The sequence below is a fragment of the Schistocerca americana genome, chromosome 1 (assembly GCF_021461395.2).
Source record: "Schistocerca americana isolate TAMUIC-IGC-003095 chromosome 1, iqSchAmer2.1, whole genome shotgun sequence".
Taxonomy (NCBI): Eukaryota; Metazoa; Arthropoda; class Insecta; order Orthoptera; family Acrididae; genus Schistocerca; species Schistocerca americana.
The window spans coordinates 3,313,695-3,457,873 of NC_060119.1; positions in this window are offsets into that span (position 1 = coordinate 3,313,695).

Consider the following 144,179-nt stretch of genomic DNA (forward strand, 5'->3'; position numbering starts at 1 on the left):
TGCTTCGGAATCTATGACTAGTGTCACAGGAATGGTTCAAAACATAGTAATTAAGAAGAGTCTGTTTCCTTGTACATAAGTCGGCATTGTGCCTCTTCTATTTAATTCCGATGCAATTTCTGTGTTTCGTCGTCAGAAACAAGGGCCAAGGGATACAGTAAACCTGAAGTGAAGCATCGGAATCTAAAACCGGTCTCACAGGAAAGGTTCAAAGCATAGACAGTAAGAAGAGCTAGTCTTCTTGTACTTGAGTCGGCATTGTGCATTTTGTATTTAATTCCGATGCAATTTCTGTGTTTCATCGTCAGTACGACGGTCAGAGGGATACAGTAAACCTGAAGTGAAGCATCGGAATCAAAAACTAGTGTCACAGGAATGGTTCAAAACATAGACAGTAAGAAGGGCCAGTCTTCTTGTACATAAGTCGGCATTGTGCCTTTTGTATATAACTCCGATGCAATTTCTGTGTTTCATCGTCCATAAGAAGCTTAGAGGGATACAATAATCCAGAAGAGAAGCATCATAATCTATTACTAGTGTCACAGGAATGGTTCAAAACATAGACAGTAAGAAGAGTCGGTTTTCTTGTACTTAAGTCGGCATTGTGTCTTTTGAATTTAATTCCGATGCAATTTCTGTGTTTCGTTGTCAATAAGAAGGTCAGTGGGATACAGTAAACCTGAAGTGAAGCATCGGAATCTGTAACTAGTGTCACAGGAATTGTTCATAACATAGACAGTAAGAAGAGTCAGTCTTTTTGTACATAAGTCGGCATTTTTAATTCCGATGCAATTTCTGTGTTTCATCGTCAATAAGAAGGTCCGAGGGATACAGTAAGCCTGAAGTGAAGCATCGCAATCTATAACTAGTGTCACAGGAGTGGTTCAAAACATAGACAGTAAGAGGAGTCAGTCTTCTTGTACTTATGTCGGCATTGTGCCTTTTGTATTTAATTCCGATGCAATTTAAGTGTTTCATCGTCAATAAGAAGGTCAGAGGGATACAGTGAACCTGAAGTGAAGCATCTGAATCTATAACTAGTGTCACAGGAATGGTTCAAAACATCGACAGTAAGAAGAGTCAGTTTTCTTGTACTTACGTCGGCATTGTGCATCTTGTATTTAATTCCGATGCAATTTCTGAGGTTCATCGTCAATAAGAAGGTCAGAGGGATACAGTAAACCTGAAGTGAAGCATCGGAATCTATAACTAGTGTCACAGGAATGGTTCAAAACATAGACAGTAAGAAGAGTCAGTCTTTTTGTACTTATGTCGGCATTGTGCCTTTTGTATTTAATTCCGATGCAATTTCTGTGTTTCATCGTCAATACGAAGGTCCGAGGGATACAGTAAACCTGAAGTGAAGCATCGGAATCTATAACTAGTGTCACAGGAATGGTTCAATACATAGACAGAAAGAAGGGTCAGTCTTCTTGTACTTAAGTCGGCATTGTGCCTTTTGCATTTAATTCCGATGCAATATCAGTGTTTCTTCGTCAATAAGAAGGTCAGATGGATACAGTAAACCTGAAGTGAAGCATTGGAATCTATAACTAGTGTCACAGAAATGGTTCAAACCATAGACAGTAAGAAGAGCCAGTCTTCTTGTACTTGAGTCGGCATTGTGCCTTTTGTATTTAATTCCGATGCAGTTTCTGTGTATCATCGTCAATAAGAAGGTCAGAGGTATACAGTAAACCTGAAATGAAGCATCGGAATCTATAACTAGTGTCACAGGAATGGTTCAAAACATAGACAGTAAGAAGAGTCAGTCTACTTGTACTTAAGTCGGCATTGTGCCTTTTGTACTTAATTCCGATGTAATTTAAGAGTTTCATCGTCAATAGAAAGGTCAGAGGGATACAGTAAACCTGAAGTGAAGCATCGGATTCTATAACTAGTGTCACTGGAATGGTTCAAAACATAGACAGTAAGAAGAGTCAGTTTTCTTGTACTTAAGTCGGCATTGTGCCTTTTGTATTTAATTCCGATGCAATTTCTGTGTTTCATCGTCAATAAGAAGGTCACAGGGATATAGTAAACCTGAAGTGAAGCATAGGAATCTATAACCAGTGCCACAGGAATTGGTCATAACATAAACAGTAAGAAGAGTCAGCTTTCTTGTACTTAGGTCGGCATTGTGCCTTTTGTGTTTAATTCCGATGCAAAATCTGTGTTTCATTGTCAATAAGAAGGTCAGAGGGATACAGTAAACCTGAAGCGAAGCATTGAAATATATTACTAGTGTCACAGGAATCGTTCAAAACATAGACAGTCAGTGTTCTTGTCAGAGGGATACAGTAAACCTTTTGTATGTAATTCCGATGCAATTTCTGTGTTTCATCGTCAATACGACGGTCAGAGGGATACAGTAAACCTGAAGTGAAGCATCCGAATCTATAACTAGTGTCACAGGAATGGTTCAAAACATAGACAGTAAGAAGAGTCAGTCTTCTAGTACTTAAGCCGGCATTGTGCCTTTTGTATTTAATTCCGATGCATTTTCTGTGTTTCATCGTCAATAAGAGGGTCAGAGGGATACAGTAAACCTGAAGTGATGCTTCGGAATCTATGACTAGTGTCACAGGAATGGTTCAAAACATAGTTATTAAGAAGAGTCTGTTTCCTTGTACATAAGTCGGCATTGTGCCTCTTCTATTTAATTCCGATGCAATTTCTGTGTTTCGTAGTCAGAAACAAGGTCCAAGGGATACAGTAAACCTGAAGTGAAGCATCGGAATCTAAAACCGATCTCACAGGAAAGGTTCAAAGCATAGACAGTAAGAAGAGCTAGTCTTCTTGTACTTGAGTCGGCATTGTGCATTTTGTATTTAATTCCGATCCAATTTCTGTGTTTCATCGTCCATAAGAAGCTTAGAGGGATACAATAATCCAGAAGTGAAGCATCGTAATCTATTACTAGTGTCACAGGAATGGCTCAAAACATAGACAGTAAGAAGAGTCGGTTTTCCTGTACTTAAGTCGGCATCGTGTCTTTTGTATTTAATTCCGATGCAATTTCTGTGTTTCGTTGTCAATAAGAAGGTCAGTGGGATACAGTAAACCTGAAGTGAAGCTTCGGAATCTGTAACTAGTGTCACAGGAATTGTTCATAACATAGACAGAAAGAAGAGTCAGTCTTTTTGTACATAAGTCGGCATTTTTAATTCCGATGCAATTTCTGTGTTTCGTTGTCAATAAGAAGGTCAGTGGGATACAGTAAACCTGAAGTGAAGCATCGGAATCTATAACTAGTGTCACAGGAATGGTTCAAAACATAGACAGTAAGAAGAGTCAGTTTTCTTGTACTTAAGTCGGCATTGTGTTTTTGTCTTTAATTCCGATGCAATTTCTGTGTTTCATCGTCAATAAGAAGGTCAGAGGGATACAGTAAACCTGAAGTGAAGCATCGGAATCTATAACTAGTGTCACAGGAGTGGTTCAAAACATAGACAGTAAGAGGAGTCAGTCTTCTTGTACTTAAGTCGGCATTGTGCCTTTTGTATTTAATTCCGATGCAATTTAAGTGTTTCATCGTCAATAAGAAGGTCAGAGGGATACAGTGAACCTGAAGTGAAGCATCTGAATCTATAACTAGTGTCACAGGAATGGTTCAAATCATAGACAGTAAGAAGAGTCAGTCTTATAGTACTTAAGTCGGAATTGTGACTTTTGTATTTAAATCCGATGCATTTTCTGTGTCTCATCGTCAATAAGAGGGTCAGAGGGATACAGTAAACCTGAAGTGAAGCATCGGAATCTAAAACTGGTCTCAGAGGAAAGGTTCAAAACATAGACAGTATAAAGAGCCAGTCTTCTTGTACATAAATCGGCATTGTGCCTTTTGTATTTAATTCCGATGCAATTTCTGTGTTTCATCGTCAATAAGAAAGTCAGCTGGATACAGTAAACCTATAGTGAAGCATCGGAATCTATAACTAGTGTCACAGGAATGGTTCAAAACATAGACAGTAAGAAGAGTCAGTCTCCTTGTACTTAAGTTGGCATTGTGCCTTTTGTATATAACTCCGATGCAATTTCTGTGTTTCATCGTCAATAAGAAGCTCAGAGGGATACAATAAACCTGAAGTGAAGCATCGGAATCTATAACTAGTGTCACAGGAATGGTTCAAAACATAGACAGTAAGAAGAGTCAGTTTTCTTGTACTTAAGTCGGCATTGTGTTTTTGTCTTTAATTCCGATGCAATTTCTGTGTTTCAACGTCAATAAGAAGGTCAGAGGGATACAGTAAACCTGACGTGAAGCATCGGAATCTATAACTAGTGTCACAGGAATGGTTCAAAACATAGACAGTAAGAAGAGTCAGTCTTTTTGTACTTATGTCGGCATTGTGCCTTTTGTATTTAATTCCGATGCAGTTTCTGTGTATCATCGTCAATAAGAAGGTCAGAGGGATACAGTAAACCTGAAGTGAAGCATCGGAATCAAAAAGTAGTGTTACAGGAATGGTTCAAAACATAGACAGTAAGAAGAGTCAGTCTCCTTGTACTTAAGTCGGCATTGTGCCTTTTGTATATAACTCCGATGCAATTTCTGTGTTTCATCGTCAATAAGAAGCTCAGAGGGATACAATAAACCTGAAGTGAAGCATCGGAATCTATAACTAGTGTCACAGGAATGGTTCAAAACATAGACAGTAAGAAGAGTCAGTTTTCTTGTACTTAAGTCGGCATTGTGTTTTTGTCTTTAATTCCGATGCAATTTCTGTGTTTCATCGTCAATAAGAAGGTCAGAGGGATACAGTAAACCTGAATTGAAGCATTGGAATACATAACTAGTGTCACAGGAATGGTTCAAAACATAGACAGTAGGAGGAGTCAGTGTTGTTGTCAGAGGGATACAGTAAACCTTTTTTGTATGTAATTCCGACGCAATTTCTATGTTTCATCGTCAATAAGAAGGTCAGAGGGATACAGTAAACCTGAAGTGAAGCATCGGAATCTATAACTAGTGTCACAGGAATGGTTCAAAACATAGACAGTAAGAAGAGTCAATTTGCTTGTACTTAAGTCGGCATTGTGCCTTTTCTATTTAATTCCGATGCAATTTCTGTGTTTCATCGTCAATACGACGGTCAGAGGGATACAGTAAACCTGAAGTGAAGCATCCGAATCCATAACTAGTGTCACAGGAATGGTTCAAAACATAGACAGTAAGAAGAGTCAGTCTTCTACTACTTAAGCCGGCATTGTGCTTTTTGTATTTAATTCCGATGCATTTTCTGTGTTTCATCGTCAATAAGAGGGTCAGAGGGATACAGTAAACCTGAAGTGATGCTTCGGAATCTATGACTAGTGGCACAGGAATGGTTCAAAACCTAGTTATTAAGAAGAGTCTGTTTCCTTGTACATAAGTCGGCATTGTGCCTCTTCTATTCAATTCCGATGCAATTTCTGTGTTTCGTCGTCAGAAACAACGTCCAAGGGATACAGTAAACCTGAAGTGAAGCATCGATATCTAAAACCGGTCTCACAGGGAAGGTTCAAAGCATAGACAGTAAGAAGAACCAGTCTTCTTGTACTTGAGTCGGCATTGTGCATTTTGTATTTAATTCCGATGCAATTTCTGTGTTTCATCGTCACTACGACGGTCAGAGGGATACAGTAAACCTGAAGTGAAGCATCGGAATCAAAACCTAGTGTCACAGGAATGGTTCAAAACATAGACAGTAAGAAGAGCCAGTCTTCATGTACATAAGTCGGCATTGTGCCTTTTGTATATAATTCCGATGCAATTTCTGTGTTTCATCGTCAATAAGAACCTCAGAGGGATACAATAAACCAGAAGTGAAGCATCGTGATCTATTACTAGTGTCACAGGAATGGTTCAAAACATAGACAGTAAGAAGAGTCGGTTTTCTTGTACTTAAGTCGGCATTGTGTCTTTTGTATTTAATTCCGATGCCATTTCTGTGTTTCGTTGTCAATAAGAAGGTCAGTGGGATACAGTAAACCTGAAGTGAAGCATCGTAATCTGTAACTAGTGTCACAGGAATTGTTCAAAACATAGACAGTAAGAAGAGTCAGTCTTTTTGTACATAAGTCGGCATTTTTAATTCCGATGCTATTTCTGTGTTTCATCGTCAATAAGAAGGTCGGAGGGATACAGTAAGCCTGAAGTGAAGCATCGGAATCTATAACTAGTGTCACAGGAGTAGTTCAAAACATAGACAGTAAGAGGAGTCAGTCTTCTTGTACTTAAGACGGCATTGTGCCTTTTGTATTTAATTCCGATGCAATTTAAGTGTTTCATCGTCAATAAGAAGGTCAGAGGGATACAGTGAACCTTAAGTGAAGCATCTGAATCTATAACTAGTGTCACAGGAATGGTTCAAAACATAGACAGTAAAAAGAGTCAGTTTTCTTGTACTTAGGTCGGCATTGTGGCTATTGTATTTAATTCCGATGCAATTTCTGTGGTTCATCGTCAATAAGAAGGTCAGAGGGATACAGTAAACCTGAAGTGAAGCATCGGAATCTATAACTAGTGTCACAGGAATGGTTCAAATCATAGACAGTAAGAAGAGTCAGTCTTCTAGTACTTAAGTCGGAATTGTGACTTTTGTATTTAAATCCGATGCATTTTCTGTGCCTCATCTTCAATAAAAGGGTCAGAGGGATACAGTAAACCTGAAGTGAAGCATCGGAATCTAAAACCGGTCTCAGAGGAAAGGTTCAAATCATAGACAGTATAAAGAGCCAGTCTTCTTGTACATAAATCAGCATTGTGCCTTTTGTATTTAATTCCGATGCAATTTCTGTGTTTCATCGTCAATAAGAAAGTCAGCTGGATACAGTAAACCTGAAGTGAAGCATCGGAATCTATAACTAGTGTCACAGGAATGGTTCAAAACATAGACAGTAAGAAGAGTCAGTCTCCTTGTACTTAAGTCGGCATTGTGCCTTTTGTATATAACTCCGATGCAATTTCTGTGTTTCATCGTCAATAAGAAGGTCAGAGGGATACAATAAACCTGAAGTGAAGCATCGGAATCTATAACTAGTGTCACAGGAATGGTTCAAAACATACACAGTAAGAAGGGTCAGTCTTCTTGTACTTAAGTCGGCATTGTGCCTTTTGTATTTAATTCCGATGCAATATCTGTGTTTCTTCGTCAATAAGAAGGTCAGATGGATACAGTAAACCTGAAGTGAAGCATTGGAATCTATAACTAGTGTCACAGAAATGGTTCAAACCATAGACAGTAAGAAGAGCCAGTCTTCTTGTACTTGAGTCGGCATTGTGCCCTTTGTATTTAATTCCGATGCAGTTTCTGTGTATCATCGTCAATAAGAAGGTCAGAGGGATACAGTAAACCTGAAATGAAGCATCGGAATCTATAACTAGTGTCACAGGAATGGTTCAAAACATAGACAGTAAGAAGAGTCAGTCTACTTGTACTTAAGTCGGCATTGTGCCTTTTGTACTTAATTCCGATGTAATTTAAGTGTTTCATCGTCAATAAAAAGGTCAGAGGGATACAGTAAACCTGAAGTGAAGCATCGGAATCTATAACTAGTGTCACAGGATTGGTTCAAAACATAGACAGTAAGAAGAGTCAGTGTTCTTGTCAGAGGGATACAGTAAACCTTTTGTATGTAATTCCGATGCAATTTCTGTGTTTCATCGTCAATACGAAGGTCAGAGGGATACAGTAAACCTGAAGTGAAGCATCGGAATCTATAACTAGTAACACAGGAGTGGTTCAAAACATAGACAGTAAGAAGAGTCGGTTTTCTTGTACATAAGTCGGCATTGTGCCTTTTGTATATAACTCCGAATAAATTTCTGTGTTTCATCGTCAATAAGAAGCTCAGAGGGATACAATAATCCAGAAGTGAAGCATCGTAATCTATTACTAGTGTCACAGGAATGGTTCAAAACATAGACAGTAAGAAGAGTCGGTTTTCTTGTACTTAAGTCGGCATTGTGTCTTTTGTATTTAATTCCGATGCAATTTCTGTGTTTCGTTGTCAATAAGAAGGTCAGTTGGATACAGTAAACCTGAAGTGAAGCATCGGAATCTGTAACTAGTGTCACAGGAATTGTTCAAAACATAGAGAGTAAGAAGAGTCAGTCTTTTTGTACATCAGTCGGCATTTTTAATTCCGATGCAATTTCTGTGCTTCATCGACAATAAGAAGGTCCGAGGGATACAGTAAGCCTGAAGTGAAGCATCGGAATCTATAACTAGTGTCACAGGAGTGGTTCAAAACATAGACAGTAAGATGAGTCTGTCTTCTTGTACTTAAGTCGGCATTGTGCCTTTTGTATTTAATTCCGATGCAATATAAGTGTTTCATCGTCAATAAGAAGGTCAGAGGAATACAGTGAACCTGAAGTGAAGCATCTGAATCTATAACTAGTGTCACAGGAATGGTTCAAAACATAGACAGTAAGAAGAGTCAGTTTTCTTGTACTTAGGTCGGCATTGTGCCTCTTGTATTTAATTCCGATGCAATTTCTGTGGTTCATCGTCAATAAGAAGGTCAGAGGGATACAGTAAACCTGAAGTGAAGCATCGGAATCTATAACTAGTGTCACAGGAATGGTTCAAAACATAGACAGTAAGAAGAGTCAGTCTCCTTGTACTTAAGTCGGCATTGTGCCTTTTGTACTTAATTCCGATGTAATTTAAGTGTTTCATCGTCAATAAAAAGGTCAGAGGGATACAGTAAACCTGAAGTGAAGCATCGGAATCTATAACCAGTGCCACAGGAATGGGTCATAACATAAACAGTAAGAAGAGTCAGTTTTCTTGTACTTAGGTCGGCATTGTGCCTTTTGTACATAACTCCGATGCAATTTCTGTGTTTCATCGTCAATAAGAAGCTCAGAGGGATGGTTCTTAATTCCGATGTAATTTAAGTGTTTCATCGTCAATAAAAAGGTCAGAGGGATACAGTAAACCTGAAGTGAAGCATCGGAATCTATAACCAGTGCCACAGGAATGGTTCAAAACATAGACAGTAAGAAGAGTCAGTTTTCTTGTACTTATGTCGGCATTGTGCCTTTTGTATTTAATTCCGATGCAATTTCTGTGTTTTATCGTCTCTAAGAGGGTCAGAGGAATACAGTAAACCTGAAGTGAAGCATCGGAATCTATAACTAGTGTCACAGGAATGGTTCAAAACATAGACAGTAAGAAGAGTCAGTTTTCTTGTACTTAAGTCGTCATTGTGCCATTTGTATTTGGTTCCGACGCAATATCTGTGTTTCATCGTCATTAAGAAGGTCAGAGGGATACAGTAAACCTGAAGTGAAGCATCGGAATCTATAACTAGTGTCACAGGAATGGTTTAAAACATAGACAGTAAGAAGAGTCAGTTTTCTTGTACTTAAGTCGGCATTGTGCCTTTTGTAAATAATTCCGATGCAATTTCTGTGTTTCATCGTCAATAAGAAGGTCAGAGGGATACAGTAAACCTGAAGTGAATCATCGGAATCTATAACTAGTGTCACAGCAATGGTTCAAAACATAGACAATAAGAAGAGTCAGTTTTCATCTACTTAAGTCGTCATTATGCCATTTGTATTTGGTTCCGACGCAATATCTGTGTTTTATCGTCAATAAGAAGGTACAAGGGATACAGCAAACCTAAAGTGAAGCATCGGCATCTATAACTAGTGTCACAGGAATGGTTCAAAACATTGACAGTAAGAAGAGTCAGTTTTCTTGTACTGAAGTCGGCGTTGTGCCTTTTGTATTTAATTCCGGTGCAATTTCTGTGTTTCATCGTCAATAAGAAGGTCAGAGGGATACGGTAAACCTGAAGTGAAGCATCGGAATCTATAACTAGTGTCACAGGAATGGTTCATATCTTAGACAGTAAAAATAGTCAGTTTTCTTGAACTTAAGTCGGCATTGTTCCTTTTCTACTTATTTCCGATGCAATTTCTATATTTCATCGTCAATAAGAAGGTCAGAGGGATACAGTAAACCTGTAGTGAAGCATCGGAATCTATAACTAGTGTCACAGGAGTGGATCAAAACATAGACAGTAAGAAGAGTCAGTTTTCTTGTACTTAAGTCGGCGTTGTGCCTTTTGTATTTAATTCCGGTGCAATTTCTGTGTTTCATCAACAATAAGATGGTCAGAGGTATGCAGTAAACCTGAAGTGAAGAATCGGCAACTATAACTAGTGTCACAGGAATGGTTCAAAACATAGACAGTAAGAAGAGTCAGTTTCCTTGTACTTAAGTCGGCATTGTGACTTTTGTATTTAATTCCGTTGCAATTTCTGTGTTTCATCGTCAATAAGAAGGTCAGAGGGATACAGTAAACCTGAGGTGAAGCATCGGAATCTTTAGCTAGTGTCACAGGAATGGTTCAAAACATTGACAGTAAGATGAGTCAGTTTTCGGGTAGTTAAGTCGGCATTGTGTCTTTTCTATTTAATTCCGATGCAATTTCTGTGTTTCATCGTCAATAAGAAGGTCAGAGGGATACGGGAAACCTGAAGTGAAGCATCGAAATCTATAACTAGTGTCACAGGAATGGTTCAAAACATTGACAGTAAGAAGAGTCAGTTTTCGGGTAGTTAAGTCGGCATTGTGTCTTTTCTATTTAATTCCGATGCAATTTCTGTGTTTCATCGTCAATAAGAAGGTCAGAGGGATACGGGAAACCTGAAGTGAAGCATCGGAATCTATAACTAGTGTCACAGGAATGGTTCATAACTTAGACAGTAAGAAGAGTGAGTTTTCTTGAACTTAAGTAGGCATTGTGCCTTTTGTATTTAATTCCGATGCAATTTCTGTGTTTCATCGTCTATATGAAGGTCAGAGGGATACAGTAAACTGGCAGTGAAGCATCGGAATCTATAACTAGTGTCACTGGAATGGTTCAAAACATAGACATTAAGAAGAATCAGTTTTCTTGTTCTTAAGTCGGCATTGTGCCTTTTGTATTTATTCCGAAGCAATTTCTGTGTTTCCTCGTCAATAAGAAGGACCGAGGGATACAGTAAACCTGGAGTGAAGAATCGGAATCTATAACTAGTGTCACAGGAGTGGTTAAAACATAGACAGTAAGAAGATTCAGTTTTCTTGTACTTAAGTCGGCATTGTGCCTTTTGTATTTAATTCCGATGCAATTTCTGTGATTCATCGTCAATAAGAAGGTCAGAGGTATACAGTAAAAATGAAGTGAAGCATCGGAATCTATAACTCGTGTCACATGAATCGTTCAACACATAGACAGTAAGAAGAGTCAGTTATCTTGTACTTAAGTCGGAATTGTGCCTTTTGTATTTAATTCCGATGCAATTTCTATGTTTCAACGTCAATGAGAAGGTCAGAGGGATACAGTAAACCTGAAGTGAAGCATCGAAATCTATTACTAGTGTCACATGAATAGTTCAAAATATAGACAGTAAGAAGAGTCAGTTTTCTTGTACTTAAGTCGGCATTGTGCCTTTTGTATTTACTTCCGATGCAATTTCTATGTTTCATCGTCAATAAGAGGGTCAGAGGGATACTGTAAACCTGAGGTGAAGCATCGGAATCTTTAACTAGTGTCACAGGAATGGTTCACAACATAGACAGTAAGAAAAGTAAGTTTTCGTACAGTTAAGTCGACATTGTGCCTTTTCTATTTAATTCCGATGCAATTTCTGTGTTTCATCGTCACTAAGAAGGTCAGTGGGATACGGTAAACCTGAAGTAGGGCATCGGAATCGATAACTAGTGTCACAGGAATGGTTCATAACTTATACAGTAAGAAGAGTCAGTTTTCTTGAACTTAAGTAGGCATTGTGCCTTTCCTATTTAATTCCGATGCGATTTCTGTGTTTCATCGTCAATAAGAAGGTCAGAGGGATACAGTAAACCTGAAGTGAAGCATCGGAATCTTTAACTAGTGTCACAGGAATGGTTCATATCTTAGACAGTAAAAAGAGTCAGTTTTCTTGAACTTAAGTAGGCATTGTGCCTTTTGTATTTAATTCCGATGCGATTTCTGTGTTTCATCGTCAATAAGAAGGTCAGAGGGATACAGTAAACCTGAAGTGAAGCATCGGAATCTATAACTAGTGTCACATGAATGGTTCAAAACATAGACAGGAAGAAGAGTCAGTTCTCTTGTACTTTATTCGGCATTGTGCCTTTTCTATTTAATTCCGATGCAATCTCTGTGTTTCATCGTCAATAAGAAGGTCAGAGGGATACAGTAAACCTGAAGTGAAGCATCGGAATCTATAACTAGTGTCACAGGAATGGATCAAAACATAGACATTAAGAAGAGTCAGTTTTCTTGTACTTAAGTCGGCGATGTGCCTTTTGTATTTAATTCCGATGCAATTTCTGTGTTTCATCACAATAAGAAGGTCAGAGGGATGCTGTAAACCTGAAGTGAAGAATCGGCAACTATAACTAGTGTCACAGGAATGGTTCAAAACAGAGACAGTAAGATGAGTCAGTTTCCTTGTACTTAAGTCGGCATCGTGCCTTTTGTATTTAAATCCGATGCAATTTCTGTGTTTCATCGTCAATAAGAAGGTCAGAGGGATACGGTAAACCTGAAGTGAAGCATCGGAATCTATAACTAGTGTCACAGGAATGGTTCATATCTTAGACAGTAAAAATAGTCAGTTTTCTTGAACTTAAGTCGGCATTGTTCCTTTTCTATTTAATTCCGATGCAATCTCTATGTGTCATCGTCAATAAGAAGGTCAGAGGGATACAGTAAACCTGAAGTGAAGCATCGGAATCTATAACTAGTGTCACAGGAGTGGATCAAAACATAGACAGTAAGAAGAGTCAGTTTTCTTGTACTTAAGTCGGCGTTGTGCCTTTTGTATTTAATTCCGGTGCAATTTCTGTGTTTCATCAACAATAAGATGGTCAGAGGTATGCAGTAAACCTGAAGTGAAGAATCGGCAACTATAACTAGTGTCACAGGAATGGTTCAAAGCATAGACAGTAAGAAGAGTCAGTTTCCTTGTACTTAAGTCGGCATTGTGACTTTTGTATTTAATTCCGTTGCAATTTCTGTGTTTCATCTTCAATAAGAAGGTCAGAGGGATACGGGAAACCTGAAGTGAAGCATCGGAATCTATAACTAGTGTCACAGGAATGGTTCATAACGTAGACAGTAAGAAGAGTGAGTTTTATGGAAATTAAGTAGGCATTGTGCCTTTTGTATTTAATTCCGATGCGATTTCTGTGTTTCATCATCAATAAGAAGGTCAGAGGGATACAGTAAACCTGAAGTGAAGCATCGGAATCTATAACTAGTGTCACATGAATGGTTCAAAACATGCAAAGTGAGAAGAGTCAGTTTTCTTGTACTTAAGTTGGCATTGTGCCTTTTGTATTCAATTCCGATGCAATTTCTGTGTTTCATCGTCAATAAGAAGGTCAGAGGGATACAGTAAACCTGAAGTGAAGCATCGGAATCACTATTTAGTGTCACAGGAATGGTTCAAACATAGACAGTAAGAAGAGTCAGTTTTCTTGTACTTAATTCGGCTTTGTGCCTTTTTTATTTAATTCCGATGCAATTTCTGTGTTTCATCGTCAATAAGAAGGTCAGAGGGATACAGTAAACCTAAAGTGAACCATCGGCATCTATGACTAGTGTCACAGGAATGGTTCAAAACATAGACAGTAAGAAGCGTCAGTATTCCTGTACTTAAGTCGGCATTGTTCCTTTTCTTTTTAATTCCGATGCAATTTCTATGTTTCATGGTCAATAAGAAGGTCAAAGGGATACAGTAAACCTGAAGTGAAGCATCGGAATCTATAACTAGTGTCACTGGAGTGGATCAAAACATAGACAGTAAAAAGAGTCAGTTTTCTTGTACTTAAGTCGGCGTTGTGCCTTTTGAATTTAATTCCAGTGCAATTTCTGTGTTTCATCAACAATAAGAAGGTCAGAGGTATGCAGTAAACCTGAAGTGAAGATTCGGCAACTATAACTAGTGTCACAGGAATGGTTCAAAACATAGACAGTAAGAGGAATCAGTTTTCTTGTACTTAAGTCAGCATTGTTCCTTTTGTATTTAACTCCGATGCAATTTCTGTGTTTCATCGTCTATATGAAGGTCAGAGGGATACAGTAAACTGGAAGTGAAGCATCGGAATCTATAACTAGTGTCACTGGAATGGTTCAAAACATAGACAGTAAGAAGAATCAGTTTTCTTGTTCTTAAGTCGGCATTGTGCCTTTTGTATTTATTCCGAAGCAATTTCTGTGTTTCCTCGTCAATAAGAAGGACCGAGGGATACAGTAAACCTGGAGTGAAGAATCGGAATCTATAACTAGTGTCACAGGAGTGGTTAAAACATAGACAGTAAGAAGATTAAGTTTTCTTGTACTTAATTCGGCATTGTGCCTTTTGTATTTAATTCCGATGCAATTTCTGTGATTCATCGTCAATAAGAAGGTCGGAGGTATACAGTAAAAATGAAGTGAAGCATCGGAATCTATAACTCGTGTCACATGAATCGTTCAACACATAGACAGTAAGAAGAGTCAGTTATCTTGTACTTAAGTCGGAATTGTGCCTTTTGTATTTAATTCCGATGCAATTTCTATGTTTCATCGTCAATGAGGAGGTCAGAGGGATACAGTAAACCTGAAGTGAAGCATCGAAATCTATTACTAGTGTCACATGAATAGTTCAAAATACAGACAGTAAGAAGAGTCAGTTTTCTTGTACTTAAGTCGGCATTGTGCCTTTTGTATTTACTTCCGATGCAATTTCTATGTTTCATCGTCAATAAGAGGGTCAGAGGGATACAGTAAACCTGAGGTGAAGCATCGGAATCTTTAACTAGTGTCACAGGAATGGTTCACAACATAGACAGTAAGAAAAGTAAGTTTTCGTATAGTTAAGTCGACATTGTGCCTTTTCTATTTAATTCCGATGCAATTTCTGTGTTTCATCGTCACTAAGAAGGTCAGTGGGATACGGTAAACCTGAAGTGGAGCATCGGAATCGATAACTAGTGTCACAGGAATGGTTCATAACTTATACAGTAAGAAGAGTCAGTTTCCTTGAACTTAAGTAGGCATTGTGCCTTTCCTATTTAATTCCGATGCGATTTCTGTGTTTCATCGTCAATAAGAAGGTCAGAGGGATACAGTAAACCTGAAGTGAAGCATCGGAATCTTTAACTAGTGTCACAGGAATGGTTCATATCTTAGACAGTAAAAAGAGTCAGTTTTCTTGAACTTAAGTAGGCATTGTGCCTTTTGTATTAAATTCCGATGCGATTTCTGTGTTTCATCGTCAATAAGAAGGTCAGAGGGATACAGTAAACCTGAAGTGAAGCATCGGAATCTATAACTAGTGTCACATGAATGGTTCAAAACATAGACAGTAAGAAGAGTCAGTTCTCTTGTACTTTATTCGGCATTGTGCCTTTTCTATTTAATTCCGATGCAATCTCTGTGTTTCATCGTCAATAAGAAGGTCAGAGGGATACAGTAAACCTGAAGTGAAGCATCGGAATCTATAACTAGTGTCACAGGAATGGATCAAAACATAGACAGTAAGAAGAGTCAGTTTTCTTGTACTTAAGTCGGCGATGTGCCTTTTGTATTTAATTCCGATGCAATTTCTGTGTTTCATCAACAATAAGAAGGTCAGAGGGATGCAGTAAACCTGAAGTGAAGAATCGGCAACTATAACTAGTGTCACAGGAATGGTTCAAAACAGAGACAGTAAGATGAGTCAGTTTCCTTGTACTTAAGTCGGCATCGTGCCTTTTGTATTTAAATCCGATGCAATTTCCGTGTTTCATCGTCAATAAGAAGGTCGGAGGGATACAGTAAACGTGAAGTGAAGCATCGGAATCTATAACTAGTGTCACAGGAATTTTTCAAATCATAGACTGTAAGAAGAGCCAGTTTTCTTGTACTTAAGTCGGCATTGTTCCTTTTGTATTTAACTCCGATGCAATTTCTGTGTTTCATCGTCAATATGAAGGTCAGAGGGATATAGTAAACCTGAAGTGAAGCATCGGAATATGTAACTAGTGTCACAGGAATGGTTCAAAACATTGACAGTAAAGAAGAGTCAGTTTTCTTGTACTTAAGTCGGCATTGTGCATTTTGTATTTAATTCCGATGCAATTTCTGTGTTTCATCGTCAATAAGAAGGTCAGAGGGAAACAGTAAACCTGAAGTAAAGCATCGGCATCTATAACTAGTGTCACACGAATGGTTCAAACATAGACAGTGAGATGAGTCAGTTTTCTTGTACTTAAGTCGGCATTGTGCCTTTTGTATTTAATTCCGATGCAATTTCTGTGTTTCATCGTCAATAAGAAGGTCAGAGGGATACAGTAAACCTGAAGTGAAGCATCGGAATCAACTAGTGTCACATGAATGGTTCACACATAGACAGTAAGAAGAGTCAGTTTTCTTGTACATAAGTCGACATTGTGCCTTTTCTATTTAATTCCGATGCAATTTCTGTGTTTCATCGTCTATACGAAGGTCAGAGGGATACAGTAAACCTGAGGTGTAGCATCGGAATCTATAATTAGTGTCACATGAATGGTTCAAAACATAGAGAGTAAGAAGAGTCAGTTTTCTTGTACATAAGTCGGCATTGTGCCTTTTGTATTTAATTCCGATGCAATTTCTATGTTTCATCGTCAATAAGAAGGTCAGAGTGATACAGTAAACTTGAAGTGAATCATCGGAATCTATAACTAGTGTCACAGGAATGGTTCAAAATATAGACAGTAAGAAGAGTCAGTTTTCTTGAACTTAAGTCGGCATTGTGCCTTTTGTATATAATTCCGTTGTAATATCTGTGTTTCATCGTCAATAAGACGGTCACAGGGATACAGTAAACCTGAGGTGTAGCATCGGAATCATTAACTAGTGTCACAGGAATGGTTCAAAACATAGACAGTAAGAAGAGTCAGTTTTCGTGTAGTTAAGTCGCCATTGTGCCTTTTCTATTTAATTCCGATGCAATTTCTGTGTTTCATCGTCAATAAGAAGGTCAGAGGGATACGGTAAACCTGAAGTGAAGCATCGGAATCTATAACTAGTGTCACAGGAATGGTTCATAACTTTGACAGTAAGAAGAGTCAGTTTTCTTGAACTTAAGTAGGCATTGTGCCTTTTGTATTTAATTCCGATGCGATTTCTGTGTTTCATCGTCAATAAGAAGGTCAGAGGGATACAGTAAACCTGAAGTGAAGCATCGGAATCTATAACTAGTGTCACATGAATGGTTCAAAACATAGACAGTAAGAAGAGTCAGTTTTCTTGTACTTAATTAGGCATTGTGCCTTTTCTAATTAATTCCGATGCAATCTCTGTGTTTCATCGTCAATAAGAAGGTCAGAGGGATACAGTAAACCTGAAGTGAAGCATTGGCATCTATAACTAGTGTCACAGGAATGGTTCTAAACATAGACAGTACGAAGAGTCAGTATTCTTGTACTTAACTCGGCATTGTGCCTTTTGTATTTAATTCCGATGCAATTTCTGTGTTTCATCGTCACTAAGAAGATCGGAGGAATACGGTAAATCTGAAGTGAAGCATCGGAATCTATAACTAGTGTCACAGGAATGGTTCAAAACATAGACAGTAAGAAGAGTCAGTTATCTTGTGCTTAAGTCGGCATTGTGCCTTTTGTATTTAATTCCGATTCGATTTCTGCGTTTCATCGTCACTAAGAAGGTCAGAGGGCTACAGTAAACCTGAAGTGAAGCATCGCAATCTATAACTAGTGTCACAGGAATGGTTCACAGCATAGACAGTATGAAGAGTCAGTTTTCTTGTACTTAAGTCGGCATTGTTCCTTTTCTATCTAATTCCTTGCAATTTCTATGTTTCATCGTCAATAAGAAGGTCAGAGGGATACAGTAAACCTGATGTGAAGCATCGTAATCTATAACTAGTGTCACAGAAATGGATCAAAACATAGACAGTAAGAAGAGTCAGTTTTCTTGGACTTAAGTCGGCATTGTGCCTTTTGTATTTAATTCCGATGCAATTTCTGTGTTTCAGCGTCACTAAGAAGGTCAGAGAGATACAGTAAACCTAAAATGAAGCATCGGAATCTATAAATAGTGTCACAGGAATGGTTCCATCCGTAGACAGTATAAAGAGTCAGATTTCTTGTACTTAAGTCGGCATTGTGCCTTTTGTATTTAATACCGTAGCAATTTCTGTATTTCATCGTCAATAAGTAGGTCAGAGGGATACAGTAAACCTGAGGTTAAGTATCGGAATCTATAACTAGTGTCACAGGAATGGTTCAAAACATTGACAGTAAGAAGAGTCAGTTTTCCTGTACTTAAGTCGGCATTGTGCCTTTTGTATTTAATTCCGATGCAATTTCTGTGTTTCATCGTCAATGAGAAGGTGAGAGGGATACAGTAAACCTGAAGTGAAGCATCGGAATCTATAAATAGTGTCACATGAATGGTTCAAAACATAGACAGTAAGAAGAGTCAGTTATTTTGTACTTAAGTCGGCATTGTGCTTTTTGTATTTAATTCCGATTCGATTTCCGCGTTTCATCGTCAATAAGAAGGTCAGAGGGATACAGTAAGCCTGAAGTGAAGCATCGGAATCTATATCTAGTGTTACAGGAATGGATCAAAACATAGACAGTAAGAAGAGTCAGTTTTCTTGTTCTTAAGTCGGCATTGTGCCTTTTGTATATAATTCCGATGCAATATCTGCGTTTCATCGACAATAAGAAGGTCTGATGGAGACAGTAGACCTGAAGTGAAGCATCGGAAGCTATAACTAGTGTCACATGAATGGTTCAAAACATAGACAGTATGAAGAGTCAGTTTTCTTGTACTTAAGTCGGCATTGCTCCTTTTCTATCTAATTCCGATGCAATTTCTATGTTACATCGTCAATAAGAAGGTCAGAGGGATACAGTAAAAGTGAAGTGAAGCATCAGAATCTATAAGTAGTGTCACATGATTGGTTCAAACGTAGACAGTAAGAAGAGTCAGTTTTCTTGTACATAAGTCGGCATTGTGCCTTTTGTATTTAATTCCGTTGCAATTTCTGTGTTTCATCGACAATAAGAAGGTCTGATGGAGACAGTAAACCTGAAGTGGAGCATCGGAAGCTGTAACTAGTGTCACATGAATGGTTCAAATCATAGACAGTAGGAAGAGTTTTCTTGTACTTAGGTCGTCATTGCGCCTTTTGTATTTGATTCCGATGCATTTTCTGTGTTTCATCGTCAATAAGAAGGTCAGAGGGATACAGTAACCTGAAGTGAAGCATCGGAATCTATAATTGGTGTCACATGAATGGTTCAAAGCATAGAGAGTAAGAAGAGTCAGTTTTCTTGTACTTAAGTCGGCATTGTGCCGTTTGTATTTAATTTCGATGCAATTTCTGTGTTTCATCGTCAATAAAAAGGACAGAGGGATACAGTAAACCAAAAGTGAATCATCGGAATCTATAACTAGTGTCACAGGAATGGTTCAAACTGTAGACAGTAAGAAGAGTCAGATCTCTTGTACTTAAGTCGGCATTGTGCCTCTTGTATTTAATTCCGATGCAATTTTTGTGTTTCATCGTCAATAAAAAGGTCTAAAGGATACAGTAAACCTGAAGTGAAGCATCAGAATCTATAACTAGTATCACATGAATGGTTGAAATCATAGACAGTAAGAAGAGTCTGTTTTCTTGTACTTAAGTTGGCATTGTGCCTTTTTTATATAATTCTGATGCAATTTCTGTGCTTCATCGTCAAAAAGAAGGTCAGAGGGATACAGTAAACGTGAAGTGAAGCATCAGAATCTATAACTAGTGTCACAGGAATGGTTCAAAGCATAGACAGTAAGATGAGTCAGTTTTCTTGTACTTAAGTCGGCATTGTGCCTTTTGAATTTAATTCCGTTGAAATTTCTGTGTTTCATCGTCAACAAGAAGGTCAGAGGGATACAGTAAACCTGAGGTTAAATATCGGAATCTAAAACTAGTGTCACATAAATGGTTCAAAACATAGACAGTAAGAAGAGTCAGTTTTCTTGTACTTAAGTCGGCATTGTGCCTTTTGTATTTAATTCCGATGCAATTTCTGTGTTTCATCGTCAATAAGAAGGTGAGAGGGATACAGTAAACCTGAAGTGAAGCATCGGAATCTATAACTAGTGTCACAGGAATGGTTCAAAACATAGACAGTAAGAAGAGTCAGTTTTCTTGTACTTAAGTCGGCATTGTGATTTTTGTATTTCATTCCTATGCGATTTCTGCGTTTCATCGTCAATAAGAAGGTCAGAGGGATACAGTAAACCTGAAGTGAAGCACCGGAATCTGTATATAGTTTCACAGGAATGGTTCAAAACTTAGACCGTAGGAAGAGTCAGTTTTCTTGTACTTAAGTCGGCATTGTGCCTTTTGTATTTAATTCCAATGCAATTTCTGTGTTTCATCCTCAATAAGAAGGTCAGAGGGATACAGTAAACTTGAAGTGAAGCATCGGAATCTATAACTAGTGTCACAGGAATGGTTGAAAACATAGACAGTAAAAAGAGTCAGTTTTCGTGTACTTAAGTCGGCATTGTGCCTTTTGTATTTAATTCCGATGCAATATCTGTGTTTCATCTTCAATAAGAAGGTCAGAGGGATACAGTAAACCTGAAATGAAGCATCGGAATCTATAACTAATGTCACAGGAATGGTTCAAAGCATAGACAGTATGAAGAGTCAGTTTTCTTGTACATAAGTCGGCATTGTTCCTTTTCTACCTAATTCCGATGCAATTTCTATTTTTCATCGTCAATAAGAAGGTCAGAGGGATACAGTAAACCTGAAGTGAAGCATCGGAATCTGTAACTAGTGTCACAGGAATGGATCAAAACATAGACAGTAAGAAAAGTCATTTTTCCTTGGACTTAAGTCGGTATTGTGCCTTATGTATCTAATTCCGATGCAATATCTGTATTTCATCTTCAATAAGCAGGTCAGAGGGATACAGTAAACCTGAAGTGAAGCATCGGAATCTATAACTAGAGTCGCAGGAATGGTTCAAAACATAGACAGTATGAAGAGTCAGTTTACTTGTACTTAAGTCGCCATTGTTCCTTTTCTATCTAATTCCGATGCAATTTCTATGTTTCACCGTCAATAAGAAGGTCAGAGGGATACAGTAAACCTGAAGTGAGGCATCGGAATCTATAACTAGTTTCACAGGAATGGATCAAAACATAAACAGTAAGAAGAGTCAGTTTGGTTGTACTTAAGTCGGCATTGTGCCTTTTGTATTTACTTCCGATGCAATTACTGTGTATCATCGTCAATAAGAAGGTCAGAGGGATACAGTAAACCTGAAGTGAAGCATCGGAATCTATAACTAGTGTCACAGGAATGGTTCAATCACAGATAGAAAGAAGAGTCAGTTTTCTTGTGACTTAAGACGGCATTGTGCCTTTTGTATTTAATTCCGATCTAATTTCTGTGTTTCATCGTCAATAAGAAGGTCAGAGGGATACAGTAAACCTGAAGTGAAGCATCGGAATCTATAACTAGTGTCACAGGAATGGTTCAAAGCATAGACTGTAAGAAGAGTCACTTTTCTTGTAATTAAGTCGGCATTGTGCCTTTTATATTTAATTCCGATGCAATTTCTGTGTTGCATCGTCAATAAGAAGGTCAGAGGAATACAGTAAACCTAAAGTGAAGCATCGGAATCTATAACTAGTGTCACAGGAATGGTTCAAAACATAGACAGTAAAAAGAGTCAATTTTCTTGTACTTAAGTCGTCATTGTGCCATTTGTATTTAATTCCGATGCAATTTCTGTGTTTCATCGTCAATAAGAAGGTCAGAGGGATACAGTAAACCTGAAGTGAAGCATCGGAATCTATAACTAGTGTCACAGGAACCTTTCAAAACATAGACAGTAAGAAGAGTCAGTTTTCTTGTACTTAAGTCGGCGTTGTGCCTTTTGTATGTAATTCCGATTCAATTTCTGTGTTTCATCGTCAATAAGAAGGTCAGAGGGATACAGTTAACCTGAAGTGAAGCATCGGAATCTATAGCTAGTGTCACAGGAATGGTTTAAAACAAAGACAGTAAGAAGAGTCAGTTTTCTTGTACCTAAGTCGGCATTGTGCCTTCTGTATTTAATTCCGATGAAATTTCAGTGTTGCATCGTCAATAAGAAAGTCAGAGGGTACAGTGAACCGGACGTGAAGCATCAGAATCTATAACTAGTGTCACGGGAATGGTTCAAAACATACACAGTAAGAAGAGTCAGTTTCCTTGTACTTAAGTCGGCATTGTGCCTTTTGTATTTAATTCCGATGCAATTTCTGTGTTTCATCGTCAATCAGAGAGTCAGCTGGAGACACTAAACATAAAGTGAAGCATCGGAATCTATAACTAGTGTCACGGGAATGGTTCAAAACATACACAGTAAGAAGAGTCAGTTTCCTTGTACTTAAGTCGGCATTGTACATTTTCTATTTAATTCCGATGCAATTTCTGTGTTCGTCGTCAATAAGAGGGTCCAAGGGATACAGTAAACCTGAAGTGAAGCATCGGAATCTGAAACCGGTCTCACAGGAAAGGTGCAAATCATAGACAGTAAGAAGTGCCAGAGTACTTGCACTTAAGTCGGCATTGTGGCTTTTGTATTTAATTCCGATGCAATATCTGGGTTTCTTCGTCAATAAGACGGTCAGACGGATACATTAAAACTGAAGTGAAGCATCGGAATCTATAACTAGTGTCACAGGAATGGTTCAAAACATAGACAGTAAGAAGGGTCAGTTTTCATGTACTTATCTCGGCATTGTGCCTTTTGTATTTAATTCCGATGCAATTTCTGTGTTTTATCGTCAATAAGAAGGTCAGAGGGATACAGTAAACCGGAAGTGAAGCATCAGAATCTATAACTAGTGTCACAGGAATGGTTCAAAACATAGACAGTAAGAAGAGTCAGTTTCCTTGTACTTAAGTCGCCAATGTAATTTTTGTATTTAGTTCCTATGCGATTTCTGCGTTTCATCGTCAATAAGAAGGTCACAGGGATACAGTAAACCTGAAGTGAAGCATCGGAGTCGATATATAGTGTCACAGGAATGGTTCAAACCATAGACAGTAAGAAGAGACAGTTTTCTTGTACTTAAGTCGGCATTGTGCCTTTTGTATTTAATTCCGATGCAATTTCTGTGTTTCATCGTCAATATGAAGGTCAGAGGGATACAGTAAACCTGAAGTGAAGCATCGGAATCTATAACTAGTGTCACACCAATGGTTCAAAACATAGACAGTAAAAAGAGTCAGTTTTCGTGTACTTAAGTCGGCATTGTGCCTTTTGTATTTAATTCCGATGCAATATCTGCGTTTCATCTTCAATAAGAAGGTCAGAGGGATACAGCAACCCTTAAGTGAAGCATCGGAATCTATAACTAGTGTCACAGGAATGGTTTAAACCATAGACAGTAAGAAGAGTCAGTTTCCTTGTACTTAAGTCGCCAATGTAATTTTTGTATTTAGTTCCTATGCGATTTCTGCGTTTCATCGTCAATAAGAAGGTCACAGGGATACAGTAAACCTGAAGTGAAGCATCGGAGTCGATATATAGTGTCACAGGAATGGTTCAAACCATAGACAGTAAGAAGAGACAGTTTTCTTGTACTTAAGTCGGCATTGTGCCTTTTGTATTTAATTCCGATGCAATTTCTGTGTTTCATCGTCAATATGAAGGTCAGAGGGATACAGTAAGCCTGAAGTGAAGCATCGGAATCTATATCAAGTGTCACAGGAATGGAACAAAACATAAACAGTAAGAAGAGTCAGTTGTCTTGTACTTAAGTCGGCATTGTGCCTTTTGTATTTAATTCCGATGCAATTTCTGTGTATCATCGTCAATAAGAAGGTCAGCGGGATACAGTAAACCAGAAGTGAAGCATCGGAATCTATAACTAGTGTCACAGGAATGGTTCAAAACATAGACAGTAAGAAGAGTCAGTTTTCTTGTACTTAAGTCGGCATTGTGCCTTTTGTATTTAATTCCGATGCAATATCTGTGTTTCATCTTCAATAAGAACGTCAGAGGGATACAGTAAACCTGAAGTGAGGCATCGGAATCTATAACCAGTGTCACAGGATTGGTTCAAAACATAGACAGTAAGAAGAGTCAGTTATCTTGTACTTAAGTCGGCATTGTGCTATTTGTATTTAATTCCGATTCGATTTCTGCGTTTCATCGTCACTAAGAAGGTCAGAGGGCTACAGTAAACCTGAAGTGAAGCATCGCAATCTATAACTAGTGTCACAGGAATGGTTCACAGCATAGACAGTATGAAGAGTCAGTTTTCTTGTACTTAAGTCGGCATTGTTCCTTTTCTATCTAATTCCTTGCAATTTCTATGTTTCATCGTCAATAAGAAGGTCAGAGGGATACAGTAAACCTGATGTGAAGCATCGGAATCTATATCTAGTGTCACATGAATGGTTCAAAACATAGACAGTAAGAAGAGTCAGTTATCTTGTACTTAAGTCGGCATTGTGCTTTTTGTATTTAATTCCGATTCGATTTCCGCGGTTCATCGTCAATAAGAAGGTCAGAGGGATACAGTAAACCTGAAGTGAAGCATCGGAATCTATATCTAGTGTCACAGGAATGGATCAAAACATAGACAGTATGAAGAGTCAGTTTTCTTGTACTTAAGTCGGCATTGCTCCTTATCTATCTAATTCCGATGCAATTTCTATGTTTCATCGTCAATAAGAAGGTCAGAGGGATACAGTAAAAGTGAAGTGAAGCATCAGAATCTATAAGTAGTGTCACATGATTGGTTCAAACGTAGACAGTAAGAAGAGTCAGTTTTCTTGTACATAAGTCGGCATTGTGCCTTTTGTATTTAATTCCGTTGCAATTTCTGTGTTTCATCGACAATAAGAAGGTCTGATGGAGACAGTAAACCTGAAGTGAAGCATCGGAAGCTATAACTAGTGTCACATGAATGGTTCAAATCATAGACAGTAGGAAGAGTTTTCTTGTACTTAGGTCGTCATTGAGCCTTTTGTATTTAATTCCGATGCATTTTCTGTGTTTCATCGTCAATAAGAACGTCAGAGGGATACAGTAACCTGAAGTGAAGCATCGGAATCTATAATTGGTGTCACATGAATGGTTCAAAACATAGAGAGTAAGAAGAGTCAGTTTTCTTGTACTTAAGTCGGCATTGTGCCGTTTGTATTTAATTTCGATGCAATTTCTGTGTTTCATCGTCAATAAAAAGGACAGAGGGATACAGTAAACCTAAAGTGAAGCATCGGAATCTATAACTAGTGTCACAGGAACGGTTCAAACTGTAGACAGTAAGAAGAGTCAGATCTCTTGTACTTAAGTCGGCATTGTGCCTCTTGTATTTAATTCCGATGCAATTTTTGTGTTTCATCGTCAATAAAAAGGTCCAGAGGATACAGTAAACCTGAAGTGAAGAATCAGAATCTATAACTAGTATGACATGAATGGTTGAAAACATAGACAGTAAGAGGAGTCTGTTTTCTTGTACTTAAGTTGGCATTGTGCCTTTTGAAATTAATTCCGTTGAAATTTCTGTGTTTCTTCGTCAATAAGAAGGTCAGAGGGATACAGTAAACCTGAGGTTAAGTATCGGAATCTAAAACTAGTGTCACTGGAATGGTTCAAAACATAGACAGTAAGAAGAGTCAGTTTTCTTGTACTTAAGTCGGCATTGTAACTTTTGTATTTAATTCCGATGCAATTTCTTTGTTTCATCGTCAATAAGAAGGTGAGAGGGATACAGTAAACCTGAAGTGAAGCATCGGAATCTATGACTAGTGTCACAGGAGTGGTTCCAAACATAGACAGTAAGAAGAGTCAGTTTTCTTGTACTTAAGTCGGCATTGTGATTTTTGTATTTCATTCCTATGCGATTTCTGCGTTTCATCGTCAATAAGAAGGTCAGAGGGATACAGTAAACCTGAAGTGAAACACCGGAATCTATATATAGTGTCACAGGAAGGGTTCAAAACATAGACAGTAGGAAGAGTCAGTTTTCTTGTACTTAAGTCGGCATTGTGCCTTTTGTATTTAATTCCGATGCAATTTCTGTGTTTCATCGTCAATAAGAAGGTCAGAGGGATACAGTAAACTTGAAGTGAAGCATCGGAATGTATAACTAGTGTCACAGGAATGGTTGAAAACATAGACGGTAAAAAGAGTCAGTTTTCGTGTACTTAAGTCGGCATTGTGCCTTTTGTATTTAATTCCGATGCAATATCTGTGTTTCATCTTCAATAAGAAGGTCAGAGGGATACAGTAAACCTGAAGTGAAGCATCGGAATCTATAACTAGTGTCACAGGAATGGTTCAAAACATAGACAGTAAGAAGTGGCAGTTTACTTGTACTTAAGTCGGCATTGTGCCTTTTGTATTTAATTCCGATGAAATTTCAGTGTTGCATCGTCAATAAGAAAGTCAGAGGGTACAGTGAACCGGACGTGAAGCATCAGAATCTATAACTAGTGTCACGGGAATGGTTCAAAACATACACAGTAAGAAGAGTCAGTTTCCTTGTACTTAAGTCGGCATTGTGCCTTTTCTAATTAATTCCGATGCAATATCTGTGTTTCGTCGTCAATAAGAAGGTCCAAGGGATACAGTAATGCTGATGTGAAGCATAGGAATCTAAAACCGGTCTCACAGGAAAGGTTCAAAACATAGACAGTAAGAAGAGAAAGACTTCTTGTACCTGAGCCGGCATTGTGCCTTTTGTATTTAATTCCTATGCAATTTCTGTGTTTCATCGTCAATAAGACGGTCAGAGGGATACAGTAAACCTGAAGTGAAGCATCGATATCTATAACTAGTGTCACAGGAATGGTTCAGAACAAAGACAGTAGGAAGAGTCAGTCTTCTTGTACTTAAGTCGTCATTGTGCCTTTTGTATTTAATTCCGATGCAATTTCTGTGTTTCATCGTCAATCAGAGAGTCAGCTGGAGACACTAAACATAAAGTGAAGCATCGGAATCTATAACTAGTGTCACAGGAATGGTTCAAAACATAGACAGGAAAAAGAGTCAGTTATCTTGTACTGAAGTCGGCATTGTACATTTTCTATTTAATTCCGATGCAATTTCTGTGTTCGTCGTCAATAAGAGGGTCCAAGGGATACAGTAAACCTGAAGTGAAGCATCGGAATCTGAAACCGGTCTCACAGGAAAGGTGCAAATCATAGACAGTAAGAAGTGCCAGAGTACTTGCACTTAAGTCGGCATTGTGGCTTTTGTATTTAATTCCGATGCAATATCTGGGTTTCTTCGTCAATAAGACGGTCAGACGGATACATTAAAACTGAAGTGAAGCATCGGAATCTATAACTAGTGTCACAGGAATGGTTCAAAACATAGACAGTAAGAAGGGTCAGTTTTCATGTACTTATCTCGGCATTGTGCCTTTTGTATTTAATTCCGATGCAATTTCTGTGTTTTATCGTCAATAAGAAGGTCAGAGGGATACAGTAAACCGGAAGTGAAGCATCAGAATCTATAACTAGTGTCACAGGAATGGTTCAAAACATAGACAGTAAGAAGAGTCAGTTTCCTTGTACTTAAGTCGCCAATGTAATTTTTGTATTTAATTCCTATGCGATTTCTGCGTTTCATCGTCAATAAGAAGGTCACAGGGATACAGTAAACCTGAAGCGAAGCATCGGAGTCTATATATAGTGTCACAGGAATGGTTCAAACCATAGACAGTAAGAAGAGACAGTTTTCTTGTACTTAAGTCGGCATTGTGCCTTTTGTATTTAATTCCGATGCAATTTCTGTGTTTCATCGTCAATATGAAGGTCAGAGGGATACAGTAAACCTGAAGTGAAGCATCGGAATCTATAACTAGTGTCACACCAATGGTTCAAAACATAGACAGTAAAAAGAGTCAGTTTTCGTGTACTTAAGTCGGCATTGTGCCTTTTGTATTTAATTCCGATGCAATATCTGCGTTTCATCTTCAATAAGAAGGTCAGAGGGATACAGCAACCCTTAAGTGAAGCATCGGAATCTATAACTAGTGTCACAGGAATGGTTTAAACCATAGACAGTAAGAAGTGGCAGTTTACTTGTACTTAAGTCGGCATTGTGCCTTTTGTATTTAATTCCGATGAAATTTCTGTGTTTCATCGTCAATAAGAAGGTCAGAGGGATACAGTAAACCTGAAGTGAAGCATCGGAATCAATAACTAGTGTCACAGGAATGGTTCAATCATAGACAGAAAGAAGAGTCAGTTTTCTTGTGACTTAAGTCGGCATTGTGCCTTTTGTATTTAATTCCGATGCAATTTCTGTGTTTCATCGTCATTAAGAAGGTCAGAGGGATACAGTAAACCTGAAGTGAAGCATCGGAAGCTATAACTAGTGTCACATGAATGGTTCAAAACATAGACAGTAAGAAGAGTCAGTTATCTTGTACTTAAGTCGGCATTGTGCTTTTTGTATTTAATTCCGATTCGATTTCTGCGTTTCATCGTCAATAAGAAGGTCAGAGGGATACAGTAAGCCTGAAGTGAAGCATCGGAATCTATATCAAGTGTCACAGGAATGGAACAAAACATAGACAGTAATTAGAGTCAGTTGTCTTGTACTTAAGTCGGCATTGTGCCTTTTGTATTTAATTCCGATGCAATTTCTGTGTATCATCGTCAATAAGAAGGTCAGCGGGATACAGTAAACCAGAAGTGAAGCATCGGAATCTATAACTAGTGTCACAGGAATGGTTCAAAACATAGACAGTAAGAAGAGTCAGTTTTCTTGTACTTAAGTCGGCATTGTGCCTTTTGTATTTAATTCCGATGCAATATCTGTGTTTCATCTTCAATAAGAACGTCAGAGGGATACAGTAAACCTGAAGTGAGGCATCGGAATCTATAACCAGTGTCACAGGATTGGTTCAAAACATAGACAGTAAGAAGAGTCAGTTATCTTGTACTTAAGTCGGCATTGTGCTATTTGTATTTAATTCCGATTCGATTTCTGCGTTTCATCGTCACTAAGAAGGTCAGAGGGCTACAGTAAACCTGAAGTGAAGCATCGCAATCTATAACTAGTGTCACAGGAATGGTTCACAGCATAGACAGTATGAAGAGTCAGTTTTCTTGTACTTAAGTCGGCATTGTTCCTTTTCTATCTAATTCCTTGCAATTTCTATGTTTCATCGTCAATAAGAAGGTCAGAGGGATACAGTAAACCTGATGTGAAGCATCGGAATCTATATCTAGTGTCACATGAATGGTTCAAAACATAGACAGTAAGAAGAGTCAGTTATCTTGTACTTAAGTCGGCATTGTGCTTTTTGTATTTAATTCCGATTCGATTTCCGCGGTTCATCGTCAATAAGAAGGTCAGAGGGATACAGTAAACCTGAAGTGAAGCATCGGAATCTATATCTAGTGTCACAGGAATGGATCAAAACATAGACAGTATGAAGAGTCAGTTTTCTTGTACTTAAGTCGGCATTGCTCCTTATCTATCTAATTCCGATGCAATTTCTATGTTTCATCGTCAATAAGAAGGTCAGAGGGATACAGTAAAAGTGAAGTGAAGCATCAGAATCTATAAGTAGTGTCACATGATTGGTTCAAACGTAGACAGTAAGAAGAGTCAGTTTTCTTGTACATAAGTCGGCATTGTGCCTTTTGTATTTAATTCCGTTGCAATTTCTGTGTTTCATCGACAATAAGAAGGTCTGATGGAGACAGTAAACCTGAAGTGAAGCATCGGAAGCTATAACTAGTGTCACATGAATGGTTCAAATCATAGACAGTAGGAAGAGTTTTCTTGTACTTAGGTCGTCATTGAGCCTTTTGTATTTAATTCCGATGCATTTTCTGTGTTTCATCGTCAATAAGAAGGTCAGAGGGATACAGTAACCTGAAGTGAAGCATCGGAATCTATAATTGGTGTCACATGAATGGTTCAAAACATAGAGAGTAAGAAGAGTCAGTTTTCTTGTACTTAAGTCGGCATTGTGCCGTTTGTATTTAATTTCGATGCAATTTCTGTGTTTCATCGTCAATAAAAAGGACAGAGGGATACAGTAAACCTAAAGTGAAGCATCGGAATCTATAACTAGTGTCACAGGAACGGTTCAAACTGTAGACAGTAAGAAGAGTCAGATCTCTTGTACTTAAGTCGGCATTGTGCCTCTTGAATTTAATTCCGATGCAATTTTTGTGTTTCATCGTCAATAAAAAGGTCCAGAGGATACAGTAAACCTGAAGTGAAGAATCAGAATCTATAACTAGTAGAAAACATAGACAGTAAGAGGAGTCTGTTTTCTTGTACTTAAGTTGGCATTGTGCCCTTTGAAATTAATTCCGTTGAAATTTCTGTGTTTCTTCGTCAATAAGAAGGTCAGAGGGATACAGTAAACCTGAGGTTAAGTATCGGAATCTAAAACTAGTGTCACTGCAATGGTTCAAAACATAGACAGTAAGAAGAGTCAGTTTTCTTGTACTTAAGTCGGCATTGTAACTTTTGTATTTAATTCCGATGCAATTTCTTTGTTTCATCGTCAATAAGAAGGTGAGAGGGATACAGTAAACCTGAAGTGAAGCATCGGAATCTATGACTAGTGTCACAGGAGTGGTTCCAAACATAGACAGTAAGAAGAGTCAGTTTTCTTGTACTTAAGTCGGCATTGTGATTTTTGTATTTCATTCCTATGCGATTTCTGCGTTTCATCGTCAATAAGAAGGTCAGAGGGATACAGTAAACCTGAAGTGAAACACCGGAATCTATATATAGTGTCACAGGAATGGTTGAAAACATAGAGGGTAAAAGAGTCAGTTTTCGTGTACTTAAGTCGGCATTGTGCCTTTTGTATTTAATTCCGATGCAATATCTGTGTTTCATCTTCAATAAGGAGGTCAGAGGGATACAGTAAACCTGAAGTGAAGCATCGGAATCTATAACTAGTGTCACAGGAATGGTTCAAAACATAGACAGTAAGAAGTGGCAGTTTACTTGTACTTAAGTCGGCATTGTGCCTTTTGTATTTAATTCCGATGAAATTTCTGTGTTTCATCGTCAATAAGAAGGTCAGAGGGATACAGTAAACCTGAAGTAAAGCATCGGAATCAATAACTAGTGTCACAGGAATGGTTCAATCATAGACAGAAAGAAGAGACAGTTTTCTTGTGACTTAAGTCGGCATTGTGCCTTTTGTATTTAATTCCGATGCAATTTCTGTGTTTCTTCGTCAATAAGAAGGTCAGAGGGATACAATAAACCTGAAGTGAAGCATCGGAATCTATAACTAGTGTCACATGAATGGTTCAAACATAGACAGTAAGGAGAGTCAGTTTTCTTGTACTTAAGTCGGCATTGTGCCTTTTGTATTTAATTCCGATTCGATTTCTGCGTTTCATCGTCAATAAGAAGGTCAGAGGGATACAGTAAACCTGAAGTGAAGCATCGGAATCTATATCTAGTGCCACAGGAATGGATCACAGCATCGACAGTAAGAAGAGTCAGTTTCCTTGTACTTAAGTCGGCATTGTGCCTTTTGTGTTTAATTCCGATGCAATTTCTGTCTGTCATCGTCAATAAGAAGGTCAGCGGGATACAGTAAACCTGAAGTGAAGCATCGGAATCTATAACTAGTGTCACAGGAATGGTTCAAAACATAGACAGTAAGAAGAGTCAGTTTTCTTGTACTTAAGTCGGCATTGTGCCTTTTGTATTTAATTCCGATGCAATATCTGTGTTTCATCTTCAATAAGAAGGTCAGAGGGATACAGTAAACCTGATGTGAAGCATCGGAATCTATATCTAGTGTCACATGAATGGTTCAAAACATAGACAGTAAGAAGAGTCAGTTATCTTGTACTTAAGTCGGCATTGTGCTTTTTGTATTTAATTCCGATTCGATTTCCGCGGTTCATCGTCAATAAGAAGGTCAGAGGGATACAGTAAACCTGAAGTGAAGCGTCGGAATCTATATCTAGTGTCACAGGAATGGATCAAAACATAGACAGTAAGAAGAGTCAGTTTTCTTGTTCTTAAGTCGGCATTGTGCCTTTTGTATATAATTCCGATGCAATATCTGTGTTTCATCGACAATAAGAGGGTCTGATGGAGACAGTAAACCTGAAGTGAAGCATCGGAAGCTATAACTAGTGTCACATGAATGGTTCAAATCATAGACAGTAGGAAGAGTGTTCTTGTACTTAGGTCGTCATTGCGCCTTTTGTATTTAATTCCGATGCATTTTCTGTGTTTCATCGTCAATAAGAAGGTCAGGGGGATACAGTAACCTCAAGTGAAGAATCGGAATCTATAATGGGTGTCACATGAATGGTTCAAAACATAGACAGTATGAAGAGTCAGTTTTCTTGTACTTAAGTCGGCATTGCTCCTTATCTATCTAATTCCGATGCAATTTCTATGTTTCATCGTCAATAAGAAGGTCAGAGGGATACAGTAAAAGTGAAGTGAAGCATCAGAATCTATAAGTAGTGTCACATGATTGGTTCAAACGTAGACAGTAAGAAGAGTCAGTTTTCTTGTACATAAGTCGGCATTGTGCCTTTTGTATTTAATTCCGTTGCAATTTCTGTGTTTCATCGACAATAAGAAGGTCTGATGGAGACAGTAAACCTGAAGTGAAGCATCGGAAGCTATAACTAGTGTCACATGAATGGTTCAAATCATAGACAGTAGGAAGAGTTTTCTTATACTTAGGTCGTCATTGCGCCTTTTGTATTTAATTCCGATGCATTTTCTGTGTTTCATCGTCAATAAGAAGGTCAGAGGGATACAGTAACCTGAAGTGAAGCATCGGAATCTATAATTGGTGTCACATGAATGGTTCAAAACATAGAGAGTAAGAAGAGTCAGTTTTCTTGTACTTAAGTCGGCATTGTGCCGTTTGTATTTAATTTCGATGCAATTTCTGTGTTTCATCGTCAATAAAAAGGACAGAGGGATACAGTAAACCTAAAGTGAAGAATCAGAATCTATAACTAGTATGACATGAATGGTTGAAAACATAGACAGTAAGAGGAGTCTGTTTTCTTGTACTTAAGTTGGCATTGTGCCTTTTGAAATTAATTCCGTTGAAATTTCTGTGTTTCTTCGTCAATAAGAAGGTCAGAGGGATACAGTAAACCTGAGGTTAAGTATCGGAATCTAAAACTAGTGTCACTGGAATGGTTCAAAACATAGACAGTAAGAAGAGTCAGTTTTCTAGTACTTAAGTCGGCATTGTAACTTTTGTATTTAATTCCGATGCAATTTCTTTGTTTCATCGTCAATAAGAAGGTGAGAGGGATACAGTAAACCTGAAGTGAAGCATCGGAATCTATGACTAGTGTCACAGGAGTGGTTAAAAACATAGACAGTAAGAAGAGTCAGTTTTCTTGTACTTAAGTCGGCATTGTGATTTTTGTATTTCATTCCTATGCGATTTCTGCGTTTCATCGTCAATAAGAAGGTCAGAGGGATACAGTAAACCTGAAGTGAAACACCGGAATCTATATATAGTGTCACAGGAAGGGTTCAAAACATAGACAGTAGGAAGAGTCAGTTTTCTTGTACTTAAGTCGGCATTGTGCCTTTTGTATTTAATTCCGATGCAATTTCTGTGTTTCATCGTCAATAAGAAGGTCTGAGGGATACAGTAAACTTGAAGTGAAGCATCGGAATCTATAACTAGTGTCACAGGAATGGTTGAAAACATAGACGGTAAAAAGAGTCAGTTTTCGTGTACTTAAGTCGGCATTGTGCCTTTTGTATTTAATTCCGATGCAATATCTGTGTTTCATCTTCAATAAGAAGGTCAGAGGGATACAGTAAACCTGAAGTGAAGCATCGGAATCTATAACTAGTGTCACAGGAATGGTTCAAAACATAGACAGTAAGAAGTGGCAGTTTACTTGTACTTAAGTCGGCATTGTGCCTTTTGTATTTAATTCCTATGCAATTTCTGTGTTTCATCGTCAATAAGAAGGTCAGAGGGATACAGTAAACCTGAAGTGAAGCATCGGAATCAATAACTAGTGTCACAGGATTGGTTCAATCATAGACAGAAAGAAGAGACAGTTTTCTTGTGACTTTAGTCGGCATTGTGCCTTTTGTATTTAATTCCGATGCAATTTCTGTGTTTCTTCGTCAATAAGAAGGTCAGAGGGATACAATAAACCTGAAGTGAAGCATCGGAATCTATAACTAGTGTCACATGAATGGTTCAAACATAGACAGTAAGGAGAGTCAGTTTTCTTGTACTTAAGTCGGCATTGTGTCTTTTGTATTTAATTCCGATTCGATTTCTGCGTTTCATCGTCAATAAGAAGGTCAGAGGGATACAGTAAACCTGAAGTGAAGCATCGGAATCTATATCTAGTGTCACAGGAATGGATCACAGCATCGACAGTAAGAAGAGTCAGTTTCCTTGTACTTAAGTCGGCATTGTGCCTTTTGTGTTTAATTCCGATGCAATTTCTGTCTATCATCGTCAATAAGAAGGTCAGCGGGATACAGTAAACCTGAAGTGAAGCATCGGAATCTATAACTAGTGTCACAGGAATGGTTCAAAACATAGACAGTAAGAAGAGTCAGTTTTCTTGTACTTAAGTCGGCATTGTGCCTTTTGTATTTAATTCCGATGCAATATCTGTGTTTCATCTTCAATAAGAAGGTCAGAGGGATACAGTAAACCTGAAATGAAGCATCGGAATCTATAACTAGTGTCACAGGAATGGTTCAAAGCATAGTCAGTATGAAGAGTCAGTTTTCTTGTACATATGTCGGCATTGTTCCTTTTCTACCTAATTCCGATGCAATTTCTATTTTTCATCGTCAATAAGAAGGTCAGAGGGATACAGTAAACCTGAAGTGAAGCATCGGAATCTGTAACTAGTGTCACAGGAATGGATCAAAGCATAGACAGTAAGAAAAGTCAGTTTTCTTGGACTTAAGTCGGCATTGTGCCTTATGTATCTAATTCCGATGCAATATCTGTGTTTCATCTTCAATAAGAAGGTCAGCGGGATACAGTAAACCTGAAGTGAAGCATCGGAATCTATAACTAGTGTCACAGGAATGGTTCAAAACATAGACAGTAAGAAGAGTCAGTTTTCTTGTACTGAAGTCGGCATTGTGCCTTTTGTATTTAATTCCGATGCAATATCTGTGTTTCATCGTCAATAAGAAGGTCAGAGGGATACAGTAAACCTGAAGTGAGGCATCGGAATCTATAACTAGTTTCACAGGAATGGATCAAAACATAGACAGTAAGAAGAGTCAGTTTGGTTGTACTTAAGTCGGCATTGTGCCTTTTGTATTTAATTCCGATGCAATTACTGTGTATCATCGTCAATAAGAAGGTCAGAGGGATACAGTAAACCTGAAGTGAAGCATCGGAATCTATAACTAGTGTCACAGGAATGGTTCAATCACAGATAGAAAGAAGAGTCAGTTTTCTTGTGACTTAAGTCGGCATTGTGCCTTTTGTATTTAATTCCGATCTAATTTCTGTGTTTCATCGTCAATAAGAAGGTCAGAGGGATACAGTAAACCTGAAGGGAAGCATCGGAATCTATGACTAGTGTCACATAAATGGTTCAAACATAGACAGTAAGAAGAGTCAGTTTTCTTGTACATAAGCCGGCATTGTTCGATTTGCGTTTAATTCCGATGCAATTTCTATGTTTCACCGTCAATAAGGAGGTCAGAGGGATACAGTAAACCTGAAGTGAAGCATCGGAATCTATAACTAGTGTCACAATAATGGATCAAAACATAGACAGTAAGAAGATTCAGTTTTTTTGTACTTAAGTCGGCATTGTGCCTTTTGCATTTCATTCCGATGCAATTTCTGTGTTTCATCGTCAATAAGAAGGTCAGAGGGATACAGTAAACCTGAAGTGAAGCATCGGAATCCATGACTAGTGTCACATAAATGGTTCAAACATAGACAGTAAGAAGAGTCAGTTTTCTTGTACTTAAGTCGTAATTGTGCCATTTGTATTTAATTCCGATGCAATATCTGTGTTTCATCGTCTATACGAAAGTCAGAGGGATACAGTAAACCTGATGTGAAGCATCGTATTCTATAACTAGTGTCACAGGAATGGTTCAAACATAGACTATAAGAAGAGTCAGTTTTCCTGTACTTTAGTCGGCGTTGTGCCTTTTGTATTTAACTCCGATGCAATTTCTGTATTTCATCGTCAATAAGAAGGTCAGAGGGATACAGTAAACCTGAAGTGAAGCATCGGAATCTGTAACTAGTGTCATAGGAATGGTTCAAAGCATAGACAGAAAAATAGTGAGTTTTTTTGTACTTAAGTCGGCATTGTGCCTTTTGTATGTAATTCCGGTGCAATTTCTGTGTTTCAGTGTCAACAAGAAGGTCAGAGGGATACAGTAAACCTGAAGTGAAGCATCGGAATCAATAACTAGTGTCTCAGGAATGGTTCAAACATAGACAGAAGGAAGAGTCAGTTTTCTTGTACTTAAGTCGGCATTGTGCCTTTTGTATTTAATTCCGATGCAATTTCTGTGTTTCATCGTCAATAAGAAGGTCAGAGGGATACAGTAAACCTGAAGTGAAGCATCGGAATTTATAACTAGTGTCACAGGAATGGTTCAAAACATAGACAGTAAGAAGAAACAGTTTTCTTGTACCTAAGTCGGCATTGTTCCTTTTCTATTTCATTCCCATGCAATTTCTGTGTTTCATCGTCAATAAGAAGGTCAGAGGGATACAGTAAACCTGAAGTGAAGCATCGGAAACTATTATTAGCGTCACATGAATGGTTCAAAACATAGACAGTAAGAAGAGTCAGTTTTCTTGTACTTAAGTCGGCATTGTGCCTTTTCTATTTAATTCCGATGGAATTTCTTTGTTTCATCGACAATAAGAAGGTCAGAGTTATACAGTAAACCTGAAGTGAAGCATCGGAATCTATAACTAGTGTCACATGAATGGTTTAAACATAGACAGTAAGAAGAGTCAGTTATCTTGTACTTAAGTCGGCATTGTGCCTTTTGTATTTAATTCCGATGCAATTTCTGTGTTTCATCGTCAATAAGAAGGTCAGAGGGATACAGTAAACCTGAAGTGAAGCATCGGAATCTAAAACTAGTGTCACAGGAATGGTTCAAAACATAGACAGTGAGAAGGGTCAGTTTTCTTGTACTTAAGTCGGCGTTGTGCCTTTTGCATTTAATTCCGATGCAATTTCTGTGTTTCATCGTCAATAAGAAGGTAAGAGGGATACAGTAAAGCTGAAGTGAAGCATCGGAATCTATAACTAGTGTCACAGGAATGGTTCAAAACTTAGACAATAAGAAGAGTCAGTTTTCTTGTACTTAAGTCGGCATTGTACCTTTTGTATTCAATTCCGATGCAATTTCTTTGTTTCATCGTCAATAAGAAGGTCAGGGGGATACAGTAAACCTGAAGTGAAGCATCGGAATCTATAACTAGTGTCACAGGAATGGTTCAAAACATAGACCGTAAGAAGAGTCAGTTTTCTTGTACTTAAGTCGGCATTGTGCCTTTTGTATTTAATTCCGTTGCAATTTCTGTGCTCATCGTCAATAAGAAGGTCAGAGGGATACAGAAAACCTGAGGTGAAGCATCGAAATCTATAACTAGTGTCACAGGAATGGTTCAAAACATAGACAGTAAGAAGAGTCAGTTTTCTTGTACTTAAGTCGGCATTGTGCCTTTTCTATTTAATTCCGATGTAATTTCTGTGTTTCATCGTCAATTAGAAGGTCAGAGGGATACAGTAAAGCTGAAGTGAAGCATCGGAATCTATAACTAGTGTCGAAGGAATGGTTCAAAACATAGACAGTAAGAAGAGTCAGTTTTCTTGTACTTAAGTCGGCATTGTGCCTTTTGTATTTAATTCCGATGCATTTCTGTGTTTCATCGTCAATAACTAGGTCTGTTGGAAACAGTAAACCTGATGTGAAGCATCGGAAGCTATAACTAGAGTCACATGAATGGTTGAAATCATAGACAGTAGGAAGAGTTTTCTTGTACTTAGGTCGTCATTGTGCCTTTTGTATTTAATTCCGATGCAATTCCTGTGTTTCATCGTCAATAAGAAGGTCAGAGGGATACAGTAAACCTGAAGTGAAGCATCGGAATCTCTATCTAGTGTCACAGGAATGGATCAAAGCAATGACAGTAAGAAGAGTCAGTTTTCTTGCACTTAAGTCGGCATTGTGCCTTTTGTGTTTAATTCCGATGCAATTTCTGTGTATCATCGTCAATAAGAGGTTCAGCGGGATACTGTAAACCTGAAGTGAAGCATCGGAATCTATAACTAGTGTCACAGGAATGGTTCAAAACATAGACAGTAAGAAGAGTCAGTTTTCTTGTACTTAAGTCGGCATTGTGCCTTTTGTATTTAATTCCGATGCAATATCTGTGTTTCATCTTCAATAAGAAGGTCAGAAGGATACAGTAAACCTGAAGTGAAGCATCGGAATCTATAACTAGTGTCACAGGAATGGTTCAAAGCATAGACAGTATGAAGAGTCAGTTTTCTTGTACTTAAGTCGGCATTGTTCCTTTTCTGTCTAATTCCGATGCAATTTCTATGTTTCATCGCCAATAAGAAGATCAGAGGGATACAGTAAACCTGAAGTGAAGCATCGGAATCTGTAACTAGTGTCACAGGAATGGATCAAAACATAGACAGTAAGAAGAGTCAGTATTCTTGGATTTAAGTCGGCATTGTGCCTTTTCTATCTAATTCCGACGCAATATCTGTATTTCATCTTCAATAAGATGGTCAGAGGGACACAGTTAACCTGAAGTGAAGCATCGGAATCTATAACTAGTGTCACAGGAATGGTTGAAAACATAGACGGTAAAAAGAGTCAGTTTTCGTGTACTTAAGTCGGCATTGTGCCTTTTGTATTTAATTCCGATGCAATATCTATGTTTCATCTTCAATATGAAGGTCAGAGGGATACAGTAAACCTGAAGTGAAGCATCGGAATCTATAACTAGTGTCACAGGAATGGTTCAAAACATAGACAGTAAGAAGTGGCAGTTTACTTGTACTTAAGTCGGCATTGTGCCTTTTGTATTTAATTCCGATTCGATTTCTGCGTTTCATCGTCAATAAGAAGGTCAGAGGGATACAGTAAACCTGAAGTGAAGCATCGGAATCTATATCTAGTGTCACAGGAATGGATCACAGCATCGACAGTAAGAAGAGTCAGTTTCCTTGTACTTAAGTCGGCATTGTGCCTTTTGTGTTTAATTCCGATGCAATTTCTGTCTATCATCGTCAATAAGAAGGTCAGCGGGATACAGTAAACCTGAAGTGAAGCATCGGAATCTATAACTAGTGTCACAGGAATGGTTCAAAACATAGACAGTAAGAAGAGTCAGTTTTCTTGTACTTAAGTCGGCATTGTGCCTTTTGTATTTAATTCCGATGCAATATCTGTGTTTCATCTTCAATAAGAAGGTCAGAGGGATACAGTAAACCTGAAATGAAGCATCGGAATCTATAACTAGTGTCACAGGAATGGTTCAAAGCATAGTCAGTATGAAGAGTCAGTTTTCCTGTACTTAAGTCGGCATTGTTCCTTTTCTATCTAATTCCGATGCAATTTCTATGTTTCATCGTCAATAAGAAGGTCACAGGGATACAGTAAACCTGAAGTGAGGCATCGGAATCTATAACTAGTTTCACAGGAATGGATCAAAACAAAGACAGTATGAAGAGTCAGTTTGGTTGTACTTAAGTCGGCATTGTGCCTTTTGTATTTAATTCCGATGCAATTACTGTGTATCATCGTCAATAAGAAGGTCAGAGGGATACAGTAAACCTGAAGTGAAGCATCGGAATCTATAACTAGTGTCACAGGAATGGTTCAATCACAGATAGAAAGAAGAGTCAGTTTTCTTGTGACTTAAGTCGGCATTGTGCCTTTTGTATTTAATTCCGATCTAATTTCTGTGTTTCATCGTCAATAAGAAGGTCAGAGGGATACAGTAAACCTGAAGTGAAGCATCGAAATCTATGACTAGTGTCACATAAATGGTTCAAACATAGACAGTAAGAAGAGTCAGTTTTCTTGTACATAAGCCGGCATTGTTCGATTTGGGTTTAATTCCGATGCAATTTCTATGTTTCACCGTCAATAAGGAGGTCAGAGTGATACAGTAAACCTGAAGTGAAGCATCGGAATCTATAACTAGTGTCACAGGAATGGATCAAAACATAGACAGTAGGAAGATTCAGTTTTTTTGTACTTAAGTCGGCATTGTGCCTTTTGCATTTCATTCCGATGCAATTTCTGTGTTTTACCGTCAATAAGAAGGTCAGAGGAATACAGTAAACCTGAAGTGAAACATCAGAATCTATAACTAGTGTCACAGGAATGTTTCAAAACATAGACAGTAAGAAGAGTCAGTTTTCTTGTACTTAAGTCGTAATTGTGCCATTTGTATTTAATTCCGATGCAATATCTGTGTTTCATCGTCTATACGAAAGTCAGAGGGATACAGTAAACCTGATGTGATGCATCGGATTCTATAACTAGTGTCACAGGAATGGTTCAAACATAGACTATAAGAAGAGTCAGTTTTCCTGTACTTTAGTCGGCGTTGTGCCTTTTGTATTTAACTCCGATGCAATTTCTGTGTTTCATCGTCAATAAGAAGGTCAGAGGGATACAGTAAACCTGAAGTGAAGCATCGGAATCTGTAACTAGTGTCATAGGAATGGTTCAAAGCATAGACAGAAAAATAGTGAGTTTTCTTGTACTTAAGTCGGCATTGTGCCTTTTGTATGTAATTCCGGTGCAATTTCTGTGTTTCAGTGTCAACAAGAAGGTCAGAGGGATACAGTAAACCTGAAGTGAAGCATCGGAATCAATAACTAGTGTCTCAGGAATGGTTCAAACATAGACAGTAGGAAGAGTCAGTTTTCTTGTACTTAAGTCGGCATTGTGCCTTTTGTATTTAATTCCGATGCAATTTCTGTGTTTCATCGTCAATAAGAAGGTCAGAGGGGTACAGTAAACCTGAAGTGAAGCATCGGAATTTATAACTAGTGTCACAGGAATGGTTCAAAACATAGACAGTAAGAAGAAACAGTTTTCTTGTACCTAAGTCGGCATTGTTCCTTTTCTATTTCATTCCCATGCAATTTCTGTGTTTCATCGTCAATAAGAAGGTCAGAGGGATACAGTAAACCTGAAGTGAAGCATCGGAATCTATTATTAGCGTCACATGAATGGTTCAAAACATAGACAGTAAGAAGAGTCAGTTTTCTTGTACTTAAGTCGGCATTGTGCCTTTTCTATTTAATTCCGATGGAATTTCTTTGTTTCATCGACAATAAGAAGGTCAGAGTTATACAGTAAACCTGAAGTGAAGCATCGGCATCTATAACTAGTGTCACATGAATGGTTTAAACATAGACAGTAAGAAGAGTCAGTTATCTTGTACTTAAGTCGGCATTGTGCCTTTTGTATTTAATTCCGATGCAATTTCTGTGTTTCATCGTCAATAAGAAGGTCAGAGGGATACAGTAAACCTGAAGTGAAGCATCGGAATCTAAAACTAGTGTCACAGGAATGGTTCAAAATATAGACAGTGAGAAGGGTCAGTTTTCTTGTACTTAAGTCGGCGTTGTGCCTTTTGCATTTAATTCCGATGCAATTTCTGTGTTTCATCGTCAATAAGAAGGTGAGAGGGATACAGTAAAGCTGAAGTGAAGCATCGGAATCTATAACTAGTGTCACAGGAATGGTTCAAAACATAGACAGTAAGAAGAGACAGTTTTCTTGTACTTAAGTCGGCATTGTGCCTTTTCTATTTAATTCCGATGTAATTTCTGTGTTTCATCGTCAATTAGAAGGTCAGAGGGATACAGTAAAGCTGAAGTGAAGCATCGGAATCTATAACTAGTGTCGAAGGAATGGTTCAAGACATAGACAGTAAGAAGAGTCAGTTTTCTTGTACTTAAGTCGGCATTGTGACTTTAGTATTTAATTCCGATGCAATTTCTGTGTTTCATCGTCAATAACTAGGTCTGTTGGAAACAGTAAACCTGATGTGAAGCATCGGAAGCTATAACTAGAGTCACATGAATGGTTGAAATCATAGACAGTAGGAAGAGTTTTCTTGTACTTAGGTCGTCATTGTGCCTTTTGTATTTAATTCCGATGCAATTCCTGTGTTTCATCGTCAATAAGAAGGTCAGAGGGATACAGTAAACCTGAAGTGAAGCATCGGAATCTCTATCTAGTGTCACAGGAATGGATCAAAGCAATGACAGTAAGAAGAGTCAGTTTTCTTGTACTTAAGTCGGCATTGTGCCTTTTGTGTTTAATTCCGATGCAATTTCTGTGTATCATCGTCAATAAGAGGTTCAGCGGGATACTGTAAACCTGAAGTGAAGCATCGGAATCTATAACTAGTGTCACAGGAATGGTTCAAAACATAGACAGTAAGAAGAGTCAGTTTTCTTGTACTTAAGTCGGCATTGTGCCTTTTGTATTTAATTCCGATGCAATATCTGTGTTTCATCTTCAATAAGAAGGTCAGAGGGATACAGTAAACCTGAAGTGAAGCATCGGAATCTATAACTAGTGTCACAGGAATGGTTCAAAGCATAGACAGTATGAAGAGTCAGTTTTCTTGTACTTTAGTCGGCATTGTTCCTTTTCTGTCTAATTCCGATGCAATTTCTATGTTTCATCGCCAATAAGAAGATCAGAGGGATACAGTAAACCTGAAGTGAAGCATCGGATTCTGTAACTAGTGTCACAGAAATGGATCAAAACATAGACAGTAAGAAGAGTCAGTATTCTTGGATTTAAGTCGGCATTGTGCCTTTTCTATCTAATTCCGACGCAATATCTGTATTTCATCTTCAATAAGATGGTCAGAGGGACACAGTTAACCTGAAGTGAAGCATCGGAATCTATGACTAGTGTCACAGGAATGGTTCAAAACATAGACAGTATGAAGAGTCAGTTTACTTGTACTTAAGTCGGCATTGTTCCTCTTCTATCTAATTCCGATGCAATTTCTATGTTTCATCGTCAATAAGAAGGTCAGAGGGATACAGTAAACCTTAAGTGAAGCATCGGAATCTGTAACTAGTGTCACAGGAATCGATCAAAACATAGACAGTAAGAAGAGTCAGTTTTCTTGGACTTAAGTTGGCATTGTGCCTTTTGTATCTAATTCCGATGCAATATCTGTGTATCATCTTCAATAAGGAGGTCAGAGGGATACAGTAAACCCGAAGTGAAGCACCGGAATCTATAACTAGTGTCACAGGAATGGTTCAAATCATAGACAGTAAGAAGAGTCAGTTTTCTTGTACTTAAGTCGGCATTGCGCCCTTTGTATTTAAATCCGATGCAATATCTGTGTTTCATGTTCAATAAGAAGGTCAGAGGGATACAGTAAACTAGAAGTGAAGCATCGGGATCTATAACTAGTGTCACAGGAATGGTTCAAAACATAGAGGGTAAGAAGTGGCAGTTTACTTGTACTTAAGTCGGCATTGTGCCTTTTGTATTTAATTCCGATGCAATTTCTTTGTTTCATCGTCATTAAGATGGTCAGAGGGATACAGTAAACCTCAAGTGAAGCATCGGAATCTATAACTAGTGTCACATGAATGGTTCAGACATAGACAGTAAGAAGAGTCAGTTTTCTTGTACATAATTCGGCATTGTGCTTTTTGTATTTGATTCCGATGCAATTTCTGTGTTTCATCGTCAATAAGAAGGTCTGATGGATACAGTAAACCTGAAGTGAAGCATCGGAAGCTATAACTAGTGTCACATGAATGGTTCAAAATATAGAAAGTAAGAAGAGTCAGTTATCTTGTACTTAAGTCGGCATTGCGCTTTTTGTATTTAATTCCGATTCGATTTCTGCGTTTCATCGTCAATAAGAAGGTCAGAGGAATACAGTAAACATGAAGTGAAGCATCGGAATCTATATCTAGTGTCACAGGAATGGATCAAAACATAGACAGTAAGAAGAGTCAGTTTTCTTGTACTTAAGTCGGCATTGTTCCTTTTGTGTTTAATTGCGATGCAATTACTGTGTATCATCGTCAATAAGAAGGTCAGCGGGATACAGTAAACCTCAAGTGAAGCATCGGAATCTATAACTAGTGTCACAGGAATGGTTCAAAACATAGACAGTAAGAAGAGTCAGTTTTCTTGTACTTAAGTCGGCATTGTGCCTTTTGTATTTAATTCCGATGCAATATCTGTGTTTCATCTTCAATAAGAAAATCAGAGGGATACAGTAAACCTGAAGTGAAGCATCGGAATCTATAACTAGTGTTAGAGCAATGGTTCAAAGCATAGAAAGTACGAAAAGTCAGTTTTCTTGTACTTAAGTCGGCATTGTTCCTTTTCTAACTAATTCCGATGCAATTTCTATGTTTCATCGTCAATACGTAGATCAGAGGGATACAGTAAACCTGAAGTGAAGCATCGGAATCTGTAACTAGTGTCACAGGAATGGATCAAAACATAGACAGTAAGAAGAGTCAGTTTTCTTGGACTTAAGTCGGCATTGTGCCTTTTGTATCTAATTCCGATGCAATATCTGTGTATCATCTTCAATAAGGAGGTCAGAGGGATACAGTAAACCTGAAGTGGAGCATCGGAATCTATAACTAGTGTCACAGGAATGGTTAAAATCATAGACAGTCTGAAGAGTCAGTTTACTTGTACTTAAGTCGGCATTGTTCCTTTTCTATCTAATTCCGATGCAATTTCTATGTTTCATCGTCAATACGAAGGTCTGATGAATACAGTAAACCTGAAGTGAAGCATCGGAAGCTATAACTAGTTTCACATGAATGGTTCAAAGCATAGAATGTAAGAAGAGTCAGATTTCTTGTACTTAAGTCGGCATTGTGCTTTTTGTATTTAATTCCGATGCGATTTCTGCGTTCCATCGTCAATAAGAAGGTCAGAGGGATACAGTAAACCTGAAGTGAAGCATCGGAATCAATATCTAGTGTCACAGGATTGGTGTAAAACATAGACAGTAAGAAGAGTCAGTTTTCTTGTACTTAAGTCGGCATTGTGCCTTTTGTATTTAATTCCGTTGCAATTTCTGTGTTTCATCGTCAACAAGAAGGTCAGAGGGATACAGTAAACCTGAAGTGAAGCATCGGAATCTATAACTAGTGTCACAGGAATGGTTCAAAACATAGACAGTAAGAAGAGTCAGTTTTCTTGTACTTAAGTCGGCATTGTGCCTTTTGTATTTAATTCCGATGCAATATCTGTGTTTCATCGTCAATAAGAAGGTCAGAGGGATACGGTAAACCTGAAGTGAAGCATCGGAATCTATAACTAGTGTCACAGGAATGGTTCAAATCAGTGACAGTATGAAGTGTCAGTTTTCATGTACTTAAGTCGGCATTGTTCCTTTTCTATCAAATTCCAATGCAATTTCTATGTTTCACCGTCAATAAGAAGGTCAGAGGGATACAGTAAACCTGAAGTGAAGCATCGGAATCTATGACTAGTGTCACAGGAATGGATCAAAACATAGACAGTAAGAAGATTCAGTTTTTTTGTACTTAAGTCGGCATTGTGCCTTTTGCATTTCATTCCGATGCAATTTCTGTGTTTCACCGTCAATAAGAAGGTCAGAGGAATACAGTAAACCTGAAGTGAAGCATCGGAATCTATAACTAGTGTCACAGGAATGGTTCAAAACATAGACAGTAAGAAGTGTCAATTTTCTTGTACATAAGTCGTAATTGTGCCATTTGTATTTAATTCCGATGCAATATCTGTGTTTCATCGTCAATAAGAAAGTCAGAGGGATACAGTTAACCTGAAGTGAAGCATCGAAATCGATAACTAGTGTCACTGGAATGGTTCAAAACATAGACTGTAAGAAGAGTCAGTTTTCTTGTACTTAAGTTGGCATTGTGCTTTTTGTATTTAATTCCGATGCGATTTCTGCGTTTCATCGTCAATAAGAAGGTCAGAGGGATACAGTAAACCTGAAGTGAAGCATCGGAATCAATATCTAGTGTCACAGGAATGGTGTAAAACATAGACAGTAAGAAGAGTCAGTTTTCTTGTACTTAAGTCGGCATTGTGCCTTTTGTATTTAATTCCGATGCAATATCTGTGTTTCATCTTCAATAAGAAGGTCAGAGGGATACAGTAAATTAGAAGTGAAGCATCGGATTCTATAACTAGTGTCACAGGAATGGTTCAAAACATAGACAGTAAGACGTGGCAGTTTACTTGTACTTAAGTCGGCATTGTGCCTTTTGTATTTAATTCCGATGCAATTACTGTGTATCATCGTCAATAAGAAGGTCAGAGGGATACAGCAAACTTGAAGTGAAGCATCGGAATCTATAACTAGTGTCACAGGAATGGTTCAATCACAGACAGAAAGAAGAGACAGTTTTCTTGTGACTTAAGTCGGCATTGTGCCTTTTGTATTTAATTCCGATCTAATTTCTCTGTTTCATTGTCAATAAGAAGGTCAGAGGGATACAGCAAACCTGAAGTGAAGCATCGGAATCTATGACTAGTGTCACATGAATGGTTCAAACATAGACAGTAAGAAGAGTCAGTTTTCTTGTACATAAGTCGGCATTGTGCCATTTGCATTTAATTCCGATGCAATTTTTCTGTTTCATCGTCAATACGAAGGTCTGATGAATACAGTAAACCTGAAGTGAAGCATCGGAAGCTATAACTAGTTTCAGATGAATGGTTCAAAGCATAGAATGTAAGAAGAGTCAGATTTCTTGTACTTAAGTCGGCATTGTGCTTTTTGTATCTAATTCCGATGCGATTTCTGCGTTCCATCGTCAATAAGAAGGTCAGAGGGATACAGTAAACCTGAAGTGAAGCATCGGAATCAATATCTAGTGTCACAGGATTGGTGTAAAACATAGACAGTAAGAAGAGTCAGTTTTCTTGTACTTAAGTCGGCATTGTGCCTTTTGTATTTAATTCCGTTGCAATTTCTGTGTTTCATCGTCAACAAGAAGGTCAGAGGGATACAGTAAACCTGAAGTGAAGCATCGGAATCTATAACTAGTGTCACAGGAATGGTTCAAAACATAGACAGTAAGAAGAGTCAGTTTTCTTGTACTTAAGTCGGCATTGTGCCTTTTGTATTTAATTCCGATGCAATATCTGTGTTTCATCGTCAATAAGAAGGTGAGAGGGATACGGTAAACCTGAAGTGAAGCATCGGAATCTATAACTAGTGTCACAGGAATGGTTCAAAACATAGACAGTAGGAAGTGTCAGTTTTCTTGTACTTAAGTCGGCATTGTTCCTTCTCTATCTAATTCCAATGCAATTTCTATGTTTCACCGTCAATAAGAAGGTCAGAGGGATACAGTAAACCTGAAGTGAAGCATCGGAATCTATAACTAGTGTCACAGGAATGGATCAAAACATAGACAGTAAGAAGATTCAGTTTTTTTGTACTTAAGTCGGCATTGTGCCTTTTGCATTTCATTCCGATGCAATTTCTGTGTTTCACCGTCAATAAGAAGGTCAGAGGAATACAGTAAACCTGAAGTGAAGCATCGGAATCTATAACTAGTGTCACAGGAATGGTTCAAAACATAGACAGTAAGAAGTGTCAATTTTCTTGTACTTAAGTCGTAATTGTGCCATTTGTATTTAATTCCGATGCAATATCTGTGTTTCATCGTCAATAAGAAAGTCAGAGGGATACAGTTAACCTGAAGTGAAGCATCGAAATCGATAACTAGTGTCACTGGAATGGTTCAAAACATAGACTGTAAGGAGAGTCAGTTTTCTTGTACTTAAGTTGGCATTGTGCTTTTTGTATTTAATTCCGATGCGATTTCTGCGTTTCATCGTCAATAAGAAGGTCAGAGGGATACAGTAAACCTGAAGTGAAGCATCGGAATCAATATCTAGTGTCACAGGAATGGTGTAAAACATAGACAGTAAGAAGAGTCAGTTTTCTTGTACTTAAGTCGGCATTGTGCCTTTTGTATTTAATTCCGATGCAATATCTGTGTTTCATCTTCAATAAGAAGGTCAGAGGGATACAGTAAATTAGAAGTGAAGCATCGGATTCTATAACTAGTGTCACAGGAATGGTTCAAAGCATAGACAGTAAGACGTGGCAGTTTACTTGTACTTAAGTCGGCATTGTGCCTTTTGTATTTAATTCCGATGCAATTACTGTGTATCATCGTCAATAAGAAGGTCAGAGGGATACAGCAAACTTGAAGTGAAGCATCGGAATCTATAACTAGTGTCACAGGAATGGTTCAATCACAGACAGAAAGAAGAGACAGTTTTCTTGTGACTTAAGTCGGCATTGTGCCTTTTGTATTTAATTCCGATCTAATTTCTCTGTTTCATTGTCAATAAGAAGGTCAGAGGGATACAGCGAACCTGAAGTGAAGCATCGGAATCTATGACTAGTGTCACATGAATGGTTCAAACATAGACAGTAAGAAGAGTCAGTTTTCTTGTACATAAGTCGGCATTGTGCCATTTGCATTTAATTCCGATGCAATTTTTCTGTTTCATCGTCAATACGAAGGTCTGATGAATACAGTAAACCTGAAGTGAAGCATCGGAAGCTATAACTAGTTTCAGATGAATGGTTCAAAGCATAGAATGTAAGAAGAGTCAGATTTCTTGTACTTAAGTCGGCATTGTGCTTTTTGTATTTAATTCCGATGCGATTTCTGCGTCTCATCGTCAATAAGAAGGTCAGAGGGATACAGTAAACCTGAAGTGAAGCATCGGAATCAATACCTAGTGTCACAGGAATGATGTAAAACATAGACAGTAAGAAGAGTCAGTTTTCTTGTACTGAAGTCGGCATTGTGCCTTTTGTATTTAATTCCGTTGCAATTTCTGTGTTTCATCGTCAACAAGAAGGTCAGAGGGATAAAGTAAACCTGAAGTGAAGCATCGGAATCTATAACTAGTGTCACAGGAATGGTTCAAAACATAGACAGTAAGAAGAGTCAGTTTTCTTGTACTTAAGTCGGCATTGTGCCTTTTGTATTTAATTCCGATGCAATATCTGTGTTTCATCGTCAATAAGAAGGTGAGAGGGATACGGTAAACCTGAAGTGAAGCATCGGAATCTATAACTAGTGTCACAGGAATGGTTCAAAACATAGACAGTAGGAAGTGTCAGTTTTCTTGTACTTAAGTCGGCATTGTTCCTTCTCTATCTAATTCCGATGCAATTTCTATGTTTCACCGTCAATAAGAAGGTCAGAGGGATACAGTAAACCTGAAGTGAAGCATCGGAATCTATAACTAGTGTCACAGGAATGGATCAAAACATAGACAGTAAGAAGATTCAGTTTTTTTGTACTTAAGTCGGCATTGTGCCTTTTGCATTTCATTCCGATGCAATTTCTGTGTTTCACCGTCAATAAGAAGGTCAGAGGAATACAGTAAACCTGAAGTGAAGCATCGGAATCTATAACTAGTGTCATAGGAATGGTTCAAAACATAGACAGTAAGAAGGGTCAGTTTTCTTGTACTTAAGTCGTAATTGTGCCATTTGTATTTAATTCCGATGCAATATCTGTGTTTCATCGTCAATAAGAAAGTCAGAGGGATACAGTAAACCTGAAGTGAAGCATCGGAATCTGTAACTAGTGTCACTGGAATGGTTCAAAACATAGACTGTAAGAAGAGTCAGTTTTCTTGTACTTAAGTCGGCATTGTGCTTTTTGTATTTAATTCCAATGCGATTTCTGCGTTTCATCGTCAATAAGAAGGTCAGAGTGATACAGTAAACCTGAAGTGAAGCATCGGTATCAATATCTAGTGTCACAGGAATGGTGTAAAACATAGACAGTAAGAAGAGTCAGTTTTCTTGTACTTAAGTCGGCATTGTGCCTTTTGTATTTAATTCCGATGCAATATCTGTGTTTCATCTTCAATAAGAAGGTCAGAGGGATACAGTAAATTAGAAGTGAAGCATCGGATTCTATAACTAGTGTCACAGGAATGGTTCAAAACATAGACAGTAAGAAGAGTCAGTTTTCTTGTACTCAAGTCGGCATTGTGCCTTTTGTATTTAATTCCGATGCAATATCTGTGTTTCATCTTCAATAAGAAGGTCAGAGGGATACAGTAAACCTGAAGTGGAGCATCGGAATCTATAACTAGTGTCACAGGAATGGTTCAAAGCATAGACAGTATGAAGAGTAAGTTTTCTTGTACTTAAGTTGGCATTGTTCCTTTTCTGTCCAATTCCGATGCAATTTCTATGTTTCATCGCCAATAAGAAGATCAGAGGGATACAGTAAACCTGAAGTGAAGCATCGGAATCTGTAACTAGTGTCACAGGAATGGATCAAAACATAGACAGTAAGAAGAGTCAGTTTTCTTGTACTTAAGTCGGCATTGTGCCTTTTGTATTTAATTCCGATGCAATATCTGTGTTTCATCTTCAATAAGAAGGTCTGAGGGATACAGTAAACCTGAAGTGAAGCATCGGAATCTATAACTAGTGTCACAGGAGTGGTTCAAAGCATAGACAGTATGAAGAGTCAGTTTACTTGTACTTAAGTCGGCATTGTTCCTTTTCTATCTAATTCCGATGCAATTTCTATGTTTCATCGTCAATACGAAGGTCTGATGAATACAGTAAACCTGAAGTGAAGCATCGGAAGCTATAACTAGTTTCACATGAATGGTTCAAAGCATAGAATGTAAGAAGAGTCAGATTTCTTGTACTTAAGTCGGCATTGTGCTTTTTGTATTTAATTCCGATGCGATTTCTGCGTTTCATCGTCAATAAGAAGGTCAGAGGGATACAGTAAACCTGAAATGGAGCATCGGAATCAATATCTAGTGTCACAGGATTGGTGTAAAACATAGACAGTAAGAAGAGTCAGTTTTCTTGTACTTAAGTCGGCATTGTGCCTTTTGTATTTAATTCCGTTGCAATTTCTGTGTTTCATCGTCAACAAGAAGGTCAGAGGGATACAGTAAACCTGAAGTGAAGCATCGGAATCTATAACTAGTGTCACAGGAATGGTTCAAAACATAGACAGTAAGAGGAGTCAGTTTTCTTGTACTTAAGTCGGCATTGTGCCTTTTGTATTTAATTCCGACGCAATATCTGTGTTTCATCGTCAATAAGAAGGTCAGAGGGATACGGTAAACCTGAAGTGAAGCATCGGAATCTATAACTAGTGTCACAGGAATGGTTCAAAACATTGACAGTATGAAGTGTCAGTTTTCTTGTACTTAAGTCGGCATTGTTCCTTTTCTATCTAATTCCGATGCAATTTCTATGTTTCACCGTCAATAAGAAGGTCAGAGGGATACAGTAAACCTGAAGTGAAGCATCGGAATCTATAACTAGTGTCACAGGAATGGATCAAAACATAGACGGTAAGAAGATTCAGTTTTTTTTGTACTTAAGTCGGCATTGTGCCTTTTGCATTTCATTCCGATGCAATTTCTGTGTTTCACCGTCAATAAGAAGGTCAGAGGAATACAGTAAACCTGAAGTGAAGCATCGGAATCTATAACTAGTGTCACAGGAATGGATCAAAACATAGACAGTAAGAAGATTCAGTTTTTTTGTACTTAAGTCGGCATTGTGCCTTTTGCATTTCATTCCGATGCAATTTCTGTGTTTCACCGTCAATAAGAAGGTCAGAGGAATACAGTAAACTTGAAGTGAAGCATCGGAATCTATAACTAGTGTCATAGGAATGGTTCAAAACATAGACAGTAAGAATGGTCAGTTTTCTTGTACTTAAGTCGTAATTGTGCCATTTGTATTTAATTCCGATGCAATATCTGTGTTTCATCGTCAATAAGAAAGTCAGAGGGATACAGTAAACCTGAAGTGAAGCATCGGAATCTATAACTAGTGTCACTGGAATGGTTCAAAACATAGACTGTAAGAAGAGTCAGTTTTCTTGTACTTAAGTCGGCATTGTGCTTTTTGTATTTAATTCCAATGCGATTTCTGCGTTTCATCGTCAATAAGAAGGTCAGAGTGATACAGTAAACCTGAAGTGAGGCATCGGTATCAATATCTAGTGTCACAGGAATGGTGTAAAACATAGACAGTAAGAAGAGTCAGTTTTCTTGTACTTAAGTCGGCATTGTGCCTTTTGTATTTAATTCCGATGCAATATCTGTGTTTCATCTTCAATAAGAAGGTCAGAGGGATACAGTAAATTAGAAGTGAAGCATCGGATTCTATAGCTAGTGTCACAGGAATGGTTCAAAACATAGACAGTAAGAAGAGTCAGTTTTCTTGTACTTAAGTCGGCATTGTGCCTTTTGTATTTAATTACGATGCAATATCTGTGTTTCATCTTCAATAAGAAGGTCAGAGGGATACAGTAAACCTGAAGTGAAGCATCGGAATCTATAACTAGTGTCACAGGAATGGTTCAAAGCATAGACAGTATGAAGAGTAAGTTTTCTTGTACTTAAGTCGGCATTGTTCCTTTTCTATCTAATTCCGATGCAATTTCTATGTTTCACCGTCAATAAGAAGGTCAGAGGGATACAGTAAACCTGAAGTGAAGCATCGGAATCTATAACTAGTGTCACAGGAATGGATCAAAACATAGACAGTAAGAAGATTCAGTTTTATTGTACTTAAGTCGGCATTGTGCCTTTTGCATTTCATTCCGATGCAATTTCTGTGTTTCACCGTCAATAAGAAGGTCAGAGGAATACAGTAAACCTGAAGTGAAGCATCGGAATCTATAACTAGTGTCACAGGAATGGTTCAAAACATAGACAGTAAGATGGGTCAATTTTCTTGTACTTAAGTCGTAATTGTGCCATTTGTATTTAATTCCGATGCAATATCTGTGTTTCATCGTCAATAAGAAAGTCAGAGGGATACAGTTAACCTGAAGTGAAGCATCGGAATCTATAACTAGTGTCACTGGAATGGTTCAAAACATAGACTGTAAGAAGAGTCAGTTTTCTTGTACTTAAGTCGGCATTGTGCTTTTTGTATTTAATTCCGATGCGATTTCTGCGTTTCATCGTCAATAAGAAGGTCAGAGGGATACAGTAAACCTGAAGTGAAGCATCGGAATCAATATCTAGTGTCACAGGAATGGTGTAAAACATAGACAGTAAGAAGAGTCAGTTTTCTTGTACTTAAGTCGGCATTGTGCCTTTTGTATTTAATTCCGATGCAATATCTGTGTTTCATCTTCAATAAGAAGGTCAGAGGGATACAGTAAATTAGAAGTGAAGCATCGGATTCTATAACTAGTGTCACAGGAATGGTTCAAAACATAGACAGTAGGAAGTGGCAGTTTACTTGTACTTAAGTCGGCATTGTGCCTTTTGTATTTAATTCCGATGCAATTACTGTGTATCATCGTCAATAAGAAGGTCAGAGGGATACAGCAAACCTGAAGTGAAGCATCGGAATCTATAACTAGTGTCACAGGAATGGTTCAATCACAGACAGAAAGAAGAGTCAGTTTTCTTGTGACTTAAGTCGGCATTGTGCCTTTTGTATTTAATTTCGATCTAATTTCTGTGTTTCATCGTCAATAAGAAGGTCAGAGGGATACAGCAAACCTGAAGTGAAGCATCGGAATCTATGACTAGTGTCACATGAATGGTTCAAACTTAGACAGTAAGAAGAGTCAGTTTTCTTGTACATAAGTCGGCATTGTGCCATTTGCATTTAATTCCGATGCAATTTTTCTGTTTCATCGTCAATACGAAGGTCTGATGAATACAGTAAACCTGAAGTGAAGCATCGGAATCTATAACTAGTTTCACATGAATGGTTCAAAGCATAGAATGTAAGAAGAGTCAGATTTCTTGTACTTAAGTCGGCATTGTGCTTTTTGTACTTAATTCCGATGCGATTTCTGCGTTTCATCGTCAATAAGAAGGTCAGAGGGATACAGTAAACCTGAAGTGAAGCATCGGAATCAATATCTAGTGTCACAGGAATGATGTAAAACATAGACAGTAAGAAGAGTCAGTTTTCTTGTACTTAAGTCGGCATTGAGCCTTTTGTATTTAATTCCGTTGTAATTTCTGTGTTTCATCGTCAACAAGAAGGTCAGAGGGATAAAGTAAACCTGAAGTGAAGCATCGGAATCTATAACTAGTGTCACAGGAATGGTTCAAAACATAGACAGTAAGAAAAGTCAGTTTTCTTGTACTTAAGTCGGCATTGTGCCTTTAGTATTTAATTCCGATGCCATATCTGGGTTTCATCGTCAATGAGAAGGTCAGAGGGATACGGTAAACCTAAAGTGAAGCATCGGAATCTATAACTAGTGTCACAGGAATGGTTCAAAGCATTGACAGTATGAAGTGTCAGTTTTCTTGTACTTAGGTCGGCATTGTTCCTTTTCTATATAATTCCGATGCAATTTCTATGTTTCACCGTCAATAAGAAGGTCAGAGGGATACAGTAAACCTGAAGTGAAGCATCGGAATCTATAACTAGTGTCACAGGAATGGATCAAAACATAGACAGTAAGAAGATTCAGTTTTTTTGTACTTAAGTCGGCATAGTGCCTTTTGCATTTCATTCCGATGCAATTTCTGTGTTTCACCGTCAATAAGACGGTCAGAGGAATACAGTAAACCTGAAGTGAAGCATCGGAATCTATAACTAGTGTCACAGGAATGGTTCAAAACATAGACAGTAAGAAGGGTCAATTTTCTTGTACTTAAGTCGTAATTGTGCCATTTGTATTTAATTCCGATGCAATATCTGTGTATCATCGTCAATAAGAAAGTCAGAGGGATACAGTTAACCTGAAGTGAAGCATCGGAATCTATAACTAGTGTCACTGGAATGGTTCAAAACATAGACTGTAAGAAGAGTCAGTTTTCTTGTACTTAAGTCGGCATTGTGCTTTTTGTATTTAATTCCGATGCGATTTCTGCGTTTCATCGTCAATAAGAAGGTCAGAGGGATACAGTAAACCTGAAGTGAAGCATCGGAATCAATATCTAGTGTCACAGGAATGATGTAAAACATAGACAGTAAGAAGAGTCAGTTTTTTTGTACTTAAGTCGGCATTGTGCCTTCTGTATTTAATTCCGATGCAATTACTGTGTATCATCGTCAATAAGAAGGTCAGAGGGATACAGCAAACCTGAAGTGAAGCATCGGAATCTATAACTAGTGTCACAGGAATGGTTCAATCACAGACAGAAAGAAGAGACAGTTTTCTTGTGACTTAAGTCGGCATTGTGCCTTTTGTATTTAATTCCGATCTAATTTCTCTGTTTCATCGTCAATAAGAAGGTCAGAGGGATACAGCAAACCTGAAGTGAAGCATCGGAATCTATGACTAGTGTCACATGAATGGTTCAAACATAGACAGTAAGAAGAGTCAGTTTTCTTGTACATAAGTCGGCATTGTGCCACTTGCATTTAATTCCGATGCAATTTTTCTGTTTCATCGTCAATACGAAGGTCTGATGAATACAGTAAACCTGAAGTGAAGCATCGGAAGCTATAACTAGTTTCACATGAATGGTTCAAAGAATAGAATGTAAGAAGAGTCAGATTTCTTGTACTTAAGTCGGCATTGTGCTTTTTGTATTTAATTGCGATGCGATTTCTGCGTTTCATCGTCAATAAGAAGGTCAGAGGGATACAGTAAACCTGAAGTGAAGCATCGGAATCAATATCTAGTGTCACAGGAATGATGTAAAACATAGACAGTAAGAAGAGTCAGTTTTCTTGTACTTAAGTCGGCATTGTGCCTTTTGTATTTAATTCCGTTGCAATTTCTGTGTTTCATCGTCAACAAGAAGGTCAGAGGGATAAAGTAAACCTGAAGTGAAGCATCGGAATCTATAACTAGTGTCACAGGAATGGTTCAAAACATAGACAGTAAGAAAAGTCAGTTTTCTTGTACTTAAGTCGGCATTGTGCCTTTTGTATTTAATTCCGATGCAATATCTGTGTTTCATCGTCAATAAGAAGGTCAGAGGGATACGGTAAACCTAAAGTGAATCATCGGAATCTATAACTAGTGTCACAGGAATGGTTCAAAACATTGACAGTATGAAGTGTCAGTTTTCTTGTACTTAAGTCGGCATTGTTCCTTTTCTATCTAATTCCGATGCAATTTCTATGTTTCACCGTCAATAAGAAGGTCAGAGGGATACAGTAAACCTGAAGTGAAGCATCGGAATCTATAACTAGTGTCACAGGAATGGATCAAAACATAGACAGTAAGAAGATTCAGTTTTTTTGTACTTAAGTCGGCATTGTGCCTTTCGCATTTCATTCCGATGCAATTTCTGTGTTTCACCGTCAATAAGAAGGTCAGACGAATACAGTAAACCTGAAGTGAAGCATCGGAATCTATAACTAGTGTCACAGGAATGGTTCAAAACATAGACAGTAAGATGGGTCAATTTTCTTGTACTTAACTCGTAATTGTGCCATTTGTATTTAATTCCGATGCAATATCTGTGTTTCATCGTCAATAAGAAAGTCAGAGGGATACAGTTAACCTGAAGTGAAGCATCGGAATCTATAACTAGTGCCACTGGAATGGTTCAAAACATAGACTGTAAGAAGAGTCAGTTTTCTTGTACTTAAGTCGGCATTGTGCTTTTTGTATTTAATTCCGATGCGATTTCTGCGTTTCATCGTCAATAAGAAGGTCAGAGGGATACAGTAAACCTGAAGTGAAGCATCGGAATCAATATCTAGTGTCACAGGAATGGTGTAAAACATAGACAGTAAGAAGAGTCAGTTTTCTTGTACTTAAGTCGGCATTGTGCCTTTTGTATTTAATTCCGATGCAATATCTGTGTTTCATCTTCAATAAGAAGGTCAGAGGGATACAGTTAACTAGAAGTGAAGCATCGGATTCTATAACTAGTGTCACAGGAATGGTTCAAAACATAGACAGTAAGAAGTGGCAGTTTACTTGTACTTAAGTCGGCATTGTGCCTTTTGTATTTAATTCCGATGCAATTACTGTGTATCATCGTCAATAAGAAGGTCAGAGGGTTACAGTAAACCTGAAGTGAAGCATCGGAATCTATAACTAGTGTCACAGGAATGGTTCAATCACAGACAGAAAGAAGAGTCAGTTTTCTTGTGACTTAAGTCGGCATTGTGCCTTTTGTATTTAATTCCGATCTAATTTCTGTGTTTCATCGTCAATAAAAAGGTCAGGGGGATACAGCAAACCTGAAGTGAAGCATCGGAATCTATGACTAGTGTCACATGAATGGTTCAAACATAGACAGTAAGAAGAGTCAGTTTTCTTGTACATAAGTCGGCATTGTGCCATTTGCATTTAATTCCGATGCAATTTTTCTGTTTCATCGTTAATACGAAGGTCTGATGAATACAGTAAACCTGAAGTGAAGCATCGGAAGCTATAACTAGTTTCACATGAATGGTTCAAAGCATAGAATGTAAGAAGAGTCAGATTTCTTGTACTTATGTCGGCATTGTGCTTTTTGTACTTAATTCCGATGCGATTTCTGCGTTTCATCGTCAATAAGAAGGTCAGAGGGATACAGTAAACGTGAAGTGAAGCATCGGAATCAATATCTAGTGTCACAGGAATGATGTAAAACATAGACAGTAAGAAGAGTCAGTTTTCTTGTACTTAAGTCGGCATTGTGCCTTTTGTATTTAATTCCGTTGCAATTTCTGTGTTTCATCGTCAACAAGAAGGTCAGAGGGATAAAGTAAACCTGAAGTGAAGCATCGGAATCTATAACTAGTGTCACAGGAATGGTTCAAAACATAGACAGTAAGAAAAGTCAGTTTTCTTGTACTTAAGTCGGCATTGTGCCTTTTGTATTTAATTCCGATGCAATATCTGTGTTTCATCGACAATAAGAAGGTCAGAGGGATACGGTAAACCTAAAGTGAAGCATCGGAATCTATAACTAGTGTCACAGGAATGGTTCAAAACATTGACAGTATGAAGTGTCAGTTTTCTTGTACTTAAGTCGGCATTGTTCCTTTTCTATCTAATTCCGATGCAATTTCTATGTTTCACCGTCAATAAGAAGGTCAGAGGGATACAGTAAACCTGAAGTGAAGCATCGGAATCTATAACTAGTGTCACAGGAATGGATCAAAACATAGACAGTAAGAAGATTCAGTTTTTTTGTACTTAAGTCGGCATTGTGCCTTTTGCATTTCATTCCGATGCAATTTCTGTGTTTCACCGTCAATAAGAAGGTCAGAGGAATACAGTAAACCTGAAGTGAAGCATCGGAATCTATAACTAGTGTCACAGGAATGGTTCAAAACATAGACAGTAAGAAGGGTCAATTTTCTTGTACTTAAGTCGTAATTGTGCCATTTGTATTTAATTCCGATGCAATATCTGTGTTTCATCGTCAATAAGAAAGTCAGAGGGATACAGTTAACCTGAAGTGAAGCATCGGAATCTATAACTAGTGTCACTGGAATGGTTCAAAACATAGACTGTAAGAAGAGTCAGTTTTCTTGTACTTAAGTCGGCATTGTGCTTTTTGTATTTAATTCCGATGCGATTTCTGCGTTTCATCGTCAATAAGAAGGTCAGAGGGATACAGTAAACCTGAAGTGAAGCATCGGAATCAATATCTAGTGTCACAGGAATGGTGTAAAACATAGACAGTAAGAAGAGTCAATTTTCTTGTACTTAAGTCGGCATTGTGCCTTTTGTATTTAATTCCGATGGAATATCTGTGTTTCATCTTCAATAAGAAGGTCAGAGGGATACAGTAAATTAGAAGTGAAGCATCGGATTCTATAACTAGTGTCACAGGAATGGTTCAAAACATAGACAGTAAGAAGTGGCAGTTTACTTGTACTTAAGTCGGCATTGTGCCTTTTGTATTTAATTCCGATGCAATTACTGTGTATCATCGTCAATAAGAAGGTCAGAGGGATACAGCAAACCTGAAGTGAAGCATCGGAACCTATAACTAGTGTCACAGGAATGGTTCAATCACAGACAGAAAGAAGAGTCAGTTTTCTTGTGACTTAAGTCGGCATTGTGCCTTTTGTATTTAATTCCGATCTAATTTCTGTGTTTCATCGTCAATAAGAAGGTCAGAGGGATACAGCAAACCTGAAGTGAAGCATCGGAATCTATGACTAGTGTCACATGAATGGTTTAAACATAGACAGTAAGAAGAGTCAGTTTTCTTGTACATAAGTCGGCATTGTGCCATTTGCATTTATTTCCGATACAATTTTTCTGTTTCATCGTCAATACGAAGGTCTGATGAATACAGTAAACCTGAAGTGAAGCATCGGAAGCTATAACTAGTTTCACATGAATGGTTCAAAGCATAGAATGTAAGAAGAGTCAGATTTCTTGTACTTAAGTCGGCGTTGTGCTTTTTGTATTTAATTCCGATGCGATTTCTGCGTTTCATCGTCAATACGAAGGTCAGAGGGATACAGTAAACCTGAAGTGAAGCATCGGAATCAATATCTAGTGTCACAGAAATGATGTAAAACATAGACAGTAAGAAGAGTCAGTTATCTTGTACTTAAGTCGGCATTGTGCCTTTTGTATTTAATTCCGTTGCAATTTCTGTGTTTCATCGTCAACAAGAAGGTCAGAGGGATAAAGTAAACCTGAAATGAAGCATCGGAATCTATAACTAGTGTCACAGGAATGGTTCAAATCATAGACAGTATGAAAAGTCAGTTTTCTTGTACTTAAGTCGGCATTGTGCCTTTTGTATTTAATTCCGATGCAATATCTGTGTTTCATCGTCAATAAGAAGGTCAGAGGGATACGGTAAACCTAAAGTGAAGCATCGGAATCTATAACTAGTGTCACAGGAATGGTTCAAAACATTGACAGTATGAAGTGTCAGTGTTCTTGTACTTAAGTCGGCATTGTTCCTTTTCTATCTAATTCCGATGCAATTTCTATGTTTCACCGTCAATAAGAAGGTCAGAGGGATACAGTAAACCTGAAGTGAAGCATCGGAATCTATAACTAGTGTCACAGGAATGGATCAAAACATAGACAGTAAGAAGATTCAGTTTTTTTGTACTTAAGTCGGCATTGTGCCTTTTGCATTTCATTCCGATGCAATTTCTGTGTTTCACCGTCAATAAGAAGGTCAGAGGAATACAGTAAACCTGAAGTGAAGCAGCGGAATCTATAACTAGTGTCACAGGAATGGTTCAAAACATAGACAGTAAGAAGGGTCAATTTTCTTGTACTTAAGTCGTAATTGCGCCATTTGTATTTAATTCCGATGAAATATCTGTGTTTCATCGTCAATAAGAAAGTCAGAGGGATACAGTTAACCTGGAGTGAAGCATCGGAATCTATAACTAGTGTCACTGGAATGGTTCAAAACATAGACTGTAAGAAGAGTCAGTTTTCTTGTACTTAAGTCGGCATTGTGCTTTTTGTATTTAATTCCGATGCGATTTCTGCGTTTCATCGTCAATAAGAAGGTCAGAGGGATACAGTAAACCTGAAGTGAAGCATCGGAATCAATATTTAGTGTCACAGGAATGGTGTAATACATAGACAGTAAGAAGAGTCAGTTTTCTTGTACTTAAGTCGGCATTGTGCCTTTTGTATTTAATTCCGATGCAATATCTGTGTTTCATCTTCAATAAGAAGGTCAGAGGGATACAGTAAATTAGAAGTGAAGCATCGGAATCTGTAACTAGTGTCACAGGAATGGATCAAAACATAGACAGTAAGAAGAGTCAGTTTTTTGGACTTAAGTCGGCATTGTGCCTTTTGTATCTAATTCCGATGCAATATCTGTGTTTCATCTTCAATAAGATGGTCAGAGGGACACAGTAAACCTGAAGTGAAGCATCAGGATCTATAACTAGTGTCCCAGGAATGGTTCAAAACATAGACAGTATGAAGAGTCAGTTTACTTGTACTTAAGTCGGCATTGTTCCTCTTCTACCTAATTCCGATGCAATTTCTATGTTTCATCGTCAATAAGAAGGTCAGAGGGATACAGTAAACCTGAAGTGAAGCATCGGAATCTATAACTAGTTTCACAGGAATGGATCAAAACGTAGACAGTAAGAAGAGTCAGTTTGCTTGTACTTAAGTCGGCATTGTACCTTTTGTATTTAATTCCGATGCAATTTCTGTGCTTCATCGTCAATAAGAAGGTCAGAGGGATACAGTAAACCTGAAGTGAAGCATCAGAATCTATAACCAGTGTCACAGGAATGGTTCCAAACATAGACAGTAAGAAGAGTCAGTTTTCTTGTACTTAAGTCGGCATTGTGATTTTTGTATTTAATTCCTATGCGATTTCTGCGTTTCATCGTCAATAAGAAAGGCAGAGGGATACAGTAAACCTGAAGTGAAGCATTGGAATCTATATATAGTGTCACAGGATTGGTTCAAAACATAGACAGTAAGAAGAGTCAGTTTTCTTGTACTTAAGTCGGCATTGTGCCTTTTGTAATTAATTCCGATGCAATTTCTGTGTTTCATCGTCAATAAGAAGGTCAGAGGGATACAGTAAACTTGAAGTGAAGCATCGGAATCTATAACTAGTGTCACAGGAATGGTTAAAAACATTGACAATAAAAAGAGTCAGTTTTCTTGTATTTAAGACGGCATTGTGCCTTTTGTATTTAATTCCGATGCAATATCTGTGTTTCATGTTCAATAAGAAAGTCAGAGGGATACAGTAAACTAGAAGTGAAGCAACGGAATCTATAACTAGTGTCACAGGAATGGTTCAAAACATACACGGTAAGAAGTGGCAGTTTACTTGTACTTAAGTCGCCATTGTGCCTTTTGTATTTAATTCCGATGCAATTTCTGTGTTTCATCGTCATTAAGAAGGTCAGTGGGATACAGTAAACCTGAAGCGAAGCATCGGAATCTATAACTAGTGTCACATGAATGGTTCAAACATAGACAGTAAGAAGGGTCAGTTTGCTTGTACATAAGTCGGCATTGTGCTTTTTGTATTTGATTCCGATGCAATTTCTGTGTTTCATCGTCAATAAGAAGGTCTGATGGATACAGTAAACCTGAAGTGAAGCATCGGAAGCTATAACTAGTGTCACATGAATGGTTCAAAACATAGAAAGTAAGAAGAGTCAGTTATCTTGTACTTAAGTCGGCATTGTGCTTTTTGTATTTAATTCCGATTCGATTTCTGCGTTTCATCGTCAATAAGAAGGTCAGAGGAATACAGTAAACCTGAAGTGAAGCATCGGAATCTATATCTAGTGTCACAGGAATTGATCAAAGCATAGACAGTAAGAAGAGTCAGTTTTCTTGTACTTGAGTCGGCATTGTGCCTTTTGTGTTTAATTGCGATGCAGTTTCTGTGTATCATCGTCAATAAGAAGGTCAGCGGGATACAGTAAACCTGAAGTGAAGCATCGGAATCTATAACTAGTGTCACAGGAGTGGTTCAAAACATAGACAGTAAGAAGAGTCAGTTTTCTTGTACTTAAGTCGGCATTGTGCCTTTTGTATTTAATTCCGATGCAATATCTGTGTTTCATCTTCAATAAGAAAGTCAGAGGGATACAGTAAACCTGTAGTGAAGCATCGGAATCTATAACTAGTGTTACAGCAATGGTTCAAAGCATAGACAGTATGAAGAGTCAGTTTTCTTGTACTTAAGTCGGCATTGTTCCTTTTCTATCTAATTCCGATGCAATGTCTATGTTTCATCGTCAATAAGTAGATCAGAGGGATACAGTAAACCTGAAGTGAAGCATCGGAATCTGTAACTAGTGTCACAGGAATGGATCAAAGCATAGACAGTAAGAAGAGTCAGTTTGGTTGTACTTAAGTCGGCATTGTGCCTTTTGTGTTTAATTCCGATGCAATTACTGTGTATCATAGTCTATAAGAAGGTCAGAGGGATACAGCAAACCTGAAGTGAAGCATCGGAATCTATGACTAGTGTCACATGAATGGTTCAAACATAGACAGTAAGAAGAGTCAGTTTTCTTGTACATAAGTCGGCATTGTGCCATTTGCATTTAATTCCGATGCAATTTTTCTGTTTCATCGTCAATACGAAGGTCTGATGAATACAGTAAACCTGAAGTGAAGCATCGGAATCTATGACTAGTGTCACATGAATGGTTCAAACATAGGCAGTAAGAAGAGTCAGATTTCTTGTACTTAAGTCGGCATTGTGCTTTTTGTATTTAATTCCGATGCGATTTCTGCGTTTCGTCGTCAATAAGAAGGTCAGAGGGATACAGTAAGCCTGAAGTGAAGCATCGGAATCAATATCTAGTGTCGCAGGAATGTAGTAAAACATAGACAGTAAGAAGAGTCAGTTTTCTTTTACTTAAGTCGGCATTGTGCCTTTTGTATTTAATTGCGTTGCAATTTCTGTGTTTCATCGTCAACAAGAAGGTCAGAGGGATACAGTAAACCCGAAGTGAAGCATCGGAATCTATAACTAGTGTCACAGGAATGGTTCAAAACATAGACAGTAAGAAGAGTCAGTTTTCTTGTACTTAAGTCGGCATTGTGCCTTTTGTATTTAATTCCGATGCAATATCTGTGTTTCATCGTCAATAAGAAGGTCAGAGGGATACGGTAAACCTGAAGTGAAGCATCGGAATCTATAACTAGTGTCACAGGAATAGTTCAAAACATAGACAGTATGAAGTGTCAGTTTTCTTGTACTTAAGTCGGCATTGTTCCTTTTCTATCTAATTCCGATGCAATTTCTGTGTTTCATCGTCAATAAGAAGGTCAGAGGGATACTGTAAACCTGAAGTGAAGCTTCGGAATCTGTAACTAGTGTCACAGGAATGGTTCAAAACATAGACAGTAAGAAGAGTCAGTTTTCTTGTACTTAAGTCGTCATTGTGCCATTTGTATTTAATTCCGATTCAATATCTGTGTTCCATAGTCAATAAGAAGGTCAGAAGGATACAGTAAACGTGATGTGAAGCATCGGAATCTATAACTAGTGTCACAGGAAAGGTTCAAACATAGACTATAAGAAGAGTCAGTTTTCCTGTACTTAAGACGGCGTTGTGCCTTTTGTATTTAACTCCGATGCAATTTTTGTGTTTCATCGTCATTAAGAAGGTCAGAGGGATACAGTAAACGTGAAGTGAAGCACCGGAATCTATATATAGTGTCACAGGAATGGTTCAAAACATAGACAGTAAGAAGAGTCAGTTTTCTTGTACTTATGTCGGCATTGTGCCTTTTGTATTTATTTCCGATGCAATTTCTGTGTTTCATCGTCAATAACAAGGTCAGAGGGATACAGTAAATTTGAAGTGAAGCATCGGAATCTATAACTAGTGTCACAGGAATGGTTCAAAACATAGACAGTAAAAAGAGTCAGTTTTCTTGTACTTAAGTCGGCATTGTGCCTTTTGTATTTAATTCCGATGCAATATCTGTGTTTCATCTTCAATAAGAAGGTCAGAGGGATACAGTAAACTAGAAGTGAAGCATCGGAATCTATAACTAGTGTCACAGGAATGGTTCAAAACGTAGACAGTAAGAAGTGGCAGTTTACTTGTACTTAAGTCGGCATTGTGCCTTTTGTATTTAATTCCGATGCAATTTCTGTGTTTCATCGTCATTAAGAAGGTCAGAGGGATACAGTAAACCTGAAGTGAAGCATCGGAATCTATAACTATTGTCACATGAATGGTTCAAACATAGACAGTAAGAAGAGTCAGTTTTCTTGTACTTAAGTCGGCGTTGTGTCTTTTCTATTTAATTCCGATGCAATTTCTGTGTTTCATTGTCAATTAGAAGGTCAGAGGGATACAGAAAAGCTGAAGTGAAGCATCGGAATCTATAACTAATGTCACAGGAACGGTTCAAAACATAGACAGTAAGGGGAGTCTGCTTTCTTGTACTTAAGTCGGCATTGCGCCTTTTGTATTTAATTCCGTTGCAATTTCTGTGTTTCATCGTCAATAAGAAGGTCGGAGGGATACAGTAAACTTGAAGTGAAGCATCGGAATCTATAACTAGTGTCACAGGAATGGTTCAAAACATAGACAGTAAAAAGAGTCAGTTTTCTTGTCCTTAAGTCGGCATTGTGCCTTTTGTATTTAATTCCGATTCAATATCTGTGTTTCATCTTCAATAAGAAGGTCAGAGGGATACAGTAAACTAGAAGTGAAGCATCGGAATCTATAACTGGTGTCACAGGAATGGTTCAAAACATAGACAGTAAGAAGTGGCAGTTTACTTGTACTTATTTCGGCATTGTGCCTTTTGTATTTAATTCCGATGCAATTTCTGTGTTTCATCGTCATTAAGAAGGTCAGAGGGATACAGTAAACCTGAAGTGAAGCATCGGAATCTATAACTATAGTCAAATGAATGGTTCAAACATAGAGAGTAAGAAGAGTCAGTTTTCTTGTACATAAGTCGGCATTGTGCTTTTGTAATTGATTCTGATGCAATTTCTGTGTTTCATCGTCAATAAGAAGGTCTGATGGATACAGTAAACCTGAAGTGAAGCATCGGAAGCTATAACTAGTGTCACAGGAATGGTTCAAACATAGACTATAAGAAGAGTCAGTTTTCCTGTACTTAAGTCGGCGTTGTGCCTTTTGTATTTCACTCCGATGCAATTTCTGTGTTTCATCGCCAATAAGAAGGTCAGAGGGATACAGTAAACCTGAAGTGAAGCATCGGAATCTGTAACTAGTGTCATAGGAATGGTTCAAAACATAGACAGAAAGAATAGTCAGTTTTCTTGTACTTAAGTCGGCATTGTGCCTTTTGTATTTAATTCCGGTGCAATTTCTGTGTTTCAATGTCAACAAGAAGGTCAGAGGGATACAGTAAACCTGAAGTGAAGCATCGGAATCTATAACTAGTGTCAGAGGAATGGTTCAAAGCATGGACAGTAAAAGGAGTCAGTTTTCTTGTACTTAAATCGGCATTGTGCCTTTTGTATTTAACTCCGATGCAATTTCTGTGTTTCATCGTCAATAAGAAGGTCAGAGGGATACAGTAAACCTGAAGTGAAGTATCGGAATCTATAACTAGTGTCACAGGAATGGTTCAAAGCATAGACAGTAAGGAGAGTCAGTTTTCTTGTACTTAAGTCGGCATTGTGCCTTTTGTATTTAATTCCGACGCATTTTCTGTGTTTCATCGTCAATAAGAAGGTCAGAGGGATACAGTAAACCTGGAGTGAAGCATTGGAATCTATAACTAGTGTCACAGGAATGGTTCAATCATAGACAGTAAGAAGAGTCAGTTTTCTTGTACTTAAGTCGGATTGTGCCTTTTGTATTTAATTCCGATGCAATTTCTGTGTTTCATCGTCAATAAGAAGGTCAGAGGGATACAGTAACCCTGAAGTGACGCACCGGAATCTTTAACTAGTGTCAGATGAATGGTGCAAACATAGACAGTAAGAAGAGTCAGTTTTCTTGTACATAAGTCGGCATTGTGCCTCTTGTATTTAATTCCGATGGAATTTCTGTGTTTCATCGTCAACAAGAAGGTCAGAGGGATACAGTAACCTGAAGTGAAGCATCGGAATCTATAACTAGTGTCACATGAATGGTTCAAATCATAGACAGTAGGAAGAGTTTTCTTGTACTTAGGTCGTCATTGTGCCTTTTGTATTTAATTCCGATGGAATTTCTGTGTTTCATCGTCAACAAGAAGGTCAGAGGGATACAGTAACCTGAAGTGAAGCATCGGAATCTATAACTAGTGTCACAGGAATGGTTCAAAACATAGACAGTGAGAAGAGTCAGTTTTCTTGTACTTCAGTCGGCATTGTGCCTTTGGTATTTAATTCCGATGCAATTTCTGTGTTTCATCGTCAATAAAAAGGTCAGAGGAATACAGTACACCTGAAGTGAAGCATCGGAATCTATAACTAGTGTCACAGGAATGGTTCAAAACGTAGACAGTAAGAAGAGTCAGTTTTCATGTACTTAAGTCGGCATTGTGCCTTTTATATTTAACTCCGATGCAATTTTTGTGTTTCATCGTCAATAAGAAGGTCAGAGGGATACAGTAACCCTGAAGTGACGCATCGGAATCTTTAACTAGTGTCACATGAATGGTGCAAACATAGACAGTAAGAAGAGTCAGTTTACTTGTACATAAGTCGGCATTGTGCCTTTTGTATTTAATTCCGATGCAATTTCTGTGTTTCATCGTCAATAAGGAGGTCAGAGGGATACTGTAAACCTGAAGTGAAGCTTCGGAATCTATAACTAGTGTCATAGGAATAGTTCAGAACATAGACAGAAAGAATAGTCAGTTTTCTTGTACTTAAGTCGGCATTGTGCTTTTTGTATTTAATTCCGGTGCAATTTCTGTGTTTCAATGTCAACAAGAAGGTCAGAGGGATACAGTAAACCTGAAGTGAAGCATCGGAATCTATAACTAGTGTCACAGGATTAGTTCAAAGCATGGGCAGTAAGAGGAGTCAGTTTTCTTGTACTTAAATCGGCATTGTGCCTTTTGTATTTAACTCCGATGCAATTTCTGTGTTTCATCGTCAATAAGAAGGTCAGAGGGATACAGTAAACCTGAAGTGAAGTATCGGAATCTATAACTAGTGTCACAGGAATGGTTCAAAGCATAGACAGTAAGGAGAGTCAGTTTTCTTGTACTTAAGTCGGCATTGTGCCTTTTGTATTTAATTGCGATGCAATTTCTGTGTTTAATCGTCATTAAGAAGGTGAGAGGGATACAGTAAACCTGAAGTGAAGCATCGGAATCTAAAACTAGTGTCACAGGAATGGTTCAAAACAGAGGCAGTAAGAAGGGTCAGTTTTCTTGTACTTAAGTCGGCGTTGTGCCTTTTGTATTTAATTCCGATGCAATTTCTGTGTTTCATCGTCATTAAGAAGGTCAGAGGGATACAGTAAACCTGAAGTGAAGCACCGGAATCTAAAACTAGTGTCACATGAATGGTGCAAACATAGACAGTAAGAGAAGTCAGTTTTCTTGTACATAAGTCGGCATTGTGCCTCTTGTATTTAATTCCGATGCAATTTCTGTGTTTCATCGTCAATAAGAAGGTCTGATGGATACAGTTAACCTGAAGTGAAGCATCGGAAGCTGTAACTAGTGTCACATGAATGGTTCAAATCATAGACAGTAGGAAGAGTTTTCTTGTACTTAGGTCGTCATTGTGCCTTTTGTATTTAATTCCGATGGAATTTCTGTGTTTCATCGTCAACAAGAAGGTCAGAGGAATACAGTAAACCTGAAGTGAAGCATCGGAATCTATAACTAGTGTCGCAGGAATGGTTCAAAACATAAACAGTAAGAAGAGTCAGTTATCTTGTACTTAAGTCGGCATTGTGCCTTTTGTATTTAATTCCGATGCAATTTCTGTGTTTCATCGTCAATAAGAAGATCAGAGGAATACAGTAAACCTGAAGTGAAGCATCGGAATCTATAACTAGTGTCACAGGAATGGTTCAAATCATAGACAGTAAGAAGAATCAGTTTTCTTGTACTCAAGTCGTCATTGTGCCATTTGTATTTAATTCCGATGCAATATCTGTGTTTCATCGTCAATAAGAAGGTCAGAGGGATACAGTAAACCTGAAGTGAAGCATCGGAACCTATAACTAGTGTCACTGGAATGGTTCAAAACATAGACTGTAAGAAGAGTCAGTTTTCTTGTACTTAAGTCGGCATTGTGCCTTTTGTATTTAACTCCGATGCAATTTCTGTGTTTCATCGTCAATAAGAAGGTCAGAGGGATACTGTAAACCTGAAGTGAAGCATCGGAATCTATAACTAGTGTCTCTGGAATGGTTCAAAACATAGACAGTAAGAAGCGTCAGTTTTCTTGTTCTTAAGTCGGCATTTTGCCATTTGTATTTAATTCCGATGCAATATCTGTGTTTCATAGTCAATAAGAAGGTCAGAAGGATAAAGTAAACCTGAAGTGAAGCATCGGAATCTATAACTAGTGTCACAGGAATGGTTCAAACGTAGACTATAAGAAGGGTCAGTTTTCCTGTACTTAAGTCGGCGTTGTGCCTTTTGTATTTACCTCCGATGCAATTTCTGTGTTTCATCTTCAATAAGAAGGTCTGTGGGATACAGTAAACCTGAAGTGAAGCATCGGATTCTATAACAAGTGTCACAGGAGTGGTTCAAAACATAGACAGGAAGAATAGTCAGTTTTCTTGTACATAGGACGTCATTGTGCCATTGGTATTTAATTCCGATGCAATCTCTGTGTTTCATTGTCAATAAGAAGGTCAGAGGGATACAGTAAACCTGAAGTGAAGCATCGGAATCTATAATTAGTGTCACAGGAATGGTTCAAAACAGAGACAGTAAGAAGAGTCAGTTTTGTTGTACCTAATTCGGCATTGTTCCTTTCCTATTTCATTCCGATGCAATTTCTGTGTTTTATCGTCAATAAGAAGGTAAGAGGGATACAGTAAACCTGAGGTGACGCATCGGAATCTATAACTAGTGTCAAAGGAATGGTGCAATCATAGACAGTAAGAAGAGTCAGATTTCTTGTACTTAAGTCGGCTTTGTGCCTTTTCTATTTAATTCCGATGTAATTTCTGTTTTTCATCGTCTATTAGAAGGTCAGAGGGATACAGTAAACCTGAGGTGAAGCATCGGAATCTATAACTAGTGTCGAAGGAATGGTTCAAAACATAGACAGTAAGAAGAGTCAGTTTTCTTGTACTTAAGTCGGCATTGTGCCTTTTGTATTTAATTCCGATGAAATTTCTGTGTTTCATCGTCGATAAGAAGGTCAGAGGGATACAGTAAACCAGAAGTGAAGCATCGGAATCTATAACTAGTGTCACAGGAAGGGTTCAAAGCATTGACGGTAAGAAGAGTCAGATTTCTTGTACTTAAGTGGCCATTGTGACTTTTCTATTTAATTCCGATGCAATTTCTGTGTTTCATCGTCAATAAGAAGGTCAGAGGGATACAGTAAAAATGAAGTGAAGCATCGGAATCTATAACTGGTACCACAGGAATGGTTCAAAGCATAGACAGTAAGAGGAGTCTGTTTTCTTGTACTTAAATCGGCATTGTGCCTTTTGTATTTAACTCCGATGCAATTTCTGTGTCTCATCGTCAATAAGAAGGTCAGAGGGATACAGTAAACCTGAAGTGAAGCATCGGAATCTATAACTAGTATCACAGGAATGGTTCAAAACATAGACAGTAAGGACAGTCAGTTTTCTTGTACTTAAGTCGGCATCGTGCCTTTTGTATTTAATTCCGATGCATTTTCTGTGTTTCATCGTCAATAAGAAGGTCAGAGGAATACAGTAAACCTGAAGTGAAGCATCGGAAGCTATAACTAGTGTCACAGGAATGGTTCAATCATAGACAGTAAGAAGAGTCAGTTTTCTTGTACTTAAGTCGGCATTGTGCCTTTTGTATTTAATTCCGATGCAATTACTGTGTTTCATCGTCAATAAGAAGGTCAGAGGGATACAGTATACCTCAAGTGAAGAATCGGAATCTATAACTAGTGTCACGGGAATGGTTCAAAACATAGACAGTAAGAAGAGTCAGTCTTCTTGTACTTATGTCGGCATTGTGCCTTTTGTATTCAAATCCGAAGCAATTTCTGTGTTTCATCGACAATAAGAAGGTCAGAGGGATACAGTAAACCTGAAGTGAAGCACCGGAATCTAAAACTAGTGTCACATGAATGGTGCAAACATAGACAGTAAGAGAAGTCAGTTTTCTTGTACATAAGTCGGCATTGTGCCTCTTGTATTTAATTCCGATGCAATTTCTGTGTTTCATCGTCAATCAGAAGGTCTGATGGATACAGTTAACCTAAAGTGAAGCATCGGAAGCTGTAACTAGTGTCACATGAATGGTTCAAATCATAGACAGTAGGAAGAGTTTTCTTGTACTTAGGTCGTCATTGTGCCTTTTGTATTTAATTCCGATGGAATTTCTGTGTTTCATCGTCAACAAGAAGGTCAGAGGAATACAGTAAACCTGAAGTGAAGCATCGGAATCTATAACTAGTGTCGCAGGAATGGTTCAAAACATAAACAGTAAGAAGAGTCAGTTATCTTGTACTTAAGTCGGCATTGTGCCTTTTGTATTTAATTCCGATGCAATTTCTGTGTTTCATCGTCAATAAGAAGATCAGAGGAATACAGTAAACCTGAAGTGAAGCATCGGAATCTATAACTAGTGTCACAGGAATGGTTCAAATCATAGACAGTAAGAAGAGTCAGTTTTCTTGTACTCAAGTCGTCATTGTGCCATTTGTATTTAATTCCGATGCAATATCTGTGTTTCATCGTCAATAAGAAGGTCAGAGGGATACAGTAAACCTGAAGTGAAGCATCGGAACCTATAACTAGTGTCACTGGAATGGTTCAAAACATAGACTGTAAGAAGAGTCAGTTTTCTTGTACTTAAGTCGGCATTGTGCCTTTTGTATTTAACTCCGATGCAATTTCTGTGTTTCATCGTCAATAAGAAGGTCAGAGGGATACTGTAAACCTGAAGTGAAGCATCGGAATCTATAACTAGTGTCTCAGGAATGGTTCAAAACATAGACAGTAAGAAGCGTCAGTTTTCTTGTTCTTAAGTCGTCATTGTGCCATTTGTATTTAATTCCGATGCAATATCTGTGTTTCATAGTCAATAAGAAGGTCAGAAGGATAAAGTAAACCTGAAGTGAAGCATCGGAATCTATAACTAGTGGCACAGGAATGGTTCAAACGTAGACTATAAGAAGGGTCAGTTTTCCTGTACTTAAGTCGGCGTTGTGCCTTTTGTATTTACCTCCGATGCAATTTCTGTGTTTCATCGTCAATAAGAAGGTCTGTGGGATACAGTAAACCTGAAGTGAAGCATCGGATTCTATAACAAGTGTCACAGGAGTGGTTCAAAACATAGACAGGAAGAATAGTCAGTTTTCTTGTACATAGGACGTCATTGTGCCATTGGTATTTAATTCCGATGCAATCTCTGTGTTTCATTGTCAATAAGAAGGTCAGAGGGATACAGTAAACCTGAAGTGAAGCATCGGAATCTATAATTAGTGTCACAGGAATGGTTCAAAACAGAGACAGTAAGAAGAGTCAGTTTTGTTGTACCTAAGTCGGCATTGTTCCTTTCCTATTTCATTCCGATGCAATTTCTGTGTTTTATCGTCAATAAGAAGGTAAGAGGGATACAGTAAACCTGAGGTGACGCATCGGAATCTATAACTAGTGTCAAAGGAATGGTGCAATCATAGACAGTAAGAAGAGTCAGATTTCCTGTACTTAAGTCGGCTTTGTGCCTTTTCTATTTAATTCCGATGTAATTTCTGTTTTTCATCGTCTATTAGAAGGTCAGAGGGATACAGTAAACCTGAGGTGAAGCATCGGAATCTATAACTAGTGTCGAAGGAATGGTTCAAAACATAGACAGTAAGAAGAGTCAGTTTTCTTGTACTTAAGTCGGCATTGTGCCTTTTGTATTTAATTCCGATGAAATTTCTGTGTTTCATCGTCGATAAGAAGGACAGAGGGATACAGTAAACCAGAAGTGAAGCATCGGAATCTATAACTAGTGTCACAGGAAGGGTTTTAAGCATTGACGGTAAGAAGAGTCAGATTTCTTGTACTTAAGTGGCCATTGTGACTTTTCTATTTAATTCCGATGCAATTTCTGTGTTTCATCGTCAATAAGAAGGTCAGAGGGATACAGTAAAAATGAAGTGAAGCATCGGAATCTATAACTGGTACCACAGGAATGGTTCAAAGCATAGACAGTAAGAGGAGTCTGTTTTCTTGTACTTAAATCGGCATTGTGCCTTTTGTATTTAACTCCGATGCAATTTCTGTGTCTCATCGTCAATAAGAAGGTCAGAGGGATACAGTAAACCTGAAGTGAAGCATCGGAATCTATAACTAGTGTCACAGGAATGGTTCAAAACATAGACAGTAAGGACAGTCAGTTTTCTTGTACTTAAGTCGGCATCGTGCCTTTTGTATTTAATTCCGATGCATTTTCTGTGTTTCATCGTCAATAAGAAGGTCAGAGGAATACAGTAAACCTGAAGTGAAGCATCGGAAGCTATAACTAGTGTCACAGGAATGGTTCAATCATAGACAGTAAGAAGAGTCAGTTTTCTTGTACTTAAGTCGGCATTGTGCCTTTTGTATTTAATTCCGATGCAATTACTGTGTTTCATCGTCAATAAGAAGGTCAGAGGGATACAGTATACCTCAAGTGAAGAATCGGAATCTATAACTAGTGTCACGGGAATGGTTCAAAACATAGACAGTAAGAAGAGTCAGTCTTCTTGTACTTATGTCGGCATTGTGCCTTTTGTATTCAAATCCGAAGCAATATCTGTGTTTCATCGACAATAAGAAGGTCAGAGGGATACAGTAATCCTGGAGTAAAGCATCGGAACCTATAACTCTTGTCACATGAATGGTTCAAAACATAGTCAGTAAGAAGAGTCAGTTTTCTTGTACTTAAGTTGGCATTGAGCCTTTTGTAATTAATTCCGATGCAATTTCTGTGTTTCATCGTAATTAAGGAGGTCAGAGGGATACAGTAAACCTGAAGTGAAGCATCGGAATCTATAACTAGTGTCACAGGAATGGTTCAAAACATAGACAGCAAGAAGAGTCAGTTTTCTTGTACTTAAGTCGGCATTGTGCCTTTTGTATTTAATTCCGAAGCAATTTTTGTGTTTCATCGTCAATAAGTAGGTCAGAGGGATACAGTAAACCTTAAGTGAAGAATCGGAATCTATAACTAGTGTCACATGAATGGTTCAAACATTGACAGTAAGAAGGGTCAGTTTTCTTGTACTTAAGTCGGCATTGTGCCTTTTGTATTTAATTCCGATGCAATTTCTGTGTTTCATCGTCAATAAGAAGGTCAGAGGGATACAGTAAAGCTGAAGTGAAGCATCGGAATCTATAACTAGTGTCACAGGAATGGCTCAAAACTTAGACAATAAGGAGAGTCAGATTTCTTGTACTTAAGTCGGCATTGTGCCTTTTGTATTTAATTCCGAAGCAATTTTTGTGTTTCATCGTCAATAAGTAGGTCAGAGGGATACAGTAAACCTTAAGTGAAGAATCGGAATCTATAACTAGTGTCACATGAATGGTTCAAACATTGACAGTAAGAAGGGTCAGTTTTCTTGTACTTAAGTCGGCATTGTGCCTTTTGTATTTAATTCCGATGCAATTTCTGTGTTTCATCGTCAATAAGAAGGTCAGAGGGATACAGTAAAGCTGAAGTGAAGCATCGGAATCTATAACTAGTGTCACAGGAATGGCTCAAAACTTAGACAATAAGGAGAGTCAGATTTCTTGTACTTAAGTCGGCATTGTGCCTTTTGTATTTAATTCCACGCAATTTCTGTGTTTCATCGTCAATAAGAAGGTCGGAGGGATACAGTAAAAATGAAGTGAAGCATCGGAATCTATAACTAGTGTCACATGAATGGTTCAAACAATGACAGTAAGAAGAGTCAGTTTTCTTGTACTAAAGTCGGCATTGTGCCTTTTGTATTTAATTCCGATGAAATTTCTGTGTTTCATCGTCAATAAGAAGGTCAGAGGGATACAGTAAACCTGCAGTGAAGCAACGGAATCTATAACTAGTGTCACAGGAATGGTTCAAAACATAGACAGTAAGAAGAGTCAGTTTTCTTGTACTTAAGTCGGCATTGTGCCTTTTGTATTCAAATCCGAAGCAATTTCTGTGTTTCATCGACAATAAGAAGGTCAGAGGGATACAGTGAACCTGGAGTAAAGCATCGGAACCTATAACTCTTGTCACATGAATGGTTCAAAACATAGTCAGTAAGAAGTGGCAGTTTACTTGTACTTAAGTCGTCATTGTGCCTGTTGTATTTAATTCCGATGCAATTTCTGTGTTTCATCGTCAGTAAGAAGGTCAGAGGGATACAGTAACATGAAGTGAAGCATCGGAATCTATAACTAGTGTCACAGGAATTGTTCAAAGCATAGACAGTAAGGAGAGTCAGTTTTCTTGTACTTTAGTCGGCATTCTGCCTTTTGTATTTAATTCCGATGCAATTTCTGTGTTTCATCAACGATAAGAAGGTCAGAGGGATACAGTAAACCTGAAGTGAAGCATCGGAATCTATAACTAGTGTCACATGAATGGTTCAAACATAGACAGTAAGAAGAGTCAGTTTTCTTGTACTTAAGTCGGCATTGTGCCTTTTGTATTTAATTACGATGCAATTACTGTGTTTCATCGTCAATAAGAAGGTCAGAGGGATACAGTATACCTCAAGTGAAGAATCGGAATCTATAACTAGTGTCACAGGAATGGTTCAAAACATAGACAGTAAGAAGAGTCAGTTTTCTTGTACTTAAGTCGGCATTGTGCCTTTTGTATTCAAATCCGAAGCAATTTCTTTGTTTCATCGACAATAAGAAGGTCAGAGGGATACAGTAATCCTGGAGTAAAGCATCGGAACCTATAACTCTTGTCACATGAATGGTTCAAAACATAGTCAGTAAGAAGAGTCAGTTTTCTTGTACTTAAGTTGGCATTGAGCCTTTTGTAATTAATTCCGATGCAATTTCTGTGTTTCATCGTAATTAAGGAGGTCAGAGGGATACAGTAAACCTGAAGTGAAGCATCGGAATCTATAACTAGTGTCACAGGAATGGTTCAAAACATAGACAGCAAGAAGAGTCAGTTTTCTTGTACTTAAGTCGGCATTGTGCCTTTTGTATTTAATTCCGAAGCAATTGTTGTGTTTCATCGTCAATAAGTAGGTCAGAGGGATACAGTAAACCTTAAGTGAAGAATCGGAATCTATAACTAGTATCACATGAATGGTTCAAACATTGACAGTAAGAAGGGTCAGTTTTCTTGTACTTAAGTCGGCATTGTGCCTTTTGTATTTAATTCCGATGCAATTTCTGTGTTTCATCGTCAATATGAAGGTCAGAGGGATACAGTAAACCAGAAGTGAAGCATCGGAATCTATAACTAGTGTCACAGAAATGGCTCAAACCTTGGACAGTAAGAAGGGTCAGTTTTCTTGTACTTAAGTCGGCGTTGTGCCTTTTGTATTTAATTCCGATGCAATTTCTGTGTTTCATCGTCAATAAGAAGGTCAGAGGGATACAGTAAAGCTGAAGTGAAGCATCGGAATCTATAACTAGTGTCACAGGAATGGCTCAAAACTTAGACAATAAGGAGAGTCAGATTTCTTGTACTTAAGTCGGCATTGTGCCTTTTGTATTTAATTCCGATGCAATTTCTGTGTTTCATCGTCAATAAGAAGGTCAGAGGGATACAGTAAACCTGAAGTGATGCATCGGAATCTACAACTAGTGTCGCAGGAATGGTTCAAACCATAGGCAGTAAGAAGAGTCAGTTATCTTGTACTTAAGTCGGCATTGTGCCTTTTGTATTTAATTCCGATGCAATTTCTGTGTTTCATCGTCAATAACAAGGTCAGAGGGATACAGTAAACCTGAAGTGAAGCATCGGAATCTATAACTAGTGTCACAGGAATGGTTCAATCATAGACAGCAAGAAGAGTCAGTTTTCTTGTACTTAAGTCGGCATTGTGCCTTTTGTATTTAATTCCGATGCAATTTCTGTGTTTCATCGTCAATAAGAAGGTCAGAGGGATACAGTAAGCCTGAAGTGACGTTTTAAGAATCTATAACTAGTGTCACACGATTGGTGCAAACATAGACAGTAAGAAGAGTCAGTTTTCTTGTACATAAGTCGGCATTGTGACTTTTCTATTTAATTCCGATGCAATATCTGTGTTTCATCGTCAATAAGAAGGTCGGAGGGATACAGTAAAAATGAAGTGAAGCATCGGAATCTATAACTAGTGTCACATGAATGGTTCAAACAATGACAGTAAGAAGAGTCAGTTTTCTTGTACTAAAGTCGGCATTGTGCCTTTTGTATTTAATTCCGATGAAATTTCTGTGTTTTATCGTCAATAAGAAGGTCAGAGGGATACAGTAAACCTGCAGTGAAGCAACGGAATCTATAACTAGTGTCACAGGAATGGTTCAAAACATAGACAGTAAGAAGAGTCAGTTTTCTTGTACTTAAGTCGGCATTGTGCCTTTTGTATTCAAATCCGAAGCAATTTCTGTGTTTCATCGACAATAAGAAGGTCAGAGGGATACAGTAAACCTGGAGTAAAGCATCGGAACCTATAACTCTTGTCACTTGAATGGTTCAAAACATAGTCAGTAAGAAGAGTCAGTTTTCTTGTACTTAAGTTGGCATTGAGCCTTTTGTAATTAATTCCGATGCAATTTCTGTGTTTCATCGTAATTAAGGAGGTCAGAGGGATACAGTAAACCTGAAGTGAAGCATCGGAATCTATAACTAGTGTCACAGGAATGGTTCAAAGCATAGACAGCAAGAAGAGTCAGTTTTCTTGTACTTAAGTCGGCATTGTGCCTTTTGTATTTAATTCCGAAGCAATTTTTGTGTTTCATCGTCAATAAGTAGGTCAGAGGGACACAGTAAACCTGAAGTGAAGAATCGGAATCTATAACCAGTGTCACATGAATGGTTCAAACATTGACAGTAAGAAGGGTCAGTTTTCTTGTACTTAAGTCGGCATTGTGCCTTTTGTATTTAATTCCGATGCAATTTCTGTGTTTCATCGTCAATAAGAAGGTCAGAGGGATACAGTAAACCTGCAGTGAAGCAACGGAATCTATAACTAGTGTCACAGGAATGGTTCAAAGCATTGACAGTAAGAAGAGTCAGTTTTCTTGTACCTAAGTCGGCATTGTTCCTTTTCTGTTTCATTCCGATGCAATTTCTATGTTCCATCGTCATTAAGAAAGTCCGAGGGATACAGTATACCTCAAGTGAAGCATCGGAATCTATAAGTAGTGTCACAGGAATGGTTCAAAACATAGACAGTAAGAAGAGTCAGTTTTCTTGTACTTAAGTCGGCATTGTGCCTTTTGTATTTAATTCCGAAGCAATTTCTGTGATTCATCGTCAATAAGAAGGTCACAGGGATACAGTAAACCTGGAGTAAAGCATCGGAATCTATAACTAGTGTCACATGAATGGTTCAAAACATAGTCAGTAAGAAGAGTCAGTTTTCTTGTACTTAAGTCGGCATTGTGCCTTTTGTAATTAATTCCGATGCAATTTCTGTGTTTCATCGTCAATAAGGAGGTCTGAGGGATACAGTAAACCTGAAGTGAAGCATCGGAATCTATAACTAGTGTCACAGGAATGGCTCAAAACATAGACAGCAAGAAGAGTCAGTTTTCTTGTACTTAAGTCGGCATTGTGCCTTTTGTATTTATATCCGATGCAATTTCTGTGTTTCATCGTCAATAAGAAGGTCAGAGGGATATAGTAAACCTGAAGTGAAGCATCGGAATCAATAACTAGTGTCACATGAATGGTTCAAACATAGACAGTAAGAAAAGTCAGTTATCTTGTACTTAAGTCGGCATTGTGCCTTTTGTACTTAATTCCGATGCAATTTCTGTGTTTCATCGGCAATATGATGGTCAGAGGGACACAGTAAACCTGAAGTGAAGCATCGGAATCTATAACTAGTGTCACAGGAATGGTTCAAAACATGGACAGTAAGAAGGGTCAGTTTTCTTGTACTAAAGTCGGCGTTGTGCCTTTTGTATTTAATTCCGATGCAATTTCTGTGTTTCATCGTCAATAAGAAGGTCAGAGGGATACAGTAAAGCTGAAGTGAAGCATCGTAATCTATAACTAGTGTCGCAGGAATGGTTCAAAACATAGACAGTAAGAAGAGTCGGTTATCTTGTACTTAAGTCGGCATTGTGCCTTTTGTATTTAATTCCGATGTAATTTCTGTGTTTCATCGTCAATAAGAAGGTCAGAGGGATACAGTAAACCTGAAGTGAAGCATCGCAATCTGTAACTAGTGTCACAGGAATGGTTCAATCATAGACAGTAAGAAGAGTCAGTTTTCCTGTACTTAAGTCGGCATTGTGCCTTTTGTATTTAATTCCGATGCAACTTCTGTGTTTCATCGTCAATAAGAAGGTCAGAGGGATACAGTAAGCCTGAAGTGACGCATTAAGAATCTATAACTAGTGTCACATGAATGGTGCAAACATAGACAGTAAGAAGAGTCAGTTTTCTTGTACATACGTCGGCATTGTGACTTTTCTTTTTAATTCCGATGCAATTTCTGTGTTTCATCGTCAATAAGAAGGTCGGAGGGATACAGTAAAAATGAAGTAAAGCATCGGAATCTATAACTAGTGTCACATGAATGGTTCAAAACATAGTCAGTAAGAAGAGTAAGTTTTCTTGTACTTAAGTCGGCATTGTGCATTTTGTAATTAATTCCGATGCAATTTCTGTGTTTCATCGTCAATAAGGAGGTCTGAGGGATACAGTAAACCTGAAGTGAAGCATCGGAATCTATAACTAGTGTCACAGGAATGGTTCAAAACATAGACAGCAAGAAGAGTCAGTTTTCTTGTACTTAAGTCGGCATTGTGCCTTTTGTATTTATATCCGATGCAATTTCTGTGTTTCATCGTCAACAAGAAGGTCAGAGGGATACAGTAAACCTAAAGTGAAGCATCGGAATCAATAACTAGTGTCACATGAATGGTTCAAACATAGACAGTAAGAAAAGTCAGTTATCTTGTACTTAAGTCGGCATTGTGCCTTTTGTACTTAATTCCGATGCAATTTCTGTGTTTCATCGGCAATATGATGGTCAGAGGGACACAGTAAACCTGAAGTGAAGCATCGGAATCTATAACTAGTGTCACAGGAATGGTTCAAAACATGGACAGTAAGAAGGGTCAGTTTTCTTGTACTAAAGTCGGCGTTGTGCCTTTTGTATTTAATTCCGATGCAATTTCTGTGTTTCATCGTCAATAAGAAGGTCAGAGGGATACAGTAAAGCTGAAGTGAAGCATCGTAATCTATAACTAGTGTCGCAGGAATGGTTCAAAACATAGACAGTAAGAAGAGTCAGTTATCTTGTACTTAAGTCGGCATTGTGCCTTTTGTATTTAATTCCGATGTAATTTCTGTGTTTCATCGTCAATAAGAAGGTCAGAGGGATACAGTAAACCTGAAGTGAAGCATCGGAATCTGTAACTAGTGTCACAGGAATGGTTCAATCATAGACAGTAAGAAGAGTCAGTTTTCCTGTACTTAAGTCGGCATTGTGCCTTTTGTATTTAATTCCGATGCAATTTCTGTGTTTCATCGTCAATAAGAAGGTCAGAGGGATACAGTAAGCCTGAAGTGACGCATTAAGAATCTATAACTAGTGTCACATGAATGGTGCAAACATAGACAGTAAGAAGAGTCAGTTTTCTTGTACATACGTCGGCATTGTGACTTTTCTTTTTAATTCCGATGCAATTTCTGTGTTTCATCGTCAATAAGAAGGTCGGAGGGATACAGTAAAAATGAAGTGAAGCATCGGAATCTATAACTAGTGTCACATGAATGGTTCAAACATTGACAGTAAGAAGAGTCAGTTTTCTTGTACTTAATTCGGCATTGTGCCTTTTGTATTTAATTCCGATGAAAATTCTGTGTATCATCGTCAATAAGAAGGTCAGAGGGATACAGTAAACCTGCAGTGAAGCAACGGAATCTATAACTAGTGTCACAGGAATGGTTCAAAGCATTGACAGTAAGGAGAGTCAGTTTTCTTGTACCTAAGTCGGCATTGTTCCTTTTCTATTTCATTCCGATGCAATTTCTATGTGTCATCGTCATTAAGAAAGTCTGAGGGATACAGTATACCTCAAGTGAAGCATCGGAATCTATAAGTAGTGTTACAGGAATGGTTCAAAACATAGACAGTAAGAAGAGTCAGTTTTCTTGTACTTAAGTCGGCATTGTGCCTTTTGTATTTAATTCCGAAGCAATTTCTGTGTTTCATCGTCAATAAGAAGGTCACAGGGATACAGTAAACCTGAAGTGAAGCATCGGAATCTATAACTAGTGTCGCAGGAATGGTTCAAATCATAGACAGTAAGAAGAGTCAGTTATCTTGTACTTAAGTCGGCATTGTGCCTTTTGTATTAAATTCCGATGAAATTTCTGTGTTTCATCGTCAATAAGAAGGTCAGAGGGATACAGTAAACCTGCAGTGAAGCAACGGAATCTATAACTAGTGTCACAGGAATGGTTCAAAGCATTGACAGTAAGAAGAGTCAGTTTTCTTGTACCTAAGTCGGCATTGTTCCTTTTCTATTTCATTCCGATGCAATTTCTATGTTTCATCGTCATTAAGAAAGTCCGAGGGATACAGTATACCTCACGTGAAGCATCGGAATCTATAAGTAGTGTCACAGGAATGGTTCAAAACATAGACAGTAAGAAGAGTCAGTTTTCTTGTACTTAAGTCGGCATTGTGCCTTTTGTATTTAATTCCGAAGCAATTTCAGTGTTTCATCGTCAATGAGGAGGTCTGAGGGATACAGTAAACCTGAAGTGAAGCATCGGAATCTATAACTAGTGTCACAGGAATTGTTCAAAACATAGACAGCAAGAAGAGTCAGTTTTCGTGTACTTAAGTCGGCATTGTGCCTTTTGTATTTATATCCGATGCAATTTCTGTGTTTCATCGTCAATAAGGAGGTCAGAGGGATACAGTAAACCTGAAATGAAGCATCGGAATCAATAACTAGTGTCACATGAATGGTTCAAACATAGACAGTAAGAAAAGTCAGTTATCTTGTACTTAAGTCGGCATTGTGCCTTTTGTACTTAATTCCGATGCAATTTCTGTGATTCATCGTCAATAAGAAGGTCAGAGGGATACAGTAAACCTGAACTGATGCATCGGAATCTATAACTAGTGTCGCAGGAATGGTTCAAACCATAGGCAGTAAGAAGAGTCAGTTATCTTGTACTTAAGTCGGCATTGTGCCTTTTGTATTTAATTCCGATGCAATTTCTGTGATTCATCGTCAATAACAAGGTCAGAGGGATACAGTAAACCTGAAGTGAAGCATCGGAATCTATAACTAGTGTCACAGGAATGGTTCAATCGTAGACAGTAAGAAGAGTCAGTTTTCTTGTACTTAAGTCGGCATTGTGCCTTTTGTATTTAATTCCGATGCAATTTCTGTGTTTCATCGTCAATAAGAAGGTCAGAGGGATACAGTAAGCCTGAAGTGACGCTTTAAGAATCTATAACTAGTGTCACATGAATGGTGCAAACATAGACAGTAAGAAGAGTCAGTTTTCTTGTACATAAGTCGGAATTGTGACTTTTCTATTTAATTCCGATGCAATATCTGTGTTTCATCGTCAATAAGAAGGTCGGAGGGATACAGTAAAAATGAAGTGAAGCATCGGAATCTATAACTAGTGTCACATGAATGGTTCAAACATTGACAGTAAGAAGAGTCAGTTTTCTTGTACTAAAGTCGGCATTGTGTCTTTTGTATTTAATTCCGATGACATTTCTGTGTTTCATCGTCAATAAGAAGGTCAGAGGGATACAGTAAACCTGCAGTGAAGCAACGGAATCTATAACTAGTGTCACAGGAATGGTTCAAAACATAGACAGTAAGAAGAGTCAGTTTTCTTGTACTTAAGTCGGCATTGTGCCTTTTGTATTCAAATCCGAAGCAATTTCTGTGTTTCATCGACAATAAGAAGGTCAGAGGGATACAGTAAACCTGGAGTAAAGCATCGGAACCTATAACTCTTGTCACATGAATGGTTCAAAACATAGTCAGTAAGAAGAGTCAGTTTTCTTGTACTTAAGTTGGCATTGAGCCTTTTGTAATTAATTCCGATGCAATTTCTGTGTTTCATCGTAATTAAGGAGGTCAGAGGGATACAGCAAACCTGAAGTGAAGCATCGGAATCTATAACTAGTGTCACAGGAATGGTTCAAAACATAGACAGCAAGAAGAGTCAGTTTTCTTGTACTTAAGTCGGCATTGTGCCTCTTGTATTTAATTCCGAAGCAATTTTTGTGTTTCATCGTCAATAAGTAGGTCAGAGGCATACAGTAAACCTGAAGTGAAGAATCGGAATCTATAACTAGTGTCACATGAATGGTTCAAACATTGACAGTAAGAAGGGTCAGTTTTCTTGTACTTCAGTCGGCATTGTGCCTTTTGTATTTAATTCCGATGCAATTTCTGTGTTTCATCGTCAATAAGAAGGTTAGAGGGATACAGTAAACCTGCAGTGAAGCAACGGAATCTATAACTAGTGTCACAGGAATGGTTCAAAGCATTGACAGTAAGAAGAGTCAGTTTTCTTGAACCTAAGTCGGCAATGTTCCTTTTCTATCTCATTCCGATGCAATTTCTATGTTCCATCGTCATTAAGAAAGTCCGAGGGATACAGTATACCTCAAGTGAAGCATCGGAATCTATAAGTAGTGTCACAGGAATGGTTCAAAGCATAGACAGTAAGAAGAGTCAGTTTTCTTGTACTTAAGTCGGCATTGTGCCTTTTGTATTTATATCCGATGCAATTTCTGTGTTTCATCGTCAATAAGAAGGTCAGAGGGATACAGTAAACCTGAAGTGAAGCATCGGAATCAATAACTAGTGTCACATGAATGGTTCAAACATAGACAGTAAGAAAAGTCAGTTATCTTGTACTTAAGTCGGCATTGTGGCTTTTGTACTTAATTCCGATGCAATTTCTGTGTTTCATCGGCAATATGATGGTCAGAGGGATACAGTAAACCTGAAGTGAAGCATCGGAATCTATAACTAGTGTCACAGGAATGGTTCAAAACAAGGACAGTAAGAAGGCTCAGTTTTCTTGTACTAAAGTAGGCATTGTGCCTTTTGTATTTAATTCCGATGTAATTTCTGTGTTTCATCGTCAATAAGAAGGTCAGAGGGATACAGTAAACCTGAAGTGAAGCATCGGAATCTATAACTAGTGTCACAGGAATGGTTCAATCATAGACAGTAAGAAGAGTCAGTTTTCCTGTACTTAAGTCGGCATTGTGCCTTTTGTATTTAATTCCGATGCAATTTCTGTGTTTCATCGTCAATAAGAAGGTCAGAGGGATACAGTAAGCCTGAAGTGACGCATTAAGAATCTATAACTAGTGTCACATGAATGGTGCAAACATAGACAGTAAGAAGAGTCAGTTTTCTTGTACATAAGTCGGCATTGTGACTTTTCTTTTTAATTCCGATGCAATTTCTGTGTTTCATCGTCAATAAGAAGGTCGGAGGGATACAGTAAAAATGAAGTGAAGCATCGGAATCTATAACTAGTGTCACATGAATGGTTCAAACATTGACAGTAAGAAGAGTCAGTTTTCTTGTACTTAAGTCGGCATTGTGCCTTTTGTATTTAATTCCGATGAAAATTCTGTGTATCATCGTCAATAAGAAGGTCAGAGGGATACAGTAAACCTGCAGTGAAGCATCGGATTCTATAACTAGTGTCACAGGAATGGTTCAAACATTGACAGTAAGAAGAGTCAGTTTTCTTGTACCTAAGTCGGCATTGTTCCTTTTCTATTTCATTCCGATGCAATTTCTATGTGTCATCGTCATTAAGAAAGTCCGAGGGATACTGTATACCTCAAGTGAAGCATCGGAATCTATAAGTAGTGTCACAGGAATGGTTCAAAACATAGACAGTAAGAAGAGTCAGTTTTCTTGTACTTAAGTCGGCATTGTGCCTTTTGTATTTAATTCCGAAGCAATTTCTGTGTTTCATCGTCAATAAGAAGGTCACAGGGATACAGTAAACCTGAAGTGAAGCATCGGAACCTATAACTAGTGTCGCAGGAATGGTTCAAACCATAGACAGTAAGAAGAGTCAGTTATCTTGTACTTAAGTCGGCATTGTGCCTTTTGTATTAAGTTCCGATGAAATTTCTGTGTTTCATCGTCAATAAGAAGGTCAGAGGGATACAGTAAACCTGCAGTGAAGCAACGGAATCTATAACTAGTGTCACAGGAATGGTTCAAAGCATTGACAGTAAGAAGAGTCAGTTTTCTTGAACCTAAGTCGGCATTGTTCCTTTTCTATTTCATTCCGAAGCAATTTCTATGTTTCATCGTCATTAAGAAAGTCCGAGGGATACAGTATACCTCACGTGAAGCATCGGAATCTATAAGTAGTGTCACAGGAATGGTTCAAAACATAGACAGTAAGAAGAGTCAGTTTTCTTGTACTTAAGTCGGCATTGTGCCTTTTGTATTTAATTCCGAAGCAATTTCAGTGTTTCATCGTCAATAAGAAGGTCACAGGGATACAGTAAACCTGGAGTAAAGCATCGGAATCTATAACTAGTGTCACATGAATGGTTCAAAACATAGTCAGTAAGATGAGTCAGTTTTCTTGTACTTAAGTCGGCATTGTGCCTTTTGTAATTAATTCCGATGCAATTTCTGTGTTTCATCGTCAATAAGGAGGTCAGAGGGATACAGTAAACCTGAAGTGAAGCATCGGAATCAATAACTAGTGTCACATGAATGGTTCAAACATAGACAGTAAGAAAAGTCAGTTATCTTGTACTTATGTCGGCATTGTGCCTTTTGTACTTAATTCCGATGCAATTTCTGTGATTCATCGTCAATATGATGGTCAGAGGGATACAGTAAACCTGAAGTGAAGCATCGGAATCTATAACTAGTGTCACAGGAATGGTTCAAAACATGGACAGTAAGAAGGGTCAGTTTTCTTGTACTAAAGTCGGCGTTGTGCCTTTTGTATTTAATTCCGATGCAATTTCTGTGTTTCATCGTCAATAAGAAGGTCAGAGGGATACAGTAAAGCTGAAGTGAAGCATCTTAATCCATAACTAGTGTCGCAGGAATGGTTCAAAACATAGACAGTAAGAAGAGTCAGTTATCTTGTACTTAAGTCGGCATTGTGCCTTTTGTATTTAATTCCGATGCAATTTCTGTATTTCATCGTCAATAAGAAGGTCAGAGGGATACAGTAAACCTGAAGTGAAGCATCGGAATCTATAACTAGTGTCACAGGAATGGTTCAATCATAGACAGTAAGAAGAGTCAGTTTACTTGTACTTAAGTCGGCATTGTGCCTTTTGTATTTAATTCCGATGCAATTTCTGTGTTTCATCGTCAATAAGAAGGTCAGAGGGATACAGTAAGCCTGAAGTGACGCATTAAGAATCTATAACTAGTGTCACATGAATGGTGCAAACATAGACAGTAAGAAGAGTCAGTTTTCTTGTACATAAGTCGGCATTGTGACTTTTCTATTTAATTCCGATGCAATTTCTGTGTTTCATCGTCAATAAGAAGGTCGGAGGGATTCGGTAAAAATGAAGTGAAGCATCGGAATCTATAACTAGTGTCACATGAATGGTTCAAACATTGACAGTAAGAAGAGTCAGTTTTCTTGTACTTAAGCCGGCATTGTGCCTTTTGTATTTTATTCCGATGAAATTTCTGTGTTTCATCGTCAATAAGAAGGGCAGAGGGATACAGTAAACCTGCAGTGAAGCAACGGAATCTATAACTAGTGTCACAGGAATGGTTCAAAGCATTGACAGTAAGAAGAGTCAGTTTTCTTGTACCTAAGTCGGCATTGTTCCTTTTCCATTTCATTCCAATGCAATTTCTGTGTGTCATCGTCATTAAGAAAGTCCGAGGGATACAGTAAACCTGCAGTGAAGCAACGGAATCTATAACTAGTGTCACAGGAATGGTTCAAAGTATTGCAAGTTAGAAGAGTCAGTTTTCTTGTACTTAAGTCGGCATTGTGACTTTTCTATTTATTTCCGATGCAATATCTGTGTTTCATCGTCAATAAGAAGGTCAGAGGGATACAGTAAAAATGAAGTGAAGCATCGGAATCTATAACTAGTGTCACATGAATGGTTCAAACATTGACAGTAAGAAGAGTCAGTTTTTCTTGTACTTAAGTCGGCATTGTGCCTTTTGTATTTAATTCCGATGTAATTTCTGTGTTTCATCGTCAATAAGAAATTCAGAGGGATACAGTAAACCTGCAGTTAAGCAACGGAATCTATAACTAGTGTCACAGGAATGGTTCAAAGCATTGACAGTAAGAAGAGTCAGTTTTCTTGTACCTAAGTCGGCATTGTTCCATTTCTATTTCATTCCGATGCAATTTCTATGTTTCATCGTCATTAAGAAAGTCCGAGGGATACAGTATACCTCAAGTGAAGCATCGGAATCTATAAGTAGTGTCACAGGAATGGTTCAAAACATGGACAGTAAGAAGAGTCTGTTTTCTTGTACTTAAGTCGGCATTGTGCCTTTTGTGTTTAATTCCGAAGCAATTTCTGTGTTTCATCGTCAATAAGAAGGTCACAGGGATACAGTAAACCTGGAGTAAAGCATCGGAATCTATAACTAGTGTCACATGAATGGTTCAAAACATAGTCAGTAAGAAGAGTCAGTTTTCTTGTACTTAAGTCGGCATTGTGCCTTTTGTAATTAATTCCGATGCAATTTCTGTGTTTCATCGTCAATAAGGAGGTCTGAGGGATACAGTAAACCTGAAGTGAAGCATCGGAATCTATAACTAGTGTCACAGGAATGGTTCAAAACATGGACAGTAAGAAGGGTCAGTTTTCTTGCACTAAAGTCGGCGTTGTGCCGTTTGTATTTAATTCCGATGCAATTTCTGTGTTTCATCGTCAATAAGAAGGTCAGAGGGATACAGTAAAGCTGAAGTGAAGCATCGTAATCTATAACTAGTGTCGCAGGAATGGTTCAAAACATAGACAGTAAGAAGAGTCAGTTATCTTGTACATAAGTCGGCATTGTGCCTTTTGTATTTAATTCCGATGCAACTTCTGTGTTTCATCGTCAACAAGAAGATCAGAGGAATACAGTAAACCTGAAGTGAAGCATCGGAATCTATAATTAGTGTCACAGGAATGGTTCAAACATAGACTATAAGAAGAGTCGGTTTTCCTGTACTTAAGTCGGCGTTCTGCCTTTTGTATATACCTCCGATGCAATTTCTGTGTTTCATCGTCAATAAGAAGGTCTGTGGGATACAGTAAACCTGAAGTGAAGCATCGGAATCTATAACAAGTGTCACAGGGGTTGTTCAAAACATAGACAGGAAGAATAGTCAGTTTTCTTGTACTTAAGTCGGCATTGTGCCTTTTGTATTTAATTCCGGTGCAATTTCTGTGTTTCATCGTCAACAAGAAGGTCAGAGGGATACAGTAAACCTGAAGTGAAGCATTGGAATCAATAACTAGTGTCACAGGAATGGTTCAAACGTAGACAGTAGGAAGAGTCAGTTTTCTTGTGCTTAAGTCGGCATTGTGCCTTTTGTATTTAACTCCGATGCAATCTCTGTGTTTCATCGTCAATAAGAAGGTCCGAGGGATACAGCAAACCTGAAGTTAATCATCGGAATCTATAACTAGTGTCACAGGAATGATTTAAAACATAGACAGTAAGAAGAGTCAGTTTTCTTGTACTTAAGTCGGCATTGTGCCTTTTGTATTTAATTCCGATGCAATTTCTGTGTTTCATCGTCAATAAAAAGGTCAGAGGGATACAGTAAAGCTGAAGTGAAGCATCGGAATCTATAACCAGCGTCACAGGAATGGTTCACAACATAGACAGTAAGAAGAGTCAGTTTTCTTGTACTTAAGTCGGCTTTGTGCCTTTTCTATTTAATTCCGATGTAATTTCTGTGTTTCATCGTCTATTAGAAGGTCAGAGGGATACAGTAAACTTGAGGTGAAGCATCGGAATCTATAACTAGTGACGAAGGAATGGTTCAAAACATAGACAGTAAGAAGAGTCAGTTTTCTTGTACTTAAGTCGGCTTTGTGCCTTTTGTATTTAATTCCGACGAAATTTCTGTGTTTCATCGTCGATAAGAAGGTCAGAGGGATACAGTAAACCAGAAGTGAAGCATCGGAATCTATAACTAGTGTCACAGGAAGGGTTCAAAGCATAGACAGTAAGGAGATTCAGTTTTCTTGTACTTAAGTCGGCATTGTGCCTTTTGTATTTAATTCCGATGCAATTTCTGTGTTTCATCAACAATAAGAAGGTCAGAGGGATACAGTAAACCTGAAGTGAAGCATCGGAATCTATAACTAGTGACACATGAATGGTTCAAACATAGACAGTAAGAAGAGTCAGTTTTCTTGTACATAAGTCGGCATTGTGCCTTTTGTATTTAATTCCGATGCAATTTCTGTGTTTCATCGTCTATAAGAAGGTCACAGGGATACAGTATACCTCAAGTGAAGAATCGGAATCTATAACTAGTGTCACAGGAATGGTTCAAAGTATAGACAGTAAGAAGAGTCAGTTTTCTTGTACTTAAGTCGGCATTGTGCCTTTTGTATTCAATTCCGAAGCAATTTCTGTGTTTCATCGTCAATAAGAAGGTCACAGGGATACAGTAAACCTGGAGTAAAGCATCGGAACCTATAACTCTTGTCACATGAATGGTTCAAAACATAGTCAGTAAGAAGAGTCAGTTTTCTTGTACTTAAGTTGGCATTGTGCCTTTTGTATTTAATTCCGATGCAATTTCTGTGTTTCATCGTCAATAAGAAGGTCAGAGGGATACAGTATACCTCAAGTGAAGAATCGGAATCTATAACTAGTGTCACAGGAATGGTTCAAAGTATAGACAGTAAGAAGAGTCAGTTTTCTTGTACTTAAGTCGGCATTGTGCCTTTTGTATTCAATTCCGAAGCAATTTCTGTGTTTCATCGTCAATAAGAAGGTGAGAGGGATACAGTAAACCTGGAGTAAAGCATCGGAACCTATAACTCTTGTCACATGAATGGTTCAAAACATAGTCAGTAAGAAGAGTCAGTTTTCTTGTACTTAAGTTGGCATTGTGCCTTTTGTATTTAATTCCGATGCAATTTCTGTGTTTCATCGTCAATAAGAAGGTCAGAGGGATACAGTAAAGCTGAAGTGAAGCATCGTAATCTATAACTAGTGTCGCAGGAATGGTTCAATACATAGACAGTAAGAAGAGTGAGTTATCTTGTACTTAAGTCGGCATTGTGCCTTTTGTATTTAATTCCGATGCAATTTCTGTGTTTCATCGTCAATATGAAGGTCACAGGGATACAGTAAACCTGAAGTGAAGCATCGGAATCTATAACTAGTGTCGCAGGAATGGTTCAAACCATAGACAGTAAGAAGAGTCAGTTATCTTGTACTTAAGTCGGCATTGTGCCTTTTGTATTAAATTCCGATGTAATTTCTGTGTTTCATCGTCAATAAGAAGGTCAGAGGGATACAGTAAACCTGAAGTGAAGCATCGGAATCTATAACTAGTGTCACAGGAATGGTTCAATCATAGACAGTAAGAAGAGTCAGTTTTCCTGTACTTAAGTCGGCATTGTGCCTTTTGTATTTAATTCCGATGCAATTTCTGTGTTTCATCGTCAATAAGAAGGTCAGAGGGATACAGTAAGCCTGAAGTGACGCATTAAGAATCTATAACTAGTGTCACATGAATGGTGCAAACATAGACAGTAAGAAGAGTCAGTTTTCTTGTACATAAGTCGGCATTGTGACTTTTCTTTTTAATTCCGATGCAATTTCTGTGTTTCATCGTCAATAAGAAGGTCGGAGGGATACAGTAAAAATGAAGTGAAGCATCGGAATCTATAACTAGTGTCACATGAATGGTTCAAACATTGACAGTAAGAAGAGTCAGTTTTCTTGTACTTAAGTCGGCATTGTGCCTTTTGTATTTAATTCCGATGAAAATTCTGTGTATCATCGTCAATAAGAAGGTCAGAGGGATACAGTAAACCTGCAGTGAAGCTTCGGATTCTATAACTAGTGTCACAGGAATGGTTCAAACATTGACAGTAAGAAGAGTCAGTTTTCTTGTACCTAAGTCGGCATTGTTCCTTTTCTATTTCACTCCGATGCAATTTCTATGTGTCATCGTCATTAAGAAAGTCCGAGGGATACAGTATACCTCAAGTGAAGCATCGGAATCTATAAGTAGTGTCACAGGAATGGTTCAAAACATAGACAGTAAGAAGAGTCAGTTTTCTTGTACTTAAGTCGGCATTGTGCCTTTTGTATTTAATTCCGAAGCAATTTCTGTGTTTCATCGTCAATAAGAAGGTCACAGGGATACAGTAAACCTGAAGTGAAGCATCGGAACCTATAACTAGTGTCGCAGGAATGGTTCAAACCATAGACAGTAAGAAGAGTCAGTTATCTTGTACTTAAGTCGGCATTGTGCCTTTTGTATTAAGTTCCGATGAAATTTCTGTGTTTCATCGTCAATAAGAAGGTCAGAGGGATACAGTAAACCTGCAGTGAAGCAACGGAATCTATAACTAGTGTCACAGGAATGGTTCAAAGCATTGACAGTAAGAAGAGTCAGTTTTCTTGAACCTAAGTCGGCATTGTTCCTTTTCTATTTCATTCCGAAGCAATTTCTATGTTTCATCGTCATTAAGAAAGTCCGAGGGATACAGTATACCTCACGTGAAGCATCGGAATCTATAAGTAGTGTCACAGGAATGGTTCAAAACATAGACAGTAAGAAGAGTCAGTTTTCTTGTACTTAAGTCGGCATTGTGCCTTTTGTATTTAATTCCGAAGCAATTTCAGTGTTTCATCGTCAATAAGAAGGTCACAGGGATACAGTAAACCTGGAGTAAAGCATCGGAATCTATAACTAGTGTCACATGAATGGTTCAAAACATAGTCAGTAAGATGAGTCAGTTTTCTTGTACTTAAGTCGGCATTGTGCCTTTTGTAATTAATTCCGATGCAATTTCTGTGTTTCATCGTCAATAAGGAGGTCAGAGGGATACAGTAAACCTGAAGTGAAGCATCGGAATCAATAACTAGTGTCACATGAATGGTTCAAACATAGACAGTAAGAAAAGTCAGTTATCTTGTACTTAAGTCGGCATTGTGCCTTTTGTACTTAATTCCGATGCAATTTCTGTGATTCATCGTCAATATGATGGTCAGAGGGATACAGTAAACCTGAAGTGAAGCATCGGAATCTATAACTAGTGTCACAGGAATGGTTCAAAACATGGACAGTAAGAAGGGTCAGTTTTCTTGTACTAAAGTCGGCGTTGTGCCTTTTGTATTTAATTCCGATGCAATTTCTGTGTTTCATCGTCAATAAGAAGGTCAGAGGGATACAGTAAAGCTGAAGTGAAGCATCTTAATCCATAACTAGTGTCGCAGGAATGGTTCAAAACATAGACAGTAAGAAGAGTCAGTTATCTTGTACTTAAGTCGGCATTGTGCCTTTTGTATTTAATTCCGATGCAATTTCTGTATTTCATCGTCAATAAGAAGGTCAGAGGGATACAGTAAACCTGAAGTGAAGCATCGGAATCTATAACTAGTGTCACAGGAATGGTTCAATCATAGACAGTAAGAAGAGTCAGTTTACTTGTACTTAAGTCGGCATTGTGCCTTTTGTATTTAATTCCGATGCAATTTCTGTGTTTCATCGTCAATAAGAAGGTCAGAGGGATACAGTAAGCCTGAAGTGACGCATTAAGAATCTATAACTAGTGTCACATGAATGGTGCAAACATAGACAGTAAGAAGAGTCAGTTTTCTTGTACATAAGTCGGCATTGTGACTTTTCTATTTAATTCCGATGCAATTTCTGTGTTTCATCGTCAATAAGAAGGTCGGAGGGATTCGGTAAAAATGAAGTGAAGCATCGGAATCTATAACTAGTGTCACATGAATGGTTCAAACATTGACAGTAAGAAGAGTCAGTTTTCTTGTACTTAAGCCGGCATTGTGCCTTTTGTATTTTATTCCGATGAAATTTCTGTGTTTCATCGTCAATAAGAAGGGCAGAGGGATACAGTAAACCTGCAGTGAAGCAACGGAATCTATAACTAGTGTCACAGGAATGGTTCAAAGCATTGACAGTAAGAAGAGTCAGTTTTCTTGTACCTAAGTCGGCATTGTTCCTTTTCCATTTCATTCCAATGCAATTTCTGTGTGTCATCGTCATTAAGAAAGTCCGAGGGATACAGTAAACCTGCAGTGAAGCAACGGAATCTATAACTAGTGTCACAGGAATGGTTCAAAGTATTGCAAGTTAGAAGAGTCAGTTTTCTTGTACTTAAGTCGGCATTGTGACTTTTCTATTTATTTCCGATGCAATATCTGTGTTTCATCTTCAATAAGAAGGTCAGAGGGATACAGTAAAAATGAAGTGAAGCATCGGAATCTATAACTAGTGTCACATGAATGGTTCAAACATTGACAGTAAGAAGAGTCAGTTTTTCTTGTACTTAAGTCGGCATTGTGCCTTTTGTATTTAATTCCGATGTAATTTCTGTGTTTCATCGTCAATAAGAAATTCAGAGGGATACAGTAAACCTGCAGTTAAGCAACGGAATCTATAACTAGTGTCACAGGAATGGTTCAAAGCATTGACAGTAAGAAGAGTCAGTTTTCTTGTACCTAAGTCGGCATTGTTCCATTTCTATTTCATTCCGATGCAATTTCTATGTTTCATCGTCATTAAGAAAGTCCGAGGGATACAGTATACCTCAAGTGAAGCATCGGAATCTATAAGTAGTGTCACAGGAATGGTTCAAAACATGGACAGTAAGAAGAGTCTGTTTTCTTGTACTTAAGTCGGCATTGTGCCTTTTGTGTTTAATTCCGAAGCAATTTCTGTGTTTCATCGTCAATAAGAAGGTCACAGGGATACAGTAAACCTGGAGTAAAGCATCGGAATCTATAACTAGTGTCACATGAATGGTTCAAAACATAGTCAGTAAGAAGAGTCAGTTTTCTTGTACTTTAGTCGGCATTGTGCCTTTTGTAATTAATTCCGATGCAATTTCTGTGTTTCATCGTCAATAAGGAGGTCTGAGGGATACAGTAAACCTGAAGTGAAGCATCGGAATCTATAACTAGTGTCACAGGAATGGTTCAAAACATGGACAGTAAGAAGGGTCAGTTTTCTTGCACTAAAGTCGGCGTTGTGCCGTTTGTATTTAATTCCGATGCAATTTCTGTGTTTCATCGTCAATAAGAAGGTCAGAGGGATACAGTAAAGCTGAAGTGAAGCATCGTAATCTATAACTAGTGTCGCAGGAATGGTTCAAAACATAGACAGTAAGAAGAGTCAGTTATCTTGTACATAAGTCGGCATTGTGCCTTTTGTATTTAATTCCGATGCAACTTCTGTGTTTCATCGTCAACAAGAAGATCAGAGGAATACAGTAAACCTGAAGTGAAGCATCGGAATCTATAATTAGTGTCACAGGAATGGTTCAAACATAGACTATAAGAAGAGTCGGTTTTCCTGTACTTAAGTCGGCGTTCTGCCTTTTGTATATACCTCCGATGCAATTTCTGTGTTTCATCGTCAATAAGAAGGTCTGTGGGATACAGTAAACCTGAAGTGAAGCATCGGAATCTATAACAAGTGTCACAGGGGTTGTTCAAAACATAGACAGGAAGAATAGTCAGTTTTCTTGTACTTAAGTCGGCATTGTGCCTTTTGTATTTAATTCCGGTGCAATTTCTGTGTTTCATCGTCAACAAGAAGGTCAGAGGGATACAGTAAACCTGAAGTGAAGCATTGGAATCAATAACTAGTGTCACAGGAATGGTTCAAACGTAGACAGTAGGAAGAGTCAGTTTTCTTGTGCTTAAGTCGGCATTGTGCCTTTTGTATTTAACTCCGATGCAATCTCTGTGTTTCATCGTCAATAAGAAGGTCCGAGGGATACAGCAAACCTGAAGTTAATCATCGGAATCTATAACTAGTGTCACAGGAATGATTTAAAGCATAGACAGTAAGAAGAGTCAGTTTTCTTGTACTTAAGTCGGCATTGTGCCTTTTGTATTTAATTCCGATGCAATTTCTGTGTTTCATCGTCAATAAAAAGGTCAGAGGGATACAGTAAAGCTGAAGTGAAGCATCGGAATCTATAACCAGCGTCACAGGAATGGTTCACAACATAGACAGTAAGAAGAGTCAGTTTTCTTGTACTTAAGTCGGCTTTGTGCCTTTTCTATTTAATTCCGATGTAATTTCTGTGTTTCATCGTCTATTAGAAGGTCAGAGGGATACAGTAAACTTGAGGTGAAGCATCGGAATCTATAACTAGTGACGAAGGAATGGTTCAAAACATAGACAGTAAGAAGAGTCAGTTTTCTTGTACTTAAGTCGGCTTTGTGCCTTTTGTATTTAATTCCAACGAAATTTCTGTGTTTCATCGTCGATAAGAAGGTCAGAGGGATACAGTAAACCAGAAGTGAAGCATCGGAATCTATAACTAGTGTCACAGGAAGGGTTCAAAGCATTGACGGTAAGAAGAGTCAGTTTTCTTGTACTTAAGTCGCCATTGTGACTTTTCTATTTAATTCCGATGCAATTTCTGTGTTTCATCGTCAATAAGAAGGTCAGAGGGATACAGTAAAAATGAAGTAAAGCATCGGAATCTATAACTGGTGTCACAGGAATGGTTCAAAGCATAGACAGTAAGAGGAGTCAGTTTTCTTGTACTTAAATCGGCATTGTGCCTTTTGTATTTAACTCCGATGCAATTTCTGTGTTTCATCGTATATAAGAAGGTCAGAGGGATACTGTAACATGAAGGGAAGCATCGGAATCTATAACTAGTGTCACAGGAAGTGTTCAAAGCATAGACAGTAAGGAGATTCAGTTTTCTTGTACTTAAGTCGGCATTGTGCCTTTTGTATTTAATTCCGATGCAATTTCTGTGTTTCATCAACAATAAGAAGGTCAGAGGGATACAGTAAACCTGAAGTGAAGCATCGGAATCTATAACTAGTGACACATGAATGGTTCAAACATAGACAGTAAGAAGAGTCAGTTTTCTTGTACATAAGTCGGCATTGTGCCTTTTGTATTTAATTCCGATGCAATTTCTGTGTTTCATCGTCTATAAGAAGGTCAGAGGGATACAGTATACCTCAAGTGAAGAATCGGAATCTATAACTAGTGTCACAGGAATGGTTCAAAGTATAGACAGTAAGAAGAGTCAGTTTTCTTGTACTTAAGTCGGCATTGTGCCTTTTGTATTCAATTCCGAAGCAATTTCTGTGTTTCATCGTCAATAAGAAGGTCACAGGGATACAGTAAACCTGGAGTAAAGCATCGGAACCTATAACTCTTGTCACATGAATGGTTCAAAACATAGTCAGTAAGAAGAGTCAGTTTTCTTGTACTTAAGTTGGCATTGTGCCTTTTGTATTTAATTCCGATGCAATTTCTGTGTTTCATCGTCAATAAGAAGGTCAGAGGGATACAGTATACCTCAAGTGAAGAATCGGAATCTATAACTAGTGTCACAGGAATGGTTCAAAGTATAGACAGTAAGAAGAGTCAGTTTTCTTGTACTTAAGTCGGCATTGTGCCTTTTGTATTCAATTCCGAAGCAATTTCTGTGTTTCATCGTCAATAAGAAGGTGAGAGGGATACAGTAAACCTGGAGTAAAGCATCGGAACCTATAACTCTTGTCACATGAATGGTTCAAAACATAGTCAGTAAGAAGAGTCAGTTTTCTTGTACTTAAGTTGGCATTGTGCCTTTTGTATTTAATTCCGATGCAATTTCTGTGTTTCATCGTCAATAAGAAGGTCAGAGGGATACAGTAAAGCTGAAGTGAAGCATCGTAATCTATAACTAGTGTCGCAGGAATGGTTCAATACATAGACAGTAAGAAGAGTGAGTTATCTTGTACTTAAGTCGGCATTGTGCCTATTGTATTTAATTCCGATGCAATTTCTGTGTTTCATCGTCAATAAGAAGGTCACAGGGATACAGTAAACCTGAAGTGAAGCATCGGAATCTATAACTAGTGTCGCAGGAATGGTTCAAACCATAGACAGTAAGAAGAGTCAGTTATCTTGTACTTAAGTCGGCATTGTGCCTTTTGTATTAAATTCCGATGAAATTCCTGTGTTTCATCGTCAATAAGAAGGTCAGAGGGATACAGTAAACCTGCAGTGAAGCAACGGAATCTATAACTAGTGTCACAGGAATGGTTCAAAGCATTGACAGTAAGAAGAGTCAGTTTTCTTGTACCTAAGTCGGCATTGTTCCTTTTCTATTTCATTCCGATGCAATTTCTATGTTTCATCGTCATTAAGAAAGTCCGAGGGATACAGTATACCTCACGTGAAGTATCGGAATCTATAAGTAGTGTCACAGGAATGGTTCAAAACATAGACAGTAAGAAGAGTCAGTTTTCTTGTACTTAAGTCGGCATTGTGCCTTTTGTATTTAATTCCGATGCAATTTCTGTGTTTCATCGTCAATAAAAAGGTCAGAGGGATACAGTAAAGCTGAAGTGAAGCATCGGAATCTATAACTAGCGTCACAGGAATGGTTCAAAACATAGACAGTAAGAAGAGTCAGTTTTCTTGTACTTAAGTCGGCTTTGTGCCTTTTCTATTTAATTCCGATGTAATTTCTGTGTTTCATCGTCTATTAGAAGGTCAGAGGGATGCAGTAAACTTGAGGTGAAGCATCGGAATCTATAACTAGTGTCGAAGGAATGGTTCAAAACATAGACAGTAAGAAGAGTCAGTTTTCTTGTACTTAAGTCGGCTTTGTGCCTTTTGTATTTAATTCCGACGAAATTTCTGTGTTTCATCGTCGATAAGAAGGTCAGAGGGATACAGTAAACCAGAAGTGAAGCATCGGAATCTATAACTAGTGTCACAGGAAGCGTTCAAAGCATTGACGGTAAGAAGAGTCAGTTTTCTTGTACTTAAGTCGCCATTGTGACTTTTCTATTTAATTCCGATGCAATTTCTGTGTTTCATCGTCAATAAGAAGGTCAGAGGGATACAGTAAAAATGAAGTGAAGCATCGGAATCTATAACTGGTGTCACAGGAATGGTTCAAAGCATAGATAGTAAGAGGAGTCAGTTTTCTTGTACTTAAATCGGCATTGTGCCTTTTGTATTTAACTCCGATGCAATTTCTGTGTTTCATCGTCAATAAGAAGGTCAGAGGGATACTGTAACATGAAGGGAAGCATCGGAGTCTATAACTAGTGTCACAGGAAGTGTTCAAAGCATAGACAGTAAGGAGAGTCAGTTTTCTTGTACTTAAGTCGGCATTGTGCCTTTTGTATTTAATTCCGATGCAATTTCTGTGTTTCATCAACAATAAGAAGGTCAGAGGGATACAGTAAACCTGAAGTGAAGCATCGGAATCTATAACTAGTGTCACATGAATGGTTCAAACATAGACAGTAAGAAGAGTCAGTTTTCTTGTACATAAGTCGGCATTGTGCCTTTTGTATTTAATTCCGATGCAATTTCTGTGTTTCATCGTCTATAAGAAGGTCAGAGGGATACAGTATACCTCAAGTGAAGAATCGGAATCTATAACTAGTGTCACAGGAATGGTTCAAAGTATAGACAGTAAGAAGAGTCAGTTTTCTTGTACTTAAGTCGGCATTGTGCCTTTTGTATTCAATTCCGAAGCAATTTCTGTGTTTCATCGTCAATAAGAAGGTCAGAGGGATACAGTAAACCTGGAGTAAAGCATCGGAACCTATAACTCTTGTCACATGAATGGTTCAAAACATAGTCAGTAAGAAGAGTCAGTTTTCTTGTACTTAAGTTGGCATTGTGCCTTTTGTATTTAATTCCGATGCAATTTCTGTGTTTCATCGTCAATAAGAAGATCAGAGGGATACAGTATACCTCAAGTGAAGAATCGGAATCTATAACTAGTGTCACAGGAATGGTTCAAAGTATAGACAGTAAGAAGAGTCAGTTTTCTTGTACTTAAGTCGGCACTGTGCCTTTTGTATTCAATTCCGAAGCAATTTCTGTGTTTCATCGTCAATAAGAAGGTGAGAGGGATACAGTAAACCTGGAGTAAAGCATCGGAACCTATAACTCTTGTCACATGAATGGTTCAAAGCATAATCAGTAAGAAGAGTCAGTTTTCTTGTACTTAAGTTGGCATTGTGCCTTTTGTATTTAATTCCGATGCAATTTCTGTGTTTCATCGTCAATAAGAAGGTCAGAGGGATACAGTAAAGCTGAAGTGAAGCATCGTAATCTATAACTAGTGTCGCAGGAATGGTTCAATACATAGACAGTAAGAAGAGTCAGTTATCTTGTACTTAAGTCGGCATTGTGCCTTTTGTATTTAATTCCGATGCAATTTCTGTGTTTCATCGTCAATAAGAAGGTCACAGGGATACAGTAAACCTGAAGTGAAGCATCGGAATCTATAACTAGTGTCGCAGGAATGGTTCAAACCATAGACAGTATGAAGAGTCAGTTATCTTGTACTTAAGTCGGCATTGTGTCTTTTGTATTAAATTCCGATGAAATTTCTGTGTTTCATCGTCAATAAGAAGGTCAGAGGGATACAGTAAACCTGCAGTGAAGCAACGAAATCTATAACTAGTGTCACAGGAATGGTTCAAAGCATTGACAGTAAGAAGAGTCAGTTTTCTTGTACCTAAGTCGGCATTGTTCCTTTTCTATTTCATTCCGATGCAATTTCTATGTTTCATCGTCATTAAGAAAGTCCGAGGGATACAGTATACCTCACGTGAAGCATCGGAATCTATAAGTAGTGTCACAGGAATGGTTCAAAACATAGACAGTAAGAAGAGTCAGTTTTCTTGTACTTAAGTCGGCATTGTGCCTTTTGTATTTAATTCCGATGCAATTTCTGTGTTTCATCGTCAATAAAAAGGTCAGAGGGATACAGTAAAGCTGAAGTGAAGCATCGGAATCTATAACTAGCGTCACAGGAATGGTTCAAAACATAGACAGTAAGAAGAGTCAGTTTTCTTGTACTTAAGTCGGCTTTGTGCCTTTTCTATTTAATTCCGATGTAATTTCTGTGTTTCATCGTCTATTAGAAGGTCAGAGGGATGCAGTAAACTTGAGGTGAAGCATCGGAATCTATAACTAGTGTCGAAGGAATGGTTCAAAACATAGACAGTAAGAAGAGTCAGTTTTCTTGTACTTAAGTCGGCTTTGTGCCTTTTGTATTTAATTCCGACGAAATTTCTGTGTTTCATCGTCGATAAGAAGGTCAGAGGGATACAGTAAACCAGAAGTGAAGCATCGGAATCTATAACTAGTGTCACAGGAAGCGTTCAAAGCATTGACGGTAAGAAGAGTCAGTTTTCTTGTACTTAAGTCGCCATTGTGACTTTTCTATTTAATTCCGATGCAATTTCTGTGTTTCATCGTCAATAAGAAGGTCAGAGGGATACAGTAAAAATGAAGTGAAGCATCGGAATCTATAACTGGTGTCACAGGAATGGTTCAAAGCATAGATAGTAAGAGGAGTCAGTTTTCTTGTACTTAAATCGGCATTGTGCCTTTTGTATTTAACTCCGATGCAATTTCTGTGTTTCATCGTCAATAAGAAGGTCAGAGGGATACTGTAACATGAAGGGAAGCATCGGAGTCTATAACTAGTGTCACAGGAAGTGTTCAAAGCATAGACAGTAAGGAGAGTCAGTTTTCTTGTACTTAAGTCGGCATTGTGCCTTTTGTATTTAATTCCGATGCAATTTCTGTGTTTCATCAACAATAAGAAGGTCAGAGGGATACAGTAAACCTGAAGTGAAGCATCGGAATCTATAACTAGTGTCACATGAATGGTTCAAACATAGACAGTAAGAAGAGTCAGTTTTCTTGTACATAAGTCGGCATTGTGCCTTTTGTATTTAATTCCGATGCAATTTCTGTGTTTCATCGTCTATAAGAAGGTCAGAGGGATACAGTATACCTCAAGTGAAGAATCGGAATCTATAACTAGTGTCACAGGAATGGTTCAAAGTATAGACAGTAAGAAGAGTCAGTTTTCTTGTACTTAAGTCGGCATTGTGCCTTTTGTATTCAATTCCGAAGCAATTTCTGTGTTTCATCGTCAATAAGAAGGTCAGAGGGATACAGTAAACCTGGAGTAAAGCATCGGAACCTATAACTCTTGTCACATGAATGGTTCAAAACATAGTCAGTAAGAAGAGTCAGTTTTCTTGTACTTAAGTTGGCATTGTGCCTTTTGTATTTAATTCCGATGCAATTTCTGTGTTTCATCGTCAATAAGAAGATCAGAGGGATACAGTATACCTCAAGTGAAGAATCGGAATCTATAACTAGTGTCACAGGAATGGTTCAAAGTATAGACAGTAAGAAGAGTCAGTTTTCTTGTACTTAAGTCGGCACTGTGCCTTTTGTATTCAATTCCGAAGCAATTTCTGTGTTTCATCGTCAATAAGAAGGTGAGAGGGATACAGTAAACCTGGAGTAAAGCATCGGAACCTATAACTCTTGTCACATGAATGGTTCAAAGCATAATCAGTAAGAAGAGTCAGTTTTCTTGTACTTAAGTTGGCATTGTGCCTTTTGTATTTAATTCCGATGCAATTTCTGTGTTTCATCGTCAATAAGAAGGTCAGAGGGATACAGTAAAGCTGAAGTGAAGCATCGTAATCTATAACTAGTGTCGCAGGAATGGTTCAATACATAGACAGTAAGAAGAGTCAGTTATCTTGTACTTAAGTCGGCATTGTGCCTTTTGTATTTAATTCCGATGCAATTTCTGTGTTTCATCGTCAATAAGAAGGTCACAGGGATACAGTAAACCTGAAGTGAAGCATCGGAATCTATAACTAGTGTCGCAGGAATGGTTCAAACCATAGACAGTATGAAGAGTCAGTTATCTTGTACTTAAGTCGGCATTGTGTCTTTTGTATTAAATTCCGATGAAATTTCTGTGTTTCATCGTCAATAAGAAGGTCAGAGGGATACAGTAAACCTGCAGTGAAGCAACGAAATCTATAACTAGTGTCACAGGAATGGTTCAAAGCATTGACAGTAAGAAGAGTCAGTTTTCTTGTACCTAAGTCGGCATTGTTCCTTTTCTATTTCATTCCGATGCAATTTCTATGTTTCATCGTCATTAAGAAAGTCCGAGGGATACAGTATACCTCACGTGAAGCATCGGAATCTATAAGTAGTGTCACAGGAATGGTTCAAAACATAGACAGTAAGAAGAGTCAGTTTTCTTGTACTTAAGTCGGCATTGTGCCTTTTGTATTTAATTCCGAAGCAATTTCAGTGTTTCATCGTCAATAAGAAGGTCACAGGGATACAGTAAACCTGAAGTGATGCATCGGAATCTATAACTAGTGTCACAGGAATTGTTCAAAACATAGACAGCAAGAAGAGTCAGTTTTCGTGTACTTAAGTCGGCATTGTGCCTTTTGTATTTATATCCGATGCAATTTCTGTGTTTCATCGTCAATAAGGAGGTCAGAGGGATACAGTAAACCTGAAGTGAAGCATCGGAATCAATAACTAATGTCACATGAATGGTTCAAACATAGACAGTAAGAAAAGTCAGTTATCTTGTACTTAAGTCGGCATTGTGCCTTTTGTACTTAATTCCGATGCAATTTCTGTGATTCATCGTCAATAAGAAGGTCAGAGGGATACAGTAAACCTGAAGTGATGCATCGGAATCTATAACTAGTGTCGCAGGAATGGTTCAAACCATAGGCAGTAAGAAGAGTCAGTTATCTTGTACTTAAGTCGGCATTGTGCCTTTTGTATTTAATTCCGATGCAATTTCTGTGTTTCATCGTCAATAACAAGGTCAGAGGGATACAGTAAACCTGAAGTGAAGCATCGGAATCTATAACTAGTGTCACAGGAATGGTTCAATCGTAGACAGTAAGAAGAGTCAGTTTTCTTGTACTTAAGTCGGCATTGTGCCTTTTGTATTTAATTCCGATGCAATTTCTGTGTTTCATCGTCAATAAGAAGGTCAGAGGGATACAGTAAGCCTGAAGTGACGCTTTAAGAATCTATAACTAGTGTCACATGAATGGTGCAAACATAGACAGTAAGAAGAGTCAGTTTTCTTGTACATAAGTCGGCATTGTGACTTTTCTATTTAATTCCGATGCAATATCTGTGTTTCATCGTCAATAAGAAGGTCGGAGGGATACAGTAAAAATGAAGTGAAGCATCGGAATCTATAACTAGTGTCACATGAATGGTTCAAACATTGACAGTAAGAAGAGTCAGTTTTCTTGTACTAAAGTCGGCATTGTGCCTTTTGTATTTAATTCCGATGAAATTTCTGTGTTTCATCGTCAATAAGAAGGTCAGAGGGATACAGTAAACCTGCAGTGAAGCAACGGAATCTATAACTAGTGTCACAGGAATGGTTCAAAACATAGACAGTAAGAAGAGTCAGTTTTCTTGTACTTAAGTCGGCATTGTGCCTTTTGTATTCAAATCCGAAGCAATTTCTGTGTTTCATCGACAATAAGAAGGTCAGAGGGATACAGTAAACCTGGAGTAAAGCATCGGAACCTATAACTCTTGTCACATGAATGGTTCAAAACATAGTCAGTAAGAAGAGTCAGTTTTCTTGTACTTAAGTTGGCATTGAGCCTTTTGTAATTAATTCCGATGCAATTTCTGTGTTTCATCGTAATTAAGGAGGTCAGAGGGATACAGTAAACCTGAAGTGAAGCATCGGAATCTATAACTAGTGTCACAGGAATGGTTCAAAACATAGACAGCAAGAAGAGTCAGTTTTCTTGTACTTAAGTCGGCATTGTGAGTTTTGTATTTAATTCCGAAGCAATTTTTGTGTTTCATCGTCAATAAGTAGGTCAGAGGCATACAGTAAACCTGAAGTGAAGAATCGGAATCTATAACTAGTGTCACATGAATGGTTCAAACATTGACAGTAAGAAGGGTCAGTTTTCTTGTACTTAAGTCGGCATTTTGCCTTTTGTATTTAGTTCCGATTAAATTTCTGTGTTTCATCGTCAATAAGAAGGTCAGAGGGATACAGTAAACCTGCAGTGAAGCATCGGAATCTATAACTAGTGTCACAGGAATGGTTCAAAGCATTGACAGTAAGAAGAGTCAGTTTTCTTGAACCTAAGTCGGCATTGTTCCTTTTCTATTTCATTCCGATGCAATTTCTATGTTCCATCGTCATTAAGAAAGTCCGAGGGATACAGTATACCTCAAGTGAAGCATCGGAATCTATAAGTAGTGTCACATTAATGGTTCAAAACATAGACAGTAAGAAGAGTCAGTATTCTTGTACTTAAGTCGGCATTGTGCCTTTTGTATTTAATTCCGAAGCAATTTCTGTGTTTCATCGTCAATAAGAAGGTCAGAGGGATACAGTAAACCTGGAGTGAAGCATCGGAATCTATAACTAGTGTCACATGAATGGTTCAAAACATAGTCAGTAAGAAGAGTCAGTTTTCTTGTACTTAAGTCGGCATTGTGCCTTTTGTAATTAATTCCGATGCAATTTCTGTGTTTCATCGTCAATAAGGAGGTCTGAGGGATACAGTAAACCTGAAGTGAAGCATCGGAATCTATAACTAGTGTCACAGGAATGGTTCAAAACATAGACAGCAAGAAGAGTCAGTTTTCTTGTGCTTAAGTCGGCATTGTGCCTTTTGTATTTATATCCGATGCAATTTCTGTGTTTCATCGTCAATAAGAAGGTCAGAGGGATACAGTAAACCTGAAGTGAAGCTTCGGAATCAATAACTAGTGTCACATGAATGGTTCAAACATAGACAGTAAGAAAAGTCAGTTATCTTGTACTTAAGTTGGCATTGTGGCTTTTGTACTTAATTCCGATGCAATATCTGTGTTTCATCGGCAATATGATGGTCAGAGGGATACAGTAAACCTGAAGTGAAGCATCGGAATCTATAACTAGTGTCACAGGAATGGTTCAAAACATGGACAGTAAGAAGGGTCAGTTTTCTTGTACAAAAGTCGGCATTGTGCCTTTTGTATTTAATTCCGATGTAATTTCTGTGTTTCATCGTCAATAAGAAGGTCAGAGGGATACAGTAAACCTGAAGTGAAGCATCGGAATCTATAACTAGTGTCACAGGAATGGTTCAATCATAGACAGTAAGAAGAGTCAGTTTTCCTGTACTTAAGTCGGCATTGTGCGTTTTGTATTTAATTCCGATGCAATTTCTGTGTTTCATCGTCAATAAGAAGGTCATAGGGATACAGTAAGCCTGAAGTGACGCATTAAGAATCTATAACTAGTGTCACATGAATGGTGCAAACATAAACAGTAAGAAGGGTCAGTTTTCTTGTACATAAGTCGGCATTGTGACTTTTCTTTTTAATTCCGATGCAATTTCTGTGTTTCATCGTCAATAAGAAGGTCGGAGGGATACAGTAAAAATGAAGTGAAGCATCGGAATCTATAACTAGTGTCACATGAATGGTTCAAACATTGACAGTAAGAAGAGTCAGTTTTCTTGTACTTAAGTCGGCATTGTGCCTTTTGTATTTAATTCCGATGAAAATTCTGTGTATCATCGTCAATAAGAAGGTCAGAGGGATACAGTAAACCTGCAGTGAAGCAACGGAATCTATAACTAGTGTCACAGGAATGGTTCAAACATTGACAGTAAGAAGTGTCAGTTTTCTTGTACCTAAGTTAGCATTGTTCCTTTTCTATTTCATTCCGATGCAATTTCTATGTGTCATCGTCATTAAGAAAGTCCGAGGGATACAGTATACCTCAAGTGAAGCATCGGAATCTATAAGTAGTGTCACAGGAATGGTTCAAAACATAGTCAGTAAGAAGAGTCAGTTTTCTTGTACTTAAGTCGGCATTGTGCCTTTTGTATTTAATTCCGAAGCAATTTCTGTGTTTCATCGTCAATAAGAAGGTCACAGGGATACAGTAAACCTGAAGTGAAGCATCGGAATCTATAACTAGTGTCGCAGGAATGGATCAAACCATAGACAGTAAGAGGAGTCAGTTATCTTGTACTTAAGTCGGCATTGTGCCTTTTGTATTAAATTCCGATGAAATTTCTGTGTTTCATCGTCAATAAGAAGGTCAGAGGGATACAGTAAACCTGCAGTGAAGCAATGGAATCTATAACTAGTGTCACAGGAATGGTTCAAAGCATTGACAGTAAGAAGAGTCAGTTTTCTTGTACCTAAGTCGGCATTGTTCCTTTTCTATTTCATTCCGATGGAATTTCTACGTTTCATCGTCATTAAGAAAGTCCGAGGGATACAGTATACCTCACGTGAAGCATCGGAATCTATAAGTAGTGTCACAGGAATGGTTCAAAACATAGACAGTAGGAAGAGTCAGTTTTCTTGTACTTAAGTCGGCATTGTGCCTTTTGTATTTAATTCCGAAGCAATTTCAGTGTTTCATCGTCAATAAGAAGGTCACAGGGATACAGTAAACCTGGAGTAAAGCATCGGAATCTATAACTAGTGTCACATGAATGGTTCAAAACATAGTCAGTAAGATGAGTCAGTTTTCTTGTACTTAAGTCGGCATTGTGCCTTTTGTAATTAATTCCGATGAAATTTCTGTGTTTCATCGTCAATAAGGAGGTCTGAGGGATACAGTAAACCTGAAGTGAAGCATCGGAATCTATAACTAGTGTCACAGGAATGGTTCAAAACATAGACAGCAAGAAGAGTCAGTTTTCTCGTACTTAAGTCGGCATTGTGCCTTTTGTATTTATATCCGATGCAATTTCTGTGATGCATCGTCAATAAGGAGGTCAGAGGGATACAGTAAACCTGAAGTGAAGCATCGGAATCAATAACTAGTGTCACATGAATGGTTCAAACATAGACAGTAAGAAAAGTCAGTTATCTTGTACTTAAGTCGGCATTGTGCCTTTTGTACTTAATTCCGATGCAATTTCTGTGATTCATCGTCAATATGATGGTCAGAGGGATACAGTAAACCTGAAGTGAAGCATCGGAATCTATAACTAGTGTCACAGGAATGGTTCAAAACATGGACAGTAAGAAGGGTCAGTTTTCTTGTACTAAAGTCGGCGTTGTGCCTTTTGTATTTAATTCCGATGCAATTTCTGTGTTTCATCGTCAATAAGAAGGTCAGAGGGATACAGTAAAGCTGAAGTGAAGCATCGGAATCTATAACTAGTGTCACAGGAATGGTTCAATCATAGACAGTAAGAAGAGTCAGTTTTCTTGTACTTAAGTCGGCATTGTGCCTTTTGTATTTAATTCCGATGCAATTTCTGTGTTTCATCGTCAATAAGAAGGTCAGAGGGATACAGTAAACCTGTAGTGAAGCAACGGAATCTATAACTAGTGTCACAGGAATGGTTCAAAGCATTGACAGTGAGAAGAGTCAGTTTTCTTGTACCTAAGTCGGCATTGTTCCTTTTCTATTTCATTCCAATGCAATTTCTATGTGTCATCGTCATTAAGAAAGTCCGAGGGATACAGTATACCTCAAGTGAAGCATCGGAATCTATAAGTAGTGTCACAGGAATGGTTCAAAACATAGACAGTAAGAAGAGTCAGTTTTCTTGTACTTAAGTCGGCATTGTGCCTTTTGTATTTAATTCCGATGCAATTTCTATGTTTCATCGTCGATAAGAAGGTCAGAGGGATACATTAAACCTGAAGTGAAGCATCGGAATCTGTAACTAGTGTCACAGGAGTGGTTCAAAGTATTGCAAGTTAGAAGAGTCAGTTTTCTTGTACTTAAGTCGGCATTGTGACTTTTCTATTTAATTCCGATGCCATTTCTGTGTTTCATCGTCAATAAGAAGGTCAGAGGGATACAGTAAAAATGAAGTGAAGCATCGGAATCTATAACTAGTCTCACATGAATGGTTCAAACATTGACAGTAAGAAGAGTCAGTTTTTCTTGTACTTAAGTCGGCATTGTGCCTTTTGTATTTAATTCCGATGAAATTTCTGTGTTTCATCGTCAATAAGAAGGTCAGAGGGATACAGTAAACCTGCAGTGAAGCAACGGAATCTATAACTAGTGTCACAGGAATGGTTCAAAGCATTGACAGTAAGCAGAGTCAGTTTTCTTGAACCTAAGTCGGCATTGTTCCTTTTCTATTTCATTCCGATGCAATTTCTATGTTCCATCGTCATTAAGAAAGTCCGAGGGATACAGTATACCTCAAGTGAAGCATCGGAATCTATAAGTAGTGTCACATTAATGGTTCAAAACATAGACAGTAAGAAGAGTCAGTTTTCTTGTACTTAAGTCGGCATTGTGCCTTTTGTATTTATATCCGATGCAATTTCTGTGTTTCATCGTCAATAAGAAGGTCAGAGGGATACAGTAAACCTGAAGTGAAGCATCGGAATCAATAACTAGTGTCACATGAATGGTTCAAACATAGACAGTAAGAAAAGTCAGTTATCTTGTACTTAAGTCGGCATTGTGGCTTTTGTATTTAATTCCGATGCAATTTCTGTGTTTCATCGGCAATATGATGGTCAGAGGGATACAGTAAACCTGAAGTGAAGCATTGGAATCTATAACTAGTGTCACAGGAATGGTTCAAAACATGGACAGTAAGAGGGGTCAGTTTTCTTGTACTAAAGTCGGCATTGTGCCTTTTGTATTTAATTCCGATGTAATTTCTGTGTTTCATCGTCAATAAGAAGGTCAGAGGGATACAGTAAACCTGAAGTGAAGCATCGGAATCTATAAGTAGTGTCACAGGAATGGTTCAATCATAGACAGTAAGAAGAGTCAGTTTTCCAGTACTTAAGTCGGCATTGTGCCTTTTGTATTTAATTCCGATGCAATTTCTGTGTTTCATCGTCAATAAGAAGGTCAGAGGGATACAGTAAGCCTGAAGTGACGCATTAAGAATCTATAACTAGTGTCACATGAATGGTGCAAACATAGACAGTAAGAAGAGTCAGTTTTCTTGTACATAAGTCGGCATTGTGACTTTTCTTTTTAATTCCGATGCAATTTCTGTGTTTCATCGTCAATAAGAAGGTCGGAGGGATACAGTAAAAATGAAGTGAAGCATCGGAATCTATAACTAGTGTCACATGAATGGTTCAAACATTGACAGTAAGAAGAGTCAGTTTTCTGGTACTTAAGTCGGCATTGTGCCTTTTGTATTTAATTCCGATGAAAATTCTGTGTATCATCGTCAATAAGAAGGTCAGAGGGATACAGTAAACCTGCAGTGAAGCAACGGAATCTATAACTAGTGTCACAGGAATGGTTCAAACATTGACAGAAAGAAGTGTCAGTTTTCTTGTACCTAAGTCGGCATTGTTCCTTTTCTATTTCATTCCGATGCAATTTCTATGTGTCATCGTCATTAAGAAAGTCCGAGGGATACAGTATACCTCAAGTGAAGCATCGGAATCTATAAGTAGTGTCACAGGAATGGTTCAAAACATAGACAGTAAGAAGAGTCAGTTTTCTTGTACTTAAGTCGGCATTGTGCCTTTTGTATTTAATTCCGAAGCAATTTCTGTGTTTCATCGTCAATAAGAAGGTCACAGGGATACAGTAAACCTGAAGTGAGGCATCGGAATCTATAACTAGTGTCGCAGGAATGGTTCAAACCATAGACAGTAAGAAGAGTCAGTTATCTTGTACTTAAGTCGGCATTGTGCCTTTTGTATTAAATTCCGATGAAATTTCTGTGTTTCATCGTCAATAAGAAGGTCAGAGGGATACAGTAAACCTGCAGTGAAGCAATGGAATCTATAACTAGTGTCACAGGAATGGTTCAAAGCATTGACAGTAAGAAGAGTCAGTTTTCTTGTACCTAAGTCGGCATTGTTCCTTTTCTATTTCATTCCGATGCAATTTCTATGTTTCATCGTCATTAAGAAAGTCCGAGGGATACAGTATACCTCACGTGAAGCATCGGAATCTATAAGTAGTGTCACAGGAATGGTTCAAAACATAGTCAGTAAGATGAGTCAGTTTTCTTGTACTTAAGTCGGCATTGTGCCTTTTGTACTTAATTCCGATGCAATTTCTGTGTTTCATCGGCAATATGATGGTCAGAGGGATACAGTAAACCTGAAGTGAAGCATCGGAATCAATAACTAGTGTCACATGAATGGTTCAAACATAGACAGTAAGAAAAGTCAGTTATCTTGTACTTAAGTCGGCATTGTGCCTTTTGTACTTAATTCCGATGCAATTTCTGTGTTTCATCGGCAATATGATGGTCAGAGGGATACAGTAAACCTGAAGTGAAGCATCGGAATCTATAACTAGTGTCACAGGAATGGTTCAAAACATGGAAAGTAAGAAGGGTCAGTTTTCGTGTACTAAAGTCGGCATTGTGCCTTTTGTATTTAATTCCGATGTAATTTCTGTGTTTCATCGTCAATAAGAAGGTCAGAGGGATACAGTAAACCTGCAGTGAAGCAATGGAATCTATAACTAGTGTCACAGGAATGGTTCAAAGCATTGACAGTAAGAAGAGTCAGTTTTCTTGTACCTAAGTCGGCATTGTTCCTTTTCTATTTCATTCCGATGCAATTTCTATGTTTCATCGTCATTAAGAAAGTCCGAGGGATACAGTATACCTCACGTGAAGCATCGGAATCTATAAGTAGTGTCACAGGAATGGTTCAAAACATAGACAGTAGGAAGAGTCAGTTTTCTTGTACTTAAGTCGGCATTAAGCCTTTTGTATTTAATTCCGAAGTAATTTCAGTGTTTCATCGTCAATAAGAAGGTCACAGGGATACAGTAAACCTGGAGTAAAGCATCGGAATCTATAACTAGTGTCACATGAATGGTTCAAAACATAGTCAGTAAGATGAGTCAGTTTTCTTGTACTTAAGTCGGCATTGTGCCTTTTGTAATTAATTCCGATGCAATTTCTGTGTTTCATCGTCAATAAGGAGGTCTGAGGGATACAGTAAACCTGAAGTGAAGCATCGGAATCTATAACTAGTGTCACAGGAATGGTTCAAAACATAGACAGAGAGAAGAGTCAGTTTTCTTGTACTTAAGTCGGCATTGTGCCTTTTGTATTTATATCCCATGCAATTTCTGTGTTTCATCGTCAATAAGGAGGTCAGAGGGATACAGTAAACCTGAAGTGAAGCATCGGAATCAATAACTAGTGTCACATGAATGGTTCAAACATAGACAGTAAGAAAAGTCAGTTATCTTGTACTTAAGTCGGCATTGTGCCTTTTGTACTTAATTCTGATGCAATTTCTGTGATTCATCGTCAATATGATGGTCAGAGGGATACAGTAAACCTGAAGTGAAGCATCGGAATCTATAACTAGTGTCACAGGAATGGTTCAAAACATGGACAGTAAGAAGGGTCAGTTTTCTTGTACTAAAGTCGGCGTTGTGCCTTTTGTATTTAATTCCGATGCAATTTCTGTGTTTCATCGTCAATAAGAAGGTCAGAGGGATAGAGTAAAGCTGAAGTGAAGCATCTTAATCCATAACTAGTGTCGCAGGAATGGTTCAAAATATAGACAGTAAGAAGAGTCAGTTATCTTGTACTTAAGTCGGCATTGTGCCTTTTGTATTTAATTCCGATGCAAGTTCTGTGTTTCATCGTCAATAAGAAGGTCAGAGGGATACAGTAAACCTGAAGTGAAGCATCGGAATCTATAACTAGTGTCACAGGAATGGTTCAATCATAGACAGTAAGAAGAGTCATTTTTCTTGTACTTAAGTCGGCATTGTTTCTTTTGTATTTAATTCCGATGCAATTTCTGTGTTTCATCGTCAATAAGAAGGGCAGAGGGATACAGTAAACCTGAAGTGAAGCATCGGAATCTGTAACTAGTGTCACAGGAATGGTTCAAAGTATTGCAAGTTAGAAGAGTCAGTTTTCTTGTACTTAAGTCGGCATTGTGACTTTTCTATTTAATTCCGATGCCATTTCTGTGTTTCATCGTCAATAAGAAGGTCAGAGGGATACAGTAAAAATGAAGTGAAGCATCGGAATCTATAACTAGTGTCACATGAATGGTTCAAACATTGACAGTAAGAAGAGTCAGTTTTTCTTGTACTTAAGTCGGCATTGTGCCTTTTGTATTTAATTCCGATGAAATTTCTGTGTTTCATCGTCAATAAGAAGGTCAGAGGGATACAGTAAACCTGCAGTGAAGCAACGGAATCTATAACTAGTGTCACAGGAATGGTTCAAAGCATTGACAGTAAGAAGAGTCAGTTTTCTTGTACCTAAGTCGGCATTGTTCCATTTCTATTTCATTCCGATGCAATTTCTATGTTTCATCGTCATTAAGAAAGTCCGAGGGATACAGTATACCTCAAGTGAAGCATCGGAATCTATAAGTAGTGTCACAGGAATGGTTCAAAACATGGACAGTAAGAAGAGTCAGTTTTCTTGTACTTAAGTCGGCATTGTGCCTTTTGTATTTAATTCCGAAGCAATTTCTGTGTTTCATCGTCAATAAGAAGGTCACAGGGATACAGTAAACCTGGAGTAAAGCATCGGAATCTATAACTAGTGTCACATGAATGGCTCAAAACATAGTCAGTAAGAAGAGTCAGTTTTCTTGTACTTAAGTCGGCATTGTGCCTTTTGTAATTAATTCCGATGCAATTTCTGTGTTTCATCGTCAATAAGGAGGTCTGAGGGATACAGTAAACCTAAAGTGAAGCATCGGAATCTATAACTAGTGTCACCGGAATGGTTCAAAACATGGACAGTAAGAAGGGTCAGTTTTCTTGCACTAAAGTCGGCGTTGTGCCTTTTGTATTTAATTCCGATGCAATTTCTGTGTTTCATCGTCAATAAGAAGGTCAGAGGGATACAGTAAAGCTGAACTGAAGCATCGTAATCTATAACTAGTGTCGCAGGAATGGTTCAAAACATAGACAGTAAGAAGAGTCAGTTATCTTGTACTTAAGTCGGCATTGTGCCTTTTGTATTTAATTCCGATGCAATTTCTGTGTTTCATCGTCAATAAGAAGATCAGAGGAATACAGTAAGCCTGAAGTGAAGCATCGGAATCTATAACTAGTGTCACAGGAATGGTTCAAACATAGACTATAAGAAGAGTCGGTTTTCCTGTACTTAAGTCGGCGTTCTGCCTTTTGTATATACCTCCGATGCAATTTCTGTGTTTCATCGTCAATAATAAGGTCTGTGGGATACAGTAAACCTGAAGTGAAGCATCGGAATCTATAACAAGTGTCACAGGGGTTGTTCAAAACATAGACAGGAAGAATAGACAGTTTTCTTGTACTTAAGTCGGCATTGTGCCTTTTGTATTTAATTCCGGTGCAATTTCTGTGTTTCATCGTCAACAAGAAGGTCAGAGGGATACAGTAAACCTGAAGTGAAGCATTGGAATCAATAACTAGTGTCACAGGAATGGTTCAAACGTAGACAGTAGGAAGAGTCAGTTTTCTTGTACTTAAGTCGGCATTCTGCCTTTTGTATTTAATTCCGATGCAATCTCTGTGTTTCATTAACAATAAGAAGGTCAGAGGGATACAGTAAACCTGAAGTGAAGCTTCGGGATCTATAATTAGTGCCACAGGAATGGTTCAAAACATAGACAGTAAGAAGAGTCAGTTTTCTTGTACCTAAGTCGGCATTGTTCCTTTTCTATTTCATTCCGATGCAATTTCTGTGTTTCATCGTCAATGAGAAGGTCAGAGGGATACAGTAAACCTGAAGTGAAGCATCGGAATCTATTATTAGTGTCACATGAATGTTTCAATACATAGACAGTAAGAAGAGTCAGTTTTCTTGTGCTTAAGTCGGCATTGTGCCTTTTGTATTTAATTCCGATGCAATCTCTGTGTTTCATCGTCAATTAGAAGGTCCGAGGGATACAGTAAACCTGAAGTTAATCATCGGAATCTATAACTAGTGTCACAGGAATGATTTAAAACATAGACAGTAAGAAGAGTCAGTTTTCTTGTACTTAAGTCGGCATTGTGCCTTTTGTATTTAATTCCTATGCAATTTCTGTGTTTCATCGTCAATAAAAAGGTCAGAGGGATACAGTAAAGCTGAAGTGAAGCATCGGAATCTATAACTAGCGTCACAGGAATGGTTCAAAACATAGACAGTAAGAAGAGTCAGTTTTCTTGTACTTAAGTCGGCTTTGTGCCTTTTCTATTTAATTCCGATGTAATTTCTGTGTTTCATCGTCTATTAGAAGGTCAGAGGGATACAGTAAACTTGAGGTGAAGCATCGGAATCTATAACTAGTGTCGAAGGAATGGTTCAAATCATAGACAGTAAGAAGAGTCAGTTTTCTTGTACTTAAGTCGGCTTTGTGCCTTTTGTATTTAATTCCGACGAAATTTCTGTGTTTCATCGTCGATAAGAAGGTCAGAGGGATACAGTAAACCAGAAGTGAAGCAGCGGAATCTATAACTAGTGTCACAGGAAGGGTTCAAAGCATTGACGGTAAGAAGAGTCAGTTTTCTTGTACTTAAGTCGCCATTGTGACTTTTCTATTTAATTCCGACGCAATTTCTGTGTTTCATCGTCAATAAGAAGGTCAGAGGGATACAGTAAAAATGAAGTGAAGCATCGGAATCTATAACTGGTGTCACAGGAATGGTTCAAAGCATAGACAGTAAGCGGAGTCAGTTTTCTTGTACTTAAATCGGCATTGTGCCTTTTGTATTCAACTCCGATGCAATTTCTGTGTTTCATCGTCAATAAGAAGGTCAGAGGGATACTGTAACATGAAGGGAAGCATCGGAATCTATAACTAGTGTCACAGGAATTGTTCAAAGCATAGACAGTAAGGAGAGTCAGTTTTCTTGTACTTAAGTCGGCATTGTGCCTTTTGTATTTAATTCCGATGCAATTTCTGTGTTTCATCGTCAATAAGAAGGTCAGAGGGATACAGTAAACCTGGAGTAAAGCATCGGAACCTATAACTCTTGTCACATGAATGGTTCAAAACATAGTCAGTAAGAAGAGTCAGTTTTTTTGTACTTAAGTTGGCATTGTGCCTTTTGTATTTAATTCCGATGCAATTTCTGTGTTTCATCGTCAATAAGAAGGTCAGAGGGATACAGTATACTTCAAGTGAAGAATCGGAATCTATAACTAGTGTCACAGGAATGGTTCAAAGTATAGACAGTAAGAAGAGTCAGTTTTCTTGTACTTAAGTCGGCATTGTGCCTTTTGTATTCAATTCCGAAGCAATTTCTGTGTTTCATCGTCAATAAGAAGGTCAGAGGGATACAGTAAACCTGGAGTAAAGCATCGGAACCTATAACTCTTGCCACATGAATGGTTCAAAACATAGTCAGTAAGAAGAGTCAGTTTTCTTGTACTTAAGTTGGCATTGTGCCTTTTGTATTTAATTCCGATGCAATTTCTGTGTTTCATCGTCAATAAGAAGGTCAGAGGGATACAGTAAAGCTGAAGTGAAGCATCGTAATCTATAACTAGTGTCGCAGGAATGGTTCAATACATAGACAGTAAGAAGAGTCAGTTATCTTGTACTTAAGTCGGCATTGTGCCTTTTGTATTTAATTCCGATGCAATTTCTGTGTTTCGTCGTATATAAGAAGATCAGAGGAATACAGTAAACCTGAAGTGAAGCATCGGAATCTACAACTAGTGTCACAGGAATGGTTCAAACATAGACTATAAGAAGAGTCAATTTTCCTGTACTTAAGTCGGCGTTCTGCCTTTTGTATATACCTCCGATGCAATTTCTGTGTTTCATCGTCAATAAGAAGGTCTGTGGGATACAGTAAACCTGAAGTGAAGCATCGGAATCTATAACAAGTGTCACAGGAGTTGTTCAAAGCATAGACAGGAAGAATAGTCAGTTTTCTTGTACTTAAGTCGGCATTGTGCCTTTTGTATGTAATTCCGGTGCAATTTCTGTGTTTCATCGTCAACAAGAAGGTCAGAGGGATACAGTAAACCTGAAGTGAAGCATTGGAATCAATAACTAGTGTCACAGGAATGGTTCAAACATAGACAGTAGGAAGAGTCAGTTTTCTTGTACTTAAGTCGGCATTGTGCCTTTTGTATTTAATTCCGATGCAATCTCTGTGTTTCATTGTCAATAAGAAGGTCAGAGGGATACAGTAAACCTGAAGTGAAGCATTGGAATCTATAATTAGTGTCACAGGAATGGTTCAAAACATAGACAGTAAGAAGAGTCAGTTTTCTTGTACCTAAGTCGGCATTGTTCCTTTTCTATTTCATTCCGATGCAATTTCTGTGTTTCATCGTCAATGAGAAGGTCAGAGGGATACAGTAAACCTGAAGTGAAGCATCGGAATCTATTATTAGTGTCACATGAATGTTTCAATACATAGACAGTAAGAAGAGTCAGTTGTCTTGTGCTTAAGTCGGCATTGTGCCTTTTGTATTTAACTCCGATGCAATCTCTGTGTTTCATCGTCAATAAGAAGGTCCGAGGGATACAATAAACCTGAAGTTAATCATCGGAATCTATAACTAGTGTCACTGGAATGATTTAAAACATAGACAGTAAGAAGAGTCAGTTTTCTTGTACTTAAGTCGGCATTGTGCCTTTTGTATTTAATTCCGAAGCAATTTCTGTGTTTCATCGTCAATAAGAAGGTCACAGGGATACAGTAAACCTGAAGTGAGGCATCGGAATCTATAACTAGTGTCGCAGGAATGGTTCAAACCATAGACAGTAAGAAGAGTCAGTTATCTTGTACTTAAGTCGGCATTGTGCCTTTTGTATTAAATTCCGATGAAATTTCTGTGTTTCATCGTCAATAAGAAGGTCAGAGGGATACAGTAAACCTGCAGTGAAGCAATGGAATCTATAACTAGTGTCACAGGAATGGTTCAAAGCATTGACAGTAAGAAGAGTCAGTTTTCTTGTACCTAAGTCGGCATTGTTCCTTTTCTATTTCATTCCGATGCAATTTCTATGTTTCATCGTCATTAAGAAAGTCCGAGGGATACAGTATACCTCACGTGAAGCATCGGAATCTATAAGTAGTGTCACAGGAATGGTTCAAAACATAGTCAGTAAGATGAGTCAGTTTTCTTGTACTTAAGTCGGCATTGTGCCTTTTGTACTTAATTCCGATGCAATTTCTGTGTTTCATCGGCAATATGATGGTCAGAGGGATACAGTAAACCTGAAGTGAAGCATCGGAATCAATAACTAGTGTCACATGAATGGTTCAAACATAGACAGTAAGAAAAGTCAGTTATCTTGTACTTAAGTCGGCATTGTGCCTTTTGTACTTAATTCCGACGCAATTTCTGTGTTTCATCGGCAATATGATGGTCAGAGGGATACAGTAAACCTGAAGTGAAGCATCGGAATCTATAGCTAGTGTCACAGGAATGGTTCAAAACATGGACAGTAAGAAGGGTCAGTTTTCGTGTACTAAAGTCGGCATTGTGCCTTTTGTATTTAATTCCGATGTAATTTCTGTGTTTCATCGTCAATAAGAAGGTCAGAGGGATACAGTAAACCTGCAGTGAAGCAATGGAATCTATAACTAGTGTCACAGGAATGGTTCAAAGCATTGACAGTAAGAAGAGTCAGTTTTCTTGTACCTAAGTCGGCATTGTTCCTTTTCTATTTCATTCCGATGCAATTTCTATGTTTCATCGTCATTAAGAAAGTCCGAGGGATACAGTATACCTCACGTGAAGCATCGGAATCTATAAGTAGTGTCACAGGAATGGTTCAAAACATAGACAGTAGGAAGAGTCAGTTTTCTTGTACTTAAGTCGGCATTGTGCCTTTTGTATTTAATTCCGAAGCAATTTCAGTGTTTCATCGTCAATAAGAAGGTCACAGGGATACAGTAAACCTGGAGTAAAGCATCGGAATCTATAACTAGTGTCACATGAATGGTTCAAAACATAGTCAGTAAGATGAGTCAGTTTTCTTGTACTTAAGTCGGCATTGTGCCTTTTGTAATTAATTCCGATGCAATTTCTGTGTTTCATCGTCAATAAGGAGGTCTGAGGGATACAGTAAACCTGAAGTGAAGCATCGGAATCTATAACTAGTGTCACAGGAATGGTTCAAAACATAGACAGCAAGAAGAGTCAGTTTTCTTGTACTTAAGTCGGCATTGTGCCTTTTGTATTTATATCCCATGCAATTTCTGTGTTTCATCGTCAATAAGGAGGTCAGAGGGATACAGTAAACCTGAAGTGAAGCATCGAAATCAATAACTAGTGTCACATGAATGGTTCAAACATAGACAGTAAGAAAAGTCAGTTATCTTGTACTTAAGTCGGCATTGTGCCTTTTGTACTTAATTCCGATGCAATTTCTGTGATTCATCGTCAATATGATGGTCAGAGGGATACAGTAAACCTGAAGTGAAGCATCGGAATCTATAACTAGTGTCACAGGAATGGTTCAAAACATGGACAGTAAGAAGGGTCAGTTTTCTTGTACTAAAGTCGGCGTTGTGCCTTTTGTATTTAATTCCGATGCAATTTCTGTGTTTCATCGTCAATAAGAAGGTCAGAGGGATAGAGTAAAGCTGAAGTGAAGCATCTTAATCCATAACTAGTGTCGCAGGAATGGTTCAAAATATAGACAGTAAGAAGAGTCAGTTATCTTGTACTTAAGTCGGCATTGTGCCTTTTGTATTTAATTCCGATGCAAGTTCTGTGTTTCATCGTCAATAAGAAGGTCAGAGGGATACAGTAAACCTGAAGTGAAGCATCGGAATCTATAACTAGTGTCACAGGAATGGTTCAATCATAGACAGTAAGAAGAGTCATTTTTCTTGTACTTAAGTCGGCATTGTGCCTTTTGTATTTAATTCCGATGCAATTTCTGTGTTTCATCGTCAATAAGAAGGGCAGAGGGATACAGTAAACCTGAAGTGAAGCATCGGAATCTGTAACTAGTGTCACAGGAATGGTTCAAAGTATTGCAAGTTAGAAGAGTCAGTTTTCTTGTACTTAAGTCGGCATTGTGACTTTTCTATTTAATTCCGATGCCATTTCTGTGTTTCATCGTCAATAAGAAGGTCAGAGGGATACAGTAAAAATGAAGTGAAGCATCGGAATCTATAACTAGTGTCACATGAATGGTTCAAACATTGACAGTAAGAAGAGTCAGTTTTTCTTGTACTTAAGTCGGCATTGTGCCTTTTGTATTTAATTCCGATGAAATTTCTGTGTTTCATCGTCAATAAGAAGGTCAGAGGGATACAGTAAACCTGCAGTGAAGCAACGGAATCTATAACTAGTGTCACAGGAATGGTTCAAAGCATTGACAGTAAGAAGAGTCAGTTTTCTTGTATCTAAGTCGGCATTGTTCCATTTCTATTTCATTCCGATGCAATTTCTATGTTTCATCGTCATTAAGAAAGTCCGAGGGATACAGTATACCTCAAGTGAAGCATCGGAATCTATAAGTAGTGTCACAGGAATGGTTCAAAACATGGACAGTAAGAAGAGTCAGTTTTCTTGTACTTAAGTCGGCATTGTGCCTTTTGTATTTAATTCCGAAGCAATTTCTGTGTTTCATCGTCAATAAGAAGGTCACAGGGATACAGTAAACCTGGAGTAAAGCATCGGAATCTATAACTAGTGTCACATGAATGGTTCAAAACATAGTCAGTAAGAAGTGTCAGTTTTCTTGTACTTAAGTCGGCATTGTGCCTTTTGTAATTAATTCCGATGCAATTTCTGTGTTTCATCGTCAATAAGGAGGTCTGAGGGATACAGTAAACCTAAAGTGAAGCATCGGAATCTATAACTAGTGTCACAGGAATGGTTCAAAACATGGACAGTAAGAAGGGTCAGTTTTCTTGCACTAAAGTCGGCGTTGTGCCTTTTGTATTTAATTCCGATGCAATTTCTGTGTTTCATCGTCAATAAGAAGGTCAGAGGGATACAGTAAAGCTGAAGTGAAGCATCGTAATCTATAACTAGTGTCGCAGGAATGGTTCAAAACATAGACAGTAAGAAGAGTCAGTTATCTTGTACTTAAGTCGGCATTGTGCCTTTTGTATTTAATTCCGATGCAATTTCTGTGTTTCATCGTCAATAAGAAGATCAGAGGAATACAGTACGCCTGAAGTGAAGCATCGGAATCTATAACTAGTGTCACAGGAATGGTTCAAACATAGACTATAAGAAGAGTCGGTTTTCCTGTACTTAAGTCGGCGTTCTGCCTTTTGTATATACCTCCGATGCAATTTCTGTGTTTCATCGTCAATAATAAGGTCTGTGGGATACAGTAAACCTGAAGTGAAGCATCGGAATCTATAACAAGTGTCACAGGGGTTGTTCAAAACATAGACAGGAAGAATAGACAGTTTTCTTGTACTTAAGTCGGCATTGTGCCTTTTGTATTTAATTCCGGTGCAATTTCTGTGTTTCATCGTCAACAAGAAGGTCAGAGGGATACAGTAAACCTGAAGTGAAGCATTGGAATCAATAACTAGTGTCACAGGAATGGTTCAAACGTAGACAGTAGGAAGAGTCAGTTTTCTTGTACTTAAGTCGGCATTCTGCCTTTTGTATTTAATTCCGATGCAATCTCTGTGTTTCATTAACAATAAGAAGGTCAGAGGGATACAGTAAACCTGAAGTGAAGCTTCGGGATCTATAATTAGTGCCACAGGAATGGTTCAAAACATAGACAGTAAGAAGAGTCAGTTTTCTTGTACCTAAGTCGGCATTGTTCCTTTTCTATTTCATTCCGATGCAATTTCTGTGTTTCATCGTCAATGAGAAGGTCAGAGGGATACAGTAAACCTGAAGTGAAGCATCGGAATCTATTATTAGTGTCACATGAATGTTTCAATACATAGACAGTAAGAAGAGTCAGTTTTCTTGTGCTTAAGTCGGCATTGTGCCTTTTGTATTTAATTCCGATGCAATCTCTGTGTTTCATCGTCAATTAGAAGGTCCGAGGGATACAGTAAACCTGAAGTTAATCATCGGAATCTATAACTAGTGTCACAGGAATGATTTAAAACATAGACAGTAAGAAGAGTCAGTTTTCTTGTACTTAAGTCGGCATTGTGCCTTTTGTATTTAATTCCTATGCAATTTCTGTGTTTCATCGTCAATAAAAAGGTCAGAGGGATACAGTAAAGCTGAAGTGAGGCATCGGAATCTATAACTAGCGTCACAGGAATGGTTCAAAACATAGACAGTAAGAAGAGTCAGTTTTCTTGTACTTAAGTCGGCTTTGTGCCTTTTCTATTTAATTCCGATGTAATTTCTGTGTTTCATCGTCTATTAGAAGGTCAGAGGGATACAGTAAACTTGAGGTGAAGCATCGGAATCTATAACTAGTGTCGAAGGAATGGTTCAAATCATAGACAGTAAGAAGAGTCAGTTTTCTTGTACTTAAGTCGGCTTTGTGCCTTTTGTATTTAATTCCGACGAAATTTCTGTGTTTCATCGTCGATAAGAAGGTCAGAGGGATACAGTAAACCAGAAGTGAAGCAGCGGAATCTATAACTAGTGTCACAGGAAGGGTTCAAAGCATTGACGGTAAGAAGAGTCAGTTTTCTTGTACTTAAGTCGCCATTGTGACTTTTCTATTTAATTCCGACGCAATTTCTGTGTTTCATCGTCAATAAGAAGGTCAGAGGGATACAGTAAAAATGAAGTGAAGCATCGGAATCTATAACTGGTGTCACAGGAATGGTTCAAAGCATAGACAGTAAGCGGAGTCAGTTTTCTTGTACTTAAATCGGCATTGTGCCTTTTGTATTCAACTCCGATGCAATTTCTGTGTTTCATCGTCAATAAGAAGGTCAGAGGGATACTGTAACATGAAGGGAAGCATCGGAATCTATAACTAGTGTCACAGGAATTGTTCAAAGCATAGACAGTAAGGAGAGTCAGTTTTCTTGTACTTAAGTCGGCATTGTGCCTTTTGTATTTAATTCCGATGCAATTTCTGTGTTTCATCAACAATAAGAAGGTCAGAGGGATACAGTAAACCTGACGTGAAGCATCGGAATCTATAACTAGTGTCACATGAATGGTTCAAACATAGACAGTAAGAAGAGTCAGTTTTCTTGTACATAAGTCGGCATTGTGCCTTTTGTATTTAATTCCGATGCAATTTCTGTGTTTCATCGTCTATAAGAAGGTCAGAGGGATACAGTATACCTCAAGTGAAGAATCGGAATCTATAACTAGTGTCACAGGAATGGTTCAAAGTATAGACAGTAAGAAGAGTCAGTTTTCTTGTACTTAAGTCGGCATTGTGCCTTTTATATTCAATTCCGAAGCAATTTCTGTGTTTCATCGTCAATAAGAAGGTCAGAGGGATACAGTAAACCTGGAGTAAAGCATCGGAACCTATAACTCTTGTCACATGAATGGTTCAAAACATAGTCAGTAAGAAGAGTCAGTTTTTTTGTACTTAAGTTGGCATTGTGCCTTTTGTATTTAATTCCGATGCAATTTCTGTGTTTCATCGTCAATAAGAAGGTCAGAGGGATACAGTATACCTCAAGTGAAGAATCGGAATCTATAACTAGTGTCACAGGAATGGTTCAAAGTATAGACAGTAAGAAGAGTCAGTTTTCTTGTACTTAAGTCGGCATTGTGCCTTTTGTATTCAATTCCGAAGCAATTTCTGTGTTTCATCGTCAATAAGAAGGTCAGAGGGATACAGTAAACCTGGAGTAAAGCATCGGAACCTATAACTCTTGCCACATGAATGGTTCAAAACATAGTCAGTAAGAAGAGTCAGTTTTCTTGTACTTAAGTTGGCATTGTGCCTTTTGTATTTAATTCCGATGCAATTTCTGTGTTTCATCGTCAATAAGAAGGTCAGAGGGATACAGTAAAGCTGAAGTGAAGCATCGTAATCTATAACTAGTATCGCAGGAATGGTTCAATACATAGACAGTAAGAAGAGTCAGTTACCTTGTACTTAAGTCGGCATTGTGCCTTTTGTATTTAATTCCGATGCAATTTCTGTGTTTCGTCGTCAATAAGAAGATCAGAGGAATACAGTAAACCTGAAGTGAAGCATCGGAATTTACAACTAGTGTCACAGGAATGGTTCAAACATAGACTATAAGAAGAGTCAATTTTCCTGTACTTAAGTCGGCGTTCTGCCTTTTGTATATACCTCCGATGCAATTTCTGTGTTTCATCGTCAATAAGAAGGTCTGTGGGATACAGTAAACCTGAAGTGAAGCATCGGAATCTATAACAAGTGTCACAGGAGTTGTTCAAAGCATAGACAGGAAGAATAGTCAGTTTTCTTGTACTTAAGTCGGCATTGTGCCTTTTGTATGTAATTCCGGTGCAATTTCTGTGTTTCATCGTCAACAAGAAGGTCAGAGGGATACAGTAAACCTGAAGTGAAGCATTGGAATCAATAACTAGTGTCACAGGAATGGTTCAAACATAGACAGTAGGAAGAGTCAGTTTTCTTGTACTTAAGTCGGCATTGTGCCTTTTGTATTTAATTCCGATGCAATCTCTGTGTTTCATTGTCAATAAGAAGGTCAGAGGGATACAGTAAACCTGAAGTGAAGCATTGGAATCTATAATTAGTGTCACAGGAATGGTTCAAAACATAGACAGTAAGAAGAGTCAGTTTTCTTGTACCTAAGTGGGCATTGTTCCTTTTCTATTTCATTCCGATGCAATTTCTGTGTTTCATCGTCAATGAGAAAGTCAGAGGGATACAGTAAACCTGAAGTGAAGCATCGGAATCTATTATTAGTGTCACATGAATGTTTCAATACATAGACAGTAAGAAGAGTCAGTTTTCTTGTGCTTAAGTCGGCATTGTGCCTTTTGTATTTAACTCCGATGCAATCTCTGTGTTTCATCGTCAATAAGAAGGTCCGAGGGATACAGTAAACCTGAAGTTAATCATCGGAATCTATAACTAGTGTCACTGGAATGATTTAAAACATAGACAGTAAGAAGAGTCAGTTTTCTTGTACTTAAGTCGGCATTGTGCCTTTTGTATTTAATTCCGGTGCAATTTCTGTGTTTCATCGTCAACAAGAAGGTCAGAGGGATACAGTAAACCTGAAGTGAAGCATTGGAATCAATAACTAGTGTCACAGGAATGGTTCAAACATAGACAGTAGGAAGAGTCAGTTTTCTTGTACTTAAGTCGGCTTTGTGCCTTTTGTATTTAATTCCGACGAAATTTCTGTGTTTCAACGTCGATAAGAAGGTCAGAGGGATACAGTAAACCAGAAGTGAAGCATCGGAATCTATAACTAGTGTCACAGGAAGGGTTCAAAGCATTGACGGTAAGAAGAGTCAGTTTTCTTGTACTTAAGTCGCCATTGTGACTTTTCTATTTAATTCCCATGCAATTTCTGTGTTTCATCGTCAATACGAAGGTCAGAGGGATACAGTAAAAATGAAGTGAAGCATCGGAATCTATAACTGGTGTCACAGGAGTGGTTCAAAGCATAGACAGTAAGAGGAGTCAGTTTTCTTGTACTTAAATCGGCATTGTGCCTTTTGTATTTAACTCCGATGCAATTTCTGTGTTTCATCGTCAATAAGAAGGTCAGAGGGATACTGTAACATGAAGGGAAGCATCGGAATCTATAACTAGTGTCACAGGAATTGTTCAAAGCATAGACAGTAAGGAGAGTCAGTTTTCTTGTACTTAAGTCGGCATTGTGCCTTTTGTATTTAATTCCGATGCAATTTCTGTGTTTCATCAACAATAAGAAGGTCAGAGGGATACAGTAAACCTGAAGTGAAGCATCGGAATCTATAACTAGTGTCACATGAATGGTTCAAACATAGACAGTAAGAAGAGTCAGTTTTCTTGTACATAAGTCGGCATTGTGCCTTTTGTATTTAATTCCGATGCAATTTCTGTGTTCATCGTCTATAAGAAGGTCAGAGGGATACAGTATACTTCAAGTGAGGAATCGGAATCTATAACTAGTGTCACAGGAATGGTTCAAAGTATAGACAGTAAGAAGAGTCAGTTTTCTTGTACTTAAGTCGGCATTGTGCCTTTTGTATTCAATTCCGAAGCAATTTCTGTGTTTCATCGTCAATAAGAAGGTCAGAGGGATACAGTAAACCTGGAGTAAAGCATCGGAACCTATAACTCTTGTCACATGAATGGTTCAAAACATAGTCAGTAAGAAGAGTCAGTTTTCTTGTACTTAAATTGGCATTGTGCCTTTTGTATTTAATTCCGATGCAATTTCTGTGTTTCATCGTCAATAAGAAGGTCAGAGGAATACAGTATACCTCAAGTGAAGCATCGGAATCTATAACTAGTGTCACAGGAATGGTTCAAAACATAGACAGCAAGAAGAGTCAGTTTTCTTGTACTTAAGTCGGCATTGTGCCTTTTGTATTTAATTCCGATGCAAATTTTGTGTTTCATCGTCAATAAGAAGGTCAGAGGGATACAGTAAACCTGAAGTGAAGCATCGGAATCTATAACTAGTGTCACATGAATGGTTCAAACATTGACGGTAAGAAGAGTCAGTTTTCTTGTACTTAAGTCGGCATTGTGCATTTGTATTTAATTCCGATGCAATTTCTGTGTTTCATCGTCAATAAGAAGGTCAGAGGGATACAGTAAACATGAAGTGAAGCATCGGAATCTATAACTAGTGTCACAGGAATGGTTCAAAACATAGACAGTAAGAAGGGTCAGTTTTCTTGTACTTAAGTCGGCGTTGTGCCTTTTGTATTTAATTCCGATGCAATTCCTGTGTTTCATCGTCAATAAGAAGGTCAGAGGGATACAGTAAAGTTGAAGTGAAGCATCGGAATCTATAACTAGTTTCACAGGAATGGTTCAAAACATAGACAGTAAGAAGAGTCAGTTTTCTTGTACTTAAGTCGGCATTGTGCCTTTTGTATTTAATTCCGATGCAATTTCTGTGTTTCATCGTCAATAAGAAGGTCAGAGGGATACAGTAAACCTGAAGTGAAGCATCGGAATATATAACTAGTGTCACAGGAATGGTTCAATCATAGACAGTAAGAAGAGTCAGTTTTCTTGTACTTAAGTTGGCATTGTGCCTTTTGTATTTAATTCCGATGCAATTTCTGTGTTTCATCGTCAATAAGAAGGTCAGAGGGATACAGTAAAGCTGAAGTGAAGCATCGTAATCTATAACTAGTGTCGCAGGAATGGTTCAATACATAGGCAGTAAGAAGAGTCAGTTATCTTGTACTTAAGTCGGCATTGTGCCTTTTGTATTTAATGCCGATGCAATTTCTGTGTTTCGTCGTCAATAAGAAGATCAGAGGAATACAGTAAACCTGAAGTGAAGCATCGGAATCTACAACTAGTGTCACAGGAATGGTTCAAACATAGACTATAAGAGGAGTCAATTTTCCTGTACTTAAGTCGGCGTCCTGCCTTTTGTATATACCTCCGATGCAATTTCTGTGTTTCATCGTCAATAAGAAGGTCTGTGGGATACAGTAAACCTGAAGTGAAGCATCGGAATCTATAACAAGTGTCACAGGAGTTGTTCAAAGCATAGACAGGAAGAATAGTCAGTTTTCTTGTACTTAAGTCGGCATTGTGCCTTTTGTATGTAATTCCGGTGCAATTTCTGTGTTTCATCGTCAACAAGAAGGTCAGAGGGATACAGTAAACCTGAAGTGAAGCATTGGAATCAATAACAAGTGTCACAGGAATGGTTCAAACATAGACAGTAGGAAGAGTCAGTTTTCTTGTACTTAAGTCGGCATTGTGCCTTTTGTATTTAATTCCGATGCAATCTCTGTGTTTCATTGTCAATAAGAAGGTCAGAGGGATACAGTAAACCTGAAGTGAAGCATCGGAATCTATAATTAGTGTCACAGGAATGGTTCAAAACATAGACAGTAAGAAGAGTCAGTTTTCTTGTACCTAAGTCGGCATTGTTCCTTTTCTATTTCATTCCGATGCAATTTCTGTGTTTCATCGTCAATGAGAAGGTCAGAGGGATACAGTAAACCTGAAGTGAAGCATCGGAATCTATTATTAGTGTCACATGAATGTTTCAATACATAGACAGTAAGAAGAGTCAGTTTTCTTGTGCTTAAGTCGGCATTGTGCCTTTTGTATTTAACTCCGATGCAATCTCTGTGTTTCATCGTCAATAAGAAGGTCCGAGGGATACAGTAAACCTGAAGTTAATCATCGGAATCTATAACTAGTGTCACTGGAATGATTTAAAACTTAGACAGTAAGAAGAGTCAGTTTTCTTGTACTTAAGTCGGCATTGTGCCTTTTGTATTTAATTCCGGTGCAATTTCTGTGTTTCATCGTCAACAAGAAGGTCAGAGGGATACAGTAAACCTGAAGTGAAGCATTGGAATCAATAACTAGTGTCACAGGAATGGTTCAAACATAGACAGTAGGAAGAGTCAGTTTTCTTGTACTTAGGTCGGCTTTGTTCCTTTTGTATTTAATTCCGACGAAATTTCTGTGTTTCAACGTCGATAAGAAGGTCCGAGGGATACAGTAAACCAGAAGTGAAGCATCGGAATCTATAACTAGTGTCACAGGAAGGGTTCAAAGCATTGACGGTAAGAAGAGTCAGTTTTCTTGTACTTAAGTCGCCATTGTGACTTTTCTATTTAATTCCCATGCAATTTCTGTGTTTCATCGTCAATACGAAGGTCAGAGGGATACAGTAAAAGTGAAGTGAAGCATCGGAATCTATAACTGGTGTCACAGGAGTGGTTCAAAGCATAGACAGTAAGAGGAGTCAGTTTTCTTGTACTTAAATCGGCATTGTGCCTTTTGTATTTAACTCCGATGCAATTTCTGTGTTTCATCGTCAATAAGAAGGTCAGAGGGATACTGTAACATGAAGGGAAGCATCGGAATCTATAACTAGTGTCACAGGAATTGTTCAAAGCATAGACAGTAAGGAGAGTCAGTTTTCTTGTACTTAAGTCAGCATTGTGCCTTTTGTATTTAATTCCGATGCAATTTCTGTGTTTCATCAACAATGAGAAGGTCAGAGGGATACAGTAAACCTGAAGTGAAGCATCGGAATCTATAACTAGTGTCACATGAATGGTTCAAACATAGACAGTAAGAAGAGTCAGTTTTCTGGTACATCAGTCGGCATTGTGCCTTTTGTATTTAATTCCGATGCAATTTCTGTGTTCATCGTCTATAAGAAGGTCAGAGGGATACAGTACTTCAAGTGAGGAATCGGAATCTATAACTAGTGTCACAGGAATGGTTCAAAGTATAGACAGTAAGAAGAGTCAGTTTTCTTGTACTTAAGTCGGCATTGTGCCTTTTGTATTCAATTCCGAAGCAATTTCTGTGTTTCATCGTCAATAAGAAGGTCAGAGGGATACAGTAAACCTGGAGTAAAGCATCGGAACCTATAACTCTTGTCACATGAATGGTTCAAAACATAGTCAGTAAGAAGAGTCAGTTTTCTTGTACTTAAGTTGGCATTGTGTCTTTTGTAATTAATTCCGATGCAATTTCTGTGTTTCATCGTAAATAAGGAGGTCAGAGGGATACAGTAAATCTGAAGTGAAGCATCGGAATCTATAACTAGTGTCACAGGAATGGTTCAAAACATAGACAGCAAGAAGAGTCAGTTTTCTTGTACTTAAGTCGGCATTGTGCCTTTTGTATTTAATTCCGATGCAAATTTTGTGTTTCATCGTCAATAAGAAGGTCAGAGGGATACAGTAAACCTGAAGTGAAGCATCGGAATCTATAACTAGTGTCACATGAATGGTTCAAACATTGACAGTAAGAAGAGTCAGTTTTCTTGTACTTAAGTCGGCATTGTGCATTTGTATTTAATTCCGATGCAATTTCTGTGTTTCATCGTCAATAAGAAGGTCAGAGGGATACAGTAAACATGAAGTGAAGCATCGGAATCTATAACTAGTGTCACAGGAATGGTTCAAAACATAGACAGTAAGAAGGGTCAGTTTTCTTGTACTTAAGTCGGCGTTGTGCCTTTTGTATTTAATTCCGATGCAATTCCTGTGTTTCATCGTCAATAAGAAGGTCAGAGGGATACAGTAAAGCTGAAGTGAAGCATCGGAATCTATAACTAGTTTCACAGGAATGGTTCAAAGCATAGACAGTAAGAAGAGTCAGTTTTCTTGTACTTAAGTCGGCATTGTGCCTTTTGTATTTAATTCCGATGCAATTTCTGTGTTTCATCGTCAATAAGAAGGTCAGAGGGATACAGTAAACCTGAAGTGAAGCATCGGAATCTATAACTAGTGTCACAGGAATGGTTCAATCATAGACAGTAAGAAGAGTCAGTTTTCTTGTACTTAAGTCGGCATTGTGCATTTTGTATTTAATTCCGATGCAATTTCTGTGTTTCATCGTCAATAAGAAGGTCAGAGGGATACAGTAAGCCTGAAGTGACGCATTAAGATTCTATAACTAGTGTCACATGAATGGTGCAAACATAGACAGTAAGAAGAGTCAGTTTTCTTGTACTTAAGTCGGCATTGTGACTTTTCTATTTAATTCCGATGCAATTTCTGTGTTTCATCGTCAATAAGAAGGTCAGAGGGATACAGTAAAAATGAAGTGAAGCATCGGAATCTATAACTAGTGCCACAGGAATGGTTCAAAACATAGACAGTAAGAAGAGTCAGTTTTCTTGTACTTAAGTCGGCATTGTGCTTTTTGTATTTAATTCCGATGCAATTTCTGAGATTCATCGTCAATAAGAAGGTCTGATGGATACAGTAAACCTGAAGTGAAGCATCGGAATCTATAACTAGTGTCACAGGAATGGTTCAAAACATGGACAGTAAGAAGGGTCAGTTTTCTAGTACTAAAGTCGGCGTTGTGCCTTTTGTATTTAATTCCGAAGCAATTTCTGTGTTTCATCGTCAATAAGAAGGTCAGAGGGATACAGTAAAGCTGAAGTGAAGCATCGTAATCTATAACTAGTGTCGCAGGAATGGTTCAAAACATAGACAGTAAGAAGAGTCAGTTATCTTGTACTTAAGTCGGCATTGTGCCTTTTGTATTTAATTCCGATGCAATTTCTGTGTTTCATCGTCAATAAGAAGATCAGAGGAATACAGTAGACCTGAAGTGAAGCCTTGGAATCTATAAATAGTGTCACAGGAATGGTTCAAACATAGACTTTAAGAAGAGTCAGTTTTCCTGTACTTAAGTCGGCGTTCTGCCTTTTGTATATACCTCCGATGCAATTTCTGTGTTTCATCGTCAATAAGAAGGTCAGAGGGATACAGTAAACCTGAAGTGAAGCATCGGAATCTATAATTACTGTCACAGGAATGGTTCAAAACATAGACAGTAAGAAGAGTCAGTTTTCTTGTGCTTAAGTCGGCATTGTGCCTTTTGAATTTAACTCTGATGCAATCTCTGTGTTTCATCGTCAATAAGAAGGTCCGAGGGATACAGTAAACCTGAAGTTAATCATCGGAATCTATAACTAGTGTCACAGGAATGGTTTAAAACATAGACAGTAAGAAGAGTCAGTTATCTTGTACTTAAGTCGGCATTGTGCATTTTGTATTTAATTCCGATGCAATTTCTGTGTTTCATCGTCAATAAAAAGGTCAGAGGGATACAGTAAAGCTGAAGTGAAGCATCGGAATGTATAACTAGCGTCACAGGAATGGTTCAAAACATAGACAGTAAGAAGAGTCAGTTTTCTTGTACTTAAGTCGGCTTTGTGCCTTTTCTATTTAATTCCGATGTAATTTCTGTGTTTCATCGTCTATTAGAAGGTCAGAGGGATACAGTAAACCTGAGGTGAAGCATCGGAATCTATAACTAGTGTCGAAGGAATGGTTCCAAACGTAGACAGTAAGAAGAGTCAGTTTTCTTGTACTTAAGTCGGCTTTGTGCCTTTTGTATTTAATTCCGACGAAATTTCTGTGTTTCATCGTCGATAAGAAGGTCAGAGGGATACAGTAAACCAGAAGTGAAGCATCGGAATCTATAACTAGTGTCACAGGAAGGGTTCAAAGCATTGACGGTAAGAAGAGTCAGTTTTCTTGTACTTAAGTCGCCATTGTGACTTTTCTATTTAATTCCGATGCAATTTCTGTGTTTCATCGTCAATAAGAAGGTCAGAGGGATACAGTAAAAATGAAGTGAAGCATCGGAATCTATAACTGGTGTCACAGGAATGGTTCAAAGCATAGACAGTAAGAGGAGTCAGTTTTCTTGTACTTAAATCGGCATTGTGCCTTTTGTATTTAACTCCGATGCAATTTCTGTGTTTCATCGTCAATAAGAAGGTCAGAGGGATACTGTAACATGAAGGGAAGCATCGGAATCTATAACTAGTGTCACAGGAATTGTTCAAAGCATAGACAGTAAGGAGAGTCAGTTTTATTGTACTTAAGTCGGCATTGTGCCTTTTGTATTTAATTCCGATGCAATTTCTGTGTTTCATCAACAATAAGAAGGTCGGAGGGATACAGTAAACCTGAAGTGAAGCATCGGAATCTATAACTAGTGTCACATGAATGGTTCAAACATAGACAGTAAGAAGAGTCAGTTTTTTTGTACATAAGTCGGCATTGTGCCTTTTGTATTTAATTCCGATGCAATTTCTGTGTTTCATCGTCTATAAGAAGGTCAGAGGGATACAGTATACCTCAAGTGAAGAATCGGAATCTATAACTAGTGTCACAGGAATGGTTCAAAACATAGACAGTAAGAAGAGTCAGTTTTCTTGTACTTAAGTCGGCATTGTGCCTTTTGTATTCAATTCCGAAGCAATTTCTGTGTTTCATCGTCAATAAGAAGGTCAGAGGGATACAGTAAACCTGGAGTAAAGCATCGGAACCTATAACTCTTGTCACATGAATGGTTCAAAACATAGTCAGTAAGAAGAGTCAGTTTTCTTGTACTTAAGTTTTCATTGCGCCTTTTGTAATTAATTCCGATGCAATTTCTGTGTTTCATCGTAAATAAGAAGGTCAGAGGGATACAGTAAAGCTGAAGTGAAGCATCGGAATCTATAACTAGTTTCACAGGAATGGTTCAAAGCATAGACAGTAAGAAGAGTCAGTTTTCTTGTACTTAAGTCGGCATTGTGCCTTTTGTATTTAATTCCGATGCAATTTCTGTGTTTCATCGTCAATAAGAAGGTCAGAGGGATACAGTAAACCTGAAGTGAAGCATCGGAATCTATAACTAGTGTCACAGGAATGGTTCAATCATAGACAGTAAGAAGAGTCAGTTTTCTTGTACTTAAGTCGGCATTGTGCATTTTGTATTTAATTCCGATGCAATTTCTGTGTTTCATCGTCAATAAGAAGGTCAGAGGGATACAGTAAGCCTGAAGTGACGCATTAAGATTCTATAACTAGTGTCACATGAATGGTGCAAACATAGACAGTAAGAAGAGTCAGTTTTCTTGTACTTAAGTCGGCATTGTGACTTTTCTATTTAATTCCGATGCAATTTCTGTGTTTCATCGTCAATAAGAAGGTCAGAGGGATACAGTAAAAATGAAGTGAAGCATCGGAATCTATAACTAGTGCCACAGGAATGGTTCAAAACATAGACAGTAAGAAGAGTCAGTTTTCTTGTACTTAAGTCGGCATTGTGCTTTTTGTATTTAATTCCGATGCAATTTCTGAGATTCATCGTCAATAAGAAGGTCTGATGGATACAGTAAACCTGAAGTGAAGCATCGGAATCTATAACTAGTGTCACAGGAATGGTTCAAAACATGGACAGTAAGAAGGGTCAGTTTTCTAGTACTAAAGTCGGCGTTGTGCCTTTTGTATTTAATTCCGAAGCAATTTCTGTGTTTCATCGTCAATAAGAAGGTCAGAGGGATACAGTAAAGCTGAAGTGAAGCATCGTAATCTATAACTAGTGTCGCAGGAATGGTTCAAAACATAGACAGTAAGAAGAGTCAGTTATCTTGTACTTAAGTCGGCATTGTGCCTTTTGTATTTAATTCCGATGCAATTTCTGTGTTTCATCGTCAATAAGAAGATCAGAGGAATACAGTAGACCTGAAGTGAAGCCTTGGAATCTATAAATAGTGTCACAGGAATGGTTCAAACATAGACTTTAAGAAGAGTCAGTTTTCCTGTACTTAAGTCGGCGTTCTGCCTTTTGTATATACCTCCGATGCAATTTCTGTGTTTCATCGTCAATAAGAAGGTCAGAGGGATACAGTAAACCTGAAGTGAAGCATCGGAATCTATAATTACTGTCACAGGAATGGTTCAAAGCATAGACAGTAAGAAGAGTCAGTTTTCTTGTGCTTAAGTCGGCATTGTGCCTTTTGAATTTAACTCTGATGCAATCTCTGTGTTTCATCGTCAATAAGAAGGTCCGAGGGATACAGTAAACCTGAAGTTAATCATCGGAATCTATAACTAGTGTCACAGGAATGGTTTAAAACATAGACAGTAAGAAGAGTCAGTTATCTTGTACTTAAGTCGGCATTGTGCATTTTGTATTTAATTCCGATGCAATTTCTGTGTTTCATCGTCAATAAAAAGGTCAGAGGGATACAGTAAAGCTGAAGTGAAGCATCGGAATGTATAACTAGCGTCACAGGAATGGTTCAAAACATAGACAGTAAGAAGAGTCAGTTTTCTTGTACTTAAGTCGGCTTTGTGCCTTTTCTATTTAATTCCGATGTAATTTCTGTGTTTCATCGTCTATTAGAAGGTCAGAGGGATACAGTAAACCTGAGGTGAAGCATCGGAATCTATAACTAGTGTCGAAGGAATGGTTCCAAACGTAGACAGTAAGAAGAGTCAGTTTTCTTGTACTTAAGTCGGCTTTGTGCCTTTTGTATTTAATTCCGACGAAATTTCTGTGTTTCATCGTCGATAAGAAGGTCAGAGGGATACAGTAAACCAGAAGTGAAGCATCGGAATCTATAACTAGTGTCACAGGAAGGGTTCAAAGCATTGACGGTAAGAAGAGTCAGTTTTCTTGTACTTAAGTCGCCATTGTGACTTTTCTATTTAATTCCGATGCAATTTCTGTGTTTCATCGTCAATAAGAAGGTCAGAGGGATACAGTAAAAATGAAGTGAAGCATCGGAATCTATAACTGGTGTCACAGGAATGGTTCAAAGCATAGACAGTAAGAGGAGTCAGTTTTCTTGTACTTAAATCGGCATTGTGCCTTTTGTATTTAACTCCGATGCAATTTCTGTGTTTCATCGTCAATAAGAAGGTCAGAGGGATACTGTAACATGAAGGGAAGCATCGGAATCTATAACTAGTGTCACAGGAATTGTTCAAAGCATAGACAGTAAGGAGAGTCAGTTTTATTGTACTTAAGTCGGCATTGTGCCTTTTGTATTTAATTCCGATGCAATTTCTGTGTTTCATCAACAATAAGAAGGTCGGAGGGATACAGTAAACCTGAAGTGAAGCATCGGAATCTATAACTAGTGTCACATGAATGGTTCAAACATAGACAGTAAGAAGAGTCAGTTTTTTTGTACATAAGTCGGCATTGTGCCTTTTGTATTTAATTCCGATGCAATTTCTGTGTTTCATCGTCTATAAGAAGGTCAGAGGGATACAGTATACCTCAAGTGAAGAATCGGAATCTATAACTAGTGTCACAGGAATGGTTCAAAACATAGACAGTAAGAAGAGTCAGTTTTCTTGTACTTAAGTCGGCATTGTGCCTTTTGTATTCAATTCCGAAGCAATTTCTGTGTTTCATCGTCAATAAGAAGGTCAGAGGGATACAGTAAACCTGGAGTAAAGCATCGGAACCTATAACTCTTGTCACATGAATGGTTCAAAACATAGTCAGTAAGAAGAGTCAGTTTTCTTGTACTTAAGTTTTCATTGCGCCTTTTGTAATTAATTCCGATGCAATTTCTGTGTTTCATCGTAAATAAGGAGGTCAGAGGGATACAGTAAATCTGAAGTGAAGCACGGAATCTACAACTAGTGTCACAGGAATGGTTCAAAACATAGACAGCAAGAAGAGTCAGTTTTCTTGTACTTAAGTCGGCATTGTGCCTTTTGTATTTAATTCCGATGCAATTTTTGTGTTTCATCGTCAATAAGAAGGTCAGAGGGATACAGTAAACCTGAAGTGAAGCATCGGAATCTATAACTAGTGTCACATGAATGGTTCAAACATTGACAGTAAGAAGAGTCAGTTTTCTTGTACTTAAGTCGGCATTGTGCCTTTTGTATTTAATTCCGATGCAATTTCTGTGTTTCATAGTCAATAAGAAGGTCAGAGGGATACAGTAAACATGAAGTGATGCATCGGAATCTATAACTAGTGTCACAGGAATGGTTCAAAACATAGACAGTAAGAAGGGTCAGTTTTCTTGTACTTAAGTCGGCGTTGTGCCTTTTGTATTTAATTCCGAAGCAATTTCTGTGTTTCATCGTCAATAAGAAGGTCAGAGGGATACAGTAAAGCTGAAGTGAAGCATCGGAATCTATAACTAGTGTCACAGGAATGGCTCAAAACTTAGACAATAAGGAGAGTCAGATTTCTTGTACTTAAGTCGGCATTGTGCCTTTTGTATTTAATTCCGATGCAATTTCTGTGTTTCATCGTCAATAAGAAGGTCAGAGGGATAGAGTAAACCTGAAGTGAAGCATCGGAACCCATAACTAGTGTCGCAGGAATGGTTCAAACCATAGACAGTAAGAAGAGTCAGTTATCTTGTACTTAAGTCGGCATTGTGCTTTTTGTATTTAATTCCGATGCAATTTCTGTGTTTCGTCGTCAATAATAAGGTCAGAGGGATACATTAAACCTGAAGTGAAGCATCGGAATCTGTAACTAGTGTCACAAGAATGGTTCAAAGCATTGCAAGATAGAAGAGTCAGTTTTCTTGTACTTAAGTCGGCGTTGTGACTTTTCTATTTAATTCCGATGCAATTTCTCTGTTTCATCGTCAATAAGAAGGTCAGAGGGATACAGTAAAAATGAAGTGAAGCATCGGAATCTGTAACTAGTTTCTCAGGAATGGTTCAAAACATAGACAGTAAGAAGAGTCAGTTTTCTTGTACTTAAGTCAGCATTGTGCCTTTTGTATTTAATTCCGATGCAATTTCTGTGTTTCATCGTCAATAAGAAGGTCAGAGGGATACAGTAAGCCTGAAGTGACGCATTAAGAATCTATAACTAGTGTCACATGAATGGTGCAAACATAGACAGTAAGAAGAGTCAGTTTTCTTGTACTTAAGTCGGCATTGTGACTTTTCTATTTAATGCCGATGCAATTTCTGTGTTTCATCGTCAATAAGAAGGTCAGAGGGATACAGTAAAAATGAATTGAAGCATCGGAATCTATAACTAGTGCCACAGGAATGGTTCAAAACATAGACAGTAAGAAGAGTCAGTTTTCTTGTACTTAAGTCGGCATTGTGCCTTTTGTATTTAATTCCGATGCAATTTCTGAGATTCATCGTCAATAAGAAGGTCTGATGGATAGAGTAAACCTGAAGTGAAGCATCGGAATCTATAACTAGTGTCATAGGAATGGTTCAAATCATAGACAGTAAGAAGAGTCAGTTTTCTAGTACTTAAGTCGCATTGTGCTTTTTGTATTTAATTCCGATGCGATTTCTGCGTTTCATCGTCAATAAGAAGGTCAGAGGGATATAGTAAACCTGAAGTGAAGCATCGGAATCTATATCTAGTGTCACAGGAATGGTTCAAAACATAGACAGTAAGAAGGGTCAGTTTTCTTGTACTTAAGTCGGCGTTGTGCCTTTTGTATTTAATTCCGATGCAATTCCTGTGTTTCATCGTCAATAAGAAGGTCAGAGGGATACAGTAAAGCTGAAGTGAAGCATCTGGAATCTATAACTAGTTTCACAGGAATGGTTCAAAACATAGACAGTAAGAAGAGTCAGTTTTCTTGTACTTAAGTCGGCATTGTGCCTTTTGTATATACCTCCGATGCAATTTCTGTGTTTCATCGTCAATAAGAAGGTCTGTGGGATACAGTAAACCTGAAGTGAAGCATCGGAATCTATAACAAGTGTCACAGGAGTTGTTCAAAGCATAGACAGGAAGAATAGTCAGTTTTCTTGTACTTAAGTCGGCATTGTGCCTTTTGTATGTAATTCCGGTGCAATTTCTGTGTTTCATCGTCAACAAGAAGGTCAGAGGGATACAGTAAACCTGAAGTGAAGCATTGGAATCAATAACAAGTGTCACAGGAATGGTTCAAACATAGACAGTAGGAAGAGTCAGTTTTCTTGTACTTAAGTCGGCATTGTGCCTCTTGTATTTAATTCCGATGCAATCTCTGTGTTTCATTGTCAATAAGAAGGTCAGAGGGATACAGTAAACCTGAAGTGAAGCATCGGAATCTATAATTAGTGTCACAGGAATGGTTCAAAACATAGACAGTAAGAAGAGTCAGTTTTCTTGTACCTAAGTCGGCATTGTTCCTTTTCTATTTCATTCCGATGCAATTTCTGTGTTTCATCGTCAATGAGAAGGTCAGAGGGATACAGTAAACCTGAAGTGAAGCATCGGAATCTATTATTAGTGTCACATGAATGTTTCAATACATAGACAGTAAGAAGAGTCAGTTTTCTTGTGCTTAAGTCGGCATTGTGCCTTTTGTATTTAACTCCGATGCAATCTCTGTGTTTCATCGTCAATAAGAAGGTCCGAGGGATACAGTAAACCTGAAGTTAATCATCGGAATCTATAACTAGTGTCACTGGAATGATTTAAAACTTAGACAGTAAGAAGAGTCAGTTTTCTTGCACTTAAGTCGGCATAGTGCCTTTTGTATTTAATTCCGGTGCAATTTCTGTGTTTCATCGTCAACAAGAAGGTCAGAGGGATACAGTAAACCTGAAGTGAAGCATTGGAATCAATAACTAGTGTCACAGGAATGGTTCAAACATAGACAGTAGGAAGAGTCAGTTTTCTTGTACTTAAGTCGGCTTTGTGCCTTTTGTATTTAATTCCGACGAAATTTCTGTGTTTCAACGTCGATAAGAAGGTCAGAGGGATACAGTAAACCAGAAGTGAAGCATCGGAATCTATAACTAGTGTCACAGGAAGGGTTCAAAGCATTGACGGTAAGAAGAGTCAGTTTTCTTGTACTTAAGTCGCCATTGTGACTTTTCTATTTAATTCCCATGCAATTTCTGTGTTTCATCGTCAATACGAAGGTCAGAGGGATACAGTAAAAACGAAGTGAAGCATCGGAATCTATAACTGGTGTCACAGGAGTGGTTCAAAGCATAGACAGTAAGAGGAGTAAGTTTTCTTGTACTTAAATCGGCATTGTGCCTTTTGTATTTAACTCCGATGCAATTTCTGTGTTTCATCGTCAATAAGAAGGTCAGAGGGATACTGTAACATGAAGGGAAGCATCGGAATCTATAACTAGTGTCACAGGAATTGTTCAAAGCATAGACAGTAAGGAGAGTCAGTTTTCTTGTACTTAAGTCGGCATTGTGCCATTTGTATTTAATTCCGATGCAATTTCTGTGTTTCATCAACAATAAGAAGGTCAGAGGGATACAGTAAACCTGAAGTGAAGCATCGGAATCTATAACTAGTGTCACATGAATGGTTCAAACATAGACAGTAAGAAGAGTCAGTTTTCTTGTACATCAGTCGGCATTGTGCCTTTTGTATTTAATTCCGATGCAATTTCTGTGTTCATCGTCTATAAGAAGGTCAGAGGGATACAGTATACTTCAAGTGAGGAATCGGAATCTATAACTAGTGTCACAGGAATGGTTCAAAGTATAGACAGTAAGAAGAGTCAGTTTTCTTGTACTTAAGTCGGCATTGTGCCTTTTGTATTCAATTCCGAAGCAATTTCTGTGTTTCATCGTCAATAAGAAGGTCAGAGGGATACAGTAAACCTGGAGTAAAGCATCGGAACCTATAACTCTTGTCACATGAATGGTTCAAAACATAGTCAGTAAGAAGAGTCAGTTTTCTTGTACTTAAGTTGGCATTGTGCCTTTTGTAATTAATTCCGATGCAATTTCTGTGTTTCATCGTAAATAAGGAGGTCAGAGGGATACAGTAAATCTGAAGTGAAGCATCGGAATCTATAACTAGTGTCACAGGAATGGTTCAAAACATAGACAGCAAGAAGAGTCAGTTTTCTTGTACTTAAGTCGGCATTGTGCCTTTTGTATTTAATTCCGATGCAAATTTTGTGTTTCATCGTCAATAAGAAGGTCAGAGGGATACAGTAAACCTGAAGTGAAGCATCGGAATCTATAACTAGTGTCACATGAATGGTTCAAACATTGACAGTAAGAAGAGTCAGTTTTCTTGTACTTAAGTCGGCATTGTGCATTTGTATTTAATTCCGATGCAATTTCTGTGTTTCATCGTCAATAAGAAGGTCAGAGGGATACAGTAAACATGAAGTGAAGCATCGGAATCTATAACTAGTGTCACAGGAATGGTTCAAAACATAGACAGTAAGAAGGGTCAGTTTTCTTGTACTTAAGTCGGCGTTGTGCCTTTTGTATTTAATTCCGATGCAATTCCTGTGTTTCATCGTCAATAAGAAGGTCAGAGGGATACAGTAAAGCTGAAGTGAAGCATCGGAATCTATAACTAGTTTCACAGGAGTGGTTCAAAACATAGACAGTAAGAAGAGTCAGTTTTCTTGTACTTATGTCGGCATTGTGCCTTTTGTATTTAATTCCGATGCAATTTCTGTGTTTCATCGTCAATAAGAAGGTCAGAGGGATACAGTAAAATTGAAGTGAAGCATCGGAATCTATAACTAGTGTCACAGGAATGGTTCAGTCATAGACAGTAAGAAGAGTCAGTTTTCTTGTACTTAAGTCGGCATTGTGCATTTTGTATTTAATTCCGATGCAATTTCTGTGTTTCATCGTCAATAAGAAGGTCAGAGGGATACAGTAAGCCTGAAGTGACGCATTAAGATTCTATAACTAGTGTCACATGAATGGTGCAAACATAGACAGTAAGAAGAGTCAGTTTTCATGTACTTAAGTCGGCATTGTGACTTTTCTATTTAATTCCGATGCAATTTCTGTGTTTCATCGTCAATAAGAAGGTCAGAGGGATACAGTAAAAATGAAGTGAAGCATCGGAATCTATAACTAGTGCCACAGGAATGGTTCAAAACATAGACAGTAAGAAGAGTCAGTTTTCTTGTACTTAAGTCGGCATTGTGCTTTTTGTATTTAATTCCGATGCAATTTCTGAGATTCATCGTCAATAAGAAGGTCTGATGGATACAGTAAACCTGAAGTGAAGCATCGGAATCTATAACTAGTGTCACAGGAATGGTTCAAAACATGGACAGTAAGAAGGGTCAGTTTTCTAGTACTAAAGTCGGCGTTGTGCCTTTTGTATTTAATTCCGAAGCAATTTCTGTGTTTCATCGTCAATAAGAAGGTCAGAGGGATACAGTAAAGCTGAAGTGAAGCATCGTAATCTATAACTAGTGTCGCAGGAATGGTTCAAAACATAGACAGTAAGAAGAGTCAGTTATCTTGTACTTAAGTCGGCATTGTGACTTTTGTATTTAATTCCGATGCAATTTCTGTGTTTCATCGTCAATAAGAAGATCAGAGGAATACAGTAGACCAGAAGTGAAGCCTTGGAATCTATAAATAGTGTCACAGGAATGGTTCAAACATAGACTTTAAGAAGAGTCAGTTTTCCTGTACTTAAGTCGGCGTTCTGCCTTTTGTATATACCTCCGATGCAATTTCTGTGTTTCATCGTCAATAAGAAGGTCAGAGGGATACAGTAAACCTGAAGTGAAGCATCGGAATCTATAATTACTGTCACAGGAATGGTTCAAAACATAGACAGTAAGAAGAGTCAGTTTTCTTGTGCTTAAGTCGGCATTGTGCCTTTTGAATTTAACTCTGATGCAATCTCTGTGTTTCATCGTCAATAAGAAGGTCCGAGGGATACAGTAAACCTGAAGTTAATCATCGGAATCTATAACTAGTGTCGAAGGAATGGTTCCAAACATAGACAGTAAGAAGAGTCAGTTTTCTTGTACTTAAGTCGGCTTTGTGCCTTTTGTATTTAATTCCGACGAAATTTCTGTGTTTCATCGTCGATAAGAAGGTCAGAGGGATACAGTAAACCAGAAGTGAAGCATCGGAATCTATAACTAGTGTCACAGGAAGGGTTCAAAGCATTGACGGTAAGAAGAGTCAGTTTTCTTGTACTTAAGTCGCCATTGTGACTTTTCTATTTAATTCCGATGCAATTTCTGTGTTTCATCGTCAATAAGAAGGTCAGAGGGATACAGTAAAAATGAAGTGAAGCATCGGAATCTATAACTGGTGTCACAGGAATGGTTCAAAGCATAGACAGTAAGACGAGTCAGTTTTCTTGTACTTAAATCGGCATTGTGCCTTTTGTATTTAACTCCGATGCAATTTCTGTGTTTCATCGTCAATAAGAAGGTCAGAGGGATACTGTAACATGAAGGGAAGCATCGGAATCTATAACTAGTGTCACAGGAATTGTTCAAAGCATAGACAGTAAGGAGAGTCAGTTTTATTGTACTTAAGTCGGCATTGTGCCTTTTGTATTTAATTCCGATGCAATTTCTGTGTTTCATCAACAATAAGAAGGTCGGAGGGATACAGTAAACCTGAAGTGAAGCATCGGAATCTATAACTAGTGTCACATGAATGGTTCAAACATAGACAGTAAGAAGAGTCAGTTTTTTTGTACATAAGTCGGCATTGTGCCTTTTGTATTTAATTCCGATGCAATTTCTGTGTTTCATCGTCTATAAGAAGGTCAGAGGGATACAGTATACCTCAAGTGAAGAATCGGAATCTATAACTAGTGTCACAGGAATGGTTCAAATTATAGACAGTAAGAAGAGTCAGTTTTCTTGTACTTAAGTCGGCATTGTGCCTTTTGTATTCAATTCCGAAGCAATTTCTGTGTTTCATCGTCAATAAGAAGGTCAGAGGGATACAGTAAACCTGGAGTAAAGCATCGGAACCTATAACTCTTGTCACATGAATGGTTCAAAACATAGTCAGTAAGAAGAGTCAGTTTACTTGTACTTAAGTTGGCATTGTGCCTTTTGTAATTAATTCCGATGCAATTTCTGTGTTTCATCGTAAATAAGGAGGTCAGAGGGATACAGTAAATCTGAAGTGAAGCACGGAATCTATAACTAGTGTCACAGGAATGGTTCAAAAAATAGACAGCAAGAAGAGTCAGTTTTCTTGTACTTAAGTCGGCATTGTGCCTTTTGTATTTAATTCCGATGCAATTTTTGTGTTTCATCGTCAATAAGAAGGTCAGAGGGATACAGTAAACCTGAAGTGAAGCATCGGAATCTATAACTAGTGTCACATGAATGGTTCAAACATTGACAGTAAGAAGAGTCAGTTTTCTTGTACTTAAGTCGGCATTGTGCCTTTTGTATTTAATTCCGATGCAATTTCTGTGTTTCATAGTCAATAAGAAGGTCAGAGGGATACAGTAAACATGAAGTGATGCATCGGAATCTATAACTAGTGTCACAGGAATGGTTCAAAACATAGACAGTAAGAAGGGTCAGTTTTCTTGTACTTAAGTCGGCGTTGTGCCTTTTGTATTTAATTCCGATGCAATTTCTGTGTTTCATCGTCAATAAGAAGGTCAGAGGGATACAGTAAAGCTGAAGTGAAGCATCGGAATCTATAACTAGTGTCACAGGAATGGCTCAAAACTTAGACAATAAGGAGAGTCAGATTTCTTGTACTTAAGTCGGCATTGTGCCTTTTGTATTTAATTCCGATGCAATTTCTGTGTTTCATCGTCAATAAGAAGGTCAGAGGGATAGAGTAAACCTGAAGTGAAGCATCGGAATCCATAACTAGTGTCGCAGGAATGGTTCAAACCATAGACAGTAAGAAGAGTCAGTTATCTTGTACTTAAGTCGGCATTGTGCTTTTTGTATTTAATTCCGATGCAATTTCTGTGTTTCGTCGTCAATAATAAGGTCAGAGGGATACATTAAACCTGAAGTGAAGCATCGGAATCTGTAACTAGTGTCACAGGAATGGTTCAAAGCATTGCAAGATAGAAGAGTCAGTTTTCTTGTACTTAAGTCGGCATTGTGACTTTTCTATTTAATTCCGATGCAATTTCTGTGTTTCATCGTCAATAAGAAGGTCAGAGGGATACATTAAAAATGAAGTGAAGCATCGGAATCTGTAACTAGTTTCACAGGAATGGTTCAAAACATAGACAGTAAGAAGAGTCAGTTTTCTTGTACTTAAGTCAGCATTGTGCCTTTTGTATTTAATTCCGATGCAATTTCTGTGTTTCATCGTCAATAAGAAGGTCAGAGGGATACAGTAAACCTGAAGTGAAGCATCGGAATCTATAACTAGTGTCATAGGAATGGTTCAATCATAGACAGTAAGAAGAGTCAGTTTTCTTGTACTTAAGTCGGCATTGTGCATTTTGTATTTCTGTGTTTCATCGTCAATAAGAAGGTCAGAGGGATACAGTAAGCCTGAAGTGACGCATTAAGAATCTATAACTAGTGTCACATGAATGGTGCAAACATAGACAGTAAGAAGAGTCAGTTTTCTTGTACTTAAGTCGGCATTGTGACTTTTCTATTTAATGTCGCTGCAATTTCTGTGTTTCATCGTCAATAAGAAGGTCAGAGGGATACAGTAAAAATGAATTGAAGCATCGGAATCTATAACTAGTGCCACAGGAATGGTTCAAAACATAGACAGTAAGAAGAGTCAGTTTTCTTGTACTTAAGTCGGCATTGTGCTTTTTGTATTTAATTCCGATGCAATTTCTGAGATTCATCGTCAATAAGGAGGTCTGATGGATAGAGTAAACCTGAAGTGAAACATCGGAATCTATAACTAGTGTCATAGGAATGGTTCAAATCATAGACAGTAAGAAGAGTCAGTTTTCTAGTACTTAAGTCGCATTGTGCTTTTTGTATTTAATTCCGATGCGATTTCTGCGTTTCATCGTCAATAAGAAAGTCAGAGGGATATAGTAAACCTGAAGTGAAGCATCGGAATCTATATCTAGTGTCACAGGAATGGTTCAAAACATAGACAGTAAGAAGGGTCAGATTTCTAGTACTTAAGTCGGCATTGTGCCTATTGTTTTTAATTCCGATGCACTTTCTGTGTTTCATCGTCAATAAGAAGGTCAGAGGGATACAGTAAACCTGAAGTGAAGCATCGGAATCTATAACTAGTGTCACAGCAATGGTTCAAAACATAGACAGTAAGAAGAGTCAGTTTTCTTGTACCTAAGTCGGCATTGTTCCTTTTCTATTTCATTCCAATGCAATTTCTATGTTTCATCGTCAATAAGAAGGTCAGAGGGATACAGTATACCTGAAGTGAAGCATCGGAATCTATAACTAGTGTCACAGGAATGGTTCAAATCATAGACAGTAAGAAGAGTCAGTTTTCTTGTACTTAAGTCGGCGTTGCGCCGTTTGTATTTAATTCCAATACAATTTCTGTGTTTCATCGTCAATAAGAAGGTCAGAATGATACAGTATACCTCAAGTGAAGTATCGGAATCTATAACTAGTGTCACAGGAATGGTTCAAAACATAGACAGTAAGAAGAGCCAGTTTTCTTGTACTTAAGTCGGCATTGTGCCTTTTGTATTTAATTCCGAAGCAATTTCTGTGTTTCAT